We start from the raw sequence: 127,374 nt of genomic DNA on the forward strand, positions 1-127,374 counted from the left end.
AAGCGTGGGTAAGAGCGCAGGTCTCCTGCCCCCCAGCGCTTCCCAGGAGAGGCGAGCAGTTGGCATTGGAAAGCGCCAGGAAGGGTCACTTCTATTCCAGTGAGCCTGCCGACCCCCACTGAAGGCGATTCTTGCCCGTGTTTCGGATCCCCTCCGGCTCATCTTTTGGCTCATGCGTGGGCAGGCTCCTAGCCCAGGCGCCTTGCCCTTCCTGGAGACCTTGGTGACCACAGGAGGCCCCACTCACTGCGCCTGGTGCGCGCTCTGCCTGTTGTGGTCTCCGGGGCAGAGGGTCCGTGTGGGAGGCCTGAGCTGCCCCGGGGACCGGAGGGAACAAAGGGGGAGCTCAACTGGGGCACCTGGGTAGGGGCTGGGAGGGGAGAGAGCTCAGCTGCCTTTCTCTGGGCATAAAGGACCAGGGCAGTGATGAGGGAGAGAGACCAGGGCAGTGAGGAGTCCATCTCCCCTCCCGCTGAGCCCGGGCACCTTCTCTCTGCCTCTGGATGCCCAACACTGGGGCCATTCACAGGCCCTCTCACCAGCTGCCCGCGTGCCCCTCATTTCAACCAGCTGCTTTCCTTGGAAGGGGCCCAAGTGGAAGACCCAGCTGCAGCTCCAGATGTGGAGGGAGCCCTCTGGGAGAGGTGAGAACAGGGAGTCTGGCCCCAAGCCTCTTGCATCACCCGGGGATGATGAAACCAGGCCAGCGATTGGGGCTAGGGTGTGGGTTAGGGTCTGAGGATGCACCTGGCGGTGCCATCCCCTACCTCTTCCCTTCCCCACCCACTCTGAAGATCCCTGCTCCTTCCAATAGCCCAGATCCCTTATTCAACCAAAAACAAAGATAATTTCAAGGGCAAATCACCTCCCCCCCCCCCCCCCCCAATCCTGATGGAGAGCAGGAGTCCCACCAGCAGGTATCCTATACCTTTTACGGTCATTTGAACCTACAGAAAGCCTCTGGAGCTAGGAGGCCACTCCTCCCAGAGCAGGCGGCCAGCAGAGCATTGAGTCAGATTCTGGGCATTCTCTCTCCATCCATCAACCACAATACCAGGTGGGGAGGAGACCGCGTTTATGGACCATCTACATGAACGAGGCACTTTATGTGCATGTTCTCATTTCACTCTCACAACCTTGTGAGCTAGGCTTTATCATTCTTTCTCAGTTTTGCACAGGGGGAAACTGGGTCTCACCGAGATTATAAGCAGCAGACCCAGGATTTTAACTCATGTGTCTAGTACCAGACTCCCCAGATCGCCTTCCAGCAGCTGCCCAAGGGAAAGGAGCTGGACTGGCCCGACCTTTTGCTCTAGGGTCAGCCCTCCGGATGGCATTTTGCAAAGCTGCTCTGCTGCCCGCTAGATTCTGGACTTCTCTGGGGCCCATCTCTGGTTTCCTGGTCCAGGAAGTCCCCTCAGTCTTCCTAGAGTAGGTGACCTTTCTGACTCACAGCTTTACTGCTGGGAAATGGTACTAGAGCCACTGCCCCGCCCATCCCGCCAGGTCACAGGGTGTCAGGAGAACCAGGGAGGCACTGCAGCTGGAAACTCAGGCCTTCTGGAGGAGGGGGCCTCAGGTCAGCCACGCCAGCCCATCAGCAGGTACCCCTGGGCCTCCAGGGGGGAAGCAGGACAGTCAGAGGTCCAGACCCTGACTTATGGGCACCGCTGCCCAGAGGTAGGGCAGTAATTGGGCACAGCGGTCAGGTGTGGCCCCAGAGGCAGGAAAGAACTTGGGGAGATTTCAGTGAGCTGGATCAGGGGAAGCCTGGGGCAGTCCCTTCAGTCTCTGTTCAGCTTCAACACAGCCTCGGCCTCCTCTCTGGTTTGTTCCCACCCCCCACCTCCTTCCAGCTTCCTCCTTTCCTCCCTCCTTCCCAAAGCCTGAAGTTCCTTCAGATCAGCTGCTTGTATGCTTTTCCCTCCCACCCCAAGCCTTCCCTCAGGGCCTGACAGAAACAGGCCCTGGCTCACACAGACACACACACACACTCACACACTACCCTGTGTTTGGCCCTGAGCCCTGGAGTTTGAGCCCCACTCTTGCCCTGAGCTGAGGCCCTTCCCCCCCGGCATCCTAGGCCCCCATCATTTCTCCTGCCTGGGAGCTGTGGGCGTCTGGGCAGATGGGAACCTGGGGGAGTGTGGGGCAGGGGGCTCTCCAAAGCAGGAAGCTCCCACGCTACGGTAGTTAAAATACTCAGCAGTGACTTGGGGCAGCCATCTGGCCCAGATCTCACAGGCACAGCCCTACAGCGACAAATCAAAACACCGAGGAGCTCCCCTCAGGCCCTAGAAACGTCTCCAAGGTGCCCCGACCTTGAGTTTCATCTTCTTTAGGGCTAGATCCAGGCATCGGCATTGCAGAAGCTATCTGAGCTTCGACCTAATGTTCTGGGTGGAAAGTCCAGAGTTCTGGGCCTCCAGTCCTAAGGCCCAGCCCCACCCCAGCAGCTGTGCTTGGTTCTGTGGGAGACCCTGCTGGCAGCTGACCACACCCTCCGATGCCCAGCCGGAGGCAGAGCCCTGATCTGCGTGCCGGCAGAACCTTGGGACCCCAGGGGGGCTCTATTGGGGTGCAGACTCAGAGATCTTAGCTCAGGCATGGGCTTGGCTGGACTTCCTCCGTTACAAAGAAGACAAACTTAGCCCTGGAGGAAACCAGAATTGGTTATAAATAGTGAGGGGGAGAGAGAAGCGCTGTGGATTACGAACACCCCGACCAGTCTTAAAAAAAACTATTTTTGGTTTCCAGTGTTACTGAGGGTTTAATTGCTACCCATATAACCTCGAACACCGGCTCTTCACCTGCTGTTCTCTGCAGGGGCTTCTGATACAGCTCAGGGGCCAAAGGATTGGGGTGGTGTGGGTGACCCTCACAGTCACAAACCCTACAATCATCTGGTTCAACCCCTGCACTTCCAGGCGGAGAAACTGAGGCCCAGGTAGGTAGAGAGACATGTCCAGAGCTGCACAATAATCCAGGGGCCGAGTAGGGACTAAATGTGTCCCCAGGCTCCCAGAGCTGGGCCGTCTTTTCTCTACAGCCGCAGGACACGACCAAAGGTAACGTGAGAGACCAGGCTGCACGTGAGTTTACAGTTCAGACAACAGTTAAGTCAGAACAAAATGACAAAAGACAGCCCAGAAGCCAGAGGGTGGTGTCTGAGTCACCGAGATCCAGGTTCAAATTCCAGTCCTGCCCCTGCCCGGCCGCGTGACCTGGCCGGTGATGGGAGGACTCCACGTGTTGGCTCCGTCCTCAGCGGGAGATAACCACGCTCACCTGTTGTGAGGTTAAGTGAAATCACCTGGGTTGAGCACCCAGCACAGAGCTCAGCGCAAAATAAACAGTCATCTCCCTCACTTTTCTGTGGGTCTTCTATCCCTTCCTCAGGGGTCCCCGCCCTCTAACGGGACAGAAGGGTGAATTTGCCATCATGAGGTTCCCTGGTGGGTAGAAGGTCTCAGAGACGGGTGTGGATGAGGCTGGGTAGAGGGGATGGCGCTGAGGGTGCCTGGCCCAGGTGGTTCTGGACCCAGGGAAGCGGGAGGAGGCCTGTGAGTTGCCTGGGCTTCGGTCCCCAGGGCCCAGCTTCCAATGGTGGCCCGGGGCCCGGGAGGCCGGCCTGCTCCCTGAGAGGTCTGGCTCCCTCACCAGCCAGCATCCGACAGAAACAAATCACCTGCGTCTCACAAGGGGCCTGGGCCTACGGTTGTCACATTGGCACCTTCCAGTGCCCCAAGAGTAGGAGGATCTCAAGCTTAAGGTTATGAGACCTGCCTGACGTCAGGGTGGGGAAGCGGCTGGCTCCCGAGGTTGTCAGAGACGTCCCCCCTTTAAGAGTTGCTCAGCCCCGGTTGGGGCAGGACCTGGAGCAGCACCAGCACCAGGGCAGGAGAGGATGGGGGGCTCCTGCCTACTCTGAAGGTGGCCTGGAGTGGGGCCACCCTCCTTGGTTTCCAGCATCCTCTACCTGAGCCCCCCTTCCAGATGAAGGGCTCCCCGTGTCGTGTGGCTATCCTGGCGGCTCTGTGCCTATGCCCTCCCCCAGCCGTGCCCACGCCCCTCCTGGCAGATCCCTCCCCCGGCAGCTGGGCCCCCTGTCTGCAGGGACCTGGCAGGGAGAAGGTGGGATCCAGCAGACACTGCCCCTGGCCAGTGCCCCAGACGACAGAAGGCACCCCCAGCCCGTGTGGGGACCAGCTTCTGTAAGATGGTCCTGCTGCTTCTCAGAGGAGGAGGGGGAGGCTGGGCTCTCACAGGCCGGGGTTGGGGGGCTGGAGGAGGGTTGGGGGGTTTGAGGGGGTGGGGTCCCGACGTCAGGACAAGCTACTGGTGCTGAGTTTGGGGAGAGAGGCGTTGCACGAGGAGGCTGTGCGCCCGGCTGGGGGGACCTCAGATTCGCTGTGACAGTCAGTGAGCCCCCCGCCTGGGCACTCGCATTGGGGTGGGGCAGCTCAGGAGCCCTTGGGGTGCTCTGGGAGGCGGCGTAGTTACTATAGCAACAGCCAGAGGGCTCCGAGAGGGAAAGGAGCTGAGGAGAGAGGCCAGCAGCTTGGGGAGGGGCCGCCTGGGGCAGGGGGTGGGGCCTCACTGCCTATGTCTGGCTGTGTGACCCCAGGCGGGCACTGTACCTCTCTGTGCCTCCACTGCCCCATCCTCAAGCGGGACCCGCCCCCGCCTCCCCTGGCTCCGGTGAGCATGAAATGGGTATCAGGTGGGCAAGCGGTTTGAAAGGAGGGTGGCGGGTGCAGGACAGTGCCAGTGGCCGGGGCGCAGGAGGTACCTGGTCCACTGTGGCTGCTTTACTCGTGGTGACTCGGCGTGGACAAGAGGGGCCCTGGAGCCTGGGACCTTTGATATCCAAGGCCATAAACAGGCACAGCTGGGGCTTCGAGGCCTGTGCTGGCAGCGGACTCTGGCCAGCGAGACACCTGCGCGTGGGGCTGCGGGACTCTCCGCAGAATAGAGTCCAGAAGGCCCCTCCGGCCTCCTGGGGGAGGGGCCGAGGGGAAGGAAGGCCCAGAACAGGAGACAAGCGGAGCCCAGGTGCCCGGGGACAGGGCTGGAGACTTTAATGTTCTGTTGGGTTGGGGGAGGGCTTGTGCCAACAGACACTGGCCAGGCCAATCTGAATGACGTTAGGATCGCCCTGTAATTCCGAGGGGCCTACACTCTCCTTCCCCCTGATTGTCTGCTGAGGTCCCTGACCATCCACTCAGTGGAGACAGGGAGGTTGCCCCAGATGCTGACGTTGTCCCCTCCAGCACCCTCTCTCCATCACTGGCCAGGAGGCCTTAACCCAGGCCAAGACTGCGGGTTTCATGGCCTGGGGGGAATGAGGGTCTCCTGAGAGCCTTGACACGTGTCAAGGCTGCCCAGGGAGGACCTGAGGCTCGGGGGCCCCAGGGCACCGGCTGTGCCCTCGGGGGACTCTCGTCTTCTCAGTAGCTCTGTGGCTGCCACCTCCACGTCCTCTGGTTCCATCTGGCAGGCCTCTGCCAGGGCCTGGCCTGTCGCTGTGATGAAGCCAGCATCGGCTGCCAAGGTGTCCAAGCCCCCTCGAAGTAGAGCCTTAAGGGGGGAAAGTAGGTTGGTAGGGTTTTCCTGGGGAGCCGCCTCGGGGCCTGCCCTCTCCCCACCCCAGGCCACCCAGGGCCTCCCCTGAATGTGTCCAGTGCTCTGGCCCAGATGGCCTCACCTCCTGTATCAACAGGGCAGTGGCTGGAGCCAGGCATCTGGAAGGGCTCTCGGGGGTCCTGCGGCTGTGGGGGGCTTCCTGGGGCAGAGGCCCTGGCATGGGGCTTCTTCTCGCTTCAGGCATGGGGCGCTCCGCCCTGGAGTACTGTTCCAAAGGCACAAAACAGAGACCCCAGAAGGATGATGGAGCCCATGGGGACCCAGCGGAACCAGAGCTCTTCCGAGGGGACCTCAGCCAAGACCCATGGAAAGGGGCAGTCCCAGGCGTCTGGTCTCCTCTGTGATTGACAGGCCCTTCCACGCCCTTCGCCTGTATGGGGTTCCTCCCAGGCTCTGCCCCTACCTGGCAGGGGGCAGGAGAGGCCTGGGCTCTGGGCACCGCTCTCTGAGTCAGCTGGCTTTCCTGCTTTTCCACACAGGATTGGCTGCGGGGTCCTGTGGGTGGATAGGGGGAGGGCAGGAGGGCTGTGAGTCCTGCTGGTGGCCCTGAGTCAGCAGAGCTCTGCCTGGCCTGTCAGCCACCCTGAGACCCTCGGGCTGGGAAAGGGGTCCTGGAGGGTGGATACATGCCGGGGGCCGACCACTCCAGGCCAGCAGAACACACAGTACCCCCCCACTCTATGTGCCTGTCTCTGTCCTGTGGACTTGGGAGGGGGTCAGGCCAGAGGTTGAGCAGCTCTGGCCAAACTGGTGTGTGTGTGTGTCTGTGTGTGTGTGTGAGTTGTGGAGCAGGGCAAATGCCCGGGTCTCCACTGAGCATCCTCAGGGCCCTGCTGAGACACGCAGCAGTCTAGCACCTGCAGGGAATTGCCAGGTCACCTGCTGAAGGGCCCAGAGCCCAGGTGCCAGTGTGTCCAGGGCTGTCCTTTGGGGATGTGTGTGAATTTCCTGGCACGCCGGCCAAGGGCCCTTTCATGGTGCACACACTGTCCCCCTCCCGCCTCACCCAGTCACTGGATGGCACCCTTCTCTGCCAGCTCTCCCGTTCCGGGCCCAGCTGGTTCCCATCACAACAGGCTGCCGATGGGTTCCCCAGCTGCCAGGGAGGAGCGGCTCCCTGGGACTGGGGGAAGGCTCGGCCTCTAGGACACACAGAAGAGACTGACCCAGGACTCCTCCTCTGGCAGCGGGCGGCTCTGTCTCTCCAGGGGACTCCCGTTCATAGCGGACACTGAAATGACAGCGAGGGCCGTGAACCAGAGTCGGCGGCTGGGTCTCCTGCGGTCCTGCCCTTCTGTGGCCCACACCTGCTTTCCCCTGGGTGCAGCAGCCTCGACTTCGGGCTGGGGCTCCCGCACTCTGCAAACCCCCCCGTCTCTCCCTGGCTCTCCAAGGACAAGCCAAACCCGTTCTGGCTTTGCTCCTCTGCCCGTGGGCTTCTCCTGGCAGAGATGCCTCCTCCCCCCCTCCCGCCCCTGTCCACCAGCCCCATGGCCACTGGTTCTCAGCACCGGCTGCACATGGGCTCGCCTGGCAGCTGTGGGGACTGGTAGTGACCGTGTCCCACCCCAGAGCCCACCATGGGGCCCAGGCTCCGGGATCCTGACAGCTGCCCAGGTGTGTTCCCTTGTTGCTGAGCACCGCTCAGCATTGGTGCCCAGGTCTGCGTGAGGCTGCCCCCTGCTGGCCGCAGGAGCCTCTGCAGCCCAGGCCTGCCTCTCGAATTAAGGTGTCAGATGGACCCCAAAGGGCGCAAAGGCAAGCAAAGGACACCCTGCCCACATTGGGGTGACCCCTCCAAAACCACCTGGAATCCACTAACCATGCCTTCCCAGACCTACCCCAGTATCCCTACATCCGGGGCTGGCAGTTGCCGCCACTACCTGGGAAACACCTGGCTGTTGCTATGGTTGCTGTTGCCGGCGGCAACATTGGCATTGGCATTGTTGGTATTGGCACGAGCAAGGGGATTGGTGCCCGGATCTTGAGGGAAGTCCTCCAAGAAGACGGGCGACTCCAGCTCTTCCATCTCTATCTCGGAAAACTGGAGGGGCCTCTGGTTGGCCATGACGGGGGCCAGGGAGTTGGCCCTATCCAGGAAGTTGTCCATTTGGCCAAACAGGCCTCCAGTTCTCTAGGGGCAAGGAGGAGAGAGGAAGGACTGAGCGCAGGGACTGAGGTGAGGGCTGGGGGTGGAACTAACTTGCTAAGTGATACAGGACATCTCAGGTCCTCTCCTGGGCCACCATTTCTTCATGAAGAATCCAAGGTTTAGCCAGGTGGTCCTTAAGGACCTGCCAGCTCTACGGGGTCAGAGACACTAGACAGAGCTAAGACTCGAGCGCCGGGGTAACCAGGGCAGGTGGGGCATCTGGCAATGGAGGGCTTGTGAGAGATGAGGGCTGACTGGGGTGGGGATGGGGAGGAGAGGGTGAGACTTGGTGGGGATGGGGAGCTGGGGAAGGATGTGTTATATTTGACACCTGGAGGAGGTTGGGTCATCGATTCTGAGTCCCCAGATATGTGGGTGGTGGGTGTCCTCAGCTTTCATGCCCTGCCTCCTGTATGGCCCTCCCTACTGAGATGCGTCCCTGCCCCTGTGCCTAGAATCCACGGGAGGCCGTGCCTTCGCTCACCCGGAATATCCCTTCCTCCATCGCTGCCTCCACCATGGCCCTCTCCAGCTCCTCCTCGGCTGTCAGGTCTCCCGAGATGGTCCGGCGGATCTCAGGCGCCGCCTCCTCCTCAATGGTCCTCAGTCCGGCCTGGGGATGGAGATAGGACTCTGTGACCCCCTCCAGTCTGAGAGGGGAGACCAGGCTGTACCCCACAGCCTCACTCATTTCTAATCCTGCACATTCAGTGTTCGGGGCTCTGAGAGGACACCAGGTGCTGCCTGGCCTCTGGGGTAGTCCAAACCCTCGTGGTGCCCAGGGAGTCTTCTCTTGACCTCATGGACGATTTCATAGCCTCCCAGGCCTCTAGGTTGAGATATCTCTTTACGCAGCACAGTCTTCTAGACGAATGATCTCTTTTGATCGCATGTGCCATGAATGTAAGTTTTTGAGCTGATCAAAGCTCCCATCACCAGCAACGGGACCAATCAAGATTGGTGTCGCTGATAATTTGCAACGAGAGCACAGCATCGCTCCCGTGACATTTCTGTCCGAGATGCAGGTCCTAAATCTATCACGAGGGAACATCATGCTAGCCCAAACAGAGGGATACCCTGCCCTGTGATCTTCAGGAGTGTTCAGGTCACATCAAGGAAAGACCAGAAACTGCTCCAGATGGAAGGGGCTAAGGAGATATGAGGTCTAAGCTCAACGTGTGGCTCTGGACTGGACCCTTCAGCGGTAAAGGGTACTGTTGGGATAACCGGTGAAGCTGGCATGGGCTGGTCCTCTGTCATGGTCACTTCCTGATTTGGGTGGTGACGTGGTGGCGTGAAGCAGAATGATGCAGGAGGATGGGCCTTCATTTGCGGAAAAGAGACCTTAAAGTGTCCTGGGTTGATGGACCATCATTCTGGGAATTAGTCTCAAAGTGTTCAGGGGGGGAAAAAGGTTCTTGTTTAATACATGCAAGTTTCTAAATTGTGAGATTGTTTCAAACTAAAAATTGCAGTCGAAATAAACTTCTGAGCACCCCACCCACGGGCATGTCTATTTTCTGAATTTATAAATGTTGTGCATTATAATTAACACCAAAAAATAGAAATAAAGAACAGATGAGAGAAAACAGAGTTCTAAGTTGCTCTGTAGGCCCAGTGGCTCGTTCTAAGTGCATCCTGGGAGAGCGGCCTTCTTTGAGAACAGTGCTCTCCTCTAACTCCAACCTCTCCTTTGAACAGGTCCCATTTCCTCTGGTCCTGTCATCCAGAGATGGCCGGGCTCCTGGTTCTCTTGAGGTTGGATTGCCTTCGATCGATCGCGTGGACCACCCAGAACTGTCATCACCTTCCCTTCCCTGTCCTGGCTCCCTCCTCCCCACTGTGCCTCCATCATTGACCCTCAAGGACACGGAGACAGATGGAGCAGGATCCTGAGACCTGGCTCGGCAGCCGGTCCCCTGGGGCTCGGGCTGGACTTACCTGGATCTGCACGGCGTCCTTCTTAGGCCGATACCCGTAATATTCCTCCTGGCGCTTCATGAACTTGCGGAAATGCTCCTGGATGAGGAACGTGGCGTAGAACTTGCCCACGGTCACCTCGTCATCTGCAGAGGGGCCAACAAGGGGTGTCCTGAAGGCCGGTGAGAGCCGGGCAGAGCCCCAGGACAGGGCAGAGGAGGCCACCCCTCCTCTTGCTGACCTGGCCAGTGGCAGGTTCCACCCTGAGGCTGCTGCCTGCCCTGGTGGCCGCCATGGGGTCTATCCAAGGAATTTATGGAGGGCCTGGGCCATTCTCAGACTCCCATGGGGCTTCCTGGAGCAGTCCCTCGTCCCCTCTCCTCAGCTGCCTCTGGACTCTGCCTCCCAGAGCGGCACGCACCTCCGATCGGAGGGATGACCTGGTCCAGGAGCTTCATGCTGGTTCTCTTCCAGATCTTCTTGATGATGGCCCTCAGTTCCTCATTGGCCTGCTCAAAGTTACCTGGGGACAAGGGACAGGCAGGGAAGGCCCTAAAGTCACCCAGGCCAAGCCAACGGCGCTTGACGAAGCCACTTGGGGCTCTGCGAACCTCTCACCTTCTGTCTTGATCTTGAGGGCCGTGCGGACCAGGGCGAAGAGGGTGGCGTTGAAGGTGACGGTGCCGTCGCTGTTCAGGGGCATGTTCATGCCCACGAGCCGCTGTGCGGGGACAGGAAGAGGCTCGCTGCTGGGCAGGGACCAGGCCAAGCCTGGCTGGGAATCCTCACCCAGTCTGTGGGCCAGGGGGGGCCAGGGCATGAGGGCTGGGGGGCAGGCTGACCAGAACGCCCTTCACGGGGATGGAAGGATGAGCTGGGGGACATTGTCAAGACTGTAGGTCCTCAGGGAGGGATGTGGGGACCCAGGAGATGACTGCTCAGAAATGACTTACCAGCTTCCCCGCCCCAGGAAACTGTGCCTCTTGCTGTCCCCGGGGCACCCTCCCCGGCAGCTCTGGTTACCTTACATGCCACCCGGTGGGGGCAGAACTTCCCGAAACCCAGTGGGGGCTGGATCCTCCTCAGCAGGGTCACCACGTCCAGGTGTTTGATTCGGCCCCTGCAGGGGGACAGGGGTTGTACACCCGGCAGGCCTGCCCACAGCCTCCCTCCCTGCTCAGGGACCGGCCGAGGTGAAGAGAGCGGGGCAGGGGGACGCTTCCTTATTTTCCAGCCTGGACACCGGGACAGGGTCTGGGATGGTGGGCGCACAGGTGAGGGCAAGGCCAGCACAGAGTCTGCAGACTGGACTCACGTAGCCTCCGGGTCATACTCCGCCCAGATGGCCTTGAACTCGTCCAGGTGGTGAGGGCCCAGGATGGACCAGTCTCGTGTGAGGTAGTCGAAATTGTCCATGATGACAGCCACGAAGAGGTTGATGATCTGTAAGAGGTGACCGAAGTGGAAGGCAGGTGGTACAGGGACGAGGAGAGAGCTGGGAGGGGCCTGCTAAGCGTGGGACCCGCAGTGTCTCGCTACCCGGGCCCTTCTGAACGACCCATGCCCCCTACACAAGCAGCCCGTGTCCTGCCTCTGGGCTCGGACACACAGTGTCACCACCCGGGAGCTCGGTGCCGACCTGAGACACCCGGCCTCTCACCCCCAGGCCCGGGGAGATGTCCCCTCCTATGTGCCCTCGAGGGACTGCTCTCCTATTCTGAGCCTGTCTTTTCTGCATATAGAGCGGGGGGTCCCCTGAACGACCAGAACTAGGTCCATCTAGGCGGAGCCTCCAGTCTCCCGAGCCCCTGAGGTCGAACCCCACGGAGGGACAGCAGCCGGCTGGGAGGCGGGCCCAGCCCGGCCCTGCCGCCCCATGCAGCCAGCTCACCAGGAAGGCGCAGAGCATGTAGAAGCTGATGAAGTAGTAATACGCGAAGTTGGTGCCGCACGAGTACTCCTCGCCTGGCGCGTACTCGGACTCTGGGTCGCACAGCTTGCCGTAGCTGCTGGCCAGCAGCACCTCCTGCCACGCCTCACCCGTCGCACACCTGGAAGGGAGGGGCTCCCGTTAGCCCCTCCTCTCGCGGGCAGGGGCAGGTGAGCCGACTGGGGCTGACCCTCCAAGCCAGGAAGCCAGTGTGAGCTGGGCCTCAGTTTCCCCTCTGAGCTGCAGTCCCCCTGCTCTACCTATGGGGGCAGCAGGAGCAGGGCAGAAAATAAGTGACAGAAAAGGGGATTCTTGGATGACAGGGACAGCAGAGCCTCAGCCTCTGAGCGCAGGGCCCCATGTGGCCTCGAGGGTCGCACCAGGCAGCCAGCCCTGCCTCCCGCGCAAAGGTCCTGCGGTCAGTGGGGGCGGGGCCTCCTGCCTGAAGAGCAGCAGCACGGCCTGCGGGAAGGTCTGGAAGTTGTTGTTCCGGTTTATTTGGGTTCCGTCCACCAGGGCGATTTTCCCGAACATCTGCAAATCACACACACACCCCGTCTCCCACCTGACCCAGTCCCCGGACCTTCCCCGAGCTCCTCCAAGTTCCCTTCCCTTCCAGCCACCTCAGACCTGGAGTCCAATACCTGGGACCGTTTGCGAGCTTGGGTAAGCCCAAGAAAAGCAGGGGGGTGGACAAGCTTCCTAGCAGGACGCTGACTTGGGGACTCTGCATAGGGGAGGGGGAGGGCGCTCAGGGGAGGTGAGCTGAGACCACACGAGCCTCTAAGGGGCTGTAGAGATGCCAGGCAGGAGAAGGAGGGTCCAGCCTCTCCAGGACCCACAGATGCCCCTCTAACTGGGCGGCACCCTGCAGGGCCAGCACCTCTCACCTGCATGCCGATGACCGCGTAGATGAAGAACAGCATCACGATGAGCAGGGCCACGTAGGGGAGGGCCTGGGGGGGGGCAGTGAGTGAGGTCCCCCGCTCTGCGCCTGCCTCCCCCAGGCCTCCCCAGGCCCGGGCAGCTGGGTGTCCCTGGCGGCCCTCCAGGCAGGGGTCGAGGGCAGGCTGGGCGGGCCGGGCACTGCACCTGGAAGGACTTGATGAACGTCCACAGCAGGGTCCGCACTCCCTCCGCCCGGCTCAGCAGCTTGATCAGCCTCATGACCCGGAACAGGCGGAAGAAGGCGCTGGAAATGCGCGCGCTCTCGTCTGGGTCCTGCGGGGCGGCGGCCCCAGAGGTCAGTCTAGGGGCGGCGCCTCCGAGGGGTCGGGGCAGGCAGGGCAGTGGGAGGGGCAGTGTGCGAGGGGAGATGTTCCTGGCAGGGTGAGTGGTCCAGGCCGCGCCCAAGGCTGGCCCTTCCTGGGCTCTGGGCTCTGGAATGTTCAGCTGGGAGGAGGGAGGTGGGCGACTGGGCCTGGGGTGAGGCTGTGGCCAGGCCCCCTGCCTGCCCTCTGGGGCCTCCTGCCTCATCTCACCTTCTCTTGAAGCTGCAACTGAGCCCAGACCCTGGCAGCTCTCCCCCCCCCCCCCAGGTTCTCCCAGTGCAGCATCCCCAGCGCTTACTCCCAGCTCTGTTCCCATGACATGGCCGTGCCCCAGCCAGGCGGCCTCTGCCCTGTGCTCGCCTTAGACACCCCATGACCCTGGAAGGGGACAGTGCCCCTGCTCAACTTCCTGTGTCCTCAAAGGCCTGTGCCAGAGACCTGTCACTGAGGTCCTGTGCCAGCCAGCGTCACAGCCCTCCTTGGATGTCTCCTCGACAAAGAGGGAGCCAGAGAGCCCTCACCCCATTTCCAGGGCCCTGAGAGAGCCGTTAGGTCCATGCATGTTCTACCTACTGCAGAGCCCCACCCCACCCTAACCAGGACCCCGGGGGCGGGGGCGCTGCTCTGGGTAAGGGAGTCCTGAGTGCAGGGTCCACCCCATGCAACCCGTGTCAGGGCCTCAGCATGCAAGCTGCGGGGAGCTCATGCAGCCGGAATTACTACGGTCCCGCAGCCTCCACCCAGGCAATACAGTCCCCCGCTGGAGGCCAGGAAAGTCTGTGGAGAGAAGAGACGAGGGGAGGGGAGGGAGGGGGGAGAGGAGGAGGGACATGGTGGGAGGGAGGTGTCAGAAAGGACCGACATAAGAAGAGTTAAAGAGAGAAAAAGTCAGGGGCCGGGGGTGGTGGGCCTGAGGACAAAGCTGTGGGGGCAGGGAGGCCACAGGCTGGGAGCCAGGGAGCAGGAGGAAGGAAGACCAACAAGGACAGGTCCCCTCTCATCCTAAATCAAGCCCATCCGCAAATGTCAGCTCGACCTTCCAAATAGATTCAGAGGCTGCCGGCTGTCACCGCCTCCCAGCACCATCAACTCCAACGGCAACGGCCTCCTGCCCCCGCCCCCTGGGTCAGCCCTGGGTCCCCTACAGCTTGCTCTCCACACAGCAGCCAGAGCGGCTCCCTTAGAACTAACGTCAGACCCCTTTTCCTCCAGGTATCCACCTACTTCTGTTGCACCCGACCCCTCAGAGTGCCCGGAACATTCTTTGCCTCTGTTTCCTACTCTGTGCTTCTCCTGTGGCAGCCCGGCCTGTGGGTTTGCTCTGCTCCCCAACTCGTCACCACCTCCCCTTCCCTCAGGCTGCACTTTAGACTCAGGCACCACCACCATGAAGCCTTCCCTGACCACCCCACCCAGAGAGGACTGGCCCTTGCACTCCAGCTCTGGCCTTGGTCAGCCTGGCACACCCATTCTGTCCTCCTGGAACCTGAGCTGTCTGTCATTCCCACCTTGTCACCCCCTGGGCTGCCAGGCTGCACACGCACTAGGTCCCCCACAGACATCTGTTCACTGAACAAGTGGCCCCGCCGCCCCAGGGATGGCTCCGCCCCTGACACTCACATCAATCTCGCTGAGGATGACATCGATGATGCTGCCAATGACGATCAGGAAGTCAAACACATTCCAGGGGTCACCAAAATAGCCCTGGGAGGACAGGGATGGGAATTAGGGTGAGCACAGGGAGGGGAGCCCTCGAAGCCAGGCCTCGGGTGGGACGTCGCAGACCTGACAGGGTGCAGCTGGCTGGGCACGTGGTAGTGGACTTGGGAACAAGGGACACAGCAAGGTGCCACCCCCGGCCCTGGGGTCAGCCATGGGAAGCTCAGAAAAGGTGGGAATGTGAGCCAGGCTCCAGGGACGGGCCACCCGACCATCTTGCCAGGCCTATGTCTGAAGGTGGCCGTGGCGAAAGGGGTGAGCAGCTTGGGAGCAGGTGAAGGGCCTTCTGTAGAATGAGGCTGGGGGGCATGGGGAGGCCCCCACCCTCCAGCCCTGCGGCCCCCGCACTCACCCTGGCCTTGAATGCCATGAGCTTGAGGATCATCTCCAGGGTGAAAATGATGGTGAAGGCCACGTTGAGGATGTCGGAGATTTGGTTCATCTGCTCTGACTGGTTGTAGTGCTGGGGGGCACAGGAGGGGGCTGGGAGACGCCGGCTTCCCCGCCGCAGATGGCATTCCCAGAACCTCACCCTCTTCCTCGGGCCCCCACCCACTGCTCTTTTTAATCTCAACACACTTGGAGCCCACTTGGCAATCTCCTGCGTTCTACCCCGTCTAACGGGTCCCCTGTCCCCCCAGGGAGGTGACAGGAGGAGGAGAGGTGCCCAGTCCAAGTCCTGCTGCGTGGGTCCATTTACGCACAGGTTGCAAGGCCGTGGCTCAGTCACATATTTGTGCTGGGTTCACCGAAAGAGAGGTCCCCTGGCAGGGCTCTGCGACAGGACACAAGACTAGGAGAGAAGACCCCTGGGCTCCAGAGCTGGCATCACCACCAGCCAGCGGTGGGACCCTGAGCTCACCAAGCCCCCTGTATGTGCCGAGGCCTCTCAGGGCTGGGGGGGCAGCTCAGAGCAGCAGCCTTAGCTCTCCTGACCCAGACTCTGCCCTCCCTTACGTCTATGGCCTTATAAACTTTCCCAGAATCCCTCACTTTTTTTTAGAAAGTGGATGGCTTCCTGCTTCTTCCACACACCCCCCCCAGGTTGTTCAGGGGGTCTGGAGACTTCCCCACCCCACCCTGTCCTGGCAGGATGACCCGATTCTGCCACCTGGCTGAGACCCAAACTCGAGCCGTTGCTCATGACCCACTACGACCTGGACCTGCTGGCTCGGCGACTCCCCTTCGGCTTCCTCACCTGGTGTCACTGGGTCAGTCTTGGCCTCCAGGGCCGGGAGCCTCCCTTTGGGGTTCTACTACACAAAGCTTAAGGGACCAGGTGCTTAATTAAGGCTTGATAACGCTGTTGATTGTGACACTGTCTATCATGTGCGCTTAGCTCCCAAGAGACATCTGCTCTGTGAATATTAAATCCATCCTGGGGACCGGAGCCAAAATCCCAGCCACTCGACCTCTCGGGTTTGCAGAAGAAAAACCGGGAGAGCACTTTCTACTCAGCGCCCCCGCCTCCGGCCCCCCGCCTTGCTCCTGTCTGCAGAATTGACGGTGACTTGAATGCCCAAATTCCCTCGAAATTCCCTCCTTAACCAGCTGATAGGAGCTTGGCAACAAGGCCTGGGGCCAGCTCACTTCTCTATCCTGCACGGCGTCTCCCCACACGACAGGTGGGGGCCGACCAGGTGGGGGAACCCGGTGGGCCCCTGCCCACCCCGCCCTGGCCCACCGGCCCTTACCTGCATGCCCAGGCAGATGGTGTTGAGCATGATGAGGGCAAACATCAGATACTCAAAGTAGGAGGAGGTGACCACGTACCACACCTGGTACTGGTAGGGGTTCTTGGGGATGTAGCACTTCAGTGGGCGGGCCTTCAGGGCGTACTGCACACACTGGCGCTGAGAGGCGACGTGGGGGGCCGTGAGCACGGGGGGGGGGCCAGCCTCCGGCTCCACGCCCGCGCCCGTGAGCGGCAGGGAGCCCCGAGGCCGGCCAGCCGGGAGCCTATGGCCAAGGGACCCCGCTGGGTGCAGGGGAAGCGTCCCACGGGCCAGTGGGCTCCCCCGTCAGTTGCTAATGTGGCTCGTGTCCAGCCCGGGGCTCTGAAGGCCCTCCTTCCCCCGGGCATCTGGGGTCACCCCAGCCCCAGGACCCTTCACGGGCGGGAGGCCCGTCGGGCGGCCCCGCACCTGGTTCTTGTCCAGCTCGCAGTTCTTGTACTCGGTCTCGCCCTGCTCCTGGAAGGTGACAATGACAAAGCCCACGAAGATGTTCATCATAAAGAAGGCGATGAGAATGATGTAGACGATGAAGAAGATGGCCATCTCCACCCGGTGGTTGTACACGGGGCCCCTGTCCTCCTCGTAAGCGTCGATGGCCTTGTACAGGAGCCTGGGTGGGCGGGGGAGATGGGGCGGGCTGGGGAGACGAGGCCGGGAGCTAGGCCAGGACGGTGACCTACAGGGGAGCTTGTGCACAGTCGAGTGGTGGGACAGACGTCAGATCGAGCCAGGGAAGGCTGGGACAGATCCCAGGACAGAGCGCCCCCTCGGTCCTAATCCACCAGAGAGCCCTCCGCTGCTGGGAACGGGGGACGTTTGCTCAGAGCCCCTGGTCAGGCTCTCTTTGGAATGAGGGGTCAACACACCCTCAGAGCCGGTGGGCCTGGCTGAGCACTGTCCGTGGGCCTGGGGGCTGCAGAGGAGCTGCTGGACCCCTGGCCCTGCCCCAGCTGCACCGTGGTGGCCCCAGGCCTAGTCCACACTCACTGTGGCCACCCCTCGAAGGTGGAGACTGTGAAGAGGGACATCATGGCTGACAGCACGTTGTCAAAGTGGAATTCGTTGTGTGTCCACTCGCGGCGATGCAGCTCTATCTGTGTGGGGTCCCCGTCCTTATACACGTAGTAATAGCCCCTAGGCGGGGACGGGGGACAGTCACTGCACTGGGCGTGGCTGGGCTGCCCACCCCCCCCCCGTGTCCTCTGGGCCCTGGGCAGTGTGTGCAGGACGAATGAAGGTCCAGGTGGGACCTGAGGGGACACTGCTGGGCTCTCCCTCCCACAGTGACCCAAGGAAAGGAGCTCTATGAGCACCTCTCCTGGGACGAGGGGCTCTGTTCCCAGGTCCCCAGGCACCAAGGGCCACACGCGTCCCCTCGCGGTGGCCCTCCTGCCGGGCGCCCCCAGCCGGCAGAGCGGGGCACACCTGCACTCCTTCTCGGTCATCTTGGACAAGTCGTTGCAGCTGAAGAACTTGCCCTGCGTCCAGGAGAAGGAAGGAGGGAGGGGGAGAGATGTGTTGTCACGGAAACAGGGATGGAATGGGGGTGGGTGGGAGCAGGGAGGCCCAGGGTCTGGAAGGAGGAGCCGGGGTGTTGGGAATGTGCTCAGGTGTCAGTCTCTATGTCCTGAAATCAGCTCGGTGGGAGGGACACCCTGGCAGGGCCGGTCCCTGGAGAGGACTGGACGCCGTGTTCTCCCAGGAAGCGAGAGCAGAATGGGGCGGCTCCCCGACGCGCGAAGATGGGCTCCTGCCCTCAGAAGCTCCTGGGCACGGGGGGCGCAGAAGCCCAGGTGGCTGAGGAGGGGGAGCTGATGTGCTGGGCGGGTCGTTGTTTAGAAAGGCCTGGGAGAGGGGCAGTGATGAGGGCGGGAGGGGTGCCTGCAGGCCCAGCAGGTGTGGGAGGCGCCTTTCTCCTCAAGCAGAAGCCGGGAAAGCCCGGAAGACAGCAGGCACACTGGGTGCCTTGAGGACACCTGTTTCCCCAGTTTGGGGCCCCCTTTGCTCCGAAGCGGAAACGGGCCGCTCCCGCCTTGCCCCGAGGGCGGGCACCCTAGCTGGCGGAGCTCACCTTGAAGAGCTGGACCCCGACGCAGGCAAAAATGAACTGCAGGAGGGTGGTGACCAGGACGATGTTGCCGATGGTGCGGATGGCCACGAACACGCACTGTACCACGTGCTGGGGAGGGAGCGCCGATGGGGGCCAGGCTGCAGCACCCCACCCTCGCTACTCCAGCCCAGGAGACCCCAGGACTGGCAGCCTCCCTGCCCCCCAGCTGGCTGCAGGCAGAGGCTGGGGGAGCGTGACTGCCCAGCCTCAGCCTCAACCTCCATGGGCAAAGGCCATGGGATGTATCCAGATGCTGGGCTGAGGATTTTGGAGTTGGCCCTGTAGCCCTCCCCACCCCTGGGTGCCGCCCAGGTCCTCTCACCTTCAGCCCCTTGGCTCTGTTGATGGCTCGCAGGGGTCGGAGCACCCTCAGCACCCTGAGGATCTTCACCACAGAGATGGAGCTGGACCTGGGGAGGCAGCCAAGGGCAGGGCTGAGGGCAGTGACACCCCAAGGACCTGGTCCGTCGCCATGGCTGTGAGACACCCTTCCCTGTGGCTTGGTGCTCTGGGGCCCCAGCCAGCCCTGCCCCTGCTCACTGGAGTCCCATGGAGATGAGGGACACGGCCACCACCAGCAGGTCCAGGATGTTGAAGTAGTTGCGGCAGAAGGAGCCCTTGTGCAGGAAAGCGCCGTAAGTGGTCATCTGTGGAGAGATGGCAGGATCCTGGGTGGGGACTGGCTGCAGACGGGCCTCCAGGGGGGGCAAAAAGCTGCCTGCTGCAAGGTCTCTGTATTTCCCCCCAGGCTGTGAGCTGAAACCACATCTGGTCTCCTGGGTTCTGCCTCTTTCCCTGCCTCTCTCCACCTTGCCCTTCCCTCGCCCCTGCCATCCAGCCCCTGAGTGAGTTAGAGCCACCTCAGGTGCGGTTCCCTGTCTCAGAGATGCCCCACAGCCAAGCTGAAGTGGTCCCATGGCCTTCACCCACCTTGAGGACAATCTCCACAGTGAAGACAGAGGTGAATGCAATGTCAAAATACCCGAGGATCTGGGGACAGGGCAGGGAAGAAGTCAATGAGAGGAAGGGCAAAGCAATGATTTCATTATAACCACCATCACCATGACCACCACCATCACCACCATCACCATCACCACCATCACCACCAACACCATCACCATCACCTCCATCATCACCATCACCATCACAATCACCACCATCATCACCATCACCACCATCATCACCATCACCTCCATCATCACCATCACCACCATCACCACCATCATCACCATCACCTCCATCATCACCATCACCACCATCACCACCATCATCACCATCACCTCCATCATCACCATCACCACCATCATCACCATCACCACCATCATCACCATCACCTCCATCATCACCATCACCTCCATCATCACCATCACCTCCATCATCACCATCACCACCATCATCACCATCACCATCACCACCATCACCACCACCATCACCACCATCACTATCATCACCATCACCGTCACCGCCATCATCACCATCACCATCATCAAGCCCAAGCAATAAAAGCCTGTCTGTGCCTCATGCGGTGACAACACTGTTCAGAAGGAGGGGACTGGGCATCTTGGCCCTCCAGGGACTTAAACTCTAAGAAACTCTGCCAGCCACATAGAGGATGCAGCTGAAGTCAGCGCCAGAGGGAGGCGTGCGGTGGCCGAGGTCTGGAGCGGAGAGGGGCGCTGAGCCTGGCGCCATCACCTGATTCCTCATGGACTCGGCCCGGATGGGGTCCTCGGCGGCCAGCGCGGCGCTGCTGAGCATGATGAACAGCAGGATGAAGTTGGTGAACCAGGTGGCGTTGACGATGCGATGACATAGGACGCGAATCCTGTGCGGACGGGAGGGTCAGGAGAGCTGTGAGTTGCTGGACACTCGGGCCTCACCAGCCACCTCTGTCCCGCAGGGGACAGTGGATCACTCCCTCCTGGTCAGCGGAGACTAGCCTGCATCTGGATGGCCCTCTGGCTGGACACAGGCCCGGCTGTCACTCTGTCCCTGCAGCCTCAGTCCCATCTCCCGGCCAAGCCCCTCCCACCACCCTCCCCTCCCTAATGCTCCACCACTGCCCACGATTTCCCCACCAGAAAGGAGCCAGCAGGCCCGGTGCCTCTCAGGTGCCAGTACCTCCCCCAGAGGTTAGCAGGCTAGGCAGGGCACCAGATCTTAAGCTAAAGGAACAAGTGTCTCATGGTGCAACTGCGGGCTCAGAGAATCAGGAGAAGGGGGTCTTTTAGAGCAGGGAAGTGGCCCCCCAAGCCCCCGTGGGTGGCCGCCCGCAGCAGCTGCGGGGCCACGCACTTATTGGTGGGGCTGAAGATGAAGAAAGAGCTGGCTTCGGGGATGGGCACCGCCTTCTCCTTCAGCTGCAGCTCGGCCAGCGGCCGCGGGCGGGGGCTCGCGGGGATCTCGGGCTCATCTTCTTCATCGTCGCCTGCGGGGGCAGAGAGAGAGGCCCAGGGCAGTGCCCCTGCATCTTCTGTCTCCAATGCTCACAAGCTCGGGGGTGCAGGGAGTCCCCACAGGGGACACAAGGCAGGGGACTCGCGAGAGGCTGTCCCTGGGGAGGATTCTCACCTGGGAAGTCAGCGGAGGGGTAGGGGTCCTTCACCTCATTGACGTTGGACTCGAATTCGTCGATTTTTAGCTGTCGGAAGAAAGACAGGACAGTGACAGTGAGAACGAGACCCGTAGTTTCCACTTACGGGATGTCCGCTGGAGGGAGGGCCCGGTGTAGGCTTCTGCTCACTAATCTTCCCTACAGCCTGGGGTCAGGGGACACTATGACATCCCTACTTTACAGATGAGAAGCCAAGCCAGTCAGACAAACTGCCCCAGCTTCTGTGGGGTGAAGCCAGGACTTGGGCCCGTCCAGGCCTGTGTGCTGCGCCCCACCCCACCCCACCCCTGCTTACATCTCCAGGACAGAACTGAGCCCCCCCCCCCCCGGACGCCCCTGCCCTTCTGGGGCTTGTCCCCTGACCCTTGGAGCTCTGCTTCCCTCGGCCCCCAGCCAGGTGGGGGTAGAGCGGTGGGAAGCCAGTCTGGGCCTCTCGGTGAAGCAGGGGCCTAGTGGGGAGGGGCCGCCTTGGCTGGGGTGGGAAGCTGGGACTCTGAGGAAGTCTGGTTGCCAGATTGGGCACCTGTATTTCTCAAGACAAAGGTTCTCCTGCCGGAGCTATAGCCACTAACTGCCCCCGTTGGAGTGGAGGGAGGTGCCCTCATGTGGCTGAGAGCCTCTGTACCTCCCACCCCACCGCAGCACCCTGCCCACCAGCACCCCCAGGCTCAGGGTGAACTAGTAGATTTTTAGAGTCTGGCTCCCCTGGCCCCCACCACCACCCGCCTCTGGAAACTCCCGGTGCTGGGCTCACCTTGGCGGTGGTGGGAATCCCCTCGCCTTTGGGCTTCTGGTCCAGCTTCTTGGCCACCACTGCCTTCTCCTCCTCGGGCCTGTCTGGGAGCCCCCTGGGTTGGAAAACCAATGATGCCCAAAGTGGAGGCCGAGCTAGGAAGTTCTCAAGGAGCTGCTCGGCCTAGAGATGCCTCCGGGGACCCCAAACCAAGGGCTTAGGGGGGCTCTGTGGGGATAGAGCAGCATCCCCACCAGATGGGACGGGCCCTGGGACGGGCTGTGGGCCTGGGTGAGTTCTCTGAGATGAAGCATGATTCCCAGCATGGGCTCCAGTGCGGCTCACGGTTTGGTCCACGATGGGGCTCGAGTCTTTGGAAAGTCTTAGGAGACGTCTGGCCTCCCCTGCTGGCCTCTCCCTGTTTCCCTCCCCCTCTCGCCTCCACCAGAAATGGGCATTGGAGGAAGCAGGCCTTTGTCTAGAATGACTCAGGGTGGTTGGTTCTCCAACCAGCAGCTTTGGCACCGCCCCGGAGTGTGTTGGAAATGCCTCGAGCCCACCCGGGCTTCCTGAATCGGAAGCTGCATTTGGACAAGGTCCCCGGGCGATTCATTCACAGTGAGAACTTCAACCCACTTCACAGGTGAGCAGCCCGAGGTTCAGCAGAGGGAAGTGACATCCACCACTCGCAATGGCTGCTGGGAGAATCCCTAGAAGCCTCCCCAGGGCACCTGGCCCAGCCTGCCTGGCTCACCTTCCAAGGCCTGTCTCTCATCCTGTCCCCAGGGACACCACACGGGACTGCAGCTCCCCCTGGACGTGCTGGCACAGAAGCCTGCCCTCCGGGCAGCTGTCCCAGCCGTGTGGCCTCTGAGTATCGGGCTCCGGGGAGCCACCTGCCTGGAGCTGGGGAGCTGGGACGCCACCACCACCGAGCACCCACTCACTTAGACATCTTCCTGCGCTTTCTCTCCTCGGCCTTGGCCTTCTGGGCGGAAGTCAGGCTCTCCGCCTCAGCCAGGTTGTCCACGGCGATGGCCAGGAAGACATTGAGCAGAATATCTGGGGGCGGCCAGCTAAGGAGCCCGGGGTTGTGGGTGGAAGGGTGGAGTCGGCCCTGTCTGCATGTTGACCAGACTTAACCCTGCTTCCTGGTGGGGCCCTTGGAGACCTTCTTGCTAGAATTATCCCATGGGAGGGCTTAGGGACAGGGACCAGTATCCTTGGGGAGCTGCATGCAGAGGGTGCCCATGACGGGGGCCTGAATCCACGGTGACCCTGGGCACCATCCATTTCCCACCCAGGACTGAGCTCAGCCCCCACACTGGGCTGTGTGGGGAGCCCGGAGGCCCTTCAGGGGAGAATCGTGCCTGGCACACCTGAGCTCAAGGGACAGGGGTTCCCTCCCTCCCCTTACTCATAATATCAAATTCCTGGGGACTGTGTCCCTCTCTGCCCCTCCCACCTCTCCCTCCCATCCTTGCCTGGCCCAAGCTCACACTGCCCAGTGCCCTGGTCCCACCCCACCTGCCTCCCGCCTCTCAGCCAGGCTGTCCCAGTGTCTTCACAGCTCCTCCACCAAGCCCTGTCCTTCCTCCCACCTGCTCCAGGCTCGCCAGCCTCCTGGGGTGAAGTCCCTCACCCCTAACCTGTCACCTGGCGGATGGAAGGAACCACCCCATAGCTACACCTGCCCTTGCTTGTTGCTGCCCTCCGGCCACCAGGGGGCACCCTTAGCCCCGTTTGAAGCCCGTCTCCCAGCCCCGCCCTAAGCTCCTCCCGGCCCCCCGCACCCCCACCCGCCCAAGCTCCGGAGGGGATACAGTTGCCGCAGACGAAGAGAATGATGAAGTAGATGCACACGAGCATGCCGGGGTAGGAGGGCCCGCCGTAGGCCAGGATGCCGTTGTACATCACCGAGTTCCAGTCCTCGCCCGTCAGGACCTGGGGACAGGGCGGGATGACGGGGCGCCAAGGGACGGAAAGTCTTCCTTGGGGACTGCCGTGCTCCCTGGGTGGCTTCCAGGGCTCGCCGGCTGAGCCGTGCCTCCAGCCAGCCCATCCCACACCGTTCATTCATAAACCACCATCTTACTGTGGGCTGGCACTCTGCCGGGTACCAGTGACAGGCGCACCGGGCGAGCTGGGCACAGATCCCAGCTCGGGAGCGTGGAGGAGACAGATAAGCAACTGTCACACCAGAGAGGAGCCCAGGGGCTGAGGGAGCCGGCAGGTGGGACCTCGGACTCAAACCTGCAGATCCAAGAAGGCTCCCTGGAGGAGGGGACGCCCACCCTGACGCTGAGGAAGCGGGCAGCCCACCTGGAAGACACTGATGAGGGCCTGCGGGAAGTTGTCGAAGTTGCTGCGCCGCACCTCGGTGTCCTCGAAGTCGTACCGGCCCCCGAAGAGCTGCATGCCCAGCAGGGCAAAGATGACAATGAAGAGGAACAGCAGCAGCAGCAGCGAGGCAATGGAGCGGATGGAGTTGAGCAGGGACGCCACCAGGTTGCTCAGCGACGTCCAGTACCTGCAGGAGGCGCCGAGGTGGAGCCCGCAGCCCCCTCTCACAGGCGCTCGGGGGCCTGGGTGGGCCGGGGGACCCCGGGGAAGGGCTTCCTGGAGGGGGAGGCCCCTGGATTCCTAGCATGGCGCCCAGCTCAGGTGGGCGCTCCGTCGACCTCGGAAATCCATGGAGTCTCCCGTCCCCACACCACCCTCCACGGCTCCCTCTCAGTCTGTTCTTCATGCCCGGCCCCTTTCCCTCCTCTCCTCTTCCTTCCCTTCCTCCCTCTTCCAGACTCGCCTTTTTCTCTTTCCTCCCTCTGTTCCTGCCCTAAAACCACGGTAAGAGGAAAGAGGGGAGGAATGAGGTCCAAAGAGGGACGTAACTCCTCTGGCAGAGATGGGGGTGGTTTCACGGGAACTTGCGGGACCGAGGCCTGGGGCCGCGCGAGGGGCGTGCGCCCAGCCCCGCTCACTTGGTGATCTTGAAGAGCCTCAGGAGGCGGATGCAGCGCAGCACCGAGATGCCCAGGGGGCTCATGGCGCCCGACTCCACCAGCAGGATCTCCAGAATGCCGCTGCACACCACGAAGCAGTCGAAGCGGTTGAAGATGGACATGAAGTACTGGCGCAGGCCCAGCCCGTACATCTTCATCAGCATCTCGATGGTGAAGAGGGACAGCAGCACCCGGTTGGCAACGTCTGGGGGTCACAGCTCGAGCTCAGCGTCTCTCCTTCCCTTCCCCGCCTCTGAGCTTTGCCTGGCGCAGCCTCCCTCGAGGACTCCCTCCCATGTTTCCAAGTCATCATCCGTCTCCTACCCTCGAAACGGGTGGGTGCATGGATGGAAGGATGGATAGAAAACAACGCCAATATCTACCGACTTCTGTAAAACCCAAGGTGCCACCGGCCGGCTTTGGCAGTCAGCGACATCTGGCTTCCTCCTGGCCCCTCTCACCTTGCAGGTGAGTCAACCACAGCGGCTGGTTGTGGTGCTCAGAGGCAATGGACAAGGTGTTGAGGGCCACGATCAGGATCACTAGCCAGTAGAAGACTCTGGACTTGACCACGTCGTGGCACTTCCAGCGGAAGATGCGGTTCCACTGCCTCCAGTGTCGGCTGGGGGAGACGGAGCAGGATGAAGGCAAGGAAGCGCTTTGCCTGAGCCCCACCTTCCTGCATTATTTCCAGGTAGACCCGGCCGCACTGGGCCTGGCTACCCCTCTGCCTCCAGCCACTTGAGCTGTGGAGCCCGGCTTGTCTGCAGCCTCAGCTGTTCCTAGTTAAGCCTCCCTCTCTCAAAGGCGTATAACAATAACGCCAACCTCAGAGAGAACCGGAGATAACACACAGTGCCTGGCACAGAGTGGGGCTCCGTTTGTCTCAGTTTTAGCGAGGCCAACACTGGCATGCTCTGCTATGCCCATTATAAAAGCAATTCTTTATAAATGAATGGTATCTGGTGTTGGGGGAGGGTTGGGGATAGGGCACTTGGACCGTCTGTGCTGGCTTCTTGGAGAGCAATTTGGCAGCATTTACCAAGGTTTAAAATCTATACACCCTTTGGCCCAGCAAGTCCTTTTCAGGGAATCTGCCAGCAGAAATAAATGTTTATGCTTCTGCCAACCTGCACCCTGGGGCACTGTTTGTATACGGTCCCAAACTGGAAAGCTTGATGGAATCTATGTATCTAAATACCCTCACCACGAGATACTTCTAAGTGTTACTAAGTATCCCCACCATGAGATACTTTTAAATGTTACTAAGTATCCGCACTGTGGGTTATTCTTAAGTCTTACTAAGTATCCCCACCATGAGATACTTTTAAATGTTACTAAGTATCCGCACTGTGGGTTATTTCAAAGTATTACTAAGTATCTATGCTGTGGAATATTTTACCACAAAAGAAGGTATGTGAGCTGTCAAACCATGAAAAAACCAGGAGGAACTTCGAATGCACATCACTAAGCGAAAGAAGCTAGTCTGAAAACTATGTGACTTTCTGGAAAAGGCAAAACTGTGGAGATAGTAAAAAGATCAGTGGTTCCTAGCAGTTGGGGGTTGGGAAGGATGACTAAGCAGAGCACAGGGGATTTTTAAGGTGGTGAAAATATTCTGTGTGGTACTATAATGGTATATACAAGTCACTATACATTTGTCCAAACCCATATAGAATGTACAACATCAAGGGTGAGCCCTAATGTCAACTGTGGACTCTGGGTGACGATGACTTGTTAATGCAGGTTCATCAGTTGTAACACATGTAGCATCGTGGTGAGTCCTAACACATGCTGATAATGGGGATGCTGAGCATGTGGAGTGGGGGGGGAAACAAGGGGTACATGAGAGATCTCTGTACCGTCTGCTCAATTTTGCCATAAAACCTAAAACTGCTCTAAAAAAAATGAAGTCTTAACAAAAAAAGAGATATGTGTATGAAGTTGCCCTCAATAGATAACTTTAAGTTAAAAATGTAAGTTACTGGGTAAGGTATAAATGACACTCATTTGTTCATCAAATACCTGGCAGCACCTCCTGTGAGTCGGGCACGGCTCTGGGCTCTGGGCTCTGATGTGACAGTAGTTATGTCAATAACCCGCCGGTAAAAAGGCGAAACAAACCCCAGAAAACCCGCTGTGTGTGTGTGAGAGAGAGATGAAAACATGGAAAAGGCTTCAGAGGGATGCTAATCTGTTGCCATGGCTACCTCTGCGCAGGGCAGGGGAGACCTTCGTCTTTTCTTTGATGTGCTGCTCTATTGTTTGATCTTTCAAAAATCTCAGTGATGTCTGAGTTAGTAAATGAAAGCAGCCAACCAAACAAACAAGCCCTCCCTGTGAGACAAATGCCAGGGGGCCTGCCTCCTTCCAGCGAAGCTCACCTGCTGCTCTGTGGGGTGCACACCTGCCCCTGCCCTGCGGGGGTTCCAGGACTCACTGCCCAGCCGCCGCTCTGGGCAGAAGAAGCAGCCAGATGTGCTGGTGCCCTGGGCAGTGATCTATAAACAGGCCACCTGCTGGGTGCCCTCCGACCCTGAGGGACTGGGGGACATGGCTCTGGAGCCACCCCAGAGGGAGGTAACTGGGTTCTAACGCGCCAGTCGCAGGGAGCTCGGGGCTGGGAGGATCCCGGGAGATGGGTGGACACTCACACAAACTGGATAATTTTGTTCAAACCCTCGATCTCATACAGGCTCTCAGTGTCGGAGCCTCCTTCGTCCAAAGACAGCTTTCCTGGGGACAAGAGAGACACAGTAGGCCAGCTTCCTGGGCCCCTCTGGGCTAGATACACCTGGAGAAGGGCCCACGGACTGGACACACCTGGGACAGCAGGCCCTGCGTGGGCCTGGGTCCCTCTGATTTCCTGAGACCAGAGCCCCAGGAGCCCTAGAGGGAAGGGGGTGATGGTGCCTCGTACCCAGGGAGAGCCTGGGGCACACCCAATGCCACCGTCTTCAGCTGTGAGGCTTTAGGCCAGCGATGCCCTCTAAGGGCCTTGGTTTCCTTATCTGCAAAGTGGCAACACTTCCCCCGCTCCCGGGCCCCCCCAGGCTTGTGGGGGTCAGTGAGGTGGTGCTCAGCTCGGGGAGGGCCTGCCGACCACGGCCTTGGGCCCCGAACCTTCTCGAAAGTCCTCCACGTCCATGACCTCGCCCTGCGTGATCCAGCTCATGTAGCCGCGCAGGTCCTCGTCGAGCTGCTGCTTCTCCCGGAGCTTCTGGAAGGTGCCCCGGGACTTGGCCTTCTCCCGCTCCTTGGTGAACTCCCTGCAGTGGGGCAGGGGAGGCGGGAGGGAGGAGAGGGGAGGGGGGGCGGGAAGGACTGAGCTCCTCAAGGACACACAGAGCACAGTCTGCGGCTGGGTTCGCCCCCTCCTCCTGGCCCGGGTGTCGCCTAGGGTGCAGGTGCCCTCCTGGTGGCCGAGGGGCAGCCCCCACGCCCCCTCCCCTCCCCCCTCCAGGAGCACCTGGGACCACTTCTCATCTCTTCTCATGTCTTCTCATCCCACCTCCATTTCTCCTACTCGCTTTGGGGTTCCCTGGGACACGGGGGGTTAACGTCTTGACTGTCCATTGCCCTAACTGATCAGGCACAGATCCTGCTCCGCCCTACCTTAGAGAGTTAGTTCTGCTCACAGACCTAAGGCCTGGGGGAAAGTGTCCCGGGCCTGGTAAGAACCAGGTGACAGGAAAGGACCCGAGGGACAGAGGGCAGCAAGGATGGGAGGAGGCTTGAAGGGAAGGGAGGAACATTAAAAAATGGAGGGGCTCGTGCCCAACATATTCTATCTCTTCCTTGCTAACCAGGGAGCACGCTCTTGGCTAAAGGGGACCCAGGGATGAGCGGAGGTGCTAATTCGAGTCTCCCTGTCCTGTTCCTGCTCCCCCCTCTTCCTCCCGCCCCCCACTTCCCTCCCCTCCCAGCTGCCTTCGCAGGACCTCACCCGCTCAGGACTCCCAGCACCAGGTTGAGAATGAAGAAGGACCCCAGCAGAATGAGAGTGACAAAGTAGATCCAGGGCCACTCGTTCCCGATGGCATCGTTGACCTGGGAAGACAAAGGTGTGAGTCTCATCTTCCGACCTGAGGGCTCGGGTCCCCTCCCCAAGTTGTCCACCTCAGCAACCCTGGGGGACAAGGTGGGGATCTGTTCTCTGATGAAAACCTAGATCCTGGAGATAAGGGACCTCCCACGGTTGGGGAGGGGCTTGCTGGCGGCCTACCTGACCCACCCCTCCCTCCACCGGCCACCTCCCTGACCTGCCTGTCTCCAGGAGGCCATCTCAGCTGGTTTCTTCACAGCCAAAAGTTTGCAAAGTAGAAGCAGCCTTGGCCTGAGCCTGGCCAGCTGCCTTGTGAACAACCTCTGTGGCCCGAGACAAGTCGCCCAGCACCTCTGAGCTTCGCTGCCCCACCTGCCTAATGGGAGTGAGGAGACTCCTGCAGCAGAGGCGAAACTACACATGGACAGTCCTTTGGAATGATGGGAGGCTGGCTCCTGGGACAGGAGCTCACGGGAGCTCTTCATATGCTAATCCTCTGTAGTTGCAGAGCACCTGACGGAGCCACAATGCTTCCCTGCAGGCAGCACCTCGCCTCGGCTGGGACTTTCAGCAGCGGAGCCAGAAGGACCAGAGTTCTCCGGCCTATTGCTCACAAGCTCAAGACTGTGGGCAAGTTACTCCGAGCCTCAGTTTCCCTACCTGTGAACCGGGAACAATGCCTCTCCCGCCATGGGGCGATTAACTAGGAAATGCAACCTAGCTCTTAATAACACCAAATAAACGACAGACTCCGCACGAAGCCTCCGGCAGCATTGGCCGTGTGCCCCCACTGACATAACTCAGTCCTCCCACTGGCCATCACAGCCGCCGTGACGTGGGAAGCAATTTTATGTAACAAACGAGGAAACTGATATCTGACGTTTATAATATGAGAAAGCCGTCTTGCCCAGAGGCAAGAAGAAAGACTCAACGGGCCCATCACCCCCTAAGAAATCGGAGACTCCGGGCCACGAGGAGTGAATCACCAGCCAGGCTTAGGGACAAGCGAGGGAGGGAGACCAGAGCCAGATGCCGAGCTCCTGGCTTCCATCCCTCTCCTCCCCTGGAGTCCTGCACAGATGGGCCGCATGTTGGGGGACTCCCCAGGGAGGCTGGGACACACACCTGGGGACAAGAGGGGGCTGTGCCCCGTCCAGGTTTCCCAGGGAAAAGTGACCCCGCGACCCCGGCTGAAGGGCGGTGCTCGGGCGGCTGGGCCTCACCCACCCAGTACAGGACGTCGGTCCAGCCCTCCATGGTGATGCATTGGTACACGGTGAGCATGGAGAAGCCGAAGTTGTCAAAGTGCGTGATGCCGTGGTTGGGCCCTGGCCAGCCGCCCCGGCACTCGCTGCCGTTGATGGTGCAGGGGCGGCCTGAGCCCGTCCTGGCGCAGGGAGACGGCTTCTCGTTTTCTTCCGTGGCCACGATGTCTGGAGGCAGGGGCATTGGGCCGCAGGTGGGCGAGATGGGAGGAAAGTTGTTAGAATCACCGGGTAATGCGTCTGAGATGCTCTTGGCTGGGAAAGCAGAGGCCCAAGGCGGCCTGGGGCACCTACAGGCCCTGATGGGGCACCTACAGGCCACCGTAACCATGACTATTAGCGTAGGCCCCAGGGCCTCCCTGGAGGTGGGCTCCTAGGATCACTTGTCTTGCAGGTGTGACCTGAGTGTCCTTTGTGCCTTAGAAAGGGGGCAGCTGCCCAGCAGGGGTGAAGGGGTGGGTCTCACAGGCTCCACCTTGTGAGCTCTGCCTGGGAGCTGAAGAGGAGACACCCAAGGGTGCTGAGAGGTGCTGTCAAGACCTCCAGCTTCAGGGGCTGGGACTTCTCCCAGGGGGGTTCCCTTCTTAACCTACAGCCCCCTCTGTGCCCCTAGGGGTGCCCTCATCATTCCTAAAATCCTTCGGGTTTGATGGCAACTGGACCCCCTTAATGTCGGGATGTCTTAGTCTCCTTCGGTGCCCAGAGATCAGGGTCGCCCATCAGAGCTGAGGCCCTTGGTCGCTGGCCCTGGCAGAGCCATCCTTCCTGCAGTCCCTGGTCCAGGACAGGCCTTTCCTGGGGTCAGCAGGTGTGGGAGGCAATGACCCAGCCTGTGGGTGCTTCTCAGCTGCGTGGCTCCCGGTGAATTGTCCTGGGACCTCGCCCGCTGCCCCGGCCCGGGCGGGACTCACCGGTGCCGATGAAGTAGCACGTCTTGTGCATCTTGCCCTTGAAGAGCTCCAGCCCGATGATGGCGTAGATGGTGACCATGAAGAGGACCAGCAGGGCGATGTGGAACAGCGGCAGCATGGCCTTGAAGATGGAGTTGAGGACGACCTGCAGGCCTGCATCGGGACAGGCGGGGAGAGAGGAGGGTCAGCTCCCCCCGACCACCTCCCGCTCTCCATGCCCTGGGAACCCTCTGGGACACCGAGGTGGGGGGAGGACCCAGATCCGGGCCGGGGAACAGGCTGGGGGAGGAGGAGGGGCGGAGACACGGCCACCCACTGGGCACCCCCGACACCAGCCGGAGGGGTCTGAGCACGCGGAAGGCCCTCAGCGCCTTGACGTCCAGGCCGGCCCCTTTGCTGCCCAGCGGGGTGGTGCTGCTCTGGATGACATTCACCTGCTCCAGGATCACTGTGAAGACCCTGGAGGGGGAGGGGAGGGGAGGGGAGAGGAGCGGGCGCCCCGGTCAGGCGAGCACCGGCCCAGGGCTCTGGGACCCTGTGTCCCCTCTGTGCTCAGCGGACCCGTGGTAAGGCCGAGGGGAGGAACAGCAGGTAAGCTTCACCCCCGGCTAACTGACTCGGTCACATGGGGACCGGCGGGAACCCGGAGCTGCTCTTCTTGCCGGGGCCCGGCCCTGCCCTTCCTGGTCTCCTCCCCTCTACGGACTCAACGTTCTGCTTCTCTCTGAGATGTCAAGACCCTTACAAACCCTGCTTTTGATGGCTGACCCCAAGGACCCATGTGTGTGAAACAGGGATGCTCTGTGTGGAGCTGTTTCTGACGCTGTTTTTCCGGGCGCGTGTGTCTTGGGCTCCAGGAGAGGTGGGAGGGGTGGGGGTGTGACCTGCCAGGCAGGGTGTCCTCTCTGCCCACCCCCCAGGGGCTGCCCCCCTGCCTCCAGGATGCTGGCTGCGGTGGTGGCAAACATAGGGTCCTCCAGGACCCCCCCCCTCTCGCCCCTGGCCTCACCCCAGGAAGACAATGATGAAATCCAGCACATTCCAGCCGCTGCGCAGGTAGGCGTCGGGGTGGAAGAGGAACCCGTAGGCGATGATCTTCATGGCGGCTTCGATGGAGAAGACAATCAGGAAGAAATACTCCAGCTTCTCCTGTGGGAGCGAGAGCGGCCCCGCTGTCTCCTGTGCATTCGGAAGACGCCTCTGCTCTTCCCCTCCAGGTACACACTGTTCCCCAGCCGCCTCAGGACCTTGGCACCTGCCTGGAATCCCCCCACCGCACGGCCACACAAGCCGTGGCCAGCCCCCATCCCTGCGGGTCTTCACTCAGACGTCATCCGTCCCCGAGGCCTTTCCTGGCCACCGAGCTCGGCCTGACCTGGATGTCCCAATCCCTTTGCTTGCGTTTACCCCTCACTAAAAACACCAGAAACACTTTTATTTTGTTCATCCTCAATCCTACCGACTAAACCATAAACTCTGTGAAGTGCGGGGACTGTTCGTTTCTTTATGACTCTTCTCCTGGGGCCCGGAATCGGGCGAGCGAGTGGTCTGGGCAGCCCCTAGAGCGGTGCCCCACCCCCGCGCCAGGACGGCTTGGGCTTGGGCATCTCTTTTCTCCCACAGCTCTGAGAAGGGCAGGGAGCAGGTGCGGTCACATCAGCGGCTCCATTTTCAAGTGGCTGCCGCCCCAGGGCCCAGACCGAAGAGGCGGGGCTGTGGGAAGGGACAGCAGGGCCCAAAATAGTGGCCATGCTCACAGGCCTGCCACCAGCCCCGGGAGAGAGCAGCCAGCACCTGCCACGGCCTGTCCTGCCCCGGCCTGTCCTGCCGCTGCCCGGAGCGAGCCTGTCCAGGGCCGTGGTCTACTGAGCTGTGGGTGAGGCCACGCCTGCGGGTGGCTCTGTCCTACCCTGAACTCACCGAGCTCACCCTGAGGTCTTCCGCCTCCTGAACCTGCTCTTTCTCACGTGTCCCTGTCTCAGCAGGTGGCACCTGGCATCTGTTTGGACCCCACCACCCACCGAGCTATTTTTCTTCTTCACAGATGAGGAAAGGGGGGCTCAGGAGGGAAGTGGGTGCCCGGGGCTACGAGGTCCCCCGCCCCTGGGTGACTGAGTGGGCAGCTCTCCAGGTGAGCCGGCCTGCGGTCCTGGGGCCACACCTCTCCCAGCTGCCCAGGCCCCTGGAATCGGTCTCCACGACCACCTTGGCCTCTGGGTTTGGAGGATGACCCGCTGGGATGAGGGAAGTGGCTATATTTAGCTGGCTGAACTCTCGCTCCAAAGACCTGGGCAGAGCGGGTCCTGCCTCCCACGCCCAGGCCTGGGCTCCTGGAGCCTCCGCGGAGGGCTGAGCGGGCTAGGTGTGCAGGCAAGTGAAGAGATGAAGATTTACTGAGCCCCTCCCGGGCTCCAGGCGGGACATGAGGTCGGGCTCTCTCCCACAAACCAGAGAAAGGTGGGGAGAAGGTGGGACCCCGGTTCTGGACAGTCCCCTATACTGGATGGCCCGTTCCAGCTGTGTTATGGTTCTATCATGTGTTATGGGTGGGGGGCAAGGGGTGCAGAACCCTAAAAAGGCCTTCCCAGGAAGGGGAGCTCAGCAGGAAAGGATTCTCTGGGCTCTATCCAGGAAGGGAAACGGGTGGCAGCCCCGTTGCTCACTGGCTGAGCCCCCTTAGCCTCAGTTTCTGCATCTGCCAGATGGGACTTCTCCATGGGGCTGCACTGGGAAGTCCAGGAGCTTGCTCTTGGAAGGTGTCAGTCACAGAGAGCACCCTCAAGGGGCTGGCTGGCAACATTACAGAATCTGGGAGAGCAGCCAACTCCACAGGTGGTCTGGGGGGTCCTGCATCCTCAGGGGTGGGAGCCCCAGCATCGTCCTCCAGCACACAGCCCACCACGGGGCCTCCCCAGCTGGGTGCAGGCCAAGGGGCAAGGAGGGAGCACTGCTTACCAGGCCAATGTTCAGAGAGTAGTTGTCATCCTCGGGCATGGGCAGGTACACGGCCAGGGCCACGCAGTTGGCAAAGATGGTCAGCAAGATGATGGTCTCGAAGGGTCTGGTGCCGGGGTTAAGGACGGCCCTTGAGTGAGGCGTAGGTTTGCAGGGTCATGGGTGAGAGGGCAGGGAGGGTCAGCCTGCACGGTGACTGGAACGCCCAGCGGATGGGCCCTGCTCTCCGGAAGGTAGAGCAAGGTCCTGGTGCCCTGGGGGCAGGTAATGTCACTCGCAGGTTTGAGACCTCAAAGCTCTGGTTCTGGCTGAGGCTCCTTAGCTGGGAGTCTTAAGGTTCCTCTCTAAGCATCTGTCCACCCCACCTGCCTCACCTGTCCTCTCTCCAGGAGCCATGAATTTCTGAGATTATGGCCGGACAACCTGGGGAGCTCACTTGGAGAAAAGGGGCTAATGGGGGATAGGCTAGGTGCCCGCAGAACAGGACCAGGAGAGGGGATGGCGGGCAGGTGACACCTGAGCCATGGAGCCTGAGGAAGGAGTGGATGACCACCCACTGGACCAGCGCCCTCAGAGCCCCACATCCCCCCAGACACACTGGGCCCTGCACAGCCATTTCCAGAGGCTGACCAGGCCAGGCCAGGGAGGGAGGGAGGTGGGAGGCACACTGTGCAGTAGGTGCAGAGGCCTGGCGAGAAGGCCCAGAGGCCCAGAGGATGGAGATCCCCGCCCCAGACCAGACCCAGTGGAGGCGGGAGGGTGGCGGCTGAGGCTGGATGGGGTGAGTGCAGCTGTGGGGGCAGGGCCGGCTCTGACCCAAACTGTTCCAACCTGGTCCCACGTTTTCCTTGTCTATGTATCGCTTCTCCTTGGGAACAGCTGGCAGGAGCCCGGCCCCCAGGCCTTCAGAAATATTGCAACTATTCCTGACCCTCTCTGACAGCCACAGGACTCAGGCCTCCCCTCCGCCTGCCTCCTCCCCCCTTCCCCAGATGACCCAGGCACCTCCATCGCTCTTCCTCCCAGAGCTGATGCAGACATGGGAGGGGCTCCCAGTCCCAGGGGGGGTGCAGCCCGGTCCCTCTACCCCACTCCCAGTGGCCTGTCCTGCTCAGCTTCCATCTTTCTCTACTCTCACCCCTCCCATCAAGGGAAGGTTTACTTGCAGTGCCCCCCCCCCCCCACTTTACTCTCTCCAATCCCATCTCAAAAATGAGGCTGTTGTTTCAAAAACCTAAGGGGAGCCCCACGATGATGTGGGCTCGGGCACACCCACCGATAGCCCCGAAACACCCAGCCCTGCCACCGATGGCCAGGAGGCATCTCAGCAGCCACCAGGGCCCAGAAGCCACCACTCCCCCCCCCTCCTCCTTCTCCTCCCCCTGGGCTGAGTCATCCCTTCCCAGAGGCTCCTCTGGGGCAGTCCCCTCATCTCCAAGTCCCCATCCCCCTGCCCCCCGTGTGTGGTCCGTGGCCCCCCTCCCTCTTCCATGTTGCACATGCCACAGTCCCCTGCCCTGGGCCCAGAGGATACTTCCACTCGACGATGCTGATGCAGGCCTTCCTCAGCGGGTTCTGGAGAGTCAGGCACAGCAAAGCCCGGGGGGGCCTGGGCAGGATCTCGGGGACCGGCTTCTTGGGCTGTTTCTTCCTCAGGCCCTCGTCCTGGGGGGAGGACGGCTCCATGTTCCCGGCAGCCTCGCTCTCTCCTGCTCCCCACCCCGCCGCCCTGGCCTCCCTGCGTCCCCTTTGCCCTCGCCTTGGGGACTGGCCGCTGAGTCTGCAGGGCCAAGCCCGCCTGCTGGGCCAGCAGGGGTGGGGCGGGAGGATTACTCTCCCCACAACCAGGGAGTAAAATTAGCCCCGGAGGCCAGGCAGCTGTCATTCCTTCCCAGCCCAGCCAGCGACAACCCAGCATGTCTCCGGGAGGGGGGTAAGGGGGAGGGGGGAGGGGGTAGAAGGCACAGGGGCCTGGGGTGGGCAATGGGAGGCAGGATGTAGGTTCAAGGCTGGGCGGGACTTCAAGAAGGGTGGGCCCACGATACGGACCCCACTACAGACTGGCTCCCTGGTGCCAAGGTTAGCTCCACCTCCCCCAGCCCCAGGACACTGTCTAGAAAAGGTTTGGGGTGGTCTGGGTGGACGGCTCAGCAGGCTGCAGGCTGCCCAGCCCCCTCCCACCTCTGCACCTGCCGCTAGAAGGCCAGGACTCCTCCCACACCCCCATCAGGGACTGAACCTCTGCAGGCAGGGCGGAAGGCCTCCAGAACAACCTGGGACCTGCCCCTCTCGGGCACAGCACCTGCCACACATTGGGGTGACTGTCTGCTGTGTCCCTTTCCCTCTAACTGCTTTGTCTCTGGGACTCTGCCCCCCCCCCCCAGCACTGTCCCTGGAAAGCATGTGCTCAGCTCTTTGTAAAAAAGGTGGTTGAGAACCCCCCCCCCCCCAGCAAGTGCCAAAGGGAGTGGGAAGGAGAGAGACACAGGGCACATGAGGGCAGACCGTGGTCCAGGAATCACAAACTCAACACATGTTTTATTTCATCCTTTGGTGCAAACGGTGCCAATATACCCATGTGGTCGCACTGCCACAGAGGCCTACAGCCGAGGGGGGAAAACAGTCTTCACCCAACCTGGGGAACAAGCACAGAAAAGGACCGCACCGGGAGCAGGGGACGGGTTGGTGGCCCTCCACCAAGGAGGCCAGAGAGCGCCACAGCCTGGGCAGGAGGGGGATGGAGCAAGCTCCCAGCGGGGACGCTGGCATCTGAGGCCATCTCGTGGCGCGTGGGGCAGAGCGCATCCGGACCAAAGCGCGGCTCGCCTCCTGGGGACTGGAAAGCCCAGGGCTGCGCCTGTGGCCCGGAGGACGGCACAGGGCACCGCGGCCGGCTGCGCACAACCAGAACCTGGGCCCCTGCTTCCCCCGGCGCGGGGCAGAAGCTGAAGCGGAGGCAGACCCCGGGGCACCCATCCTGGGCGGCCCTCCTGCGCGCTCTCGGGTGGCGCGGCAGCTTCCCCAGGCCCTGCGTCCCGGTGCGCCCACCCGGCTCCTCTGCGCGTCTTGGCCCCTCGCACCCCTGCCCTGCAACTCCGTCCAGCTGGAAAGGAGGAGGAGGCCGTTGGTGGGGCGGCGGGGAAGGAGGGGTCGCAGGCACAGAGCGCACCCACCTCCGAGGGCCCGGGTCCGCCCCGCCCCGCCGTGACCCCGCAGTCCCAGGTCTCTCGGCAGGAGGGCGGCCCTGCGCACCCAGGTCACTGGCTGGATTCCTCCGACTCCAAGCCCGGCGAGGAGGCGCAGCGGGGGCCCTCGGGCGGCTGGGCGTCGCCGGGGCGCTCGGGCCGCGGGCCGTCGGGGGCGGCGCGCAGCAGCTCCTGCAGGTGCCGGATGTAGCGGATGGCGGCGCGCAGCGTCTCCACCTTGCTCAGCCGCCGCTCGGCCAGCGCGCCCGGCAGGTGCCCGCGGAGGCGCGCGTAGCCCTCGTTCACGCAGCGCACGCGGTGCCGTTCGCGCTCGTTGCGCTTGTGGATGAAGGCGGGCTCGAAGGCGCAGTCGTAGGCCCCGAGGGCGCCGGGCCCTGGCGCGCAGGGGAACAGGCCGGCGTAGGCGGCGGCGGGGCCCGGGAACAGCAGGAAGGGCACGGCGCCCGCGGGCTCCGCGGGCAGGGGCGCCGGCCGGGTAGGGGGCGCGGTCCCCAGCTGCATAGCGCCGGGAGGCGCCGGGGGCCCCCGGTCCATCAGCGCCCGGCAGAAGTGACCGTTCATGGTGCCGAGGGGGGCTGTCCCCAGAGCCAGACTCTCCCCGAATGGCCTCTGCTGCTCTGGGTCTGTGCGTCCCCACCGCGGGGACGAGTCACATCGCCAGCAGCTGCTCTGGGGTTCCAGGACTGGTTAGGGTTTCTCTTCGCTCTTTGGAGTGGCTTCCGCGGTCCCCCTAACGGGCGCCATCGCTGCGGGCTAGGCTGGCACCGGGCAGAGACTCAGCGCGCCCAGGCTACGGCCCAGCCCGGTGCCCGCAGAACTCGGGGCGCGCTCGGGGCGCGCGCTCTCCCTCGCGGGCCATGTGGACTCCTCCCCGGGGGAGGGGGGCGCGAACCCTGCGGCTCTGTGCTGGGGCCCCAGAGCTGGGGCCTGATTCCTCACGACTTTGGAGACCCCAGGATGCTTGGGGGGGGGGCTCAGGAACTGACCCCAGAGGGTCCCGGGAACCGTCCTAAAGAAGAGGCGTGGACAGACACATGGGTTAGGAAAGGCCTGCAATGACGCGCAGGTGTCACCCCCACCCTCGCATGAGATTGTAGCTTTGTAAGGGGGGGCACCTGCCGAAGAGGAGACCCCAGAGCAGGGTTCCGGCCCTGTGTCCGCCCTTGCTGTTGGTCAGCCCCTCTGAGTCCTGCTCCACAGACGGAGAGAATTAAAACATCGCCTATGGGAGGGTAATAATACATGAGAATCGAGAGAGAAAAATATACCCCAAACATCTCCAGGCCCGGCTTATGAAAAGTGCCAACGATGTCATTTCCTTGGATAGTGGGGATGAGTCTCAACACTGCTACCTTCCAGACCCTTCCATCCGTGTGGCCTCTCCCCCTTGTCCCCAGTGTTCCCCCTGTGGCTTCACGTTTGAACCAAGAGCTCGGAGGGGCTCCCACTGGCCTCGAGAGCGTCTTAGTAAATTCCGATTCCTGTTGGAGGGACGTCCCTCTGCAGGTTCAAATGACTGTACTGTTGAGTGTCTGCTCGGGTGGGAGAGGCCCCAGGTCACCTGGGCGTCCTCGGGAAGGTAGCATCTCCTGGAGGATGTTCTTAGGAAGGTGACCAAGGAAATCAGACTGAGTCCAGCTCCAGGCGCTGCACCCCCGGGCACCTCAAACAAGGAGCCCTCTTGCATAAGCTCAGAAAAATTCAGAAGTGGGACCCTCTCCCCTCAAAGCCTGGCAGGACCTGCTCCATCCTTTCAGATCAATGGACTGGGCAGAGCCAGTGGTCAGCATCGCCACCGAGTGGCCAGGAGGAGCAATGGCAACAGCAGGTTGATGGAATTCCAGGTCCTGACCTTGAGAGGTGGATGTTTTAACTCCCTGTCATAACTGCCCCTGGGGACTGTGGGAGCCCCCCGGTCTCCGGGGAAACCTAGGTGGCGCCTAATAGGAACGGAGTTACCCGTGTCCGGTATTGTCAGCGAGGAAGGGGCAGCCTTGGGAGAGCGCCCTCCTAGAGGCCCTGAGATCCTGGGGCGAGGCTGTGAAAGGCCCCAACAGCAGCTGCCACCCCTGCATTGCCCCAGGGAGAGCACTGGCTCTGCCACACCCAGCTCCAGGCCCACGAGCGAGCCTATTTTCTGTCCTGTAGGTGGGGACAGCACCTCCCTTTCTTCCTAGGGCCACCTCACAGTTCAGGGAGATCGTGGGTGGAGACGTCTCCGCCCGCCTCTGACCAGCTCAGCGACCATCGCTGTGGCGGATGTCGGGGGTGGTGGTGTCACAGGTCTTCCAGCTCTATCTTGTCCCCCACAAGTTCTTTGGGTGTACACAGCCAGGTCCCTCTCCTAAAACACATCTTCCTGCCCATAGACAATTGTCCCTGCCTGGCATCAAAGGCCTCAGCAGTCTTCTGGCCTCCTGCCTGACCCTCTCTCATTGCACCCTCAAATCAGCCCTCAGCTCTAGCAGGACCCCTGCCCCCGCTAGGCCTGGGGCTGTTCCCGTCTGGGAGCCTCGGCCCTTCCCCTCCCCACCCAAGTCCTACTCTTCTTTCTGGAATAATCGTGGGCCTGTCCTGTCCAGAGCTTCCCCTGCCCCCTCCTGCTCCATTATTTCTCTTTCTGCCTTGAATCCTAAGGTCCTTAGTTAGGCATGATTGGTTTGGGGACACTCTCTCGGGCTGTCCCCTGGCCTGAATGTTTACCTTGCCCCACACTGGCATCTCGCTCTCTCGAGGACAAGGGCAGGCTTGTGCCTTCCCCATTGCAGCGTCCTGCAGGCTGGCCCTCCTCTGGACACACAGGACGTCCCCAAGAAGTAGCCTATGAGTGGACAGCCGAGCGCATGGCCACACATGGGCGTCACCAACCTGCTCCACGGGTTGTCACAGCAAGGCAGGCCCTTCACAGCTGCCACCGCCTCGCCTGACGTCTGCGGTACCCAGAGCAGCTACTTGGAGGGCCTGGGCCTGAAGATACAGAATTCCTATCCACAGAGCTTCCTCGGGCCCAGAATGGGGGAAATGGTGTTTTTCACAGGGACATGGTCTTGGCTACGATTACGGCAGCAACTGATTTAATTTCCTCAAGGGAACTTTTCATCCCCACATTACAGGTGGAGAAACTGAGGCTCAGAGAGCGTCAGTGAGCATAAGTCAGATCACGCATCTAGTAAACAGCACTGTTTATAAAACAATGTGACGCTCGTATCCTCCCAACTCTGTGCAGGACATGCCTCTAAACCTGTGGGACTCCCACACCAGCTACCGGGCAGACGCTAGCACTGGCCCGACACCAGCGATGGAACAGAGCCCCACAAGCAAATGGCCTGTGGTCACCCAGTGACAGAGCTGGGACCTGACCCCAGCAGCCGGCTCTGGAGCCCGAGCCCCCATCCACGGCCCTGCACCTCTCCAGCTCTATCCCACAGTCATACGCAGTCCAGCTCTCCCTGGCCTCCAACCTCTGCACCTTAGCTCCTTCCCAGGGAAGCCCCCAGCTGACGTCCACCCAGAAAAGATGGGCTTTAGTCTCTGGATGCAGCAGGCACCCAGCAAACCCTGTGCCCGTGGGCTGTCCAGTGGGCAGTGCCCACGGCAGCCCAGCTCTCCCCTTCCCCCAGCCAGCGGGGGGACCGGCTGTTTTGCTTCCTATGGGAGGAAAGCAGTCGGATGACTAAGCCCCCAGCAAACGTGTTCTCGGCCTCACGTTCCCCAGCCACCGCCTGCCTGCAGTTACCTCCTGGGTCGGCTCCGCCAGCGCCTCGGCTTGGCTCACAGCGACCTGCGGCTCGTGGGCCTCTGGGTGGGGGACAGCGGGCCCTCCATGCTGCCCGCCTGTCCTGGCGCCTTGCAGCCTCTGCCCAGCTTCCCGCCACGGCACCGGGAGCCAGGTACACTTCACCTGATGGAGCTTCGTACGTGACACACCCAGAAGGGGAGGGAGGAGGGCGGGGGGGCGCCTCTGATCTGGGATCCGCCCGAGGGGAGAGGGCCACTCCTGGCCGCCTGTGATTGGCCACCTGAGCCCCTGAGAGGGCAGGTGGGGATGCTGTCGCCCAGGATGCTGCCCGCTGGGCGCCCAGCGAGGGACGACCCTCCTGGAGTGGAAGTGAGCGGGGTAGAGCTGAGGAGGCGCCCGCGCGTGTGCAGGGCAGGAAGACACGGGTCTGTTGTGGGGAAAATCCCATAGTTAAGGGGGCACATCTCTCTCTGAGTGGCTCTGATGACAACAGCTTGGGTGTCAGGGCTGTTGGGTGACTCCTGGGCGCTCCCGGGCTGGACCCACAAGGAGGCTGCAGTATTGAGGGTCCACTTGGCGTCTGGCCTGAGGCCCCTGTCCCCGTGGCACCAGCAGGCCCTGCTCAGCACCTCTCGCCCCCTGCCACCCACAGGAGCCTGAGATGGAGGGAGCTGACAGGGGTCACAGAGGTCACCTCTACAGGGTCCTGAACTAGCACCCTGGCACCAGGTCCTCCCAGAATTCCTGCCCCGGCCCAGTGGCATTCCTGTTTTCCTAGTATTTTCCTTCCACTCCCACCCTTTACTTTCCTTCACCTTAATATGCACGAGATCGTGCAGCCCATGGGCTAACTACGCTGTTGGTTTCTAATGCTCATTAAAACAATCTCCTAATGACTAGAATAGACAGGGGTCTGGGCACCACCCCTCCAGCCACTTCTCCAGGCTCTGCTCCCTCCTCAGCCTCCAGACAGGAGTGAGCCTTGGGGTCTGATGGGGGGGCCAGCTGCCTCTCTGTACCACCTGGGGGAGCACCTGTTTCGAGGGCCCATCGACTCCCCCTTCACTCTTGCAGGAGCCCTACCCCATCCATCCCTCCTGCCAATTGGTTCTGGGGCCACAGGCCAGAGGGGCAGAAGGTCACATCCCCGATGGCTTCTGGGCCTCATTGAAGAACTTGAGGCTCAGGAGATGGGGAGCCATTGATGGTTCTGCAGGAGGGAGGTGACATGACCTCTGGTGGCCCCTAGACCTGCAGTGGTCCCCTGAGAAATGATGAAGACGTGAACGGGGGCTGTGGGGGGATAGGGTGGAGGGGATGGGAGGGGACAGATTCCTCAACCACCTGGAGGGACAGCTGCTGGGACCTTGTGAGTGGATGTGGGGACAGCAGACAGGAAAGCTCCAGGTTTGGGGCTGGAATCAAAGATGAGGTTAGTCTTGGACACTCATTTTGACGTGCTCTGTGGCACCTGGGGGGGGGGCAGGGGTGGCAGTCCGGCCGAGAGCCAGGTGAGCTGAGTCGAGAGCCAGGTGAGCTGAGTCAGGGGAGGAGCCGAGAGCCAGGTGGACAGGCCTGGAGCTCAGGGGCGGGGTCTGGGCTGGAGATGGAGTGTAGCACCCACCCAGGAAACCACGAACAAGAACAAACTTTCAGGGGAGACGCTGCAGCTTTGATGGAGCCGAGGGGCTGAGTGAGCGGGGGCCTGGGAAATATCAATTTAGGGAGAAGTGAAGGGACCCTGAGAGGGTGGAAAGGGCCCGAGGGCAGGTCCCGGCAGCCAAGGGAAGTTCATGGAGGGGCCCGTGGTGTCCACTGCGGCCGAGGGTCTCATTTTCCCACCCCATGAGAAGCAGGACACCCCCGTTCGGCCTCTCTGCAGAGCATTTGGGGTGAAGGACTGAGGTGGTGGGGAGGTGGAAGGCACAGAGACAGGCAGGAGACCCCCGTGGCCCGTGGTGGACTTGGAGCCTACGGACGGCTCTTCTTAGGGCAGGACACTCGAGCACATTCACGCGCTGAGGACAGGGATTGGGGCGAGGCTGAGGTGATGGAGGCCCAGGGGAAGGGGCCGGGTGGAAGACTCTGAACGGGGGGACTCGCTACCCCCAAGACCACAGCACAGGGGGTCGGGACCTGTAACAGGACAAATTCGCAGATGGGAGGAGCTCAGGCTCGGAGAGGCTGCGACCACACCTACTGGCCCTGGTTTTCTTGGAGTAAAGCAGGGTTTTCTAGGGGACAGGCATGTACAGGAGGCTGCCTGGTGACCCCTAGAGTGAGCCTCGGTAAAAGGATTAATGCCAAAGGACCCAGGGCCTGTGACAGGGGTGGGCTGACAACCCTGAGCCTGCAGAGCCCTGGCTGGTCCTCCGTGGGCCAAGCTGAGCCGCCCACAGAGCAGCAGAGGAGTCAGGCTGCCTCGAGACAAACATCCCAGTGGTGACAGAAGGGCCCAGAAAATTCCAGAGCCGAGTGTAGCCCCGGCAGGTGTCGGGTGGGCAGGCACGCGAGGGCAGAAGTGTCCTCGGAGCCGGTCCCTCTGCCCGGCCTCGCGTCTCTGGAACGTGGGCCTCCCACCAGTCCCCACCAGACTTCCCGTTAGCTGAGCACACCAGCCCTGGGTCCAAAGTCAACTCTGTCCCCTCTCAGCTGCTGTGTCCCTCGCCGGCTTCCAGTGCCAACTGCAGCCTCCCGGAACCTGGCCTGTGTGTCCCCACCCTACCCTTTAGCACTTGTACTTGGCTCTGAACTTCAGCAGATCTTTGCAAACGGGAACCTTGGCCTCCCCAGGAGCCCAGCCTGGGGCTCTGCTCGAGGCCCTCAGGGCAGGCTCCCTTGGACAATCCTGGGGACAGATGCCCAGATCACTGGTCCTTCTAGTGCCCCACTTCTGCCTGAGCCCTGGACACGCCACAGGGCCCGTCCTGGGGTGGGACGGAGGTCACCCAGCCCTGGGGCCTCTGATGGCCCTGGGAAGCGGCTCCCGTTCCTGTCTTCCAGGCCCGTTTTCGGCTGCCCACACCCTTTGGCTACCTGGTGGTTTTTATCTGCGGAAACACGAATTTTACACTGAGCACCATTGACTGTGTCTGCGAGACATGGACATCGGAAGCCACTCAGAGCTTCAGGGGACTGTCCCACAAACATGAAGCAGAAATAGGCTCTCAGGCCCCCCGAGCTCCTCGAGGACAGACCGTGAGCAGCAGCCTCCAGAGGCCAGTCTCACCCTGGCCGGTGAGCGGGACCCTGTGGCTGTGTCTCCATCTGGACCTGCCAAGGACAATGCTGTCCCCTCTCTGGATGCAGCACCTACCAGGTCACTCGTGAAACACTTCATTCTCGAAATCTCTTGAAATCCAGAGAGCGAGAGAAATGAGACGGTTTAATGACGCTTCCTTGTTTATAGACAGTGGAAGAACTCGCTCTCCATGCACTGGTACAGTGGCCCCGGGGACGAGTGGGGACCCCGGGACAGGAGCTACAGTGCTCAGAGCCTTTCATGTCACAGGGTGCCCCCACCCATCTGGCTCAGGGACCGCAGACACAGGAGGGGGGGGCGAGGGCCGGGTGCCAGTCAGCAACGGCACAGTCCTGCCTGCTTGGCGAGGACCGAAGGGAAGGAGGGGACAGCGTCCCGGTGTTTATGAGGCCAAAAGGCCCAGTAGCGTCAGGTGTCCCATCAAAGCCACTCTGAAGGCTGGGGCCAGGCTGGTGGGGCCGAGGTATCGGGGTTGAGAGGGAGGGGACATGGGACACACAGCAGGAGGGAGCACATGCTGACTGCAGGTGGCCGTCCCTACCACTGTGGCTGTGGCTCCTCCTTCTGAAGGTGAGGACATTCCTGACATTTGGAGCTGGAAATGGGAGCACCTGAAACACCTCCCTCCCCACTCGCCTACTGTTACCGCCCCTCGACCCCAGAGACCCGAGCAGATGAGCTGGAGACCCAGGCTCCCCACTCTTCCTGAATTAAACCAGCGGGAACATTTCTACAGAGGACACGTCACGTGCTTTTGCAGGGAAGGCCCAGGAGTGTGGCCCGAGGGAGGGGAGCCGTGGCCCGGGCTCCATCTGGCCTGGAAGCTGGTGCTCAGGCCCGCGCCCACCTAGCTGAGCATCTTGTGCCGGTCGAAGACAGTCTTCCTCTGCTCCTGCACCTGCAGCTTCCACCGCTGCTGGGCGCCCTCCACGCGCTCCAGGACCGTGTTGGCTCGGGGTCCCCCGAGGGAGGCCATGGCGGCAGCCACGGAGCGAGCGTCCTGCAGTGGGAAGAGATGTGGGGTCTCAGAAGCAACCCCAAAGTCTGAGCCCCCTCGGCAGTGCCAACCTCCCCGAGGCCATGGGCTCTCAGAGGACCAGGCCATCCCCACAGGCCCTGAAGAGCGCCTGGCCGCCAGATGGAGGTCCCACGCTGTGGGATCTGCAAGGTGGCCCTGCCTCCCTGGATCCTGGGAAAGGGGCGCTCAGGAGGGGTTCCATCTGGGCCCCAGTATGACAGCATAAGTCATGTCCCTGGAAGGACTGCACAGGCCTCAGGACGCCACGTGGTCAATGCCGAGGCTACCAAACCCCTGGGCAGCAGGAAGGCTGAGGGCCCCGGTGGGAGGAGGGGGCACTGAGAGACCCGTGGAAGCTGCTTGGATGGATGTGACATCACTCAGGGCACAGGGCAGGGATGGGAACTTGGTGCTGGACCCATCATCCCCACCCGGAGTCCACCCTCGGACAGAGCAGGACGCTGGGTCCCCTCCCTCCCTGCCACCCACCCGCCCCCCTTCCCCTCTGCTCTCCGAGCCCTCTCTGTCGTCAAGGCGGCATCCGCCCCTAATTACCACTTCTCTGCCTCTGAAGCCCGAGCATTTCCTGCGGGACCCAAACCTGATCTTTGGGGGGAATTAGAGCCCAGGGCCAGGCCCGCAGCCCCGTGGGGATTTCCTCCCCGGCTCTCCCTGCCTCTCATCTCCTGCCACCCATCTCTTAAGAGATTAGCAGGGCCCTCTAAGCCCAGAGCCGCCCAGTAAATGCAACTTTGCTCCTAACGCCGGGGCTGGCACAGCTTCTGTCGCCGCCAGGCAGCTGCCAGGCTGGCGAGAGGGGTGCTCAGGGGAGCGTGGGGGGTGGGGGCAAGGTGATCGGGCAGTTGCAGAGAGGGTCTGGCCAGGGCAGAGGCCAGGAGGTGGGTGGCTATTGTCACTGCAAAGCTGAGTCACTCATCCTGGGAGCACTGCCCATGGGATGTTAAAAACCATAGCACCCCCCGGAGGCCCGGGTCCAGGGCCCAGGACGATTCCCGCGCCTGGCAAGGGGAGGCAGTTCTAGGGGCCCAGGCAGGGATGGGGGCGAGTGGGCAGCCTGCAGCCAGGGGACCTGCCTCTGAACGTCTGTGGCCTTGTGAACCTTTCTGTTTTCCCCCACCCAGTTCAGCTGCACCACAGGGGCTCCGAGGTGCCAAGGACGGGCCTCACCACGGCCGTCTGGGTGAAGTAGACACTGAGGCCTGTTTGGGACGCTGTGGGCCACCGGGACCTAGCCATCCCGGGTGTGGGGCCACTGGGCCTCCCTCCCCAGTCCCAGCCTGGTCCCTTCTGGGAGCAGCGAGGAGCTGGGGGAGCCCCCGAGGCAGCTGGAGGGCAGGGAAAGGCTCGGGCCTGCTTCTCCATGTGCTCGGGAGGGGAAGCCAGGGGGCCAGGGCAGCACCTCAGGGAGCCGCACAGCCGCAGCTCCATCCCTTCTCCCTCCGTGTAAAGTCTCAACAAGCGGCTCCCAGGTGGGGGCCTGCGGTGGAGGCCCCATGCTAATAGTCTGATTAGAGGCATTAAAGGCTCCACCTGTGTTCCAGAGATGCCCTGCGAGGGCCCATCTCCAGGTCCCCAGGTCCCCAGGTGCTCTGCGGCGGGCGGCAGCCAGGGGTAGGACCGACGCCACTCCAACCCCCTTCTCTCCAAAGCTGGGTCTCCGGCCCCTGAACCTGAGCTGGTGAACCTCGAATCCCTGGCCTCACTTCCCCACAGGCCCTTGCGGCCTTTCCTGGACATGGTGACCAGCCCTGGCCAGGCCTCTGCACCAGCTGCCTTCAGCCGCCCCTCCCACAGTCACACTGCATCCTAGGTTTGTGGACCCGAGTGAAGTGTCTCGTTCTTTAGGACAAACCAGTGCTTTTAAAGCCGCGCACGCGCCATCGTGTTGGGTGAGAACTACCGAACAGATTCCGGGTTCAGTAAGTGAAACTGGGGTTCAGCACCCGGGACAGCAGCTGGCAGAGCACTGACTGGGGAGCCAGCAGCCAGCGCCTGACCAAGGCTGGGGCCCAAGGTCTGGTCTGGAAACGCCCGTTGACTCCACACCTTTCTGTCCTGTCCTCACAGGAGACAAGGTGAGTGTCCCTCTCGGCACCCGTCTTTTCCAAGATTCCCAGGACCAGGAGCCTCACATAGGTGCTGCCCACCCACCCCTGGGAGGGGACCATTCTCGTGGAATTATGTCGATTTATGTCAGTTTATGTCTCCAGGGGCCATCACCATCCTTCCTCAGTTCCCCGCTCGCCCCTCCCACAGGGCCCAGCGCTGTCCCCGAGCCCCGGTGGGGAGATCTCTAGGGTGGGGAGAGACCGAGCCCATGCTGAGCGGCAGACGCCCAGCGCCTCCTCGACGCTGTTCTCCCTCTTCAAAGGGGACCAGACCCACACATCTGAGCAGCTCCGTCTCTGTCCCGGCAAACACGCTAGCTTCCTCCTTTCAAAGGGCGTCTGAGCCCGGGGATTAGGCCTAATGCTGCTGGAATCCCGGGAGGCAGCGCCCAGCGCGAGGCTGCCAGGCTTTCAAAGGGACACGCTGCTTTCATCTCCCTGCGGGGGCCCCGGGTGGAGAGCTCCTTGCTGCAGGAGCTGGGGGGATGGAGCCAGGGCCCCCAATCCTGCGGTGTGATCTCCCTCCAGATCGGACCTCTGACTGGGTCCCAGGCTCGGGGAGGGGTTGGGGGTGCGGGGCTGGAACCCGGGGGCCTGGACAGAGCTTTCTTCTCATGGTCACTGAGTCAAAGAGGCCGAGGGGAACTTCCAAGAACCCAAGAGGCCCTGCTCTGACTGCCCTCCTCTTGGGTGAAAGCTAAGTGCCCCCACGCAGGGGAGGCCCCCTCCTTGTTTTCTTAAGGGAAACTCTCCAGACCATGAATAAACCCAGAGACAGCCTCCGCCTGGTGGTCAGCTGAGGGCCTTTGGACCTGCTGTTCTGCCTCAGCCCCCCACACCCCCGACACCCCTATCCCTATGGTCCCCATGTGCCCTGAGAGGGGAGGGCCAGCAGTGTCCTCACCATCTACTCAGCCCTGGTTTCCACAGCAGTTGAGCTGTCACCATCTTCGGAGCTGGCTTTGAAGGTGTCCTCTGCCAGGAAGCCCTCCCAGACTAACACAAAGGAAGGGTAAGTCCCTGACCCTGGTCTAGCAGAGAGCCTTCCACAGCCTCCTCCCTAACTGTCGCCTCCTAAACCTGACCCTGCCCTCAGCCTTCACGTTCCCTGCTCGCACCCCTGGGTCGGCTCTGCCTTGGGGCAGCTGCCCCTGAGGCAGACACAGTCTGTAAACCCTCAGAGCAGCTGTGGGACTTCTAAGGACAGAGGGAGGAAGAGAGGCCTGTGCACAGGAGGGGAACCGCCGAGCCCCAGAAGGGATGACCAGGAGCACCTAAGACGGGGTCACAAGAGGTCCCATGGAGTAACAAACCACAGGGAAGGGGAGGCAGTCCTGGTTCAGGGTGCTGGCGGGGGGCAGGCCCCTCACAGCTGCCGGGAGGGCCACTCCATCTTCCTCAGCCAAAATCTGCCCCCGATGTCCACCCTCTGATTCATGTTCTGCTCCAGGAACTACACTGACCATATCTGACCCCTCCTGCCATGGCCCCCCACCCAGAGGCAGCTGTGACTTAAGACTCAGAGTGGGGAGCCCTCCAGGGGAGAGGGGCCTGGGTTCAGACCCCTGGGCGGGGGCCGCTCCTCCTCCAGCTCTGCGTCCAGGAGGCAGGAGCCGGGAGGCCGCGCCGGGAGCCTCGCATTCCGGGGAAATCGCACCGGGCTGTAATCATCGCGCATCTCTCAATTACGCCCCAGCAGGGCTGCAATTACCGTGTTGCCCTAATCGCCGAGTGTTTATTAGCGATGCCCCCGCCCCAGAGCTGCTATTACCGAGCATTAATAACCAGGTAGGCACGCGGGGCTTCCTCCCGAACACGGACCACCCAACTCCAGTGCCACCCCCTCCAACGGGCCAGGCTCGGGCTCTCGGCCCCGCCTCTGGCCAAACCAGTGTGAGCCACAGGCTGGGGGCAGCAGGCAGCGGTCCCGCAGGTACCCCGAAGCAGCAGCAGGCCCAGCCCCACGTCACACTCAGATCTGAGCCCTGACCCTCTCCCGCCTCCATCCTGGGCTTGAAATGCTCCGAGCTGGGGACCTCTGGGGACCCTGAATCCCGAGCTCACTGCCTGACTGCGGGGCTGCTTCTTAAACAGCGTTAGGTGCCCCACCGTCCCCGGCCCCCGGCTGTGGGTCCTGCTGCCCCCTGGCCAAGCTCTCTTCTGAGCCGTCCTAATGCTGCCATCCTTGAGTCTGGCTTTTTGTTTGTTTGTTTGTTTCTAGCTAAACATCTCCAGTTTTCTCAACTACCTGTCCCAGGACATGGCCGAGACCTGAGCCCCCCTGGGGGAGCACTGCCTCCTCAGAGCGGCCTCCTGACACCCCCTCTGCCCACCCCGCTCCCCCTGCCAGGTTCCTCAGGCGATATGCCAGCTTCCCATCTGGCAGCACCCACCTAATTCCCATGGGCGCCTGAAACACCGCTTTTCCCTCGAGGCCACAGGGCTGTGCTCTGTGCTGAGCAGTGTCCTGCCACCTGAAAGCCCACTGCCCACCTGGCACCACCGGGCAACCGGGACGCCACACGACACAGGCCTGGTTGGCTCCGGTCCCCGCCTAACACAGTGTAATGAGAAGACACGGTGCCTCAGCTGCCACCGAGGCTGCCTGACGCCAGACATCTGAGAAATCCAGGGTCACCCCGCGGCGTCATCTAGGGGTGCACAGGGCTGGCCCGCGGAGGAAAAACGGGAGTCTGGGTGACGTGTGGCACACTGAGCAGGAGGGGTGAGCGGGACCACGGGGGAGGGCCGGACCCCCATCCAGGCCCCCAAGGGGCTCTTCTGCTACCCCCCACCCCAGGGTCCAGGACCGTGGGCAGCAGCCTCGCCCCAAGTACCTCGCTTTCCTCCTCGTGCAGCTGCTCGGTGTAGGCGTCCGGCTTCCGGATCAGGGGGTCCACCAGCATGAGGAAGGCCATGTAGAGAAGCAGGGCCCCCACCACCGACAGGTAGATGACGATGATGACCTGTGGAGACACCGCGCCCTCTGGACAGCCGTCCTCTGCCTGCACCACCTGCGGGCTCCAGGCTGCGGCTCGAGGGACACAGTGCCAGGGCCGGCCACAGGGCCCCACATCACGGACTCACTTGCTACCCCAAACCCAGGATCCCACAGGCACCGTCGGTTCTCCCACAGCCAGAGAGACAAGGGACGATGACACGTGGGGATCAGGACACCTCGAGGTGCCCTGAGGTGGGGTTGGGGAAGAGTCCAGCACCAGGTGAAAGCCAGGGACATTGCACAGAGGGAAGAGGGGTGGCCGGGGGGAGGCTGAGCTCGGAGGCCAAGGAGGGTGGGCCGGGGTGTGCGGTCGTCCCCCATGGCTGAGAGGGAAGCTTCCGTTCTGGGGACACAGCACCCGGGGTGAGCGGAGCCCCAGGACAGGGGTTACGGGACAGCCGGCTCCACGGGGTGGGAAGTGGGTCCTTGTGTCTGGGACAGGCCTGCCCGGAAGGCAGTCCCAGGGCCACCCGTAGTGTTCCAGAATGAAGCCGAAGCCTGCACGGACTTGGCAGCCAGGGCCGGGGCGGGGCGGGCGGTCACCTTGATGGTGGTGGTGCTACGTTCCTCGTATTGGCACTCGCACAGCAGGCAGTAGGCCTCCACGTCGTGCCCGGGCACCGGCATGGGCTCCACCATGTGTAGGCAGTTACTGCAACAGACACGCAGGGCCGTGGGCCTGGGCGCCCGAGGGCCGTGGCCTCGGCGTCTGGTGTGGGCTGTCGTCAGTCGGCTTGTCCCCTGGTGCCCTTTGAACTGTGACCACATCAGGGGAGGTCCTTGGGCCCCCCCGGGACTTCATGTCTCAGCTCCCTCCGGGACTGGGCGAGGACGGGGGCGTCCCCGTGTAGAAACGCTCCCTCCACCCACAGGCACACCCTCGGCCCCCAGCTCTACACCCACCCACACCGAGCGTGACTGGTCCCGCAGGGCCAGCGGCCTCGTGTGCGCCTGCGCAGCCTTACCAGTCCTTCTGCGACACGTTCTGCTTGTAGATCTGCCCGCTGATGTTCCTATACGGCGGACAGATGCATTTGCACCTGATGTCCTCAGAGCTCTGGGGGACAAGGCGTGCGTCAGGGGTGTCCTGGGCTCCGCTTCCAACAAGACTCCAACCTCCCGGCTCCCTGCTCCATTAGGCGACCACGTGAATGCCCTTGACCTTCCCCATCCCCAAGTTCTGCGAAGAATGACTTCCCCAGGAAGGATGCTACATCACGGGGTTCTCCGGACAAGCTGTCCAGGTAGGCACATGAGTCCCAGGAAGCTGCCTAGGACTGCCACCCCCTAGTAGGGTGCTGGAGGGGTGAGGGCGGTGTGGCAAGCAAAGTGACAGTCCTTTACCCTACGCCCACACTTGTGTGTGCCCCTCTGTCCAGTGTAGTCCTGATGGCCGGGCTCTTCCCCCCTATATCCAACTCCCTAAGACTGGGGGAGGGAACAGGGCAAGGTGAGTGAGAAAAAGTGGGTGGTTTCCATGGGAATACTCAAGCTGCCCCTCTGAAGCCATAAGAGACAGGCCACAAGTGTTTTCACGCCCGTTAGGAATTCCCCAGAGGCAGTGGAAGCTAAACGCCCGTGACACGGAGCCCAGATAAAATACCTAACCTCGCTGCAATTTCAGTCTTTCCCAGAAACATCTTAATCAACCAGTCTGGGGTTTTCTGGCCAAGCCACAGGAAGGTCGTCGGTCACGTGGTTCCCTCTCCAACCCTCGTAGTAAGAAGGGGCAATCACGTGCATGACCAAAAACCTTCCTTTTCTCTCCCCCAAAGAAAAGATGTCCAGGCCAAAAAATAACCTGCTCTTTTCTCCTGTGCTCCCTTCCCCACCTTTCTTCTTATAAAATCCTTCCTTCCCGTACCCCCCACACCTCAGAGCACCCTCCTAGTCGCTGAATGGGCTGCCCTGGCTCAGGAATCGGTTAATACAGCCCAGTAGGTGGTCAGATGAACTCGCTTGGATTTTGTTAACACCGCAGGCTCGCCAGAGCGTTAGTGATAATCAGCATCTCAACCTGCACACACACCTACCCAGACCCAGGTCGGGGTCCTTTACCCCGAAAGAATGGAAGTGACCTCAGGAGTCCCGGCCCTGGGGATTGGGGACCCTCCATGCAGAAACTTCCACCTGGGGGGGCCTGACACCTGCAGAGCGATGCTGGTTATTAGAACCGGGGCGCTGACCCCCCCCCCCCCCCCCCCGAGCAAAGGAAGGTGAGGGCAGCTCAGGTAAGTGCCCCAAACACGGATGTCAGGCTGGAGTCCCCCCTGTCCCCGCGCCCCAAGGTAGGAGGTCTGGCCCCTGAGGGAGCCCCCCCCCCCAAAGGCAGGGCCGCAGCGAGCGAGGGGCTGGCCCGGGTCCACGGGCGGTCCCGCAGGTGCCGAGGCCCCGCCCCTCACCTTGTTGGCCCGGGCCGGGGGCGCCAGCAGACAGCCGATCGCGGCCACCACGCACAGGAGCTTCATGCTGGTCGGCCTGGGAGCCGGGGGACCCCACACCTGCGGAAGGAGGCGCGGTCGGCGGGGGCCCGGGACTCACCTGGGGAGGTGGGGGCTGGGCTCCTGGGTGCCAGGGCCGCTTCCTCCCGGCGCCAGATGCTGCGATCGCTCCCCTCTCCCAGCCTCCGGGCGCCGGGAAGAAAGAGGGGGCGTCCCGGGGGCCCCGATCGCCGCCCGGGAGGGCCGCCCCCCCGCCCCGCGGCCTCCTGCCCCGCCGTCCACCGCCCCCTCCCCCCCTGAGGCCCCACGAGACCTGGGCGCAGAGTCCGGGAGCCCCGACCCTACCGCCAGGCCCGCGCCCTTCCCACCTGGGGCCTGGGGTCACGCGGGACCCCCCGGGGCCGCCCCGATCCCGCGCCCCTCCCCCACGCCCGTCTGCTCACCTGCGAACCCCGCGGCGGCCGCGCGAGACCCGGCTGGCCCCGCCCCTCTCGGTTTCCATTGGCTGCCGAAGCAGCCCCTCAGCCCGACCGCGCCGTCGCCCAGGCAACAAGGCCCGCCTCCGCCCGGGTGCAGGCGCTCCGCGCAAGGGACTAGGAGGCATTTTTCAACCCCAATCAAACAAGAAAAGGGACCGTCGGTTTTCCAAACGTGGAAAGGGAGGGGCCCTTGGACACTCGGGCTCAGAGAGGGGCTAAGCGGGCTCCGTCCTGCTGTTTTCAAGGTAAAACACTTTGTACAAAATGAGCTAGCAACTACAACAATCACAATAATAACTGATTAAAGGGCTTTGTCCTCAAAATCTTGAAATGCTATTTAGGGATGTCAGGAATTTGAGCCGATTTCCGCAGGGGAGACCAGACGCAGTGCTGCAAGAATTTTTAACACACGCAATAGTCAGGGGCACTGATCTCTTTCCCCTTAAATTGTCAAATAAATAAAAAAATGACAATAGCCGTCGGGTGTGAATGAATAAAAAAATTATACCTATTGTTTTGGTCAGATCTGCAAAAAATGAAACAGACTTTTTTGTGTGTCGCCGAATTTTAGTAACTAGTTTATGTGTGCCGTGAGATGGAAACGGTTGAAAAGCGCAGCTTTAAGGTTATTGAATGCGTTCTGAACCAGGCGAATTTGTGAAATTTGAAAGTGGGTCAATGTCATTGTCGTGAGCAGCCCGCACTGCCCTCTGGCGGCCACGTGAGACGTAGCGCGTGTGCTGTGCGGCTCACACCAGTGAGATGTCTTCCCCCGCTTGCTGTTAGGCCAAAATAAATTCTGTAAGAGTCAGTGTTTTGGGGGTACCATGTTTGAAAAATGTTGTTTTTATCTTATACAGACTTAAAATTTTTGTCTTATAATATTCAGTTAACATAAAATGTGCTTTAAACCAAACCGGTCAGCACAGCCCTGTCCTTCCCTCTGGTGGACGGAGCAGGTGCTGAGCTGAGCATGGGGTTGGCGGGACGACTGTGACTGTCACAGACGACAGGTGGCGGGAGAGTTGATGAGACTAAGGCCGAAGCCCCTATGATTCCATAGCTTTTTCTTTCAACAAATAATAAGATGTCTGGTGGCCCCTGTGAGGCCTGAGGGGTGCAGGGTTCCTATCTCAGGAGACACACAGTGGGGGCGGGTACAGACCTCCAATAGTTATATCCCCCTAACTAGAGATGTGAAAAGACAGCAAGGAGGCCCCTGTTGGCCGAGTGGTCAGGGCGGGCTGCTCTGAGGGTGATTCATTGACTCCCAGGATGAGCCAAGCCAGCCAGATGGGGAGGCCCCAGCCAGGACACAGCCCACAAGAGGCCCCGGGCCCAGTAAACTGCTGTGGATGGGTCTCCCTTGTCCTTAAGTCACTGTCCTGTATTCAAAGTCCAGAAGAGGAGTCGGGCCATGCACCTAACTTGTTCGCACACCTGCCCCTCGACAAGAAAGGTCAAGATGCCTCGGTGGTTAGCCCAAGGTCAGCCCCAAGGTGAAACCAGAGGAAGGGCCAGTGTCCTCTGCCATCTCCAGCCCTGTCTCTCTTGCCCAGAACAGCACAGGAGCAAAGGTATGGGTTTGATCTGTTGCGAGGAACAATCCTCAATTCCTTCTAATTTATCTCTAGAGGCGAGAATTTCACCCCTCTGGACGCTTACGTTTTTACTAGTAGCACATTGGACACTTGTCTTAAGTGCGTGGTGAAAATTCCAACAGGGTTGAGAACACGACTCCCCTGGCAGAGGGACCAGTGGATGGATGTGTGAATCAACAAACAGGCATCAGGTGTCTACGACGTGTCAAGCCCGGTGCTGGGCCCGAGGCTCATTAAGCCGCTGCAAAAATGGAAAGGTTATATGTTTGCCCCGTGTCCCGTAGAGGACAGGCGCTGTGCACCGGGGCTAAGCAGGGCAGGGCTGGCGGGGAGGGGACCGTTCAGACTCCTATGTGGCCCCCCGGCCCTGTTCACCAGACACCTCACACTCCAGCCGTGGGTCCCCGCCCAGCCCACCCTCCTGCCCTGGTCCAGACCCTCTGGGGGAGGTGGTGCCCCCAGAATGAGGACATTTCTGTCCCAGGCCAGCAGCTGTCACCTGAGAAACATGGAGATTACCCCACCAGGCGACAGGCTTGTTGTAGGGAAACAGGGACAGCTCAGGTTCCCTCCCAAGGTGATTAACCCGGGGGAGACATGTGGCCAAGCTCCCAGGGCATCCACCCTCCCGCCTGCTGCCCACCCAACAGGCTGAGCCCGGAAGGGCCTGGGGGAGAAACCAGCCGGAGGGGGGTCTCCTCACCTTCCTGGGAGGACTTGACATGAATCCCGTGGGGGCGTCCTGGGCTGCAGACCCTGGCCCCCTGCCCAGGCCTGGGCGAGAAGCAAAGCCTGCAGAAAGTGAGCCGGGCCACAGCCGCGATGTCCTGGCCACCGGCTCCAGGCGCCAGCTGAGCCCTGAGGTCACCGCTGGCAACCTCGCCAGCCGCCCTGGCCCTGCTGATCCCAGGGGACCCAGCAGCACGGAGACATTAATCCAGTTCTTACACATACTCACTTCACACTTACGTACCTCGAGCTGCACTCAGAATTGGAGGGGTTGGTGGTTTTAGAGGCTTTCCGCTCCCTCGGTCCTCGGGGCCTTGAGGAACAGAGCCTGGGGGGGAGGTCGGGGGGGGGGGGGCGAGCAGCCAGAGGCCCAGACAGGTCTCAGAGCTGCCACTCACCCTGCCTCACAGCCTCTCTCTGGACCTCAGTTTCCCACCTGGTCAATGGGTTAAACTACACCTGACACACCTTTGAAGGATGAACGTGAGACCCCGGGGAGTGTTTGCAAAGTGGAAACGGATCAAGGTGGAGAGGTTCCTTCTGTCTGAACCTCACACCCATGTTGTTTGCTCACCCAGGAATTCAAAGTTCATTTTTTAAGAAGTCTACAATTGACTCGAAGGAAACCACCCTAATCGCTTGGTTGGGAGGGTGGGAAGCCCGTAGGGGTGACGTGGACTGGGCTGCAGGATTCCCCCAGGAAGGGGGCTGGGAGGAAGGCTCTGGGGTGTCCCTTCTGTCCAGACAGCTATTCTCAGAGCCCGTGGTGGGCCTGCTGGTTAGAGTGGGAGGCTGGGCATCGTTCGGAACTGAATCCTTCGTGTAACAGAGAAGGAAACTGAGGCCCAGACACTGTCGTGACTTGCCCTGGGGCACATTGCCGGGGGCCAGAGCAGCTCTTGGGTGTCTGTGAGGCTTGTAGGACTCAGTCTTGCCTGCCCCAGCCCCCACCCCCAGGTGAAACCAGGACTCAGGGTTTGGGTGAGCGTCTGTTTCCTGCTTCCAGGGCGCATGGCCTCCACCAGAGAAGTCACTGCTGGGCGCTGTGTGTCTGCCCCTCGGGCTGGGGTTCAGGACTGGTCCCTGCTGTGTGCTCAGCGGGGGATCTTCCCAGGGCACCTGCTCTGGGTTTTTCCACTGGCTCTTCACAGAGGCCACTGACCCCAGCAGCTGCAGTGGGTTCAACCCCGGGACTGTTTCCAATCAGACAGCATGAGCTGTGGCCTGTGGACCAGTTTGCTGAGCCTGGCGAGGTGTTCGCCCTTTCCTTCGGGGCCAGCTACCCACGGCCCCAGCCCATGGGCAGTGCCAGGCCTGCTGCTGGGGAGTCTGGCTCCCTCTTGATTTCAGGGTTTTGTCCTTTGATGGGATAACCTCTGAGTTATTCTCTTGGGGGGCCACAGGAATGAGCCTGCCCCACAGCTCGGCCAGGCCCTGGTTACGAGAAGGTCATGTTGACAGGATATTAAAAATAGATTGCAAACAAATACATCATTCCATTTGGATTCCTGGCCATTGGCCTCTGATCCCTCCTCCTGGGGGCCCTGGAGACAAGGGCTTACTTTGCCCAGATTCCCTTAGGCTCCTGCCATGGGTGACCGCCCTTGGCGTGGCTCTAGGTCCTTCTTCCCGCCCCAGTGGGTGTCCCTGGAAAGAAAGCTGACGAAGCAGTTAGCAGCCTGGGCAGTTCATCACAGACTAGAGCGGAGAGGTGCTAAATCTTCCCCAATCAGTCAAGGGCACCCGCCCGGAGGTCCTTCCGCGGAGAAGATCTATCTCCAGTTCTGACATTGGCCTTGGCGGGCAAGGAGCTTAACCCCAGGGCCTGTGGGCCAGGAACAGACGCCCTCTCACCGTCCCGGCCGCCACCGAGCCACCTGCAAGCGTGCGATGTAATCAGCATGCTCGCGTCTCCTGGCAGAACACCGGAGGGCGAGTGATTCCTGGGCAGAACCGAGGGTGGGGGCGCTGTGAGGACAACCTGAGGGAGAGGGAGAAGGCCCTGCCCTGGGGGAGCTCACGGGGCCGCGAGTGTGAGGGGAAGGGGGCAGGGGGGCAAGACTCAGGCCCAAACCTTCGCCAGCCTCCTCCCACGTGTGGCGACGACTGATAGAGGAGGGGCTTGGGGGAGGGGGTCAAGAGGGTTACCCAGGAGGCATCCGGTAGAAACGGGTCTTCAACAAGCCACGGACAATGGCATCGGACAGAAAAAAAGATGCCGATTCGGGCATTGAGGTGACCTCGAGATCAGGCAGCAAAGGGGGCCTTCGGTTGGATGGACGAGAGCCCAGTCTCCAGGCTGCGATAAAAGCACTACCAGGAGCCCTGGCCGGTATGGCCCAGTGGTTAGAGTGACAGCCCATGGACCAAAAGGTTGTGGGTTCGATTCCTGGTCAAGGGCACACACCTGGGTTGCAGGTTCGATGCCTGACCTTGGCCTGCGCACTTGAGGGAGGCAACCAATTACTGTGTCTCTCTCACATCCATGTTTCTCTCTCTCTCTTTCTCAATCCCTCTCTCCCTTTCACTCTCTTTTAAAAATATCAGTGGAAAAAATATCCCCAGGTGAGGTTTCACAACAACAAAGCTACCAGGGGGACACCCTCTCTCTAGATTGGAGAGCACCAGGGGGCTTGGGGTGGCATCTCCCGCTCCTGGGGGTCAGAGCACACCCAGCCACGAGGAGACCTGGGGAATGTTCTCCAGTGTGGACATGAGCACCAGGGTCACCGTCTCTAGGACTGGACCACGGACGGCCCTCAGGTCTCCAGGCTCCTCCACGCTGGAGCCCCTGTCAACAGATTCCTAAACGGGCTCCTCCAGAGGCGCAAGCCGGTCACCAGACGGCAAAGCCTTTTCCGCCTCGGGCATTAATGAGGCTCAGCCGCCACTGTCAATCTCCCAGGAGCCAGCGTTTAATGGCCTCGGCTGACAGGTGGCCCCTGGGACCAGAGGTCTCTGGTGGAGCCCAGGCACCGCCGGGGGCATTTTCCAGAATTAGCTGCTGGGGCCTGGGAATGCAGGGGAGTTTCAGGAAAAGGGAAGTGGGCGCCCCCCCCCCCCCCGGGTTCTAAGGTCACTGGCTGAGCATTTGGAAGGTGTCACTGAGCTCACACAGCAGAGGGGCTTGTCACCTTTTCTCTCGACCGCTGCTGGCCGCGTTCCCTGGTGGAACCCTCCCTTCCTTCCCTCCTTCCTTCCTCAGCCTTCTGTCTCTCTGGTTCTCCAGGAAGCAGTTTGTAGGGGACACTGGCCAGGGCTGCAGCCGAGGGGATGAGCTCTCCCTTGTTTTACAAACGGGAGACACCCAGGTCTCAAGGGAGGAAGAGACCGGTCTGCCGGGCTCCAGGCCCAGCTCAGTGGCCTAAGGTCGCCTCCCCTCTCGCTGGGTCAGGTTCCCTCTCCGCAAAATGCCGACAGGAGCCTCACCCTACGGGGCGGCTGTGGGGTTAGAGAGGTGCTTCTACGCGTGGGAGCCCAGCGTGGGGCCCGCACCGGGTCAGGGCGCTCGGTTATCTTCCCGGTAAAGGCCTTCGTGTCCAGCTTGACCGTTCCGTCACTCGCCGGTCACTCCCTGGACTCTGACCGCAGCTCACACCCCCCGGAATGTGGAATTTAATCTTCGGGGAAGGAATGAACACTCGTGTGGAGCCGCATTGAGAAATGAGACGGGCGGGAATGGACCGCGGGGAAAACATTTGAAGGAGGCCAAAGAAACGGTGTTTATCTGGGGCCCCGAAGTCGGGGTGGGCGCGGCGCCTCCCCCCACGCGGAGGCGAATGCTGGGGCCCGCGCTTCAGCACAGCCACAGTTCCCCTCCCCGCCCTGGCCCCTGTTGCACGGCCATGAGAGCGTCTGCCCTCGGACTAAAGGGCCTCGGGCTCGATTCCCAGTCAAGGGCGCGCACCTGGGTTGCGGGTTCGATCCCTGGCCCAGGTTGGGGCCTGGGTGGGAGGCCGCCCATCAATGTTTCTCTCTCTCTCCCTGTCCTTCCCTCCTCCGCCTCATCACTAAAAAATTATATCGATGGAAACAGTACTTTCAGTTGAAGATTAAAAAAAAAAAAAGAAACGAGAGCCAGGCACTGTCTTCAACTCAGTAAACAGAACAACAGAACCTCTCCCTCTCGCGGGGTTTACATTTCAAGTCGGGGAGAGAGCCGTAAACAAACACACAGGGGCGGGTCAGCGCCGTGGCAGTGCCAGCAACTTTACGTGGGACCCTCGGGAAGGTTCCAACCGAGCGACGAGGAGTCGGCGAGGCCGAGGTGAGCGTCAGCACTTCCCCGCAACCCGGTGGAAACAGTCAGGGAGAAAGTTAAATGACAGAATAATGATGGATACCGAGGGCCCAGGGAAGTCGCCGTCGCTGAGTACGCACCAGTCTGCGTCCCTACTTGTCCTAGAGTCACAGCAATGGCAGACGCCATTTATGGGTGACCTGACAGTGGCTATTATGTCTCCCCAGTTAGACTGAGGTCTCCCTGAAGACTGGGGCTGTGCCGCGGTCACCACCGGAAGGCAGGGGCTGTCCCCCGTCAGAGGAGGAGCCCCTGGAGGGCAGGGACATGGCCCCTCCAGTCCCCAGGGAAGGGTCCTGTCCTTGTGTTTCTTAAGCAGGAGACTGGCCGTCACCTCGCCTCCCCAGGGTGGGGCCCCCCGAGGACATGAAGCGCCCAGTGAGCCCCGGCCTAGCTCCCCACCCGGCCCTCAGTCCCAGCCCTTCTGGGTGCCCGCTTTGGCGCGGTGCCCGGGGCCGGGCCGCTGGGCAGGGATGGGGTTTCAGCCTGAACTTTACTGCCAGCTGTGTGGCCAGGCTGCTGGGAATCTGAGAAGCGGAGCCAGAGGAAGAACAGCTGAACCCAGGGAAGGAGACACTCTGCCCTTACACCCGAGGCCGAGGGGCCGCGTCCTGGGGTGTGATCCCTGGGTCCTGGTCCCGGCTGGCCACCGGGAGGGAGCGAGGCTGCCGAGAGCAAGTCCAGCGGTGGACGAAGGCGGGACTTGCCACTTTTCTCCGAAGGAAGCTTCACCTACGGGACGTGTGACGAGGTTACGCCATAGGGAGAGGGGTGTGAAAATGTCACCCCCGACACCACACTGGGCACTGGGAGGATCCCTGGACAATGGTCAGGACACCTGTCAGCGGCTCGAGTGGTAGGCTGGAGATTTCCAGAAAAGGCCGGACTGAGGGCCAGGCAGCCCCTCCACCCCCTCCAGTGTCTACTGCCCATCGCAGGGGCCAGGCTGGCATCTGACTCAGGACCCGTCACACAGCTAAGATTGCCACCTTAGTGTCACAGAGGGCAGACAGAGGACAGAGGCGGGTGGGGACCATGGGGACCCATCTCAGCTCCTAGAATCCTGAAACTTCCATCTACTGCAATGAGTGGGACCCCAGGGTGGTGCAGGGCAGGTGAGAGGCACCCCCAATGGGGGTCTGCTGGCCATTCAGCCTTCAGGGAAGAAATTTCAGCTCCCTGGGGACCGATGGGGCCACTGAAACGCAGAATGGCTCCCCCTCCCTGTCCTCGGGCTCAGGAGGTAGCCTGGAGCCTAGGGCCCCACTGTGAGAAAGGGCACCCTGGGGTTACCAGACCACCTACCTGGGAGCTGCCTTTCGCTCCCACCCCCTCCAGCTCCTTTTCTACCCTGCACCAGAGTGAGCTTTTAAAAAGGCAAATTGGGCCCTGGCTGGCCGGGCTCAGGGGTTAGAGCGTCCTCGAGAAGGGTCACGGGTTTGATTCCCAGTCAAGGGCATGCACCTGGGTTGCAGGTTCAATTTCCAGCCCCGGTCAGGGCGCATACAGGAGGCAACCAATCCATCACTGTTTCTCTCTCTCCCTCTCTCCCTCCCTCCTTTCCACTCTCTCTGAAAAACCATGAAAACATATCCTCAGGTGAGGATTTTAAAAAAAGCAAATTGGGTCCTGTCGTCCCTCCAGCTGAAAGGAGCCTCCTTGGCTCTTAGCACAGAGATCCAAGTTTTCAAGCGGCTTCCAAAGTTTACCTGTGCAAACTCACCTCCACCCACTCGTTCGGCCCTCCCAGCTCCCGCTCTCCTCCGGTACCTTGACCCCTCGAGCGGGAGTGGCAGTTTGGAACTGGCCACTGGACACCTGTCTGCCCAGTGGACTGTGAGCTCAGGAGGGGGCCTGGTTTTCTCCCCTTTGTGCTCTGAGGCCCGACACAGGGCAGGTGCTCAGCATATATTTGCTGAGCTCTTCCAAAGGGGGGCAGGCAGCCTTATCGCCTCACCTCCTGGGCCTCACCTGCCCTTCGCTCTCATTAAGATCTGTTGCCAACTACACTATCCCCAGTTCCCACCTTCCTTCCCCTCTTCCATCCAGTCTTCTGGCCAGCTGGCCTGGTCACCCCTTCTATCCCAAGAAAGCTCACCTCCTCCTGGAAGGCCTCCTGGCCCCACGACTCCCAGGGTCTCTTTCGGTGGAGTGCACCCCCACGTGGAGTCTGTGGGATCACGGCCCTCTTGTCAGTCTGGGTCTGTGACTAGCTCCCCAAATGTGTAGCCTGTTTGGTGCCACTTTGGGTTGTGATTCCCACAGGGACAGTGGCTTTTTATGTATCTGTGTGACTTATGGTATCCGGGGTCTCAAGGGACCGGCTTAGCTGTAAAGCTAAGGCTTCGGGTAATAAGACGCCCCCGCTGAGAGGGGTCATCCAAATGGCACCACACAAAGCAAACTTCGCTAAGCCGGCCTGGTTAAGAGCTTAAAGCTTTGCGAGACCAGGCGTTGGAGGGACCAAATGTCACAGGACCCTTCCGTGTCTGACCTCAGGGAGGCCGGGGCATTACCCCTGGGGGGCCTTGCCCTGCCAAGCCCAGGCAGGAGGAGAAGGAAGGAGGCGGGCCAGTGGGAGGGGCAGAGGGAGCCCAAAAAGGCCGTGGTGACCTACATCTGTCCCAGCACTGCTTGTCCACTGCAGTCCTTCCAGAGGCTCGGGCAGGGTGCAGCAGCTGGAAGCAGGGAGGAGGGAGCAGACGGGAGGCTGGAGGCCAGCTGTGCACCCAGGTAAGTGGGCACTGCACACCTGCTTGCACACCTGGGCGGGGGCAGGGCCAGGGCCAGGGCCAGATGGAGATACCTGAGGGCTCACTAACTTGTCCATTCAAGAAGGGGCAGGCACAGGGCATGAGATTTTCAGGGGATATCCCCCAGCGGCCAATCGCACCCTGGGGTGCGTGGTCACCCGTCTGGACAGTGGCCCCGTCTGGGTGTTTCTGTCCGGGCTCTGCTTGGCTCAGACTGTGAAATGCTGACCAGGTTACAGATCTGACTAGCTGTTCAGGATGAGGCCCTGGGGCTGGACTAGGTACGTCTCAGCGCAGCCAAGAGAAACCCCAGCTGAGGAAGTGGGTGCAACAGGAGCCTGGGTCCGTAGACTGAGGGCAGGGGGCGGAGGGCCGGGGTCCCGGAGGCCGAAGCCCAGTTGGGAGAGGCCTGAGCGAGGGCGCTGTGCCGAGAAAGATCCTGGTCCTTCTCAAAGAGGAAATGGAGTGCGGAGACCAGGATTCATTTCCTCCCCGCGCCGTTCAGTCGAGACCACAGTCCCCCGGCTCCCACCTAGCCAAGCTCTTGCCCGTTTGGCATTGACCTTGCACCAAATCTGGCTGCTTCCAGAAAAGAACGGAGGTCCAGAGGGTGGCACGGCTTAACATGGGACCCCCCTGTCCCGCGTGTAGGGCTCTGCGTGGCTCTCCTTGTCAGCTGGCCCCTGCAGGCGGGGGGCTGGGGGACAGGACTGTGCTAGTGCTACCTCTTCATTGTGAAAAATGGCCGTGTGAGTGAGTGACCGAGCTGATAGTGATGATGACAGGTGAGGGAGGTGACAACTAGGAGACCGGGGTGAGCCGCTCCGGGGTGGGGTCGTGGCCAGGGGCCAGGTGGCTGTGCGGGCGCGGGTGGGGCGGGGGCCCCTCTGCCAGCTTGGCGGCTGCTCTCCGTCCTGGCGCTCCCTCGTGACTCCCGGCTGCATGGTGGCTGCGGCCCGGTGACCGCTCCAGAACGTCGCTGGCGCGGCGTGGCATTCCAGCGTGTCGGGGGGCGGCGGCCGGGCCGCGGGAGGGACGCCGTGGCGGGGCCAGCCGTGCCAGTGGGTGGGCAGCTGTGAAAGGGAATATGTCCTGTGTGCCGGAATGTGCCCTGTCATGGGCGTCCACTCTGAGGACAGGGCTCTTTGGGCAGGAAACGGAGCCTCCAAAGTAGAACGCCGTGGCCACGGGCCAAGCACGTCGGAGGGGGGACGGCTGGAGATCCCTTTCAAGACGGCCCTTCCCCTCTAGCTCAGGGCTCTGGTCAAGGGTCCCCCCCAGCCCAGAGACTGCGCCCTCTCCTGGGGGGCACTTCCCCTCAGCCACTGCGGACTGATGCAACGAAAGGAAATCGGGGAGCGGGGTGGGGACAGCGGTGGTGGGTGGAAGACTCCCGTCCACCTCACATTATCAGCAGAACCTCGGTTCTGGAACTAAATTCGTTCTGGAAGGCTGTTCAAAAACCCAAGCATTTTTCCCCCCATTAAAAATAACATGAATGGAATTAATCCGTTCCGGACCCCCCAAATGATTCGGTTTTAACCTTTCTTAAATACATACCGTATATGTCCAATATACCGTTTAGTCTATAAATAAACACTTTAAAAAGCAGAAAGGACATGAAATCTCAATAGAATTTGAACAAGAAACGAAATGTCCAGTAAAAAATGAAAATTTCGTAATAATAGTAAGCGGCAACAAGAGCAAAAAACCCACACAAAACCACGAAAATATTCACAGCACAATATCCTGAGATGTTAACAACGTGAGGTCCGGCGGTAAACTGACTCAGGCTCACACAGTCGCTCCTTCGGCTGTCCCCTGAGAGACGCGTGACTGACCACGCGGGTGTCCGCGCGAGAGGGGTTGTCGGGTCGAGAAGTAAATTGTTCGAGACGGGAGGCGTTCGAGAAACAAGGCTGGACTATAATTCACTGGCCCCAGAGGGGGGCAGGCGGATTCGTGGGGACAAGAACAGCCAGGCGAGGGGTCTCCGGCAGACCTGGCGATCGGCAAGATCCAGACCTGCTGAGGGCGGGAGGGAGAGGCTGCCAGGCCCCACTGGGAAACCTGAGTTTGTCCCTGGGAAAGTCGCGTCCAAAGTCGAGGGGTCCAGGCTATGAGAGCTGGAAAAATCCCGGATGCCGGGAGCTTGTTCTCTGGAGGTGTGAGGAGGCTGCTTCACCCCCAAGTGGCCATTGGGCTTGGCTTCCGCCTGGAGGCCAGGCCACCAGCACAGTTTGTAGGCAACTGTACCCGGGTGCCCCCAGACGCTGGCCGATGCCCTCCCTGTGGGCGGGCTGGGGTGAGACCCGCCGAGCCCCCAGAAGCCCATCTTCTCTTCTCAGGAGATCTCTCGCCACCCACGGGAGCCAACGAGGAACCAGACCATGGCAGGTGAGCAAGCGGAAGGAGCAGGGCTCAGAGGCCTCCGGGAACTCACCTGTCTCTGCTTTTCTAGTTTTGGCTTTGGGGTCTGAGCTGTTTGCCTAATGGGTTCAGAGCCCCCTATGGAGGCCCTGCTTCCTGGGGAGGACCCCCTTCTCCTCCAGTTTCTCCCTGGGGACACTCACAAGGTCTCCCCAGGGTGCCCCTGCCCACTTCCCAGGGGCTCTGTTCACACTGCTGGAGGACCACAGCCAGACTCCCCTAGAAAAGTCAGACGCACCCCACAGGCAGGCGCTATGAGCCTGTCCCACCCAGCACGGGACAGCGAGGGGGCTCTTGCTTCCCGGGTCAGTGCCCCACTGTGTTGAGGGCCACCCACGAGGGGGGCAGGAGCCATCTTCCTTTCTCCCACGTCCTCAGGGAAGCCCCTCAAGAAGCACGGGGTGACCACCCGGCAGCTGGTGGACAAGGTCCCCGAAGGATGCAGCCTGCCAGACTTCGAGCAGAAGCCGGTCACCATGGCGCTGGCGGAGGGTGAGGCCTGGGGTGGGGCTGAGGGAACCCCGCTCCGCCACCTCCGGCACGCTCAGCCCCCGTCCCCAAGGCCGCCCCACCCACACCACATCTGCCTACATTGGGGGGGTGCCTGCCTGGACCCCCAGAAGGGACAGAATGGGTCTAGGGAAGGAGCACACACTGTGCTTTTCAGATACGAGACGTAATTGGGAACAAGGAAGGGAAATGCTAGATGGGGGGGGGGGCTGTGCTGCTTCCTCGCGCCCTCCCCTCCCCCAGCCTCCAAGCCCCAGAGGGTGGGGGGCACAGGCGTCGTGAGAGTCCTTGAGTTGGGGACCGTGGCCAGGTCTCCTTCCTCAAATGGGCAGTCGAGATGCCCAGAGCAGCGAGGATAACACACATTAACAGCTTAATAAAGCGCCACCCTCCCACCCGCTCTCCCCACGCAGGGAGAAACGCCATCCTCCGGGCTGTGGTCTGTGGGGAGCCCAGGCCTGAGGTGCGCTGGCAGAGCAGCAAGGGGGACCTCAGTAACTCCAGCAAGTACCAGATCTTCTCCGCCCCTGGCAGCAAGGAGCACGCACTGCAGGTAAGTCAGCTCAGCTCCGCTCTGCGGCTGCAGGTGGCCTGAGCCAGGTGTGCACCTGGCAGGCTCGCAGGCACCTCTGCCCAACACCTGGGGGTGCTGCAGACGGGAGCATAAAAACTCAAGCTGTGGAGCCAGGCTGCGGGGTGACAAGCCCTGGCCCAGCGTCTTGGACTGAAAAGTTACTTTCTTCTCTGCACCTCTAATTGGGGCAATAATAGTACCTCGTTTACGGGCCTTTGTGAGTGTCGAAGGTTTATGTAAAGTGGGTAGCCAGTGCCTTGGCCTCCAGTGAACACTCAGTCAGTGCTGGTCAATGTGAGTAATATCTGTAGCTGTCAATCATGGAATACCTGCTGTGTGCTGGCCCCCAGACTAACCATTTGGCATAGATTATGTCATCTAATCCCGACCATTTGCTGCTTTTTGAGGTATTGTTACCTTTACTTTATAAGGGAATAGTGTCAACAATAAAAAATAAAAAAATAAAAATAAAAGGCTCAGAGGGGTTAGGTAAATTGCCCAAGGTCACACAGCCCAAAACCCAGACCCTGAAAAAACCAGCTCCTTCTGCCTCTGATGGCAGGAGTCGGTTTATCCGTGCTCTGTTGTGGGCTGGGTTTGCCTTGGTCTCTGTCTTTCCCCGTGAAGACGGGACGAGTCTTTGTCCCCCTGGCCCATAGCCTTGTCTAGTGACAGAGGAGGGGAAGTGCTAGTCCCACTCCCTGCCCTTGGCCTCTCTGCAGATCAACAAGCTGACAGGCGAGGACACGGACCAGTACCGCTGCTGGGCAGTGAACCTGTACGGAGAGGCCGTGTGCTCGGCGAGGCTCACCGTCATCGAAGGTGGGCTGGTCCCCTGTCCCCGCCGTGCTCGGGCCGCTGGAGGTGCCTTGCCTCGCCTGGTGGGGGGAGGGGAGGGGCGACCGAGGAGGAGCTGGTGATAAAGATGAAGAGCCGGATCGTCAATGGCTGCAGGACCAGCCAAACAGCTGGTTGGCACAATGGGGCCTAAACCTGAAATGACAGCTCTCGGGTGAAGGAAAGAGCAGCTGCCCCTCAGATGTGGCTCAGCTGTCGTCCCAGTGTCACTTCCCTCATGTAAGCCACCGCCCTGGTCCCTGTAGACAGGGAGGGCCAGCCCTGTGTGAGGTGCGAAGCAGGCATGTCCCATCTCAGCCACGCTAAGGCTCTGGGGCATCAACAAAGATGAAGGGCAGACCCTCCGACCTGCCCACCCCTGCTGCTGGGCTGTCGCCGGGCCTTAGGGGGCAGGGGGAGGCCAGGGCCCTGGGGCTCAGTCGTCCTCGGGAAGACTGTCAGTGTGCCTGGCTCCTCTCCCGGCCGGTCCACATTGACTCCCCCTCTCCTCCCCGGTGGTCCAGTCGGCTTTAGGAAGAAACGGAAGAGGAACACGGAGCCCCAGGAGGGTAGGTGGAAGGGTGTCAGAGGCCTCCTTGGGGCCTTCGGGGGATGGGCTACTCCTTGCCTGGCGCCCCCCACTTGGCCAGGCCCCCACAGAGGCCTCCTGGGTCCTCACCGGTCCACAGGAGGGCTCCTTCTGAAAGCCCTCCTTCCACGCCCTCCCCACCCGCCCACTCCCTACAGGAGAGCCCTGCCTTGGCCCCTCCGATGCCCACGCCTGGGCCAGGGCCTCATTTCCATTCCTTTTCCAGACCTCAGTAAGGAGCTGATGGACTTACGGAAGATGCTGAAGAAGAGGTGGGTGTGGGCCTGTCTGTGGGGGTCCCCGTACCCCAAAGCCCCATAAGCATGCGGGGCTCAGCCCTCGCCTCCGCTCTGAACACAGGCGGGCAGGCTGGGCTGCAGGTGCGGGGAGGAAGGATGCCCCGGAGGTGCAGCTGTGCCACTTCTGAGCTCATCGTGGCTCCTCCCTAGGGCCTGATTTTCTCCTTGGTGAAACGGGGGGGGGGGGCTTCACTAGAGCATTTTAACACATTTTTTAGAGCCACAGACATCTTGCTTGGAAATCCACAACTCGAGGTGTTAGGTGCGGGCTTCTCCTGGGAAGCTGGAGCCATAGTCAGTCCCAGAGCCCGGTCTGTGCTCCCCCTTGCCTCCAGCGCAGGGAGGGCAGCTCCCCAGGCCCCTCGGGGGGCCTGGCCTCTGACCCGCTGTCCCTGCGCCCCCAGGGCCCCACCCCCCAAGAAAAAGATGGACCCGGAGCAGGTGTGGCAGCTGCTGATGACGGCCGACCGGAAGGACTACGAGAGGCTGTGCATGAAGTACGGCATCGCCGACTTCCGCGGGATGCTGCGCAAGCTGGAGAGGATGCGGCGGGAGCGGGAGGACAGGATGGCCCAGGTACCCCGCCTGCGCCTGCCTGCGGGCGCCGCCCGGGCCTCCAGAAGCCAAGCCGGTGGGGGGGCCCTCCCCCGGTTCCCTCGGTGTGGTGTCTGGCCAGGGACCAGGTTTCCAAGCCCACGTCTTAGCTGTGAAACCTGCCCCTGATTCTAACTCTGGGCTCTGGAAAAGTTAGGGCCGCTGAGCCTTGGCTCCCTTATTTGTAACGTGGGTGTTAACTAGTCGCACCTGCCTCACAGGGCCATTGAGCGGGGAGGAGAGGGTGTGCTGACGGCTCTTAGCTGGGTGCCTGACACCCAGTGAGGGCTTCCTGCCAGCCACCGTCATCATCGCAGACCTTGGGGACCTGCCTTATTTGCAAAGGCTTCCAGCGAAGGGAATGTTACGGTTCCCACCGGCGCTCTCATTCCAGCGTCTTGTAAACTGCGCAGGAAGTTCTCCCCCTGTGTCAAACCTAACTACAGTCTAAATCTATTTTTTCTCCTGGAAACACAAAACACCTAGTCTTCCATCATCCCGAAAATGGTGTTTTATCAGACCCCCCACCCAGGGTGTGCGCTCTCTCTCCTCCAAACTTTCTCACCTGCTTCAACACAGAGCCCAGCACAGGGCTCTTTGCACACGGTAGGCGCTCCACTCGCTTTTACCGGATGAAACGACCGATGAACACGAAGCCCTGCTGTGTTCTCGGAGGCCCTGGACACCCGGGTTCTTTCTTGCTCTCACGTCTCATCTTGGAAAATCTCCTTCTTCGAGGGGTTTAAGCCTCCCACGTGGTTCCATGCCTGTTTGACTGGGATTTGGGGCTCTGGGGTCCGGGGGTTGTAGTGCCCCGAAGAGAGCTCTCCTGGTGGGTTTGTCTTCCTTAGTACATCCACAGCGTCTCCAACACGAAACACATCAAGGTCACCAAGGAGGGGGTCGCATTCTTTGAACTGGATCTGGACCTCAAGGATCCTGAGAGCAATGTCTACCTGTACAAGGTGAGGCTAGAAGGGCCACTGAAAGGAGAGGGCTCTGGCAGGGATCCTTATGTTCTATTCCCTGATGGGCCCGTTCCAAGTACCTAAGGCAGTGCCCGGCACACCGTGGGCACCTAAATGTTTGGCAGGTAATTTATCGGCAGGTAGTTTGACCCTGTGGTCAGAGTCGTGCACATTCCTGGAGGGTTTGCTTCCCTTCCGGCCTGCTCTCCACCCCACCCACTCCTCTCTCCCGCCCCAACCCCTTTAAGCCCCAGGAATATGTCCCCCATGCCCGGGCCAGTGGGAGACAAGCGCTGGCTGCTGCCAGCATGGGATTGGGGCAGCAGGTTCGGGGGACCCACCGAGGCCCTGAGCCCCCCGTCTCTCCCGGCCTCAGGATGGTGAGATGGTCCCCTACAGCTCCGACAGCCAAGCCAAGCGCAGCGTGCGGCGGCTGGGGAAACACTATCACTTCCAGATCCAGGACCTGTGGCCCGAGGACGCCGGCATCTACCAGGTCAGGGTAGAGGAAGCCGAGGTCTTCTCCACAGAGCTGGAGGCCAGCGGTGAGCGGGCCCCCCGCATGGGGCGGGTCTGCTGGGGGCCCAGGCAGGGTGGGAAGGTGAACGTGTCGATGACAGTGGGGAGGAGAGCACAGGTCCAGGGGGTTAAATGGTGGCACCTTTTCCAAAGTCTCGGCCAAGGTCAAGGTCAGAGCCTCAGCGGACACACCTGTCCCTGCTGCAGACCTCCTGTGGCCACAGACCCTCCTCAGCTCAAACTAAGTGCCAGCCTCTGGCGCTCACCCCTTCCTTGTGCCCGACCTCTTCTCCCATGGCTCCTTAGCAAGACCCCCTGTGCCCCAGATACACGGTCAGATTTGGAATTCCAGAATTCCAGGGCTGAGAATCGTCTTCCTGTTCGTATCCTAAAGATAACCCCTCCCACGGACATAGGGGTGAGAGGCGCCCCGTCCAAGGTCACACGGGGGGGGGGGGGTTGTGGCTGAACTGGTACGAGCCTGGGTTTCCGACTGCCAGCTCCACCACGTCGGGTCACACTTGTCACCCTGCCGAGCTCACCATGGCCCCATTGCTACTTCCCTCACAGCCATCCCGCCCAGAGTGGTGGTGCCGCTGTGCGAGGCCCGCTGCGAAGAGCAGGCTGACGCGGCCTTCGAGTGCGTGCTCTCCAACCCCTGCCCCAACGCCACCTGGCATTTCAAGCACCGGCCTCTCCAGCCCAGCGACAAATACGAAGTGTCCATGTCCCCCGATGGGCTGACCCACCAGCTGGTGGTGAAGGGCGCCCGGCTCTCAGACATGGGGCCCTACTCCCTGGACACCGGGCTCCACATCTCCAGCGCCTGGCTGGTGGTGGAAAGTGAGTGGCCCACCCGTCTCCCTGCCTCCACCACAGCCAGGCATCAGTCGCTAGCTCTGGGTGGTGCACCCACCTCTTAGGTCTGTCCTGACCCACTGCAGGGCCTCTCTTCCCAGCCAGCCTGTCTCCCTCAGCTGCCTCCGCTCCACCGGGCCTGTGGGATGGCCCAGGGGACACAGATCCAAGGTGGCCCTGGGGCCCTTCTCAAGGCTTGGGACAGTGCCCAGGTTCCGTGGGTGGGAAGTCCCTGTGAGCCCCCAGGCTTTGGGGTTCCAGGTGATCCCAGAAGCCCATAAATTGGACATTTTAAGGCAGCCGCTGTCCCTGGCCTCCTGGCAGTTTGCTAAACCAGTGACTTTGGTTCCTGCATTTTCCCCCAGAGTCCTCGGGAACCACTCAGCAGGGTGGGGTGGGGTGGGTGCTGGACTGGGGAAGTGGGGATGGCACTTCCCCATCTCTTAGCGCCCCCCCCCCCCCCCCCCCCGCCCGGCTTCCTTCCCTGATGGTCATCTTGTTTCTCTGCTGGGAAAACTGGTGGTCGGGAGGGGCAGCTGGGTTTGGACGACTGACTATCGGCCTGACTTAAAGGGTCTCTTCTCTCTCTCTCCGTGGTGGCATTGACCTCTCACCAAAGCTGGGCAGGACAAAGGCCTTCTGACCACAAGTGCTGACCACCAAGTCCAGGTGCCAGGAGCCCCAACCTCAGAAGCAGAAGAGGCCAGGGGTGCCAGCAGCAAGTGGAGTCAACGCAGACAGCAGGGCCCCACAGGGGACGCCCTCGAGGGGGCCAGGCCGGCTTCTGGGCTCCAGCTCACAGCCAGCCCAGACAGAGGTGGCCTTGGTGGGCATGGCTACTCCCTGACGGGGCACGAGGGGGCCACTGATGCAGCCTGGGGCCCTGGGCAGGCAAGAAAGGGCTTGCTGGAAGCAGACGGAGACACAGCCACTCTGCCTGAGGACAACCAGCTCCACAGAGAGGGGGACTGGGACACAAGCCTTCCGGGGAGGCCTCATGCACAGGGAGAGGGTGCAGGATCAGGGCTGGGCCTCACAGAAAGTCACCAGCCCGATGGCGGCAGGGGTAGTGATGGGGACAGACGTGGCAGGCCAGCAGGGGCCTGGGAGGCTGGGTCCCAGCACCCCGTGGTTGGAGGATTGGTGGGCAGTGGGGAAGGACAGGAGCACAGAGGGGACAATGGGAGTCAGCTGGACAGGTACAGCCAGGATCAACTCTGGGGGGCTCAGCTGGGAGATGGGACAGGAATGAGGGCCCTGCAGGGGTTGCAAGCTGGTCCTGCAGGGTTTGGGTCAGAAGGGGAATCGCTGGAGAAGTCACTTCAGGGGAGCCTGGGTCAAGTGGGGCGAGGGGATGGTCTGAGCCAGGACAGGGGGAGCGGAGCAGCATGGGGCGCCTGGGGCAGTGGGGCTGGCCTGGGGGAGTCTGGGGACAGCAGTGTGGCAGGGGGTTCTGGTGCCCTGGAGTCTCCTGAAGGAAGGGGATCCAGCTCTGAGGCAGGCAGGAGTCCTGAGATCTGGGGCTCTCAGGGACGAGGCGATGATGACCATGGGGACACAAGGGGCTTCAGGGGGTCAGGGCAGTCTCCAGGACAGACACCTGCAGGCAAGTCCTTCGGGGACCCTTCGATATCTGGTGGCCGAGAACTCCTGCTGGGGCACGGAGGTCCTGAGGGTTCAAGGCAGGAGGCAGGTGATCGGGGCCCAGGGGAGTCTGGGGGTAAGGGAGGGAGCTACAAAACTAGCCCTGGGGGCCCAGGAGGTCCTGGGGGTTGGGGAAGAGAGGGCCAGGGGACAGTGGGGGCCTTGGGTGAGGCAGGGGATGGCAGAAGCCTCCAGTATTCCCAAGGGGGGACAGCAGGTCAGAGGGGAGCAGGGGAGGCTGGCAGAATGGAGGCTGGAAGCACAGGGCCTTGGGATGACGCAGGGTCCAGCCTCAGGCCAGCCGGGGCCCACCCTGGGCCTGGAGAGCTGGGGTTTGGAGGAGGGAGAGGGGGTGCGGGTGGTACCCAGGTGCCTGGACTGATAGGGTCTGGTCAAGGAGGGGATGCCAGCAGCCACAGGCTAATTGGGGCTCCAGGCCAGGGTGCTCAGGGGCCCTGGGGGACACAGGGAGGCGTGGATGGAGCAGGAGGCCCAGGGGCCACGGGGTCTGGGTCAGATTTCTGGAATGGGACAGTGAACTCCAGAGAAGGACAACCTGGAGGTGAAACAGGCCGTGAGGCTGGCTTAGTGGGATCCAGGTACGGCGAAGGCTCAGGGTATTTAAGGGGAATAGGTCCTGAAAGTGGGGTTGGTTATGGTGATGGCTCAGGGGCGCCGGGAGACAAGGGCTCTGCTCGTAGCACTGGGGCACCTGGGGGAGCAGGGTCTGAGGAGGGGGCTGCTTACAGGGACAGCTCACGGGTGCCTGGGGCATTATGGTCTGAAAACCAAGATGGTCATGGTCCTGGAAGGAGGGGAACTGAGACACCTGCAGGTCTCAAGAGTGGCACAGGTGGCCCTGAGGGAGGGCTCGTGAATGAGGCCGGGATGGGCCCGGAAACCTGGGACACATCCAGAGGCCGGGGAGATGCCGGCCCTGGGGGAGGGCATCTTTCCAACAGTGGCCTGGGGAGTCCAGGGACAGTGGGGTCTGGGGGTAAAGGTGGCCTTGGGCCCTCTGCAACAGTGGGGGCTGTAGGGGAGGGACATGTGGGAGCAGAGCCAGGGGGCTCTGGGAGAATTCAGCCTTGGGGTTCAACTGGAGATGGTGGGGGCTTCGGAGCCCCGGGGGCAAAGGGGGCCTTTGGGGAAGGAGGCTGTGAAGATGGCTCTGGGGGTCTGGGAGCCGCGAAGCCAGACTCTCTGAGGGCAGGGGGCAAAGCAAGTGACCAGGATGGGACCAGGGGCCCTGGTGCTGGGGCCCCCAGAGCTGGGTGGGAGGAGTCGAGGAGCCCCAAGGCACAGGCTCCTGACGCTGGGGCCGGTTCCAACAGCCAGTGGTCTTGTGGGTCTGGCAGTGAGCTGGGTTTGGGGGATGGAGCTGGAATCCCAGGGTCTCAGCTAATTGGAGGTAAAACAGCTTCTGGAGGAGTGTCAAGGGGTCTCGGGCCTGGGGGGATGGGGCCCGAGGGTGAGGCGGGCCTTAGGGATGGTTTGGGGGGCCTGGGAGGGATGGGGTCAGGGAGTGAGGCAGGTCATAGGAAAGATTTGGGGGCTCCTGAGGGAATGGGGTCAGGGGCTCAGGCAGGTCACAGGGATGCTTTGGGAGGTTCTGGGGGAACGGGTTCAGGTCGCAGGGGAGGGTCTGGGGACATCGGACCAGAGGGTGAGAAGGGCTATGGAGATGGTTCCGGGAGCTGTGGGGTAGCAGGCTCTCTGGCCTCAGTGGGACAAGAGGGTGGACCCCGAGGCCGAGAAGCCGAGGGACACGGCTCAGGGTACGGGGCAGCGTCAGAGGGGTCTTATGGTGGCACTAGCTCCAAGAGGGGCAGGGGACCAGGGCTGGTAAACGGGGCTGGTCCTGGGGAGGGCTCTGGGATGCCCGGAGTAGGGAGTGCTGCAGATGGGCAGGGCTCCAGGGTAGGTCTCGGGGGCTCTGCAAACTCAGGGACCCCAGGGGCTCCTGGGGACAGAGGGGCTCCCAGTGGGGAGTGCAGGTCTGCAGACAAAGGAACGGGTGTGGGGGCTTCTGGCCGTCTTGATGGCCGGGAGGCAGTGGAGGGGGACGCCTGGGCAGGGACAGCAGATCTGGGATCCAGACATGAAGGGGACTTCGGGAAAGCAGGTGCAGGGACAGCAGGCAGGGGAGGAGCTGCTGGCCAGGGAGGACCAGGGCCTCAGGGAGCAGAGGGCTCACTGCTCGGAGGCGGGGGGGTGGCAGGAACGTCGGGGACAGGCACAGGGCAGGTTCTGGACGGAGGCCGGATGCCTGGGCAGAGGGGCAAATCTACGTCGGAGTCTGCAGATGGGCCAGGGGTCCATTGTGCTCGGGCCCCAGGCCGGAAAGACCAGGGGTCTGAACGGGGCCATGCAGGAGCTAGGAGCCAGGTCCCCGGCTCCAGGGTGGAAGATGCCACTTTCGATGGGAGCCAGGAAGGGCTGGAAGCCTCCAGGGGCCGGACACGGGCTGCAGGCCAAGGAGAGGCTGGAGGGAGGCAAGGCCTAGGGTTGCTGGAGAGCAAAGGTTCAGGGCCTGGAAGGGACAGGACTGCTGGTGCAAGGGACTTGGACGGAGCCTGGAATGGCCTGGAAGGTTCTTTTGGCAGCAAAGACTCTGGAGACAGATCCGGGGGCATCGGGGGCTCGGGTGGCCAGCTCAGCAGAGGGCAGAGAGGAGAAAGGGGGCCGCCAGAGGCTGAGAACAACAAGGCCCAAGGTCCAAGGGCCCTGAAGGAAGACAAGGGACAGGGAGAAGCAGAGTCTGGCAGATCAGATGGGAGGTCAGGTCCGTGTAGCTGCAGGCTCCAAACACGGTCGGGGGCCAAGGCCGGAGCTGCAGAGAGGCGAACGTTGGATGAGGCCAGAGGCAGGGGACAGCGGCCCGACAGAGAGGACACAGAGCACTCTGGGGAGACTCTGCATGAAGACGGGAGCTGGGAGCCCCCGAGTCATCTGGGCAGCAGGAGAGGTGGCACAGGGGGCAGGTTGGATGACGGTGGCCAAGGGAAGGATGCCTCCCGGAGTCCCCGATCCAGACGCAAGCCTGGCACTGGCGATTTCTTCGAGGAAGCCCGAGGTAGGTGCTTGCAGCGAAGCTGGCTCCAGCGGGGACCCTGCACCCTGGGATGCCTGGCTCTGTCCCGGTTCTGCCTCCAGCCCCAGGCGTTTGTCCCTGCCAGCACCCTCCCATTTTGGGGGGGTCTCCTTCCAGTGCAGGAAGTAGCCTCCTCCTTGTGCAGGTGGGATCCAGGCCAAGGGGCCCTGGGGTCCCCTGGGCATCTGTCTGGATACAAGGCATCTAAAGCACAGAGCTGTCCAACTAGCTCTGTGGGTCACCCAGACACCCGTCTCTGTGACTCAGGGATCTTTCACCCACCATGCACCCCACTTTTCCTGCACTAGCTCAGGCCCTGCTGAGAAGAATAGGGGTTGGCAGAGAGCAGCTGGCAGGACCTGGTGGCCTCCTGGGGTGCCATGCAGGCCATGGCCTGGGAGGCTGGGCCCCGGGGAGGGCCCTGAGTGACAGTCCTCCGCCTCTGTCTGTCTCTCCAGGCCCCACGGGCCACTTCTCCCGAGGCCTGGCTGACACGGAAGCACAGCTCGGGGAGGCCGTCGTGCTCTCCTGTATCCTCAGCCGGGACCTGGGACCGGGTGCCTGGTTTAAGGATGGAGTCAAGGTACCACCCCCTCCCCTCCCCGGCCAAGCACACACACCTCGACCACCGGCTCAGAGTGGGGGCCGAGGGGAAGCAGAGAACAGGGGAGGGTCCATTTGTCCTTCCTCTTCCTAATGCACCTGTGAGTTTAGCCAACAAATCACTGTTTACAACATGCAAGATTTTAGACTCAGTGGGTGTTCCGGTCACTTCCCTACACACACCCCTTGCTCTCAGCTGCCCCAACTGCCTTTTTTGTCCCAACACCTGTTGAATTCTGCACACCTTTAAGGCCTCGGACAAAGGCCACCTGTGAGCCTAGCCAGGCGAGATCTCTCGGCCCTGGGACAGACATCTGTCCTCTACTCTGGCTGTCATCTCGGGAGGAAGCCTGTCCCAGGGCTTCAGAGCTCCGGCCGGCATCAGGCACCCTGGCCTCTGATACCACTACTGTGACCTCTGGTTTCATCTATAACATGGACCAATAACTGTGCCTACTGCCTTAGGTTGGCTCCCACTCGGTGAGGGGGTGGAGCACAGAGGGTTAGCACATGCTGGCCCACGGCCACGCTCCATCCACACCTGTTACTGTGGTTCCTGCAATTGCATTAGTGAGGGCCCTGGTTGGCGGGGCCTGGGGGAGCCCTGCGCTGGGGGTGACCGGCTCTACCGTGGCCTGTTTCCAGCTCAGCACCCAGGACGGACTGGTCATCCAGCAGGACGGCCTCATGCACCGGCTCCTCCTCGAGCACGTGCAGGAGACCCAGGCCGGGAGGTACAGTTTCGTGGCCGGCGAGCAGGAAAGCAAAGCTACCCTGACCATCCGAGGTGAGGCTCAGCCCACGCTTGCCCACCTGGTGCCTGCATCAGGTAATATGCAAACACCTGAACATGTGGCTGGTCTGCAGAAGATGATGCTAAAATTTCTTGTCAGGAAGTCCCTGGTGAGGTCCCTCCTGCTGCAGAAGAGGCCACGTACCCCCCATTAATCCTCCAGAGGTGGGGGACAGGGTTTCTGACTGTGGAGACTCCCAGTGCCCTGGCCCCTTTGACCCCCTTGCCCTGTTGCATCCCTAGATCCCCCCATCATCGATCCAGACGTGGCGAAGAGCCTGAAGGAGCCACTGGTAGTCAAGGCCGGGAAGCCGCTGACTGTGAAGATCGCCTTCCAGAGCCGCCTCCCGGTCCAGGCCACCTGGACAAAGGACGGGGCCGAGGTGGACGGTGCCAGCGGCAGAGGGGCCCAGGCGGCCCTGGGGGATGGCTTCACCCGTCTGTGCGTCCCGAGCGCCAGCAGGAAGGATGGTGGCCTGTACAGCGTGACACTGAGGAGCAAGGGGGGCTCCGCGCAGGCCGAGGTCACCCTGCAAGTCATAGGTGCCCGCCCGCCCCAGCCTCCCTCCCGCCAGGGCCTGGGCGTCCCAGGCTCTGATCCTCACCTGCTGGCTGCTTAAGATCCAAAGCTGCTGCTACCCAGCCCCTCTCCCCTCCGCAGACGCAGATGGGGTGGGAAGAAGCAGTTTCCACAGTAAAGGCTGGGAGGAGGCCTGAGAGAGTTGCTGGGGGGGATGGTGGCCCCGGCCCTGAGTGATGCCAACAGGGTGCAGCCGGAGGGCTGAGAGGGGCGGCTGGGCTCGGGCTGTTGCTCTCTATGGTACTTCCCTGGGCATGTGTGTGTTGGGGTGGAGACCAGGGACACCTCTAGGTCCTACCTGAGCCTCTCTGAGGGTTCCACTCACAGCAGGCTGATCTACTGACAGGGGTGGGGGGTCCAGCACGGCTTCCCTCCAGCTCCCCTGATGTCCCTTCTCTTCCTGCTCTTCTCCCGGGGCCCAGACAAGCCTCAGCCACCGCAGGGCCCCCTGGAGGTTCAGGACTGCCGGGGGTCTGGAGTCAGCCTCAGCTGGCGGCCCCCACGGGACGATGGGGGCCGGGCCGTGGAGCACTACATAGTGGAGCGGCGGCAGGCGGGCCGGAGCACGTGGCTGAAGGTTGGCGAGCCCCCCGCAGGTAGCACCAGCTTCACAGATGCCCAGGTGGAGCAGGGGAAGAAGTATGCCTTCCGCGTGCGGGCCGTCACCTCCGAGGGGCCCGGGGAGGCCCTGGAGTCGGAGGAGGTGCTGGTAGCTCCAGAGGGTAAGAGGACGGCTGGGGCCGGGCGGGACCATCTCAGGCTCCCCACAGTGCCCCAGGCGGAGGGACAGGGAAGGGTTTAGGGCCTCTGAGGGCACTGTGGGGACTCCTCATCTGGAAGCAAGATTAATGGGAGTCTTTTCCCAGCGGGGGGCTCTCCAGACGAACATGCAGAGCCCACTCTCATGACCCTGGGGGGATCATCCTCAGCATATGTTCCATCTGGCTGGACCCCTGGGCCATAGTGTTTCTCTGTCCTGGAGCACGTGACTCAGCCAAGCACGTGTCCCAGAAAGGGACAGAGTGTGCCTCCCCTCCAGATGCCCCCCTCCACCCCCCAGGACCTTCCCTCGGCCTCTGGCTGACCAAACCTTCTCTGCCCCCAGCGCGCCCCGGGCCCCCCTCGGCCCCGGCCATCCAGTCGGCCTCTAGCAAGAGCATCACCCTGACCTGGACGGCGCCTCGAGGCCCCGGCAGCGCCCACATCCTGGGCTACCTGTTGGACAAGCGCAAGAAGGGCAGCAACACCTGGACCGCAGTGACCGAGCAGCCTGTGCTTGGTGAGCAGCCTGAGTGCCGCTGACTCCGCTGTCCCCTGGGTGCCCACCTGGCTCGCTCCAAGGTCCTGGGGCACCATCATGGCCTGAAGCAGTGGGTCTCCCCCGGCTGGTTCTGTCCCTGGGATGCTGAGCAATGTCTGGTTGTCTCACTGAAATGGGGAAGCAGGGAGTGGCATCCAGTGTTAAGAAGGCGGAGACGCTGCTCAGCACCCAACGGCACATGGGACGCCCCCCCCCCACTGTGACTGCAATGTCCACGGTGCTGAGGGGAGACCTGGGCTAGTGGGCATCTCGGGATGAAGTCGGACATGGAGCTCTTAGCCCCATCCCTCCGTCTGCCCTTGACCGCTGGCGGCTCCCTCTCTGTCCGGATCTCAGCTTTCTGAGCGTTACGGCACTGGCCCACGACCGCCCAGTGAGTTAGTGGCAGGGATTCAGGGCCCTGACCCCCCGAGCAGCGCCCTCTGCACCTGGGAGAGGCTGGGTGACCCCACTGGCTGGAGCGGAAGGCTGTGCTCTGGCCCCAGGCTGGTCTTCCCCAGGACCCGCGGGCACCACCTGTGTCCCCGTGGCCCGGCCCCGCCCGAGTGGCACCAACGTGGCCTGCCTTTCACAGAGCGGAGGTGGACGGTGACCGACTTGAGGCCTGACTGCCAGTACGAATTCCGGGTCACGGCCGTGGCTCCCTCCGGCCCCGGGCAGCCTGGGCCCCCGTCAGATGCTGTCTTTGCTCGAGACCCCATGAGTAAGTAAAACATCAGGTGGCAGGAATCGTGGGAGGCCGGTTAGTGAGAGAGTGGTTAGGTGCTGAGTGAGTGGGATGAGTTGGGGAGGCTTCCTGGAGGAGGTGCCATTCCTGACATTCCCACGGTGCTGGGCCAGGACCCCCCGAGCCGGTGAGGGATCTCCAGGTCACGGACACGTCGCACACCAGCATCGCCCTGCGCTGGGCCCAGCCTGACACTCAGGACGGAGACGCGGCCCAGGGGTACGTGGTGGAGCTGCGTCCCGCGGACAGCCTCGAGTGGACCCCGTGCCACGTGGGCACCGTGCCTGGCACCACCTACACGGCCAAGGGGCTGCGGCCCAGAGAGGGCTACTTCGTGAGGGTCATCGCCGTGAACGACGGGGGCCGCAGCCAGCCCACTGCCCTGGACGTGTTGGTACAGGCCATGCCCACTCCCGGTGAGCCCCACCTCCCTCCGGACCCTTCCTGGGAGGGGCCCCTGAGCAGCGCCCCCCCCCCCCCGGTGCTCGCTGAGTCAAGATCCCCTTCCCCAGTTTAATGAAGTAACATTTTTAAAAAAATATGTTTTTATTGATTTTTAGAGAGAGAGGAAGGGAGAGGGAGAGAGAGAGAGAAACATTGATGATGAGAGTCATCCATCAGCTGCCTCCTGCATGCCCCCTGCTGAGGATCGAACCCGCAACCCGGGCATGTGCCCTGACCGGGAATTGAACCGGTGACCTCTTGGTGCACAGGACAACGCTCAACCACTGAGCCACACCAGCTGGGCCCAAGTAACATTTACTGAGCAGGCCCTTTCAGAAATGCTGTCTCCTTATAACTCATAAAAACTCGCCAGGTTAATATTTGTTTCCCCAATTTACAATCAAGGTACTTTGTCCCTGGGACCTCCCACGTGGCTGTGGCAGAGACAGGATTTAAACCAAGTGCCCGGCTCCAAAGCCCAGCATCTCTGCCTCCCAAGCACAGCCCAGAAAGTCACAGGTGCTGCTCAGCGCAGGTGGTTCACGCTCGGGGCAAAGGATGCTCAGGCTCTGCCGTCGGCAGGTGGACCTGCTTACTCCTTGGGCTGTGGAAGTAGCTGACTCATCCTCAACTCAAACTGAGCCGGGCCATCCCTCATTTGTCACCATAGTGATAGGGGGGACAGGCACAGCGAAAGCACGCTGTTTCTGCGTCTGGAATCCCAGGGCCTTATCCTGGTTCCGCCCCCTCCCCGTGGTCTCAGGCGTGTCACCCGATATCTCATTCAGTGGTCGCCTTGCCTGCAGAAGAAAATGCTGGCCAACTTTCTCAGTGTCCTCTGTTCCAGCCTAATCTGACCCTCTCCTCCCAGTTCCCTGGGAGCCACCTGTCCCATCAGGCCCTCAGCATCAGTGAGGTTGGCCAAGCCTTCCTTCCCCTGCCCACCTACCTTGTTGGTGACTGGGGGTTGGGGCCCAGCTGCAGAGGGAGGTGACTGGCCATCTTGCGTGTTGCAGTCTCTCCCAAGTTCCTCATGGACTCCAGCACCAAGGACTTGCTGGTGGTCAGAGTTGGAGACACCGTCCACGTGCCTATTCGCTTTGAGGTGAGTGTGTCTATCTAATGGGTGTACGAGGGGGCCCACTGTGACCCAGGGAGCCCAGCTCAGCCCTGTGGTTCCCTTCACACCGGGGCTTGTGCTGGACATCAGAGTGAGGGAGGAAAGCAGGGTGAGGGGCCTCCTTGAAGGCCCAGCCCCACCTGCACCCTCCCGGCCAGCCCTCCCAGCACCCTGTCCTCCCCACGTCCAGGGCTGCCTCAGGACTTTCCCTTCCCGCTGTCCCTCCTTGTTTCCCAGGCTGCCCCCCTGCCGGAGGCGACCTGGCTGAAGGATGGCCTGCCTCTGCCGAAAAAATGCGTGACCTCCACCAAGGAAGGCCTCACCCAGCTCCTGGTCCCCGTGGCCAGCCTCGCGGACAGTGGCATCTACACCGTGGTGCTGAGAAACCTGCAGGGGCAGGAGGCCGTCTACACCTTCGTCATCAGGGTGTCAGGTGAGCAAGGGCCCCAGGTCTCAGCTGTGCTGCTCCCCAGGCCGGGCTGGGCAGTGACCTCACCCCTACCTTCCCACATGCTGAAGGGGATTCTGAGTCCACTGTTCTTCTGCCCAGGGACTCAGGGACAGTAGCCACAGCCCCTCCCAGACTTCAGTTCATCTGCACTGAGAGTCACTGAGCCGGTCACCCCCATGACTTCATGCAGAGCCAAGGGGAACCCTGTCTGGGGTCCTGGCAGGAGGGGAGGGTCACCCTCCACACGGCCCGCCAGGGAGGTGACCTCACGAAGGCAGAGTGAGCAGCTGACAGGGGCTCTAACAGCCTATGAGAGCTCCCACTGTGTCCATGTCTGGGGTCATTTCACTCACAGACCACAGTGAAGGTCCCTCCCCCAGAGAGAGCAGTGGACCCTACAAGCTCTCTCTAGCTCCAGCTTCTGGCTCAGCAAAGATGCGTCCCCCAGAAGATGCGGGGGCCAGGGTAGGACCACGCAGAAGCCCACGGGCATTGTCCAGTGCCCTGTTGCGTCCCCCAACCTCGGCTCCTCTGGCCTCTCTCCCACAGCCAAGCCGCAGGCGCCCGGGCCCATCCGCCTGCAAGAGAACGTGCCAGGGACGGTGACAGCCGAGTGGGAGCCCTCTCCAGACGAGGCCCGGGGCATCCCACTGCACTACACGGTGTTGACACGCTCCTCCGGGCACGGCCCCTGGCAGGAGGCGGCCGACCGCGTCCACACCAACCGCTTCACCCTGCTGGGCGTCGTTCCCGGCCACGAGTACCACTTCCGAGTGGTGGCCAAAAACGAGCTGGGGGCCAGCGAGCCCTCAGACACCAGCCAGCCCTGGTGCATCCCCCGGCAGCGAGGTGAGCTCCACACCGCCGCTCCATGCACCCCAGTGTGGCCAGATTCGCCGGGTGCCAAGGCCACCGTGTCTCCATGTGTAACTGGACCCAGAGTCCAGCTGGTGGCCCAGAGCTGTCCCTTCTCTGCTCCTGTCCAACCCACCTGCACCACGGTCCTCTGTGTCCCTGACTCAAGGGAGACACGTGGCCTGATGTCTCTCGGGGTGATAATGGAAGGGGCTGTGGGCATCTGTGACTCCAGATGCCTTCCCGTGGCAGCCAATAGGTTTCTCAAAAAACACAGCGTACTTTACCATCAAATAGATGGGACCTCAATGCAGCCACTGGAAAAAGCAGGTTATAAAATCAGGTGCACACGCCTTGGCCAGTGTTCTCAGTGGTTAGAGCGTTTGCCTGAGCACTGAAGGGCCAGGGGTTCGATTTCCAGTCAAGGGACATACCTGGGTTGCAGGTTAGATCCCTGGCCGTGCAGGAGGCAACTAATCGATGTGTCTCATTGATGTTTCTCTCTCTCTCTCCCTCACTCCATCCCATTCTCTCTAAAAAGCAATAGAAATAATATCCTCAGGTGAAGATTAACAGAAAAATAAACAAAACAGAAACCCTAAATTATTTCTAGAAAAGGGTGAAAGAGTGAGGCAGCCCTGGGGGCCTAATTTGCAGAAAGGAAAAGCCTGTGTCCCGGCAGGAGCTCCCCGCCCAGCTGCCCCAGGCAGCCTGCCTCACCTCTGACCCTCCCGTCTGCCCCGGTTCCATTCCAGACACAGTCACGGTGAAGGCCCCCAAGTACCGGGAGCCCAACCTGAACCAGAAGCCTTGGTTCCTGGTGGGCCTGCGCTCCCACCTGCTGCCACCCGGCTGCCAGTGCTGCATGAGCTGCGCCGTGAAGGGCTGGCCCCAGCCCCGTGTCACCTGGTTCAAGAACGGCGAGAGCCTGGAGGGCCACCCCGTCGTGTACAGCACCGACACGCTGGGCGTGTGCTCACTGGTCATCCCCAGTGTGGCCCCCGAGGACAGCGGCCTGTACAAGGCGGTGGCTGAGAACTCGCTGGGCCAGGCTGTCAGCATGGCCACCCTCATAGTCACAGGTAAGGTGCTGCCTGGCAAAGGCCATGCTTGTGAAGGGAAGGAAGTCAGAGGAGTGACCATCTGCCCACTTCCAGGGGCCGCAGGGGACCCATCTTCTCTGGAGTGACCGGGAGGGGTCAGAGGCCCAGCTGGTGCAGATGCCTAGTGTCTGGGTGCTTAGGGTTGCCCGGAGGGCGGGGGAAGGACTTGGCCTGAGCTCAGAGAGCAGCTGGGGGCTCTGGATTTGAACCCTCACCCCCAGCGGCAGAGCCCCCGGGCCTAACCCCCTTGCTGTATGACCATCACACTTAGCAGGTGTGGGGGCAGCTGCCCCTCGGGGACCAGCTGGAACACCCCGGTGCCCTGTGTCTTGCAGAACCCAGCTCCTAGCCCCGCCCCACCCTGGGATGGCCCTGCCTGGCCACGCGACCACGGCACAGCCACGGAGGATGACAGACGCCTGAAGTCTCAGCCCTGACGCCCACGCTGGCCGGGGAGCCAGTCCCGAGGGACAGAGGACAGTGCCCAGAGCCCCAGGGAGAAGGCAGCGAGGGGTTTCTGCGGCGGTTCCACCAGGAAAGCATGGAGTCCTCAGGGGAGGAAAGGAAGAACTGGGGACATCAGCTTCCCGGCCCCACTGACCAGAATGACAGCGAACCTCCCCCCTCGCCACCTGGGCTTCTTCTTTCTCCACTTCAGACACCCAGGGAGAGCCCGCCTGCAGGGGGGAGGCCCCGTCCTCAGTTCCTAGGCTGGGACTTGGGGGGCAGAGCTGGGCCTGCTGCGACCACAGGGAGGGGACAGTAAGGGAGGTCAGCGGGCCTGCGTGGGGACCAGGGCCCGGAGGGCGCGTGTGTGCAGGGGGGCGGTTGCTGCTTTCTGTGCTTTTCCTCATTAAAACATCAGGCGAATCAGTTGCAGGTGAACTGGAGGTGGTGTGTTGGAGGGGAGGCTGCAGCAGGTCGGGCTGGGGTGGGGGTAACGGTTCTGGGTTGTGGAAAGAATTGGGTCAGAACCGGACTGACATCTCCCCAGCTGTGAGCTCTCTGGCCCAGGCTGACCGTGACATGGACAGCGGGAGCCAGCAGCTAGGGCTGGGGTCAGGGCCTGAGGAGCCCCCAGCAGCGGCCTCCCCGGGGGGACAGGACAACACAGGCCAGGCCTCAGTGTCCTCCTGAGTCCCCGCGCCAAGCACCTGCCATCCCAGGCTTGACCATTAGGTGGCGCCGCAGGCTCTGCAGTGGCTGGGAAGGTAGCTGGACAGCCTCAGGGGCGCGGGCACGGAAAAGGGGACAGAAGGTGGCCTGGGGCTGGCGGGGCCACCAGCGGGCTCTCCCTCCCTCTCTAGTCTCCCCCAGGTCTCTCTGGGGCAACTTTCTGCTGGACACAGGAGCCCGGGCTGAGGGACCTGTATAGCCCCTGCCCCTGGCCACCCTTCACGGCCTCAGCCTCGGGTCTCCTGGAGGCCGGGGTTTGGGCTCTGGGTGTCACTGAGAGAGGCTTCATGGTGGGGGCCAGGAGGTAGGACCCGTGGAGGTCTGGGTGTCCTGGACGGCCTTGGGCGTTTGGGCCTTGGACAGGGACAGTGGGCGGGACCAGCAGGCCCAGGCTGACAGGTCCTCTCCTGATGCTTGGCTCTCTGACTGTCCTCAGCAGCACCGGCCCTCCTCCTCGGCCCTGCTGGACAGGGGGCCAGGCCCACGGAGCAGACCCTCCCTCTTCCTCCTGAGACCAAAGCTGGGGTCTCCGAGGTCAAGGAGAGGTGCGGGGCACAGCAAGAGTGATCCTCTCAGGGCCTGGGCTCAGATGGCCTGGACAGGGCTGCAGAGTGTCCCCTCAAGGGCGGGTGCAGCCGTGGCCAAGGAGGAGTGAACAGGCCTGGTGGCCAGGGACACTGAGGCTGGACCCGCCAAGGGCTCAGACCCAGAGCTGGCGTCAGCTGCTGAATGGCGGAGGGAGGACCACAGGGCACGGCCGGGACTGCTGGCAGCCCTGTTGTGTCCTAGGACACAGTGTCCTGGGTGAGGTGCCTGGGATGTGGGGCGCAGGCTGGGCCCAGGCTTGGAGGGTGGGGCCCCCAAGCGCAGGGGACAAGCGCTTCTCCAGCATTTGGCCGCCGCTGACGCAGCTGGAGCAGCTGGCGGGAAGCTGCCCTCGCGCAGCAGTCGGGCAGCTCCTCCCGGCACAGGGATGGCGTCCACCCTGGGTGTCTGCCTGCCAGCTCCCGCCGCCCTGAAAGGTAGCCTTCCCCTCAACACACGGAGCCCAGGCCCTGCAGCCCACCCGGACAGTCCCCTGTGAGGCTCTCCTCCCTGTGGGGTCCTCCTAAAACCTGGCCCTGTCCCTCTGTCCCCCTCACCTCCTCTTCCCAACCCCACAAACAGCTCCCACACCCAGGGGCCTGTTCTCCAGACCCTGTCGGCTCAGGCTGGGCTGAGCAGAATATGCACAAGTGTCCCTAAGGCAGGAGCCCACCCCACCCCACCTACCTCAAGCTGTCCCTACTCAGGGGACCCACTGGGGCCATGGCCGAGGAGCAGGTCTGACACCCACAGGGCAGTGGACTTGGGTGCCCTGTTCTGCTCTGTGGGCAGCCTCGGCCAGGACAGCCACTCCGAGTCCCAATGGGGGAGTAACGGGGGTGCAGGACCTGGGGCACTGGCAGGGGCAGGGGTCTGGCCCTCACTCGATGGCCCTGCAGGCTCGGGCGAGTCCCTCCCTCCCCTTCGGAGCCTGCTGGGGAGGGAAAGGTCCCAGTTCTGCTGAGCTTACCAGTTTCACTCCCCTTCCTGAGAGTTTTTTTTTTTTTTAATGATGAGGGAGTTGGTCCCCGTTGGCTCCTCCTGGCAACATCATCAGTCCCTGAGGCTGGTCTGCCTGGGAGCCTGGTTTCTCCCCTGGAAGGGGGTGCTGGCCTCCCCCTGGAGCTGGGGGGGGGGGGGGGCTGGGCTTGTTATGTTCCCAGATGGCGGTTACACAAGGTTAGGAAAGGCAGGAGATGAGTTTGGTCCAGGTAGGCGGGGCGGAGGCCTCCCCCCTGATTCAAGTGAGAAAGATACGGCTTTGCTGTTTCCTGGGGGCTGCAGCTAGGGGACCCGTCTCTCCCCCAGGCCTGGCCTCGCCCAGGGTGCTGCCACCCAGGAGCCCAGGAGAGGCTGCCTGGCCCAACAGGAGGCCAGGCCCCAGCTGTGGGACCCCAGAGAAGAGCACTGGGTTCGCGGAGCACTCACTGGGGGGCTTCCCCACCTCTAGGACTGGGAGCCTGCAGGGTGGCTCTGGCACAGCCTGGGGAGAGCCTGCTGTTGCCCTGGCAGCCACACCTGCCCACCCCCCGCCTGCGTCAGGGGAGCTGTCGGCGCTTGTACTGGCTTCCCAAGCGATGAGACACTCCCGGCCTGCCGCCCCAAGCCTCGGGCAGCTCACGCCCTGTCATCTGGGGTGGCCCAGCCCCTGGAGGGCTCCCCAGAGACCCCCTCTGTGAGTGTCCCATGGCTGCCCCCAATGTCCCAGCAGGCAGTGGCCCTCTGGAGGAGGGAGACCAGCTGGAGGAAGACCGTAGGGAAATGAAGCTGCAGGTGGACAAACGCTCCCTCTGTGCTCAGCCTCACAGCCAGGCCCCAGGATGGGGCTGAGGACCGGAAATGGACCTGAGCAAGGGAGCCTGGCCCGGCAGGGGGGCAGGGCAGGTGCAGCCTTGGCACTGGAGAGAGGCCTGTGCCAGGCAGATTCTGGTGAAAATGTGCTCACGCCGGCGGGTGGGGCGCATCACTCCCGGAGCCCCTGCTGGGACAGGAGCGTTACCTCCAGGGCTCCAGCCTCCCAGCTGCCTTGGTACCTGTGGCTGCACATGTTCCCAATCCCCTCCCTCTGATCTGTCTCCCTGATGGCTTTTTGGCCATTGAGGCATGTTTTACATACAGTCAAAGGCACGGGCCTCCAGCGCACATTTGACGAATTTTCATAAACGTATACAAATCTAAATAAAGTCAATGCCTCCCACCCACCTTCTGAAAGTCCCTCCCTGTGGCGCCACCTTCAGGCAGGACCTGCATTGTAACCGCCTTCGTTTCCCCCCAGTGTCTGCACCAGGTGCCCACTTGCCCCTGGGAAACCTTCGCTTGACGGACATGCGTTCCCTGCAGACACAGCAAGGCCACTGGCTCCAAACAGAGCCCCTGGGCTGCGGGTCCCAAGGGCCCTATTATTGCCACTTGCTATGTAATTATGGCTTAATGACCCCGGGAGGCCAAAGGAGCCGTGCGTGGCCTCAGAGACCGTGACCCTGGTGCAGAGCTGAGTCTCTGTGCCCTCAGGCTCAGTGGGTGCCATCACTGCCATGACCTTGGTCTGCTCTGCAACTCCAGTCTTCCCAGCCCCTCCTCTCATGGGCCCGGGGATCTCCATGCAGGGCCTGCAGCTTAACCTGGCACTGCCCGCTGCGAGAGCTGGTCCCAGCGTCAGTCACTGCTGCTTCCCCAGTCCAGCCTCCTTGCCCTTACCCTCTAGTTCTGGGGGCAGTCCCTGCTGTGTGACATTCAGCCTCAAGGTCTCTCCTCACTCCACCTGGGACATACGCCCCTTCCTGCCCGGGAGGCCAGGTCCCGGCCTTGCAGTTTGGCTCCCCTGCTGCACTGGGTCCCAGCCTGCCCTGTGCTCTGGGCTCTGTCTGCCACGTCCTTCCCTTGCTTTCTCTCTCTGGCCTCAGTTTCCTCATCTATGAAATGGACACGATGCTGCCCACTCCACAGACATCTTAAGGTTAAGGAAGACGATCCACGAAATGCTTGGCAAAACAGATGCACTGCAAACCTGCCCGTTCAAACCCCAACTCCTCCAACCTCTTGTGTCCGCCACCTGTCACCCGCTGTCCACTGAGCCCCTGGCAGGAGGCGCCCACCCCCCAGAAATAACCAGCATCCATATTTGGTGAGCATGAGCCCCCCTAACGTATCTCTAAGTTATAAACACAGACAGGATGGAAGGCAGAGGACAGACAGAAACAGTGTATCAGAATGGGATCCAGATGTTACCTGCTTTTAAAATATGGGAGTGTTACTTTTATTTGTACTTATAACAAAAAAGAAAAAAGAAAGCCGAAGGCATGATTCTGTCTCGGAAAAATGTTTCTTAACCGCAAGAGACGTTTGTATCTGTGAGATCCCTCTAAAGATAAGAAAGTAAGTTATTTTTCAAGATCCTTTTTAAATGTCATAATCATTCATTTTTCTTTTAAACTAAGCTTTTATTGTAGACCCCACAGCTGACTCTCGGCTGTGACAGGCAGATGGCAGGCACCTGCGCTCAGCCCCTCCTCCTCCCCACTGCCCGGCTTTTGCTGCTTACATAGTATCTATTTTGTTGCGAGTTTTAAATGTTTGTGTGCTGCTGTGTAACAGCTTTATATTTAAATGATACAGTGTTCGCCACCAGCCTTTCTCTGGGCTCTCAGCCCCCGGGTTCCTGCCTCTTACTGTCACATTAGTATTTTTAAGGCCGGCTCTCGGGCCTGAGGACACCTCTGAGGGTCCCGGTTCTTTCCCTCTGTATCTTGTGGACCTTGCTCCGTGGTCTTCCGGCATTGAAGGTGGGGAAGCCTGAGGCTAACCTGAGTTTTCCTCCTTGCAATGACCTGTCTTTCTCTCCCTGGACACCTGGACAATCGATTATGCTGTGACTTTCGGCGACTTAAACAGGCCGCGTCTTGGCGTTGAGCACACTCTCTCTTCCCTGGTAGGCCGCGTGCCCCTTCCACGGGTAAATTCAGGCCTTCCTTTATCCAAAGGAAAACTCTTCTGTACCACATCCCTGAATAGCTTTTCTGTTTTATTCCTTTGGCTCTCTACTTGAGGAATATTAGTTATTCTTAGATAAGCGGATCTTCAATGACTTCTGTCCTCCAAACCCCTCTCTTCCCTCCAGTCGCTTCTGTCTCTGTCTCCTTTTCTTGGAATGGACGACGGTGGTTTTGAGCCTGTGTCCTGTTCTATATTTAGCCTTAGATGTTGTTTCTAAGCCTTTCACTAGATAAGCAATTGTCTGGTTCTCCGTTTGTTTTCCTAAGCTGCAATCTCTATCTCCCTCGGTTTTGTGATGACCTAGTCTGAATTCCCGCCGCACCAACGTGCTCTCTGAAACCTGGGACGTGGGTGAGGAGCTCGCTCATTTCTGTTTTCAGCTGGGTTTTCTTCCCGGCTGGACTCTGCTCACCTCTCCAGGCTGCTCCTCCGCCTCCCGGCCCCCGTGGGTGTTTCCATAGCTGCTTCGCTGTCTCTTTTTCGTATTATTTAGGCTAACTTGAGCAGCTCCGTCCACACCCTCTGTGAGCTTTGATATAAAGCAGGTGAGTCACATCAGTCCTCTATTGTTCCTGGGATTGCCTCACATATGTAAATCTTGCCCTCCTGCCCACGGCATTCCAGAGACCAGGGCCCGGCTTCATCCCCTGGTCCCTGCGCACTGGGGGGCACAGCCCTCGGTCAAGCCTGAACCCCGGGCTTGCTCGTCCACTGCGCGGCCCCAAAGTGGCCTTCGAGAGTGGGGCTGGGTTTAGAAGAGGCCAGGGTGGGACCTGGAGACAGAAATGCAGGGGCTGTTCGAGGTCAGGGGGGCAAATGGGTGGCATGCAGGATTAGAAGTGACAGAAGGGGCTGGGCATGACCCAAAAGAATTGAAAGCAGGGACTCGAAAAGATATCTACTCCCATGTTCATTATCTACAATAATCAACACAGCATCCATCTGCGCATAAATGGGCAAACAAAATGAGCCCCATACATTCAATAGAATATTACTCAGCCACCAAGAGGAAGGAAATGCTGAGACAGGCCACGGCACGCAGGGACCTGGAAGACGCTAAGCTTCATGAAATAAGCCAGCCCCAGAAGGACATATCCTGTGTGGTTCCGCGCATATGGCCTGGGACAGTCAAGTTCAGAGAGATGGGTGCAGAAGGGTGGGTGCCCATGGTGGGGGAAATAGCTCCCTGGTTATTTTTGTTTGTTTTTAATCCTCACGGGAGGATATTTTTTCCATTGCTTTTCAGAGAGAGAGAGATCAACGTGCGAGAGACACATGGATAATTGGTTGCCTCCCGCACTTGCCCCCACCTGGGCCAGGGGATCAAGCCCACAACCGAGGTGCGTGCCCTTGACCAGAATTGAACCAGGGACCCTTCTGTCTGGGGGCCAATGCTGGAACCCCTGAGCCAAACCAGACAGGGCTATGTTATGTATATTTTATCACAATTGTTTTTAAATGTACAAAAATAACTGGCTGCACCTGGAGGCAACCCCAAAGGCCCCAGTACTCCCTGGCTTCTGGACACCATGGCATGCACACCCTCGCGTGGCACATCAAAACTCCCCAGCTCTGCGCCCCCCCCCCCCAGAAAAGGCAGAGCTGGGACCAAGCCCTCCTCCTGGCGCCGAGTTCCAGCTCACTCCTCTCCCAGGTCTCGATGTTCCTGTGTGATGTGCTTACTGGTTTTCAAAGCTCCCCGGAGTAATCCAAGTTTTTTCTTCCTTTCCCTGAGTTCTGTGATTAAAGTAATCCAGGAGGCTTGTTGCCTTGGGGAGGAAAAAGCAGTCCTCTGTGGCCTGGGGGGGGGGGGGCAGAAAAGGGGGATGGTGAGGGGCCTGCCCTCCTCCCATCAGGTCCGGTTAGGGGTCCAGAAGAAGTATAAGTTAGGAACAGCCAGAGAGGGTTGGTGGGGGGTCCTGTGCAGGAGTCTCACTCCCAGCTTCTTAGAATACAGGCCTAGGACACCGCGAGTCCCTTGGAAAAGCTTAATAGGCCCCAACTCCGGGGCCACATCCCAAAGGGGCAGAGCAGCAGACTGCGAATGACCGAGGGATGTGTCCAGAGAGACGGTGTTAAACTTTGTCCCCTGGCTCCCTACGGCCTGAACGAGGCACTTCGGGCAGCCAGGAGGTCCCCTGTGGCCCCCAAGGAAGCACAGAGGGGCTGAGGGGGCTGAGTCACCGTCAGCAGGCATGGCAGCCTCGAGGCCACAGGGTGGGGGGCCCTGGCCTGGACAGAGTTCTCACCTCTACCAGGACTCCGGACATCTTCGGGTCTAGGGAGAGCAGAGGTGGAGTGGGGTCTGGGGGCAGAGGGCAGTGGGGTGCTTGTGGGGCAGGGAGCAGGAGGGGAGACCCCTGCTGAGGGGTTTTGATTCAGAATTGGCCGCGCACCAAGACAACCTTGAATGAATACAAAATGTTGTTATAAATCTGCAGCCCAGTTACCCCCAATGGGCGGGTCCCACTTATTTTCTGTTATCGATTCCCCATCGTCAGAATCGGAAAAGGGCCTGTGAGCTCCATGCCCTGGGTGTGTGTTACATAAACATCACATGTCCACAAACCTAACCCTTCAGACCTAGAAACAGAGCCGGAGACCGAGGCCTGGAGCAGGGAGGTGGGTCTAGGTTCACGCAGCTCGGGTCTGGGCACCGGGGTCCCTTGGAGCCCCCTCTCTGGTGGCCTGGACTCTGCTGCTGTCTGGGTGACTCATGCATCTCCCGCTGTCAGGCCAGTGATGACAGGATTTTAGCACAAACAGCAATTAGGGTAATTGTTCTGTTTAGACGTAACTAGATTTCATGGCTTGGTGGGATCTGCCCCTGGCAGCCTCTCTGGGGGCCTGCACACCCTGTGAGGGGCTGGTGCTGGGGATGAGGGGGGGCACTGCTGGGGAAGTCCCTGTCCTCCAGGTCTGGGAGCTCTGAATGTCATCACCCCCCCGCCCCCCCAGCATCCAGCAAGCACCCTACCTCCTGCTGTGCTTACACCACAAGCCTCATCGCCATGGAGACTGATACGGCTCCCGCCAAACCCAAGCACCTTTGGGCAGCAGGCAATTTCCCAAGGGAAATGCACCCCGGATCCCTGGGTCCCAGCCAACTGGTCTCCCTTCTGCTGGAGCCTGATCTCAGGTGGCGGGAGCTCTAGATGCCCCCCCCCCCAGCTCTCAGGGGTCTTGGCAGAGGACATTGTGGGTCCAGCCTCTGGGATGGTAGGAGAGTGGAGGAGCTTGGGTGGGACCTTAGGGACCCTGGGGACGGTGTGGCCATTGTATCGTGACCTGGGAGGTTGGACTCCCAGGGTGAGAACAGGTGAGATCAGGAGCAGCACTCCCCCCCCCCCCCCCCCCCCCCCCCGCCCGAGACTGTTCCCATCCTGAAAGGCAGGATAGGGGCTGAGAGGAGAAAGGTGACCAGTGTCTGCTCTCAAAGGCCTCATCTGATTGAATTCTTATAACCAGCTCGAGGGCTGTGTCATTCTGCTGTGCCTGGGGGCCAGCTCTGGGTCCCACGCCCATTTCACAGGCTCAGAGAAATGCCTGCCGTCCTGAGCTGGGGAGAGGTCCCGAACCAGGTCCCTGGGCTCCAAATATAGTCTTTAACATTACTGGTGATCTTTCCAAAACTCAACTTGGTGGTTACACAGCAGCTGGTTTGCTCTTCAAACAGCCCCGGGGAGGGCAGTGAGGAGGAGCTGATGGCCTTTTACAGCTCAGGGTCAGTGACCCTCCCTGAGCATGGCCTGAGGCCCTGCAGCTCCGAAAGCAGCAGTTTCTGGTTAGAACTGCAGTCCTGGGCCCCGCCCCAGACCTGCTGAGGCAGAATCTTCCAGATTCTTGGGTGTAGGTTAAGATTTGAGGATGACTGACTCAGAACATCTACCCAACCCTTCATCTTACAAGCAGGGAAACTGAGACCCAGAGAGGGCGAATGACTTGTCCAAAGTCACACAGCAAGTTGGAGGCCAAGTCAGGCCTAGAGTCCTCCTTGTGCCAGGTAAACTGAGGCACGAGGACACCCAGAACACCGCTCCTGCTCCCTCAAGGCCCACCCACCTCCCACCGCTTGGGCAGCTGCACCGAGCCCCACTCTGACCATCTCAAAGGCTCAGCTAATCCTGAGGATTTTTCTGGAAAAACGCTAAGCATCCCTTTGAAGCCTGGTAGACCCAGCCAACAAGGGAGCCAGAGGGCCCTTCAGAACCAAGTTCTTGGCCAGAAGACTAACTGATAATTAGACCAGAGCCCTGTTCTGGCTCTGCTCCCTGGACAGGGCCTCGGTTTACCCACCTAGGAGTGGAACGTGGGGCCTCCCAGGGCTCCCAAGGCTGCCCAAGCTCTCGGAATGAAAGACAAAGTCCATTGTGTTTTCTGGCTGGGTTTAATTGCCGCGTGCAGCGCTGGTCGCCCAGACATCCATTAAGTGAGAACGAATGAAAATGAGGGTGGCCCATCCTTCGTTAGAGGTGGGCCCCTCGGACTTCCTGGCAGAGGCGTAACTGGCTTCATAAATTCCTGCCAGTGGAGGGTGACGTGGCCTTGGCCGTTTCCCTTTCCCACGGCCACTGGAGCATCCCCTTTTTCCGTAGGGAGTGAAGCCAAACAGAGGGTGAGAGGCTGGCCTGCCAGGACTGGCGGGAGCCCAGGCCCTTGCCTGGTCCCAGGTCTGAGGAGCTATGTCATTCTGCTGTGTGCCCTGGGGCCAGCCCTGAGTCCCACCCCCTGAGTGAGTTTGCTGTGAGAGGCCGACAGCTCATGCCAGGCACCTGAGACAGTTTCAGATTCATGGCTCTGGTTCCCGGGGTGGCCGTGCTCTGAGCGTGGGCCATGCTCTCCAGGGCCTGGAGTCCCTGGGCTCTGGGCAGCGTGGCTCCGGTCTCTGCCTCTGTCTCCATGTGGCTTCTCCTCTGTGTCTTACATCTCTTCATCTTTCTCTTGAAACGACAGTTACCACTGGATTTAAGGTGAACCCTAAATCTGGGGTGATCTCATCTTGAGATCCTATATAGCTGCAACGACCTTTGTCCAAATATGGTCACGTTCACAGGTTCTGGGGCCTAGATCGTGGACAGGGCTTCTCTGGGGGAGGCTACCATTCAACCCACTACTGTGTCTATCCCTCCCCAAAGACCGTGGGCTCCGGCAGCTCTGTCCACCCCAGAAATGCCTTGTGGTATGTGCGGTGTCTGGGGGCCTGTGTGCAGGAGGGGGCATGTGAGTTGGGCTGGGAGGGGAGGCAGCTATGACAGTTAGGTGGCAGGGATGAAGCAGCGTCCCGCCAGGCTGGACACACCACGTCGGACCCCTGTCTTCCCTTGCCCCCTTGACTGTGGGAGACAACAGATACTCAGGAGCACCCCGAAGCCTGGCCCACTCAGCACAGGTCTGGGAGGGGCCAGGCCAATGCTGGTGATTGGTGATCCTAGTAGGAAGGCGCCTGGGCCAGGCTGCCCACAGGAGGCCTGGCTGGCAATGGGGCAACGCAGACGGGAGGCTCTGCCACTCAGCAGCTCCTTAGCCCGGCCCAAGGCCTTGGAGCATCTTGGCTCCCCATCTGTGCCCATCTAGGGCCTGGCAGGCTGCCGGCCCAGCAGCTCAGAACAGAAACACCATCCAGGATGCCAGCTGCCCTGGGTGTGGCTGCTCTGTCTGCGGGCGCGGGCGGGTGACTCATCAAATTACCACCAGGCTGTGCAGGGCTGGGATTGGGGCTCGACAGGTGACAGTGAGACAGAGAAGGAGAGAGCACAGGGGCCCGCTCAGCTCTTTGGACTCACACCCCACGTTCCTGCCAGCGCTGCAGCTCCCACGGCCTTTCCCTGGGCCCCGCCCCACCTCCCAGGTGCTAGCGATCTCCCAGCACCCGCAGCAGGAGCAACGCCTTCCCTTCAAGCCTAGGCTAGAAGGTGCTGCTGGAGCAAGGAAGTCTGTGTATTAGTAAGCTCCGGCAATGCACCACGCACTATGCTAGACATTTTATATACTTTTAAATATATATTTACAGTCACAAGAATCCTGCAAGGTCTTACTAACCTAATGTTACACGTGTGGGAAATGAGGCACAGAGAGGTTAAGTGGCTGGTTCCAGGTCACGCAGCTGGCAGTGGAAAAGCCAGACACACACCTGTTCTTGTTTTCCCAGCCATCGCCCTGGGAAGGCCCTGGAGTCTATGCCCTAGCGCCATTTGGTCCTGCAGAGAGCTAGAGGCCCCAGCCAGGGGGAGGGGACAGATAGAAAGGCAGTGCCCAGGTATGCCAGCATCGGGAGCACAGAACTGGAATTTGGGGTTGGCAGAGGGGCGGGGTGCAGAGCCGACCTAGTGCTGACGGCAGCCGGTTGGGACGGGCCGGGCCGGGCCGCTGCCCTGTTATTCTTTGCTGTGCTGGCCGCCCCACCCAGCCGCCTGGACAGACCAGAACGGCAGCTTGGAGAGAGTCCTGGCGTGTCGGAGGCCCAGGTGCACGCCCTGGCCTCGCCCCTTCGCCAGCCCGGCCCAGCCCACCTTGGACTCATCCAGGCCCTGCCGTCTGGGCCGAACCCAACCTCTTTGCTCCCTCCCTGCCCGCTGCCAGCCCTCGCCCATCTGCCTCCAGCACATAGCAGGCCGGTGTGAGCAGACACAGGGTCCTCAAGGACAGGGGGTTCCAAGGCCACAGGTGCTGAGCTTCCAATGAGGGCCTGGGGAGTGGCCTCTGGAGGCCCCCCTCCACTTCCCGTTCCCCATCCACAGCTAGGAGCTGCTCCATGGCCCTCTGTACCCTCCCCGGCACAGTGGCCTGCACAGTGGACCTGCTGCAAGCCCCACACCTGAGGACATTAGGTCTCTACAGCCGACCACCTGGGTGACCTCACCAAGCCTCAGTTTCCTCATCTGCAAAAGAAAGGTGATGGCACTGGTGCCCACCTCCTAGGACTAATGTTAGTAATCGAATGAGATGGTCCTTGTAAAGGGCCAGAACCATGCTTGGGTGGCTGGGGCACAGCAAACGCTGGCCATTGTTGTCAATATATCGAAGTAATAATATCAATGTCCAATTAGAGCAGGGACATCTAGCTAGACTGAGCTTCATACGTGGAAAAAATTTTTAAGGTAATCTGTGTTGGCGTCCAGGGGCTAAGTGTGGCCTTTTATAGCAGTAGGGGCCAGTCCATTCACCTCCTCCAGGGCCTTAATACATCTTAAAAGTAGCAAAATTATCATTCTTTAAAGACATAATTAACATTTACTGTGGCTGGCATATTAGGTTTAGATAGGCCAGGTGCGTGATACAATGTAGCCGTATTTTTACGCGCTGCTATGTGTACTTTATAGTACTTCAGGGCCCTTACGTAACCCAGGTGCGAAGTACTTTAATGCCCGTTTTATTGGACTTTTATAAGGGAGGCAGGTGAGTATAGAGGAAGACAGTGGCCTGGGAGTCACCAGGCCCGATCAGAATGGAGGCTGTGGCACCTGTTACCTGGTGACTGCAAGCCAGCCACCTCCTGTCCCCATCAGAACGGAGGTGTCCACAGCTTTGTCAGCCCTGGTGGTCGAGGGCCAGAAGCCAAATCTTAAAATTTTTAGTGATGATAGAGGCCCACAGGCATTGAACTTACGTATCTATGACATACCGTCGGTCACATCTCTGGTTTATTACACACTCAGTTCTCGGGCGCACAGCCCTCAATTAGCAAACTATTTCTATTGGACACTATAATGTGCTTTACAATATTCTGCTTAGCACGTGGCTCCCAGGGATGCCTTTGGGGGAAGAGCTGGGGCTTCCCGCACGGAACACCCACTTCCTGGGAAGTAAGCGCGTGACCTGCACGTGGTCCCGAGACCGTCCTTCAGGCTTCTCCACCCTTCCTTGGCATAGAAGTCCCAACAAGCATAGGCTCTGGTGGTCCCTTCCTCTGCAGACGAGAAGGGCTGCGAGAGCTGTTAGTGGTAACGACCAACGACAACATGAGACAGCGTGCGCCCCGAAAGCTCAGGAGCCGACGAACGGCACTGTTTATTCCACAGCTCGGTCCCGATGTCCACGGTGAGAGCCCTGAGTCATCGACGAGCTCGTGAGATTCGTTCGGGGTCTTGAGCTTAAGGAGGTGACGCAAGGTGTGATGCTTTTTACAAAGATTTCCATCAATGTCCTTAAAAAATACTCAGCTCCTGTCACTCACCGGTCACCTGATGTGAGCCACCCTGGGGCCTGCAGAGGATGCTACGTGAAGGAGGTATCCCCGCACGCTTGTCCCAGGGGCGTGCATGGGAGAACCGCACACGTCAGTCCTAAACCCAGGAGTCCATCCTGGGGTCCTTTCATGGGCGAGACCGACCTTGGGTGCTTCAGTGGGGGTCTGGGTAGGATTCACGATAGACTTAATTTATCTCACATTAGCCCTGTCCACGCACAGGTATTTTTTTATTGAGCCCCGGATTTGTACCAGGCACTACTTTAGGGGTTACGTCAGGGGTTTCAGGAGGACCCGCTGTGAACGCCGTGCTTCCCGGGGCACCCACGCAGGCAGGTTACTATTCCGTGGTCCCCCATTCCAGGTCTGGTCCCTGGTCTCGCTCGGTGCCCCCACCCCACTCTCTGCAGGCGGGAGGCTGCCTTTCAGGAGAACGGATTGTCCCCATAAAAGGGAGGAATCTCTCGGGACAGGGGCCTGTCCTCCTGCCACCAGCGTGGGAGCCCCCGCCCGCAGGGCTCCGCCTTGACCTCAGGACAGACAGGGATGGGTGGCTGGCTGTCCCCGGCCCGGCAGAAAGGCTCCTTCCTAGAGAGAAGCGTCCCTGGGTGCTTGAGCTGAGCACATAGTTTCTCCCTGAGCTGGAGGAACAGGCCACAGGGGCGTCACCCGGGACCTCACCTCTGCGTGGGGGAGGGAGGAGAGGGAGAGAAGGGAAGAGGCAGCCGGCCGCGTTCAGGAGCGCCCTGCCCCCAGGAGCCCGGCCGGGCGCGCGGCGGGTGGAGTGGGTGGTGCAGGCAGGGGCCGTATATCCAGTCTGACGGAGGGCGGGCCTCGCCAGAGCCTGGAGAGGGACCAGCCAGGGCGGAGGCGCCGCGAGCAGCAGGAGCCCTCGCCGGAGCCTCGCTGTATGGCCACAGGGAGCCGCTGAGCCCCAAGAGCCCTCCGCCGCCCACCCGCCGCGCCTCTCGCCTCCCCGCGCTCCAGGCCCGGCCCGCGCCTCCGCCACCATGAACCACTCGCCGCTCAAGACCGCGCTGGCCTACGAGTGTTTCCAGAACCAGGACAACTCGACGCTGGCTCTGCCCTCGGACCAGAAAATGAAGACGGGCACGTCGGGCAAGCAACGCGTGCAGGAGCAGGTGATGATGACTGTCAAGCGGCAGAAGTCCAAGTCTTCCCAGTCGTCCACCCTGACCCACTCCAACCGAGGTAAAGGCTCCCGCGCGCGCGTGGGCCCGCTCCGAGGACGCGGGCACCCCGGTCGGAGGCCGCGGGGCGCGCACGAACCGGGTGGCGGGGGCGCGGCCCAGGACTGTGGCTGAGGCCTGAGCTCCAAGGGGTGCGAAGCTGGAACCCCCAGGCTGGAGCAGCGGTCCCCACCAGCGGGCGGGCTCCGGGGGTCAGCGCGCGCGCCAGTGGGCGCCGAGGCGGCTCCGGGGCGCTGCCAGGAGCTCTCTCCACGCGCCGTTCGCCGTTCTCTGAGCCCCGGGCCCCGATGGCTTTCTGTCCCCAATTCTGCTCCTTTCCCGCCTCAGCTCCCCTAGGGGCCGCAGCCCCCAGGCTCGCCTTCACCCGGCCCGTCTTTCTGGGCGTCGCGCTCCTGCGCCTCCAGCAGCCAGGGCCCAGGCAGGCGGGATGCAGTCCAGGTGGGGCAATGCGTGGCTGCCAGGCCCCGAGGGTGTCACCAGACGCGAGTGGGGGACAGGAGATGCGCTGGGAGTGGGACAAGCCCTTGTTGCCCCTCAGGACTTCAGCTCCTGGGAAAGGCCACCCCAGGGCTGGTGGCTCCCTGGGGACCGGAAGGGGGTCTGGGGACGCCTTCTTTCCCTGGCAGCCAAGGAGAAGCTCCCTTTCCCAGGACTCTCCCCGCTGCACTCGGCTCAGCTGGGAACAGTGTCTTCGGGGAAGAGCAGGGACTGGAGTTGGCTTGTTGGGGGTTCCCCGAGGCCCTGGCTGCTGCTTCGTGGGGGCACTTGTCCAACCTGGGTGCTCGCCTGACCAGGCAGGCCCCCCTCCCCCCACAAAGTGCCCTGACTGGGTGAGGGAGGAGCATAGGGACCCCTGGAACTCAGGGAGGGAGACGCAGTCTCTGATGGGCACTGGTGGAGAATTTTTAGACCAAATGTTTTTAATACAGAAACATTAGCGGTCAGAATGACAAACTCGTGGACCATTGGTTTCTTTAGTTAAATTTAGTAAAATGCTAATAAGGACGGAAGACTTCAAGCCAGGATTCGTGGGTGAGGGGGTCAGACCTGAGAGAGAGAGGGGGTGGGGGATGCAGGGGGCGGGAAAGGAAGGGGCAGAGCCCTGCCCCTCCCCCCTCCCACCACACACGCACCCCCGGTCACCCCCACCTCTGGCTCTTGTCCTCTCTCTCCCTGTCCTGTCCCTGAGTGGCTCCTGGCGGGCTGAGACCTCCCAGCACCCCAGACCCCGAGTTCCCTCAGCTCTGGGCTAGACCCCTGCGCCTCTCCTGCTGACCTCCCTGAGGTCACGCAGCCTCCAGAGCCTTTGCCTCCTTAATTTGGTGCCTTGGTAGCTGCCTACTAGCCTTTTCTGGAATGGGTTTGGGATAACAAAGGGCCCCATTTCTGGCCTCAGCCCAGCCCCAGCTGCAGCCAATCTACTCTGTTCTGACGAGACTCACCTGTCCCCTTCCCACTCCACCTCTGGCCTGAACTCCGGGCTCACAGCTCCGGAAAAACCTCACGCCAGCCCCAGTGCCCCAGGCACCTCTTCTCCCCACCTATGGGGGCACCGGCTGGCGGCTCATGGGTACCCCTCCAGACACGGGGCTCTCCAGGGCCTGACCCTGCAGGTGTGCCCACGAACCTCGGCTGTGGCGAGGTTCCCACAGGGCCCAGTCCCCCGGCGGCATCAGAGCTGGGAGAGGCAGTGAGGTCACCGGGAGCTGGTGCGTCTGGTTTATCGAGCTTGTTTCATCAGCTCCCAGTCCCCCTCCTCAGGGCCGCCCAAGCTTCCCTGCTCCTCCAAGGCCACTCACTTCTCTCCCTCTTTCTCCAGCTCCTTTGCATCCCATGCACCCCCTCTGGTTCCTGGGAGGGGGGCTTGGTGGTTGTGGAAGGGCCAGACCCCAGGCCGTTTCCCCTGCCCTGCTGGACAGACTTGAGTCCCGCTTCCATCTCATCCACGAAGGAAGAGCAGGTCCCTCGGAGTCTTTGATTCTCTCTGGCCCCTGAGGCCCATCCAGGGACCTTCTAGTGAATTACTCGGCCCTGGAGAAGGCTGGCCTCACCCCCTCCTCGTACCCCATGAGGGATAGTCAGGGGAACCCACAGGTTCTCTTCTGTCTTGTCCGTGGAGCGGGACTGAGCAGCCGGGGCCGGAGCAAGAGCTCTGAGGAAGGATCCTGGGCCTGAGTGCCTGTCCCTGCCCGGGTCCTCCCAGAAACACGCCCTCGAGACAGATCCCTCACCCTGGCCAGGCAACTCTGGGGGGAAAGAGAGTCTCTCGGCCTGGAGACCCCACGGAAGGGGCCGCTCTGAGCCTGCCTGCCCATATGGCTGGTCCCCTGAGCTGGCCCCTGTGTTTCTGGAGGGTCCCTCTGTGCATAGGGTGTCATCTCAGCCTGGGTGGGTTGCAGGGCATGTGGCTGCCCAGGCGGATCTCTGGTAATCCACTGAGCAGTCCCTGTGGGGGTTGGGGGGGGAGGAGACACTTGTCCACACTTGCGGTCTTTGTGGCTTCGCTGGACTCTCTTCTTAAAGCTTAACCCAGATCTCAGTGACCCAGCCCCCAACCCTCACAAAGTTGGACAGAATCTACTCTATTCCTCTCCTGGCTCAGTCGGGGGAAACCCCAACGCGGGCGGCACCATTTCCCAGGTTCGTCTCCTGCTGTTAAACAGCTGTGGTTTTTACTGTCAGCCTTGGTCTCCCTTCTCCCCCCTCGGAAGCATCAATTCCATCGCAAAAAGCCAAACCTGTATTTCTCCCTGGTCGGTGGGGTGGATGACAGTGGGTGGGGGCAGTGCCTGTCCCCCTGTCCATCACAGAGCAGAGGTACTTGAGGTCTCTTGGGGGCAGGCTTGTGCTGTCCCCATGAGCACAGGGGAGGGACCACACACAGGGGAGGGACCCAGCGCAGGGGAGGGACCCAGCACAGGTAAGGGGCCTTGTGGCAAGGCCTCCTTAGCACGTGCATATCTGTGTCTCGGCCTGGGTGAGGGTCTGCTCAACTTTCTCTCTTGAAAGCCATCCTTCCTGGACTGTAGACCATGAACAGACATCAGGTCTGCGGTTGTGTTTTTGGGACCAAAGCTGAGACGGGGGATGGTAGAAGGTATTTGTGCCTTAGCTTGTTCCAGCAGCGAACCACTAATTAAACTTCAAATGAACCAATTTTTGTTTTTTTACAATGTACCTTGGCTTGACGTTGAGGCTTGAAGCAGAATTTCCGCTGGCCTGTCACAACACATGCAAAAATGCTGGCTACTCCAGGCTGTTTCAGAGCAAATGCCGTTCCCCAGATCCAGCCCCTGGGCTCGGCTCATGGGCAGAGATTTAAAAAAAAAAAAAAAAAATTCCCTTCACACACACAAAACTGTGAATATCCACAAGCCAATCATTCCAGGCTAAAAACCTGGGAACTGCTCCCAGGATGGGTACCACACCCAGAGGCATGCAATGTTTGAACAAAACAAGTGGATGGCCCTGGCCGGTGTGGCTCAGTGGTTAGAGCGTCGGCCTGCACACCGAAGGGTCTTGGGTTCCATTCCAGGCAAAGGCCCAGACCTTGGTTTCAGGTTCACTTCCCACCCCCAGACAGTGTGTGGGGGGGAGGCAACCAATGGATGTGTCCCTCTCACATGGATGTTTCCCTCTTCCTCTGTCTCTCCCCCCCCCTTCTACTCTCTCTGAAAAGCAATGGAAAAAATATCCCCAGGTAAGGATTAGCAACAACAAAAAGTGGAAGGATGTTAGATGTCCTCGTATGACGTTCTCTGCAGGCACAGCACACCCGCATGCACACACATGTGCCCACGCCGTGCACACGGCATGCACAGGAGCCATGCTCCAAGGAGCACTCAAACAGGCGGGCAGGGGGCACAGTGCTGATGAGATCCTGCCGCAGGGTCCGGGGTACCCAGCGCTGGGTGGGGTCACCTCTGGGAGAGGCTGGTTTTGTGCAAGGTTTCAAATGCAGGGGGAGGGTTTGGCTGAGAAGAGAGATGTTTCAGGTGGGGCAGGTGGGACGTATTTGAAAACTTGGAGGTGAAGGGATGAGTCATCTCTGCAAAGGTTCCCCTTTCCCCACCGGAGAAAGAAAGGACTCCCTGTGTCCTAACAAAGGAGCCATCTGCATGTCCCAGCTTCTGTAGGTGGGAAAGCTCGGGCTGCTCCCACGACATGAGGGGTGTCGGAGGGAAGCAGGATGAAGGGTGGGGCCGACCAAGGGGCAGGTTCCTGAGGTGGCTGGGACCAGAGCACTGATGAGAGTGACAGGAGCGATGTGGGCGGAGCAGCCAGTATCACCCGTGTATTAGGAAGGCAGTGCACCCCCCCCCCAAGACACTTGCTGTTGGACCCAGGGGTTCTCTGGAGGGGGCCAGAGGCCTCCTGGGGATGGTGCACAGGCCAGGCGGGCAGCCAACTTCCCTGTGACACGCCATCCTTTGCCTTTCTGGGGAGACAGTGGGATGCAGATGGTCACCTGGGAGGGTGGGGGTGATTCCTCTGACCACTCCTGGGCCAGGTATCCCCCTCAAGGAGGTGACCTCGGCTCTAGAGCTGTGCTCGGCTGCTCGTCCTGGCTTATCTGGCCCAGCAGGAGGAGGCCTAGCTGAGGAGAGTTCAGGGACCGTGGCTCAGGAGAGGGAAAAGTCGCTTGCGTTGTAGGAGCAGCTCTCTTCCAAACAGAGCTCACCTCCCACCTGCACCGTTCAGTTTCGAGGCACACGGCAAGGTGTAAGCTCAGGTGTGTAACGTCTCTAGACCCCTCCCTTCCCTCACAGCGTTGGGCCTATGTACAGCTCCCTTCTTTCTGCCAGAGGAGCAGTGCTGGCTGGTGTGATGGCAGCCTTGTTGTCATAAGGAAGCCAAGCAAAGCAGCTTAAGGTGGGAGTCAGGTGGTCTAACCCCCAAGTTCACATGGAACTTAGAGGGTGCCTTCAGGAGCTCCCAGGAAGGGCTCGGAGGCCTTGGCCCAATTGGAAGTGATAGTTACACACCCACACCTCTCACCACCGAAGTCACCACTAGGACACAGGGACTGGCATTCCAGAGGTGGCCGTGTTGCCCCCACTCCCAGCCCCACCTCCGTGGCAGACAACTCCCCACCAGCCATGGAGAAGGTGAGAGAAGGAAGCGGCAGGTGAAGGCGTGGAGGGAGGAGATGCTCCCTGGATGACCGAGGGCTGAGTGACGTTACCGTTGACAGATTCTGTCTGGAAGGGGCGGAGGCCGTGGGAGCCTGCTCTCCTAGCGGGAGGCCTCCTCCGGCTCTGAGGACTGTCTGTCACCACCCCAGATTTTCCACTGAGAGCAGCTGGCTGACCCACGTCTGCCCTTTGGTGAGAATTCCCTGTTCGTGGGCAAGAGCCAAATGAACCTGGGCCTGCCAAGCCCTGGGAGGATGTCAGAGGTGCGCTGGATGGAGGGAAAGGGATGGAACTGGGCCCTGTGCATGGCTGAAGCCCCTTCCTGGGGGTTCTGAGGCCTCCACACTGCCTCTGTCCCCTCCTGACAAAGGCCACCTTTCCCATGGGGCAGCTTCTGGAGAAAGGGGGCAACAAGCTGCCTGCACTCAGCAAAGAGCTCAGAGCAAGTCAGGGGCTCCGAGGGACATCCCCGTGGGCGTCAGGGATGGGCTGGGCCTGGAGAGCCCAAGTTAGAGGCCAGGGAGGCAATGGTTGCTTTGGTGTTGGCACCCCTTCCTTGTAACGAACCCCGACCCTGGAGAGGTCAACCCTGACCCTGGCATCCCTGAAAGCCATTGGTCACCTGTCACTGCAATCACCCAACCACGGAACCTGGGGCTGTGTGGGGCCTTTGGGGTGCATAGCAACCAACCCCTTCTTTTTACAGAAGAGGAAGCTGAGGCCCAGAGAGAGCACATGACTTGCCCAAATGCCAGAGCTCAGCCAATTTGAACACCTCCAGGCTCTCAGAGCCAAAGCCGATGGTGCTAATGATCAGTTGATCTTCTGTGACTGGGGCATGGGGACCAGGGGCAGTGCTCTGGCCTCGGAGCTCTGAGGGGGCCATGGGGCATTGCACAGAGGAGGTGGCACCTGGCGGGGACACCTGCCACCTTCTAGGGCTGCTCCTCCTACTCTTACCACCCTTCCCCCCACCCTCTACCCCAAAGGTGGGGGAGGGGCTCACTTACCCGGTGAGACCACCAGCAAATCCTTCCCCCTAGACGGGGCCTCTGAGGCTGCAGCCTAACCATCGCTTTAGGAAGAGGGGGTGCGCACCCCCCACAGGAGACTCCCACGGGCCCCAGAGACCAGCATCGAACAGGCACGTGGGGCAGCCTTGCTCTGGACGTGCCGGCCGCAGACGTCCCAGCGTTGGGAAGGGGACACCAGGCAGGATGTGACTTGGGTCAGACAGCCGGACAGCCGGTGTCCAGAAGAGGCAGAGGCGGCCTTGGGCAGGGCTGGTCACAAAAGGCTTCCTGGAGGGGATGGGCCTTGAGCTTGGCTCTGAAATGTGGGTGAGACTGGTGGTCGGGGCAGAGGAGAAACGGCAGGCTCGGCGTGTGACCTGTCGCTGTCAGCCCTGTTCCGAGGACCATAGACACCTCGCCCCTGCCATCTGGTAAAGGGGGGAAGAGAGGGGCGCCCCCCCCCCAGGAGCCCCAATCCAGCTGTGCTCGGTGATGCAAAGCCACTTGGCTGCTAATAGCCCTAATGACACTTTGTCCCCCTTGTAACCTGTCATTTGTGGGTCTCCAGCACTCAGAAAACAGTGACTAATCCTCCCCAGGGCCTTTGAGGCTGATGGCCACCCCCCGACACACACCAGCTGGAGCAGCTCAGAGATGCAGGAAGGGGCGGGAGGGCCCCACGTCACGAGTGGGGCCAGGCTGAGGTCGGAAGCAGAGCCCTGCCCCGAAGCGGACTCGGACCAGCCGCCGCGGCTCTGTGGCCCTGACCTCGAGGCTCTGGGCTCAGCATGTCCATCTCCTGCCTGTGTTCCCGGAGCGGGAAGCTCATCCTTGTGGGACGCGGGGTGGTGATTCCCTGGAATGGAACGGCGTTGCTCCAAGGCCCCCCGGGCCAGCTCCTGACATGTGGGTGTCAACCTACGCCAAGCACAGGGAGCCACTGGGTCCCCAGGAAGGGCTCGCCCAAGACTGTGCCTGCAGCGTCCGTGGGGCCTGCCCTCGGCCCTGGCACTGGAATTGGGGAGAGGAGGGGAGACTTGGTCCCAGCCTCTCCTCCCTCAGCTCGGACTCGGTCTTCTGGGAAGGGGAGGCGGCCCTGACTTGGAGTGACACCTGCCCGGCAGGAAGGATGGGTGGAGAGCACAGTCTCCCTGTCCTAACCCTCTGCCTTTGCCCTCAGGTTCCATGTATGACGGCCTGGCCGACAATTACAACTATGGGACCGCCAACCGCAGCAGCTACTACTCCAAGTTCCAGGCGGGGAGCGGCTCGTGGGGCTACCCGGTAAGGAGCTGCGGCCACTTGGAGATGCTGGGAGTGTCTGCGGGTGTTTCGGGGTCTGCGGTGCAGAAAATCGCACTGTTGCTGAGAGGAGTGGTGCAGGGAGGGGGCTCAATGAGATGAGATACCCCAACTCTGACCAGGTCCCTTGGCGTGGCCAGTATTTCATAGGTGGCTCTTAATGGGCCTCCTGTTTGGGCTGGTTGGATATTTCTGAATGTCTCCCATGAGAACAATTCTTAAGAAGCAGCAGGAAAATCTCTTTTTTTAAAGTCCATTTTGCGATGTCTGATTTGATCACATCACAGACGTGAATCCTTGAGGTCCATTTGTGGATTGAATTAGGTGTTCCTAGGAAAATCCTGAAGGGACCTCTGTCTTGAGTATATGCTGATGACCAAGGAGGGGGCTCTAGAAGTTCCCCCAAGGCCAAGAAGGCATGTCCATGGTGGTGACTCTGGCCTAAGAGGATGGGGCTGGAGGGGCCATTGCCTGAGGTTGCAGGTGGGACACACCTGGCTTCAAAGTCCAGCTCTGCTACCCAACCGAGCATGGGGTGTTGAGCCACATCCTTCGGCCTCTGGGCTTCATTCCCTCACATGCAAAATGGATATAACAAAGTCTGCCTCACGGGATCATTATCAGGATGATATAACGTGTGTAAACAATTATTTTAATCAGACTTAAATTTTAAATTAACATGAATAGAGATGATTTTAGGTTCTTTCATCCCGGCCCACCACTGTTTTTCTGTGTGACATCCAGGATCCCTCCCAGCCCCCCAACTCTATCAATCTTTCATTGATTTTGCCAATTTCAACATGAGTCTGTACTGTTATTGGAAATCCTTTTGGGGGGCCCTCGAAGCATCATGTGGGTGGGGAGGAAGGCACCATCTCCGCAGGGCTCCGGGTTCCAGCGGCACTGCTCATAGATGCCACCCTGATCGCTGGGGTTCTGGGCAGGGGAGGCGACTGGTGGCTTATGAGCCAGGTGTCCTCTTGTCATCAGTATGATTCCTTCTTTCCTGGATTCTCTTTGGGGCTAATTCTGGAGGACTTGTGTGTTTTTTGCATGTTATTGGTTAGGGACTGAAGAGAAAATTAACCAGAATTGCTGAAAATTTAGTTTCCTCTGTTTTTTCTGATTCTTAATGTCAATTGATACCCTTGGCGCAACATAAGGTGACAGACCAATAAGCTGGCAGGTCAGGCACAGATGTGAATCGAGGGCTTTAACACAGCGTGGTGACTAGACGGACTCAGAGCCAGGGACTCTCCCCTGCAGGGGGAGGGTAGGTGAGACCCAGGAGGGCAGATCGCTGGGTGGGACCCGAAATAGGAACGAGCCATCTTGCTGACAATGCAGATGGAATGGTACAGGAAGGTTGGTCCTGCTCTGTGACTCTACATAAACCTCTGAGCACCTCTGGGTGCCAGGGTTCTCATCTGTGCCGTGGGGGTGGGGAAACCTGTGTGAGCACTTCGCTACCAGTTTGATACAATGTTGCATCAGCTCTGAATTGTAACTATCTGGGTTACAAACATAAAGTTTGTAACGTGAAAGACTGTAACATGAAAGTTTGTAACTAATCACTGTAACATCGAGGCCTGGCTCAGGGGGAGCATTGACTCAAACTCAGCAGCTCTTGGTGCTCCCGACTGCCCCCCACCCCCACCTGTTTTCTGACCACCAGGGAAAATCCCTTCTCTTTCCCGCACCCAAAGGCCTGCCTCCTCGCCCCTCCTTTGCTGGCAGGACCTCAGACATGACTCACGTCGGGGCAGCTGCTGGGGCACGTCCTGTCTCCTCTCAGTTCAGGAGATTCTCTGGGAACAGCAAGGAGCTGAGCACACACGGGGCCTGGGCAGAGGGAGGGTGAAGGGGAGGAAATGGAATAATAGATATTGGAGCCGGGCCTGCAGTCAGATGAGGACTGGTTAAACCAGAGGGGGTCAGCACCCAGGGAGAAGGGAGCAAGGGGAAAGGTGACAGAGGATGGGGCCGGGATGGTCCCCTGCCTGTGGGGTTTCCCGGCATGGTAGGACAGGCACAGGGTGGTGTGATTCCCTCCCCTTCCCTCTGCTGAAACCAGTGTGGTGCAGAAGATGAGGCCGAGGGGAACAGGGCCCTGGGGAGCAGGGCGCAGCTGTCGGCAGGTCTCATCAGCAGGTTTCAGGACCATCTCCTGCTGCTGGTCCCGAGAAGCCTTGGGACCCCAGCCAGAGCTAGGTGTGCACAGGTGAAGGGACCGCCTCCCTCAGTGGCCCGCAGGCCAGTCAGAGGAGCACAGAGGTGGACAGGGAGACAGATGCACGGCCGCTGCTGGGGGGACCAGCACGCCAACGCCACCATCTGCTCAGAACCTTCCTACTCTCTCTCTTTTTTAAATAATTAAGTTATCCACAGTGTCACCTTAGGAGACCCGCAGAGTGATTTTTTTCTTCCTAGACCCAGGCTGGATTACTCAGCTGTAAGCACTAGTGGGGTCTGAGTAGTTTCCAGAGAAAGTACAGTATTTGGGACATACTTATACTAAAAAGTTATTGGTTGTTTTTCTAAAATTCCAATTTAACTGGATGTTTTATATATTCATTTGCTATATCTGGCAACCCTAGATCTGGGTATCTTCCCATTCGTTCCCTATGATAAAAACAAGATCCCTCCCCCACACACACTACACACTCCTCTCCCAAAGGAAGGACCCAAGCTGGGTGACTTCAGGCTACAGGGAGGCTGACTGGCCTGTTAGAGACCCTCAGAGTGCCTCTGGCTTCAGGCCTGCACTTCCTCCCTGGTCTTACCTGAGCAGCTCCAGGGCCAGCTGAGCAGCTGCTAGTTAACCCCCCACAACAGGGCAACAGACAGAGCAGCAGGCCTCCCTTCCTTTGCTTTGCAGAAAAGAAATCTGGGCCCATCTAGCAACTACCTGACAGCTCCCAACCGACCTCCTCCCGGCTCCCCCTCCTCAGCTCAGAATGCCCGTTCCAGATGTGCCAGCCGGGTTCCTCAGGCAGTGCCTGCTGGGCCTCTGCCTGCTCTCAGAGTCCAGGGGAGTGAGGGGCACAGGCTGCTCCTTTCTCCCCAGCAGGACTGGCTCCTGCTCTGGGAGGGAGCGATAGATGTGTTTGCCAACTCTGTGTCCCTGTGCCAGCCTGTGACTCACTGCCACCCAGTCCCAGGAGATAGGGTCCCAGCAGTGCCCCAGGCTCTCCCCCAACAAGAAGAGACAGCAATCATACTTGCCGAGGGACAGAATGTGCCCAAAAGAGAAAAGTCAGGGAGCCGGCAGGAATGGGCTGCTCCCAGTCCCCCCCACACTCCTGAAAGCAGCAGCCTGCTCTCGCATGTTCTCACAGACTCCCTGCTGAAGCCAGGACACTCCCTGTATTTAAACTGCGGCAAATGCTTATGTCTGGGGTATCCCCTGGGATGAGCCCCCTCTATATGCGACTGTCCCTGGGGTGGTCTGACTCCAGGTGAGGAGCTCCTGCCGCCCTGGGGCTGCAGCTGAATGCAAGGAGCTGACCCACAAGCCTTGCCCGGCCTCAGCCCAGCCCCAGGCCCCAGTGTCCTGAAGGTTTGGGTGTGAGCCCTTAGGTTCTGGGGTATCGGGGGAGTGTTAGCCTGCAGGGCAGCTCAGCACCCCCAGCCCTCGTCTTCAGTGGCCCTCACGTGGGAGAGATCCAGCCTGCAGCCCCCCCATTTAAGAACCCCTGAGTAGCAGCAGTTTGAATGCACACAGGCCTGTTCTAGCCCCCTTCTCACTCCTTCAGCCGGGGAGACCCACCGGTGAGCAGGAACTGTTGGCCGAACTTTATGTGCCGGGAAATTATGCTACGGAGAAGGGCGGGCCCACCTGGTGCCTCATGGCAGACCAGGAGGAACCGAGCACAGGGCCCAGTGGGTTTGGGGGGAACGGGGGAGAGGAGTGCCTCAGGTGTCTCTCCTGCCAGGTGAGAGCAGATGTGTCCAGGCCAGGAGCAGGCGATGTGAGGAGGGACATCCCCACGAAACCCTGCTGGGTCCTCTGGTGCCTGTCTTCTGGCTGGAGTTGTTCCTGTGTCACTGGGCCCAGGGAGACCAGTGCAGCTGCTTCCAGAGGGAGGGAGTGCCGTCCCCACCCTTCACAGGGAGAGGCTGTTTCCCCCAGGGCCCCAGCGTGTCTCTGCGGAGCCTTCTCGTGGCCCCGAGGAAAAGCTAACTCAGCTGAAAAAATATCTAGTGGGGCGGGGAGGGGGAGGGCGCGAGGTGGTGAGAGACAGCTGGGGTGAGAAGAAACTTTGGGCTCAGGAAAGCCCCCTCTACCCCCATTTGCACAGACAACGATGGAGGCGGCTCCTGGGCTTTGTCCCCGGCCTGGAACCAGGTTCATCTTTGGCCAGTAGAGTCGTGTCAGACAGCTGAGCAGCCACACTCCTCCTGACTGACTCCTAGGACCCCTTGTCTATAATCCCTGGGGAGGGGTCCTGGGAGTCAGGACCAGCCTCTAGCCAGAGAATCTGGGGGCTTCCTGCAGAGGCTCTTAGCCACTCAGACTTCGTTCACATCACCAGACTGGTGGCCGAGTGACTGCAGGAGGGGGGTTGGAGGTTGAGTCCTGGTTCGGGGGCTGCCACGTCCTAGCTGCGTGGCCTTGGCCCGGCCTCAAGTTCTCCGGGCTTTACACACAGAGAGGATGGACTTCCGCCAGCGGGAGACAGGGTGCTGTGTGGCTCCAGCCAGGTGGGGAACGGGGGAGCTCTTTGCAAACTGTAAAGCGCTGTACCTACTGAGGTTCTTAGGATGTGCTCAAGGGACTTCCAAAGACCTCCCCTCCCTGAGTCACCCCAGCCAAGTGCTGTGTGTCCCACATAGGCAGGTAGGCACACGGGAGTGTGTGTGCGTGTGTGCCTCTGCATGTGCATGTGTGTATGTGCACCTCCTCTGTGCCCAACGGGCACCAGGACTTCCGAGCAGTGGAGCTTCTCCATTCTCAAGGCTCTACACAAAGAGAAAGAAAGAAGGGCCACCCGCGGCAGGACCCCTGCACCTGGCCACAGGGGAGCGGTGCTCAGGAGGAGACAGGGACCAGCACCCCTCCCCCCCCCGCCCCCTGCCAAAGTCCCACCTTTGGTGACTCAGGCCCAGTGGCTCCCACACTGCCTCACAGTGCTGAGCAAGCAGCCACCCTGCGCCCGCCCAGAGTTCCCCAGCCCTGGGGCCCCGAGCGCCCCGTCCCGGGCAGCCCTTGCTGAGAGAGGACCTGTACCCTCCAGGCCCCTGGGGAGAGTAGAGCAGAGCTGCCAACCACATGCGAAGTCCCCCTGCCATCCTGGGACTGTCCAGCTCCACCCAGACTTGACCCAAATCCCAGGAAGGTCCACTGGGCTGTGTCCACAGGCGCTGAGTGGGAGCAGCAGGACAGTGAGTCTTGTCGCTGGCCGCTCTCGGTCCGGGCCTCTCTCGGGAGAGCCCCCCATGGGTCTGAGAGGCACAAGGCCCAAGGCACTGTGTGTGCTGTGCTCTCATGAGAAGGGCGTTGGAGAGACCCAGCCGGGCTCTTTGCTGGGTGTGTGCCGGGCGGGGTAGAGCAGGGTGTGTCCCCGGAAAGCCGGTTTGGCAGCCTCACCTGGCTGGCAGAAGCTTGGTTTCACATGGACTAATAGCTGGGGACCCAGACGGTCTTTTCATCTCGGCCTGCCCAGCACGTACCTGGCTCCCAAGGAACCAGGCAGCTCTGGCTGGTCAGCCAGGGCTGGAGGAGAGCTCTCTGGACGTGGCCAACCAGGGGCTGTCGCCCAGGTGAAGGGGCACAGGGAAGACTCATGAACATGAGATGGTCTGGTCCCATGCTGGGCTCCCCATCGACTGGCTCACCTCAAGGAGAATGCCCTGCTTCCCAGCAGGTCACTGAGCGACAAAAGCTCCCCTGTGCCCATGGTGGCTGAGAGCACCTGGTGCCAATCAGCAGAAGAGTCTCCACCCTCAGCACAGATTTCCTTACCCTGAGCTCTGTGAGCCCAGCCCTGCTCTGGGCATTGGGAAGGGTCTCTGCCTGGAGAGTGTAGGGCAATGAAGGTGAACACTAGCAAAGGGAGAGCGCCCAGGACCACAGGTGGCTGGGTGTGAGAGCTACCAGGAGATGCCCTGAGATGCCTGGAGATGCCCAGAGAAAGGCTCTGGGGGTGCAGAGCAGACTTTGCAGAGGTGACAGGCTCTGAGAGGAGGGGCGGGGAAAGGCCCCCAGGATGGGGGACAGTTGGAGCGGAAGCAGAGAGGCCGGAATGGGTTGAGGTCATGGGGCTGCAGGAACAATGGACTGGGACGGGCTGGCCAGGGTGTGTGCCATGTCCAGAGCAGAGAGAGTCTTGTCCTGCAGGCCCCAAGCAGACCAGGGCTAATGAAAGCTTTGTCTGGGGAAGGTCCAGGTGCCGGCCCCACCAGGCAGGCGCCAGGCCCTGCGGATTGGGTGGGGCCAGAAGGCACTGGGTCTGGGCAGTGGAGAACCAACAACCAGGCTTGGTCTGGGCACAGGAGTGGGAGGGAGGCATCGGAAAAGTTCTCAGATGGAAGGACGCAAGAAGCCACCTCCTTCCCGGTGGACCCTGTCCAGTGGCCTCAGCTCCAACAGTGGGGGCCTCTCAGACTGAGAGGGACTGCATCCAGTCCTGGGAGGGAGGCCCTGGAGCTCACCCTAACTCAGTTCTGCTTTACTGTGCAAAACTGTCCCCTCGCCTACAAAACCAGGGGCTTGGCCTGTGAGAGGTTCCTGACTTGAGAGGAACAGGAAGAGAGGAAGGCTTTGGGCTGAGGAACACTCAGGAGGGGGTGGTTGTAAAATCCCACGGGTCCTAGAAGGGCGGGAGAAGGGCAGAAGGCTGGGGAGTCCCAGGGCCCAGCTCACCAGGGAGAGCCCCTCCGTGGCCCACCGAGTGTCAGCTTCCCCACGAGCCCCACTGGTCTCCCAGGTGGGGGTGCACCCCCAGGCTCCCCCTGCTGTCCAGCCCAGTCTGTCCTGTGACCGAGTGGTCGGCTCGGCTCCCAGAGAGTCATGTTTCTGGCCTTTGGAATGTTTTGATCTGCGGCTCGTCCCACCCGAGGCTGGAGATTCCCAAGGAAGCTCGAGATAACCAGACAAGGGGCCTGTGTAGGGCTCCACTGTCCTTTGTAGTCAAAGCAAGGACGCTGCCAGCTGATCGCTATCGGCATACGGGGGTGCCTGGGACCCGGCACCGCGGCAGCAGCTGTCCTGCCTGCCGGGGACAGGTGCATGCATGCCACGCTCCCCCTCACGTGTGTCCCACTGTTTGGAATGGAGGGGGCACTCTTGTTAGTCACTGCGACCGTGAGGCGTTCCTGGCTTTCGGGGCCTCAGGCCTGAAAATGCCCAGGTACCTGCACAGTGAGGAATTGTCCTCCCTGAGTGCCAGCAGCGCCCACGCCATTCCACCCTGAGGCCTGGCCCCGCCGTGGACCGCGTGCCTCTGTTTTCCTGAAACTATGGAGGCTTCTCTGTGGCCACGGGGTGACACCAGTGTGGACCCCTTTCCTGGGCACAGTTATTACACCAGCTTTACAGATGGAGAAACCGAGGCACATTGGATTTAAGTAACATGCCCAAGGCTGCCCATTGGGCAAGGGGCGCCTGGCTCCAGAGCCTGTGTTCTTTATCACAGAGCCACCCTCTGCTGCTGATGTCTCAGCCCAGTGAGCCTGAGGGAGGTGCCTGGAGCCCCAAGGTGCCTCCACCATTTCAGCCCGATAGCAAAAGGAGAAACGTCTCAGGCTTCAGCTAGGACACAGGCCACTTGTGCAGGGAGGGCTAATCCACCACCAGACAATGCCACCCACCAGCGGCAGGGACATGGGAGCTGGGGTGGGGTTTCCAGAAATGGGTGACGCCGCTGGAGTGTCCCTAATGGGGGCTGGGAAGTGCAGTCCACAGGGGTGTCCCCGCCTGCCCCCGGTGGGCAGAGCCAGCACCACTCCCCATGGGCAGGGCTGTCCCTGCTCCTTCCCCAGCCGGGAGAGCAAAGCCCCAAAGCCTCTGTGAGGCTCAATCAGCAGGATCTCAGTGGCACTGGATCTGGGCCAGGATAGGCGCCTGGTGCCTCATCAGGTGACACATGATGGCGGGGAGTGTCATCGGCTGAGAACAAGGCGCTCCAGTTGCATGTCCATTTAAGGCTTAGCTGGCTGTCCTGTTTGGGAGTCGTCATCGGCTTTCCCTCCAAAGGGCCATCATCACCTTCCTCCCTGAGAGAGTGGAGGCGAGGGGGGGTGGGGCCTAATTGCATATTTTGCGTGTTATCTGCAAGGTGTGCATTCTGTCCGCATGCTGGCAAAACTGCCCCCTCCCCTGCCTTCTGCTCGTTCCTGCCCATCTACCCTCCCGACACCCACACACCAGCTCCCTCGGGGCAGGTGGGTTCGACCCAGTGTGGGGAAGAAACTGCGCCTGCCTGGGTGCGTGGGTGGCATTGATGGCGCCCCACTGCCAAGTCCGTGGCTTCTGAGTGTGGCTGCTGTGTCTGGGGGGGAGCTTGGCCCACGGCTGATTTCCAGCTTTCGGAGGCTCTCCCTGCGGCGAGGAACAGGGACCTGGCCAAGGGCAGGCCCTCCCCAGCCTGGGTGGCTAGACCTGGTGGGGAGGGGAATCACCCAGTTGCCTGACCTACCCCCCACACACATACACTCACAGTCACACATACATATTCATAAACACACACACACAGACTTGTACACACTCACACACACCTACACAAACACTCATACAAAGTCATACAGTCACACTCACACACATAAACACACACACGCATTCACACACACACATTCACACTCACACACTCATAAACTCACACACATTCACACACACACTCATACAAATTCATACACACACACATAAACACACACATTCACACCCACACTCACACACTCACACTCCTCACACTCACAGGTGGAGCAGGCAGGCTCTGGGTTGCTGCAGAGGTGAGCCCAAGGCAGCACCTGTGTGGAGATGTTTCCCAGGCTCCGTGTTGATCCTCTGGTCTCAGGACAAGTCAGCGCAGGCAGAACCACAGGCCCCGTGCTCTGGGAAAGTCCTCTGCACAGCTCTGTCCCAGCTCATTCCCACCACGTCCGGGGCTCCGCTGGCTCTTCCCAGGGAGGCTGGGTTCCAGGTGGCCTCCAACAGCCCTGGGAGCGCCTCACTGTTGTACATTTTCCCGTTGGGTTGAGCCTGTGCCCAGTGAGCCTGACAGAGCCCAGGAGGCCCCAGCAGCCCCACCGCCTCCTCCTGTGCAGGTGCCCCCGTAACAGGAAGCCCAGAAGCAGAAGGCTCTCCCCTGTAGCCTTTGAGGTGAACCCCCTAGAGGGCCTATTCCAATCTGCTGCTTTCCCTGGCAGAGGGGAGCCAAGATGAGGAGATTAGCGGAGAAATAACAGTGGGAAACGGTGGTGGCCGGGGCAGGAGACATTCCCCCTTGCTGCTTACAGTGGCCAAGCAAGGCCACTGCGTCTGGAGCCTCTGGTGTCTGGGGATGGCACAGGACAGCAGAGCCAGGGCCGGGGGACACAGGCTCAGGTCCCACTATTGCCCCTCCCTCTGTGAGCAACTGTAGGGCCTCGGGCTCCCCTCCCACGTGGGACCAGATCCGTGAGGTCACACATTTTTATCTGCAGCCCACAATGAGAAATGTTTTACAGGGCAGCCTGGTATCCAAACACAGCACATCTTCCCTCCCTGCCTGGCACTGTGACATCTTCTAGTCCCGTTTGTATTACCCTAGTCTGTTCTTTAAATTGATGGCCACAGTCTGCTAAATTGATTTCACCATCCACAGTGGGTCACAGCCTCTAGTTTGAAAGATAATGTATCAGATGCTGGCTCAGGTGCCTTGTGGGTTTCCGTGAGCATTGCTGTGGGGCCGGGGGAGGTGGGGGTTCTCTGCTGAGCCCTTCTCCCCCTCTCTGGCCAGATCTACAACGGGACCCTCAAGCGGGAAGCTGACAACCGACGCTTCAGTTCCTACAGCCAGATGGAGAACTGGGGCCGCCACTACCCCCGGGCCACCTGTAACACAGGCGCGGGCAGTGATATCTGCTTCATGCAGAAGATCAAGGCCAGCCGCAGTGAGCCCGACCTCTACTGCGACCCGCGGGGCACCCTGCGCAAGGGCACCCTGGGCAGCAAGGGCCACAAGACTACCCAGAGCCGGTACAGCTTCTACAGCACCTGCAGCGGGCAGAAGCCCGTCAAGAAGTGCCCCGTGAGACCTCCCTCCTGCACCTCCAAGCAGGACCCCGTGTATGTTCCGCCCATCTCCTGCAACAAGGACATGTCCTTTGGCCACTCAAGGGCCAGCTCCAAGTGAGTGCTGCTGGGCTGGACTGGGGCTGGGGCCGGGGCCTGGACGGGGCCGAGCTGGGGAGGGGCAGGGCCTGATCTGGAAGGAGGCCCCAGTCAGCCTGGCTATCCTGAGAGGAGATGGCCAAACAACTCAACCTCTGTCCCCGGGGAGTTCCTTGTCGTCCTCCCCCCCCCCCGGGGGGGGAATTCCCAGTATGAAGAGCCCACACACAGAACCCAGACCCTAAAACAAATGTGCCGAGTATGTAGGCTTTGAAGGGTCGCAGGTCGTGAGCACAGGGAGGCTAATTAAAGGTGAACTAGGCCAGTGGTTCTCAACCTGTGTTCCTGGAGTAGCCACAGCAGCAGCCCTGGGAACTTGTGAGAAATGCTAATTCCCGAGTCCTGGCCCAGACCTGCTGACTCAGGGCCCTGGGGGAGGGGCCGGCCCTGAGTGACGTCAGGAGCCCAGCAGGGGTGGTGATTCACGCAGAGTTTGAGAACCTCTGATCTCAGGCATCACAGTCTGTTTTCTGAAAGAGGTTAGGGATGTGTCCTGATGGGGAAGGGGCGTGGTGAAGACCACAGCCTTGCTGGAGCCGACCCTGCAGAGTCAGGCACAGCAGAGCCAGACTATATTGGGTTAAAATAAGAAATTGCTGGGTTTGTGGCTCAAAAAAAGGTTGACTGTCAGCCATTTCATACAGTTCAACCTAACAATTGCCCTTGGATATCAGTCTAAATGGTTTGACCTTGACCCAGCCGCACAGGGAAACCGCTAATAGGAACCACACTGTGAACAGGGTTTCAGGACTGCCGAGCTGGTAAACAGGTGTGAGATGTTGAGTAGGGAACTTGGAGAAGAGAGCCAGGTGTGGGGTCTCTCGCTGCAATCTCGATGAGCGTGGTCATGGTCAGAAGGAAGGAATGACCCTGAGGACAGGAAGAAAGAATAGATGTGAGAATTTTTGTGTAAGAAGAATTAGCTAGACTTGGGAATGGAGGGAAGGAGAGAGGATGGATGGATGGATGGATGGATGGATGGATGGATGGATGGATGGATGGGTCAGATAGATGGATAGATGAATGGATGGCTGGAGAGAAGTTGGGTGGATGATGGATGGATAATGGGTGGATGGATGGATGAATGAGTTGGTTGGATAGATGGATAGATTAATGGATGGCTGGAGAGAAGTTGGGTGGATGGATGGATGGATGGATGGATGGAGAAAAGAATGACAGATGGATAATGGATGGAGGGAAAGAGGGAAGATGGATAGATGGGTGGACAGGCTCACGGCCATTCGTTTCCATTACCCAATACTGAGCACAGGTATGAGACATGGCAGAGTAGGTGGGGATCTTCCTTCGAGAATAGGGCAGAGGTACCTTCCTGCCTGAATATTAACCCACGACCAGGTCCTCATCTCAGCGAGTGTCCACCATGGGGTGAGCCTTGTCCCTCCCCTGGAGGGGCTGTTCCACAGAGGTGTTCTCCAGGTGGGCCTGGAGCTCCTTGTTCTGGCCCTCTGGAGGGCAGATGAGGCTGTGACAGCCGGGTGTGCCAAGGTGACTTCCAAATCCAGGGCCCCTAACCCACCCTCATGGCCGTTCCTCGCAGGATCTGCAGCGAGGACATTGAGTGCAGCGGGCTGACCATCCCCAAGGCTGTGCAGTACCTGAGCTCCCAGGATGAGAAGTTCCAGGCCATCGGGGCCTATTACATCCAGCACACCTGCTTCCAGGACGAATCGGCCAAGCAACAGGTACCTGGCTGCACCCTCCCCCTCCCCCTCCCCCCATTGGTCTGGGCAGCCTGAGCCTGCACTTAGGGATGGGTGGGGGCATTTGTAGTTGGCTCTTTCTCACCCTGCCCAACTGCCTGGGGCAAGCGGTGTGCTTGGCATTGCCCAAGATCAGAGCTAGGCATCTTGACCTTCTGTGCAGGGCAAAGCCCTCTGGTTGAGCGGACATTTCTTATCTGGTCCTCAGCACCGTACTCCTGAGGAGGAAGGTGGGGCTCAGGGAGGAGTGCCCACTGCGCGTTTCTGCTAGGAGGTGGGGGAGTCAGGGTCTGAGTGCCCGTCTTGGCTCCCGGCCTGGTCCATTACCATTCGGCCACACCGCTCATTTATGTGGGTTGACGTGGATGTTTCTGAACTGAAAGTAGGGTTTGTGGTCGGAGAGCCACCTCCTTGACCGGCGACGTGGTGCCCCTGTCCCCCAGGTCTATCAGCTGGGAGGCATCTGCAAGCTGGTGGACCTCCTCCGCAGCCCCAACCAGAACGTGCAGCAGGCTGCGACCGGGGCCCTGCGCAACCTGGTTTTCCGGAGCACTACCAACAAGCTGGAGACGCGGAGGCAGGGCGGGATCCGTGAGGCCGTCAGCCTCCTGAGGACAACCAGGAACACCGAGATCCAGAAACAGCTGACTGGTAGGGAGCCCGGCCGGGGGGAGGGAGCAAGACCGCTGTGTGGGTCTCCCTCAGGCGGGGCCAAGCACAGGTGCAGGCTGATACCCTGGGCACCCGTGGCACCAGCTGTGGCCAGGCTCCTCGTGGTGTCCAGGTGGTGACCCTGGGCATTGTGCCTGCTCACAGGGGGCAAGGGGTGGCAGGCTAGTGCCCAGATGGGATTCATCTTTAGCAGACCTGAGGGTTTGTAGGTGAAGGGGACAGGGGCCGACAGATCTGCAGCATCTACTCTGTGTCCAAAAAACATGCTAAGGGCTGAGGGTAGGTCTCAGAAACGCAGTCACTACACAGCCCTCGACTGGACAGGGAATCTGAGACCGTGGGCAGAGTAACAGTGATAAGTATTTCTGGAGTGACTTTCAGATAGAAAACAGAGAACACTAGGAGATTCTGAATATTATCATTCATATTGAAAACCATGGATCAATGGGTTTTTGTTTGTTGTTATTTTTTAAATTTATTTTAGAGAGAGAGGAAGGGAGAGGGAGAGAGAGATAGAAACATTGATGAGAGAGAACGTCAATGAGCTGCCTCTTGCACGCCCCCTACTGGGGATCGAGCCTGAAACGGGAATCAAACCAGTGACCTCTTGGTTCGCGAGTCGACACTCAACCTACTGAGCCACACCAGCCGGGCTGGGCAGTGGTTTTTGATTTCCTTCCATGTGCATCATTTTGACCTACAAAGAAAGCTCATGAAACAATGGGACAGGAGAGGTCATAGACCAGGTCTAGGTGCAAGTTGATGTTCCATAGGCTCATTGGCCAGAGCAGGCTGGGGTGGCCCCTCGGTCCCCAGTGTCTTCCTGAGCCTGCGTGAGTCGCGTCGACTGTCCCGCCCGCAGGGCTGCTCTGGAACCTGTCTTCCACGGACGAGCTGAAGGAGGAGCTCATCACCGACGCCCTGCCGGTCCTAGCCGACAGAGTCATCATTCCCTTCTCCGGCTGGTGCGACGGGAACAGCAACATGTCCCGGGAGACGGTGGACCCTGAGGTCTTCTTCAATGCCACCGGCTGCCTGAGGTGAGAGGAGTGGGTGTTCGGGGCCCTACACCCTCCCCCAGGCAGCTCCGACTCAGCTAAGACTCAGCCAGGGTGCAGCAGAAACATGCCTGGCCCTCGGGGACCGACTCTGAGGCACGGCCGTGTTCCCCACTTCCTGCTTTCTTTTTATTTCATTAAATTTACTGGGGTGACACTGGTTAATAGGGTCATACAGGTTTCAGCTGTGGGTTTCTGTTACAAGCCCTGTATATTGCACTGTGTGCTCAGCACCCAAACCCACCCCCTCCTCTGAGGGACCCAGCAGACGTAGGCACGAATCTAAGGGTGGGAACGCCTGGACCTGAACATCCAAACTGGTTTCTCTCTTCTGCTCCCACCCCTGAAAAAATGTGCTTCTGCGCTGCCTTGAAGAGCCTCCTTTTAGACGAAAGTCTACCTGGCTGCTGACAAGTCACTTCCAGGCTGTGAGGCTAAACCCTCCCCAACATTCATTCCTTGGCGAGAAGTTGGCTCTTCTTTGCCCAAAGTGTCCCGAGTTCCTCTCCAGGGTGCGGCGAAGCCCCTCGGGGCGTTGGGAGGAGGGACCGGGCGTGCTCCTTTCAGGGCAGGTTTACGAGCTGGGAGTGGGTGCTGGGCCTGGGTGGAGGGGATCCCTTCGGGGTCAGCCCTGCTCCGAGGGGGTTGTTTTCCCCAAGCCCTGGGGGCCCTCGCAGAACGAGGTGCCGTTGGCAGGGGCTCTGTGTCTCAGCTGGGGCCACTGCCCCTGTCGGCCTCCAGCTGCAGCCTCTGGGGAGCAGAGCCTGGGAGGTGAAAAGCCAGGGTAACTACTGGCTTTACAGGCAGGTGGGCCCAGGCTGCTGGGGATGAGCCCACCGCTGGGCATGAGCCCACTGAGCTCGCTGGGCCCACTGTGGGCAGAGCACAGCTTCCTGGGCGAGGGGGCCTCTCCGGTCCCAGGTCCAGCACCGCCTCAGCTCCCCCAGAAAGAGACAGGGCAGGAAGGAGCTGCAGCCCCACAGGGGCCCAGAGCCACACTGGAGCCACTGACACTCATGACAGTTTTGTTGGTGGGCTAAGTGGGTGGATAGAAAAATGAAAAGAACTGAGTTCCCGCCAGACCCACCCAGCCTCTGCCGGGGCTGCCGGAGCTGGCACCTGCTTTTCCTTTCCTTTCCTTTTCCTTTCCTTCACCCCTCAGGCCTTTCTCCCTCTGCACTCCCGTCCTGTGCACCTGGTACCAAACCTCCACCTGCACCGGGCCCTCCCCTCTGTCCCTGCCCCCCCCCCCCCGCGGGTCCCCCAACACTCTCCCTCTGTCCCTCAGGAACCTGAGCTCTGCGGACGCCGGGCGCCAGACCATGCGCAACTACGCGGGGCTCATCGACTCCCTCATGGCCTACGTGCAGAACTGCGTGGCGGCCAGCCGCTGCGACGACAAGGTGAGGGAGCGCCCCCGGGGCCGCCTCCTTTGGAAGTGACAGCGGGACCTCAGGACGGGCCCTGTCCCCTGGCTGTTCAGCCTGGTCCCGGCGGGCACCTTGCCTTTCTGCTCCAGATGGGACACCCCCTACAGCTGAGGGGCCCAGACCCCACAGGCGGGGAGTGAGGGGAACCGATTCAAACCCAGGTTCCGGGAAGGGTCCTTGAGGGACCTTGGCTGCCGGGCCCGAGCCCGAGCCCGGGGCGGCTCCCGCGGCGGCTCCGACACCCCTCTCTCTGTGCCCAGTCCGTGGAGAACTGCATGTGTGTCCTGCACAACCTCTCCTACCGCCTGGACGCCGAGGTGCCCACCCGCTACCGCCAGCTGGAGTACAACACCCGCAACACCTACACCGAGAAGTCCTCCACTGGCTGCTTTAGCAACAAGAGCAACAAGATGATGGTGAGCGGGGCCTGGGCTCCCCGCCCCCCCACACACACCCCCGGGCCCGGGCCCTGCCTCACCGTCCTCTCCGCCCCGGAGCCTGCTGCCCTCCGGGGCTGGGCAGAGGGTGTCCCTGCAGACTGAGGGACCCGTGGGCCGGGACAGTAGGAGCTCAGACCCAAAGCCGCCGGGTTTGGCCGAGTCTGGCCACACGTCCCAGGACACCGAGAGGCTCTCTGTCCTCGGGCACCAGCCCCGAGCGCCACGGCGGGTCCCACGCCCTTTTTTGCAGTGGCTTCAGTGAAGGCAGACACCTGCTCTGTCCCCGCGGGCAGGAACCCGGCCCTGAGATGGGGGGGGGGGGTAGGTGCTTAGGTTTGGTGCCTCTGGAGGCAGCCTGATCACCGGCCCTTTGTCCTCAGAACAACAACTACGACTGCCCCCTCCCCGAGGAAGAGACCAACCCCAAGGGCAGCAGCTGGCTGTACCACTCGGACGCCATCCGAACCTACCTGAACCTCATGGGCAAGAGCAGGAAGGATGCCACCCTGGAGGCCTGCGCCGGTGCCCTGCAGAACCTCACGGCCAGCAAGGGGCTGGTGAGCAGGGGCCCCGCCCGCTGCACCTCCCCCCACCCCAGCCCTGGCTCCAGTGGGGCAAGCTGCTCCCTGCTGCCCCTGAGCCTGCACTGTGTCCCGTTGGACACGCACAGGCTCGGAGCTCTGTTCTGCAGACAGGGATATGGAGTCTGCCACATGCCAGTCTCCGGGGCTGGCCCTTGTGGCCTAACCCTCTGGGAACTCCCGGGGGTACAGGGGGGATGAGCCTGCTCCTGTTGGAGTCTGTGCCAAGTGCCCCCTTAGCCTCGTGGTTCCTGGCCCCTCACTGGCTCCTGCCTGGGTGGAGCCACAGGGGGCAGCTCAGACACGCTTGTCACCTGGACATTGAATCCGGGCACCCTCTGGGCTGCAGGCTGGCCCGAGAGCTGGGTCCGGGGCAGGGAAGGGGAGGTGCCAAGTTGCCTGGTATCCTGTGGCTACCAGGCGGGCATAGGGTCATCTCTCTGTGTTTGTGCGGCCAACGTGAAGGAGGGAGAAGGCCAGGTCTCTCTTTGGGGTCACCTGTCCCCCCTTCTCCTCCGTGGGGCCAGGGCAGCCACAGGTGGGTCCTCACTCACTTGGTCCTTCTGTCCAGATGTCCAACGGCATGAGCCAGCTGATCGGGCTCAGGGAGAAGGGGCTGCCGCAGATCGCCCGCCTCCTGCAGTCGGGCAACTCGGACGTGGTGCGGTCCGGGGCCTCCCTGCTGAGCAACATGTCCCGCCACCCGGCGCTGCACAGAGTGATGGGTGAGCCCCCCATGGCCCAGACCCGCCCCCAGGTAGCACTCGGCAGACCCCCACTTTCCAGGGGCTGCCAGAAGGTCACCCTTTCACTGCTCCCCAGGGTGAGCATTCAGGAGGGAAGCTTGGAGGTAGAAAGGGGCAGGTCACCTGGGATGGGCGGCAGGTGTGTGAGGTCCCACCCAGGTCCCGAGCCCCCGTGGAGCCTTAGCCCCTCTCTCCCTCCGTCCTCTGACCCCCGCCGTCCCCTCCCTTCTCTCCCAGGGAACCAGGTGTTCCCGGAGGTGACCCGGCTCCTCACCAGCCATACTGGCAACACCAGCAACTCGGAGGACATCCTGTCCTCAGCCTGCTACACCGTGAGGAACCTGATAGCCTCCCAGCCCCAGATGGCCAAGCAGTATTTCTCCAGCAGCATGATCAACAATGTCATCAACCTGTGTCGGAGCAGGTGGGCGGGAGCCGTGCCCCGGCCCCAGGGCGGAGCCCCATCCCTGCCAAGCAGGCAGTGCTCACAGGTGGTTGGGGGGCGTCAGTCCAGAGGCCCAGGGCGCCCTGGAGCTCAGTGTCCAGCAGCCGGCCTCAGGACAGCGCACTTCTCCGCCGGGGTCACCAGGGAACACTGAGTCCTCCAAGGGCCAGCAGGAGGCAGGAGCTGCAGACCCAGCCGTGTGGGAGCTTAATTCTGCTCCCTGGGGCTCTCTCCTCCCAGGACAGGGGCAGGGGGACCAGAATGGAGGGCACATCCCCCTCATGGCCCCAAGGGGAGTCCTGGGGCACCTCCAGGTGGCAGGGGCGTGGGGCTGTGCCCACTGTGTAGAGTGACCAGCCCGATGCCGAGGGCAGCTCCTGTCTCGTGCACCCTGGGGCCCCTGTGTCTCCAAGGCCTAGAGGTGAGGGTGGAAAGGAGGAGGGTCTGTCCTCACCTCTCCCCGAGGTTCACCCACAAATGCATTTCCCCCCTGCCCAGTGCCTCCCCCAAGGCTGCGGAAGCCGCTCGGCTCCTCCTGTCTGACATGTGGTCCAGCAAGGAGCTGCAGAGCATCCTCAGACAGGTGAGGGCCCACACCCCACGCTGCTGGCCAGGCTCCCCGGGAAGCCCTGCACCCGATGGCCAGAAGTCTCCAGCGACCTCTGAGGTCACTACTGGCCAAGCCCGGGAACCTGCGGGCCTCTCTGGTGGGCGAAGCACAGGTGGGGTGGAGTTTGACCGCAGTTTGACCCAGAGGGAAGGGAGACAAAGGAGAGGCAAAGCGACACTTGTTTAATGACAGGGGGTCGGAGCATCTCTGTAGTGACATGAGGAAGCGGGCAGAGCAGGGGCTGGGGGAAGACGTGAGGACGGTGGGTCTTAGAGACCCGGGAGCCTCCTGCTGGGGCAGGAGAGGCGATGGGGGCAGGGAGACCACGACCTCGGGATCCAAACGGTCTCTGTCTCTCCCTCTGCAGCAAGGTTTAGACAGGAACATGCTGGGAAGCTTAGCCGGGGCCAACAGCCTCAGGAACTTCACCTCCCGGTTCTAAGAGGAGGCCACCGGAGCAGGCTCAGCTCGCAGGTGAGACTCAGCCCACCCCCAGGTGAGAGGGGGCTTCCAGGAGCCCTGCAGCTGCAGCCAGTCCCAGGGTGAGGGGCCAGGGCTGAGCTCCCCAGGACACAGGAGCACCCTACAGTCTGGCAACGCAGGGCTGTGGGTGGCCAGGGTGCCACGGGCCGTCCCACCACGGGACATCGGGGATTTGTGGCATCCAGGTAGCAGCTGCAGGCAGAGGTCTGGGCGGAGCTATGGGTGCGGCTGGACCACAGGCGTGGGAACCTGCCACCACCCTCGCTCACCGGAGTGTCCCCCTTTTGCAGAAGTGAGGACGCGCCCCCGCGAAGGGGACCTCGGCCTGGCTGGAGGGTTGTTCTGTGCACCTGCGCAGTATTTGGAAGACTTCAAAGGCACTCAGAGCAAACCTGAAAACTGCGGAGAATGGAAATATTTTTAGATGCTTTTATTCACCCCCGTTGGGAGAACTGGCAGGCGATGGGGGTTGGGGAGGGTGGGGGGGGCCTTTCTTGAGTTAAGGGGGCTTTTTCTGATGTCGATATTTCTTCTGCTGAGAAATGGCATATATATATGCATGTGTGTACAATGGAAGTGCGTGTGTGTGTGTGTGTGTGTGCACGCGTGTGTGTGCGTGAGCGCCTACGGGCTTGGCCGAGAACCGCAGAATGCCAGGCAGGCTGACGGACGGTGGCCCCCTGTGTTTCTTACCCTTAAACCAGTGCGTGTGCTGTGTGGCAGCTGCCCCGGGGGCCCGCGGGGCCCATCTCCCAGGGGCGAACCTTCCCCCTTTGGCGGCAGCTTTGCGGGGAGGGAGGTTGGCCGGAGCTCCGAGGCTCGTGGGTCTCGGGAAAGTCTGCTTTTCTGACGATGCCACCGTCCCGCGGAGCCACAGGGCTGGGCCAGGCAGGGTGCGGGGGCCCTAGGAGACAGGCGGGGACAGCCACGCCTGTTTTGCTAAGTGAGGTCTCTCCTGGGGGAGTGGGGGCCAGAGAGAGGGGCTCACTGTGTCCTCGGCTGTGTCCTGACTAATCGTAAGGCACCTGTTGCAGGAGAAAAGGTGAAATGATGCCAGAGCCAAAGGGCTGTCCAGGGAATGGCCGCTGGGTCTTCATCTTCCCTGTGGGGAGGGAGACAGGCTGGGGCTGGGTGCCTGGGAGGCTCCAGTGAGGGAGGGTTTGGGGTTCAGGGCACTTGGAGAAAAGGAAAACTAGACCAGCAAAGGGACTGTCCTATTAGGCCGCCCACAAGCCCACGTCCCAGCCAGAGGTCCCCACCTCCCCCTGAGCCCCAGCCGCCCTGTCTCTGCTCGGCTGGGGCAGAAAGAGGCCTGTCCAGGGCACCAGCCATACCCGAGACCCCAGCCTCATGCGCATTTCAGATGGGTCGTGGCAGGACCCCCTGGGGAAATCTTGCTGTAAATAGGCCTCAACGTACTGGGGACAGAGCAGAAGGCAGGTGCCCGGGTGTCCCTGTCCCAGCCTCCACACACTGGCTGGCCTCGGGGCGTCAGGAGGGAATTCAAAGCCCGCCCGTGTCCTTTCTCTAGGAGAGGCGAAGGCACCCCTCGCTCCTCTCCACCCCTCAGTCTCCCCCACTCTGCACCATCCCCAGTCCAGCAGTCAGCACGGAGACACCTCTCTGAACGGAGGCTGGACACCTGGGGCAGACCTGGGATGACCGGCCGCGGGGCCAGGTGTCCTCAGTGCTGTGGGCCTGACAGAAGGTCCTGGCTCACCCCCCTCCTGGGTCCCACGTGTGAGCCTGGTCCCACCAGGATGTCCCCCAAGACACACCGTGGGGACCAGACAAGCAGTGCAGCCCCCACACCTGTCTCGGGGACTCCGTGGCAGTGGGACACTCTCTGGCTCACCTCGGAGCCTGGCTGGGAGGTGGGACGGGCAGGGGGCATCAGGGCTCTGGGCTGGCCGGGCCCCGTCGGCCTGTGTGGCACGCTATGTATTTGCTTTTTTTTTTTTTGGAAATAGAGGAAATCAATAAATTGTTGGCGTTTCTGTGACCTTTTCAAGCAGTGGATTATTTGGGGTAAATCGATCAATGACTCTCTCGCATCATCCATGTTTCTCTCTCTCCCTTCCTCTCTCTGAAATCAATAAAAAACATATTTTTACAAAACCAGCCGGAGCCACACGTTCTGTACTTCTTCGGCTTGTTTGCTTTTGAGAAACAAAAGACAAAGACCAATGCGATGCCCACCCGCTCAGTCACCCAGCAAGAAGCTCAGGTTCAGTGCGTCTTTTCCCGTCGGGGCACCAGGTTGTCACCTTGTCTGCATGCCCACCGCCAGTGTCTTAGCCTGGGCCACCGCCAAGCCTGGCCTTGCCCACGGCAAGCTGACAGTGCCTCCTGGCCGGCCTCTCCCTTCCAGGTCCCCACCCCCCCAGCCACCACCAGAGCCGCCACAAAAAGCAAGGCCGATTATATTCTTTCTTGCCTAAAAATGTCGGCCAGCTCCCGGTTTTCTGAAGGGAGAATTCTTAGACTGGCCCCCAGCTCCCAGGCTGGCCCATCCGCCTCCATCTCCTCTCCTTCCCATCACACACTCACACCTGCGCTCCGCCCGAGCCAGGCATGTCCCCAAACTCGAGGTGCCGTTTAATGCCACTGTCCCTCATTGTTTCTCCCGCCCTGTG

General features: G+C 60.9%; 6 protein-coding genes across 8 annotated transcripts; 3 read left to right on the forward strand and 3 right to left on the reverse strand.

Moving 5' to 3' along the window:
• Nucleotides 1-5,055: 5,055 nt before the first annotated feature.
• On the reverse strand, nucleotides 5,056-35,704 carry CACNA1S (calcium voltage-gated channel subunit alpha1 S). The gene is made up of 44 exons (XM_087828882.1): nucleotides 35,544-35,704; nucleotides 34,010-34,115; nucleotides 32,064-32,203; nucleotides 31,371-31,513; nucleotides 31,055-31,207; nucleotides 30,106-30,311; nucleotides 28,780-28,883; nucleotides 27,957-28,102; nucleotides 27,488-27,569; nucleotides 25,295-25,455; nucleotides 24,813-25,038; nucleotides 24,154-24,361; nucleotides 23,655-23,775; nucleotides 22,779-22,893; nucleotides 21,853-21,946; nucleotides 21,056-21,125; nucleotides 20,780-20,912; nucleotides 20,180-20,309; nucleotides 19,415-19,474; nucleotides 19,025-19,131; nucleotides 18,807-18,894; nucleotides 18,446-18,553; nucleotides 17,800-17,852; nucleotides 17,362-17,508; nucleotides 16,783-16,984; nucleotides 16,333-16,491; nucleotides 14,991-15,101; nucleotides 14,540-14,623; nucleotides 13,640-13,696; nucleotides 12,741-12,869; nucleotides 12,539-12,604; nucleotides 12,091-12,182; nucleotides 11,610-11,769; nucleotides 11,034-11,161; nucleotides 10,742-10,838; nucleotides 10,337-10,439; nucleotides 10,140-10,241; nucleotides 9,740-9,864; nucleotides 8,283-8,411; nucleotides 7,530-7,780; nucleotides 6,813-6,877; nucleotides 6,050-6,141; nucleotides 5,708-5,851; nucleotides 5,056-5,580 (listed from the first exon to the last, which is right to left on the reverse strand). The coding sequence occupies exons 1-44, from the start codon at nucleotides 35,693-35,695 to the stop codon at nucleotides 5,329-5,331; spliced, it is 5,601 nt and encodes a 1,866-aa protein (XP_087685008.1). The 5' UTR covers nucleotides 35,696-35,704; the 3' UTR covers nucleotides 5,056-5,328.
• A 1,562-nt stretch (nucleotides 35,705-37,266) lies between these two features.
• Nucleotides 37,267-37,776, reverse strand: ASCL5 (achaete-scute family bHLH transcription factor 5). Its single transcript, XM_087828988.1, has one exon. The coding sequence runs from the start codon at nucleotides 37,774-37,776 to the stop codon at nucleotides 37,267-37,269; it is 510 nt and encodes a 169-aa protein (XP_087685114.1).
• A 6,557-nt stretch (nucleotides 37,777-44,333) lies between these two features.
• On the reverse strand, nucleotides 44,334-53,276 carry TMEM9 (transmembrane protein 9). Of its 3 annotated transcripts, none has more exons than XM_087828979.1 (6): nucleotides 53,249-53,276; nucleotides 52,767-52,865; nucleotides 51,330-51,421; nucleotides 50,908-51,016; nucleotides 50,201-50,329; nucleotides 44,334-45,216 (listed from the first exon to the last, which is right to left on the reverse strand). In XM_087828979.1, exons 2-6 carry the CDS (start codon nucleotides 52,830-52,832, stop codon nucleotides 45,064-45,066), a joined length of 549 nt encoding a protein of 182 aa, XP_087685105.1. In that variant the 5' UTR covers nucleotides 52,833-52,865; nucleotides 53,249-53,276; the 3' UTR covers nucleotides 44,334-45,063. The 3 variants fall into 3 exon arrangements, with proteins under 3 accessions (XP_087685105.1, XP_087685106.1, XP_016067076.1); XM_087828980.1 differs by lacking the exon at nucleotides 53,249-53,276 and adding an exon at nucleotides 53,119-53,133; XM_016211590.2 differs by lacking the exons at nucleotides 52,767-52,865; nucleotides 53,249-53,276 and adding an exon at nucleotides 52,906-52,984.
• Nucleotides 53,277-57,807: 4,531 nt separating this feature from the next.
• On the forward strand, nucleotides 57,808-84,717 carry IGFN1 (immunoglobulin like and fibronectin type III domain containing 1). Its single transcript, XM_087829063.1, has 24 exons — nucleotides 57,808-57,946; nucleotides 65,476-65,589; nucleotides 66,021-66,160; nucleotides 66,904-67,003; nucleotides 67,543-67,587; nucleotides 67,834-67,879; nucleotides 68,311-68,482; nucleotides 69,352-69,465; nucleotides 69,845-70,013; nucleotides 70,558-70,830; nucleotides 71,465-71,516; nucleotides 75,450-75,565; nucleotides 76,042-76,166; nucleotides 76,832-76,973; nucleotides 77,223-77,522; nucleotides 77,982-78,281; nucleotides 78,665-78,838; nucleotides 79,455-79,583; nucleotides 79,721-80,023; nucleotides 81,068-81,156; nucleotides 81,409-81,604; nucleotides 82,172-82,471; nucleotides 83,233-83,559; nucleotides 84,575-84,717. Exons 1-24 carry the CDS (start codon nucleotides 57,808-57,810, stop codon nucleotides 84,715-84,717), a joined length of 4,008 nt encoding a protein of 1,335 aa, XP_087685189.1.
• LOC148090764 (immunoglobulin-like and fibronectin type III domain-containing protein 1) lies at nucleotides 73,378-74,849 on the forward strand. Its single transcript, XM_087829048.1, has 2 exons — nucleotides 73,378-74,006; nucleotides 74,828-74,849. The coding sequence occupies exons 1-2, from the start codon at nucleotides 73,378-73,380 to the stop codon at nucleotides 74,847-74,849; spliced, it is 651 nt and encodes a 216-aa protein (XP_087685174.1).
• A 13,812-nt stretch (nucleotides 84,718-98,529) lies between the features above and the next one.
• Nucleotides 98,530-126,511, forward strand: PKP1 (plakophilin 1). Its single transcript, XM_016211588.2, has 14 exons — nucleotides 98,530-98,731; nucleotides 106,059-106,162; nucleotides 116,119-116,510; nucleotides 118,111-118,255; nucleotides 118,717-118,924; nucleotides 119,808-119,985; nucleotides 121,292-121,406; nucleotides 121,694-121,849; nucleotides 122,254-122,430; nucleotides 123,026-123,179; nucleotides 123,438-123,624; nucleotides 124,144-124,228; nucleotides 124,623-124,729; nucleotides 125,029-126,511. The coding sequence occupies exons 1-13, from the start codon at nucleotides 98,530-98,532 to the stop codon at nucleotides 124,695-124,697; spliced, it is 2,178 nt and encodes a 725-aa protein (XP_016067074.1). The 3' UTR covers nucleotides 124,698-124,729; nucleotides 125,029-126,511.
• The last annotated feature ends 863 nt before the right edge of the window (nucleotides 126,512-127,374 follow it).

The sequence above is a fragment of the Miniopterus natalensis genome, chromosome 21 (genome assembly GCF_054644295.1).
Source record: "Miniopterus natalensis isolate mMinNat1 chromosome 21, mMinNat1.hap1, whole genome shotgun sequence".
NCBI lineage: Eukaryota > Metazoa > Chordata > Mammalia > Chiroptera > Miniopteridae > Miniopterus > Miniopterus natalensis.

Excerpts from the sequence above, each read along its gene's own strand:
- CACNA1S (XM_087828882.1), bottom strand. The coding sequence starts at position 35,695 with ATGGAGCCGTCCTCCCCCCAGGACGAGGGCCTGAGGAAGAAACAGCCC. Across the intron at positions 21,947-22,778 it reads AAGCGCAGGAAGATGTCTAA|GGGGCTCCCAGACAGGCCCG; the intron begins GTGAGTGGGTGC and ends TTTCCAACCCAG. Across the intron at positions 18,895-19,024 it reads CTCATCTCCATGGGACTCCA|GTCCAGCTCCATCTCTGTGG; the intron begins GTGAGCAGGGGC and ends CTGCCTCCCCAG.
- ASCL5 (XM_087828988.1), bottom strand. The coding sequence starts at position 37,776 with ATGAACGGTCACTTCTGCCGGGCGCTGATGGACCGGGGGCCCCCGGCG.
- TMEM9 (XM_087828979.1), bottom strand. The coding sequence starts at position 52,832 with ATGAAGCTCCTGTGCGTGGTGGCCGCGATCGGCTGTCTGCTGGCGCCC. Across the intron at positions 50,330-50,907 it reads GTAGCACCACCACCATCAAG|GTCATCATCGTCATCTACCT; the intron begins GTGACCGCCCGC and ends GTGTCTCCACAG. Across the intron at positions 45,217-50,200 it reads TGCACGAGGAGGAAAGCGAG|GACGCTCGCTCCGTGGCTGC; the intron begins GTACTTGGGGCG and ends TTCCCACTGCAG.
- IGFN1 (XM_087829063.1), top strand. The coding sequence starts at position 57,808 with ATGGCATCGGACAGAAAAAAAGATGCCGATTCGGGCATTGAGGTGACC. Across the intron at positions 67,588-67,833 it reads GAACACGGAGCCCCAGGAGG|ACCTCAGTAAGGAGCTGATG; the intron begins GTAGGTGGAAGG and ends TTCCTTTTCCAG. Across the intron at positions 69,466-69,844 it reads GCAATGTCTACCTGTACAAG|GATGGTGAGATGGTCCCCTA; the intron begins GTGAGGCTAGAA and ends TCCCGGCCTCAG.
- LOC148090764 (XM_087829048.1), top strand. The coding sequence starts at position 73,378 with ATGGGCCCGGAAACCTGGGACACATCCAGAGGCCGGGGAGATGCCGGC. Across the intron at positions 74,007-74,827 it reads GGGGGCCTGGGAGGGATGGG|GCCGGAAAGACCAGGGGTCT; the intron begins GTCAGGGAGTGA and ends CTCGGGCCCCAG.
- PKP1 (XM_016211588.2), top strand. The coding sequence starts at position 98,530 with ATGAACCACTCGCCGCTCAAGACCGCGCTGGCCTACGAGTGTTTCCAG. Across the intron at positions 98,732-106,058 it reads CCTGACCCACTCCAACCGAG|GTTCCATGTATGACGGCCTG; the intron begins GTAAAGGCTCCC and ends CTTTGCCCTCAG. Across the intron at positions 118,925-119,807 it reads GATCCAGAAACAGCTGACTG|GGCTGCTCTGGAACCTGTCT; the intron begins GTAGGGAGCCCG and ends TCCCGCCCGCAG.